Source organism: Helicoverpa zea, chromosome 1 (assembly GCF_022581195.2).
Source record: "Helicoverpa zea isolate HzStark_Cry1AcR chromosome 1, ilHelZeax1.1, whole genome shotgun sequence".
Lineage (NCBI taxonomy): Eukaryota > Metazoa > Arthropoda > Insecta > Lepidoptera > Noctuidae > Helicoverpa > Helicoverpa zea.
The window spans coordinates 3,472,119-3,611,753 of NC_061452.1; the positions used below are offsets into that span (position 1 = coordinate 3,472,119).

Here is a 139,635-nt window from a genome sequence, read left to right on the forward strand (position 1 = left end):
CAGACTTACTGGCTTCTGACTACCCGGAGCGACTGCCAAGGATGTTCTATGACAGCCGAGTTTTAAAATGAAAGTTTTAAATCCCCATTCATCTTCATACTGATTTTTGAGCCCAAACGAACTATAGGCCTATTAAACGTTTACAAACTACCAGCGGACTAAAAGTCGGCAAACTATCGGCGGACTAAAAGTTTGCACACTATCGGGCGACTTAGAGTTCGCAATGTGCGGGTATTCTCAGTTCATATAAACGGCAGTTTACGATGCCACCGGCGGTGTCGTGGGCAGAACGGAATTACTTCATTTTGTTCACGTTTATAGCAAGGTTAGTGATCCTGGCAATTGTTTGTGGCTTCGGTGCAGGAAAGCATACTATGCAAGTATGTAAGTGTGGCTTGGTTTTATTGGTGATGGTACACTTGATAGATGTGGCTACCTATAGTCACGAATTTATCTAAGTAATGTAAAAGAATGGTGATATTCATATGTGACACAAATCAAGGATCATAAAATGGTGAACAATTTGCTTCTTGTGCCATTTTTGGTTATGTTGAATAAATTTTTAATCTACCTATCATATAAATTCCATGATTCATTGAATCAACAACCTATTTTTTTACTAACAAAGACATGCAGTTGTTGGACTCCAAAAGTTTGTTCAAAATCTGTAACTATACTTACTAGTGACTATATTTACTCCAAAACAACCAAGATATTGGATTGACCCGTCATCATCGTCATCAAAAGCTTTTATTTACCTCCTGCTGAGAACAACCCTTTTATGTTGTTGAGTTACCAATTTTATCGGCTGAGTAAGTCATACTTACATGAGTGACTTGCAAAATGTTTCTTATAACGATTACTTACTAAAACCTTAGTATGTTATAAATAAACATAATAATGTCAAATGATTGTCGAAAGGAAGTCTTTATAATAATATTGGATTAATCACAAATTATCTGTCTGAAATTACCAACCCGCATTGAGCAAGCGTGGTGATTAATGCTCAATCCACTTCTCCGTGTGAGAGGAGGCCTGTGCCCAGCAGTGGGACGATAAAAAGGCTGTAACAATATCTGACACCATTCAAAAGCACCTCAAATCGCATTAATACAACCGCATACAAAAAACCCAATTAATATAAAAATGGAGGATGCAATAAACGACTAGTTTCAGGTACAATCGACATAATCTGATTAAAAGTTACCGTTGAACAATGACAAAATTGAAAAATAGCTTTGTCTACTGTAATTCAATTAAATTGAAACCCAATTGAATTGGGAAGCGTGACGAATGAATTCTATTTAGTTTTTTCGTTGAGAATTTTTACAACCCGTTTTTATTTTTTTGTTTTTAATCCGTTTTTCACGGGTCGCCTGATTTTAATTTGAAATCGGAGTGCGTATTGTGATGGCCGGATCATATTTAGGTTTTATTTTTTGGAGAATAAATGAAAATCTATTTTTCGAAGTTCTTTTTCGATATTGCTCATAAAAATATATCTGAGGCTGAGGATAATCAAAAAACTATAAAAAAAAATGTTTACCATTAACTTAAAAATACTCGTTAGGTACAAATAATAACAAAGTGGTAGGAAACACCAGTAACAGTAAAATAGTATCCCATATATTTGACAAGTAGGCAAAAACATAGCAGTAACTTCACCTGACATTAATTCAGGCCCCATTACAAAGTTTGATTTAAAATCTGAAATACTTGAACTGTAATTAACTCGAATGGTGTATTTAGAAGTTTCTCATAATAACGAAAATTGGTTTTAATTACTAGTTTTGACAGATGTGTGTATGTTTCGTTTGTATTTAGAACTTCATAAAGAACTTACATTGTGAGCAATCAATGTTCTTCAAAGTTGTCTATGAATGCATTATAAAACAGAGAACAAAGTTCTGTGACAAACATTTAATTTAGTAAAACAAAGGTCATAAATTCAACCCGATTTTTTTGGCATGCAAGCGTACCTATACTTATATCTTCCAAGCAGTGGATGAGATATCAAAAGACATTACTGATTCTTTTAACGCTTAACAAAACCATTACCAAGCCAAACCAAGCGTAGAAAAAACAAATTACAACGTCTTTATTTTTGTACCCTCAAAAATATGATACCGGGGTCCGTAAAATAAACGTTTTACATTTTTAACAGGCCATCCAAGACGAGTCACGTTGGGCGACCCCTAAGCGTTGAGGTGAAAGTAATCGTCGAATCAAAGCGGAATTTGTCAAAAACACCGCTCCGGTGCACTTCCGTCAATTCCCTCCAATTAATAACTTCAAGCTTTCTCTTTTCCCCCCGTTGAATTTTAAATATCCCCCTCCTTCTCTCGAACCCTTGTTTGAGAAGCCCCGTCGAGATAGTATATTGCCACTTTGTCGCGACTCCCGCGGGCTGTTTATATACAAAAGAGAAATTGCAATATTTTCCGTTGCCGTCGAAGGAAAATATTGGATATTTTAAAGTTTTATATAGCGCGAAACTGGCTTTGAGAGGCCGAAATAATTAAAGTCGCCTATAGCGAATGACGAATGTGTACCTATCTGTGAATTCTTTTTTCAGCAGAGAAATTTTAATGAACCCTCTCGATGGATTTATTGCTTTTTTAATTTACACGAGTTGCTTCATCGAGGGATTTTGGTAGTTATTTCATCGATTTACGAATGCAATGATTTTTGTATCGTAATGACTTTACGTCTGTTGATAATTAAGTTAATTTTACCTAATTAACTTTTTAAGATTATTTTTTAATCATCTTGATATTTGGTCTCTCTTCTGAGGTCATTATAACGTTTCTCTCTCTCGTTTTGTCAACGTTTTTCGTCATTACAAAGCCTGGGCTTTTCCCAACTATGTTTGGGTCGGCTTCCAGTGTAACCGCGTGCAACTGAGTAACAGTGTTTTCTCCGAATACTATTAAACTACTAAAATATAATAAAATGTTCCCCAGTTTCAGTATTTTATTCAAATGTTTGGTAGCTATACAAGTGATTACAGTAAACTATTGATCTCTTGAGGAAAGTAAAGCAATTCTATCTTGTTGTTACACGTCTATTCAGTTTGCTGAAATTAGATATAAATTCTGAGAAATTGCTCATGTATTTGTGTTGTAAGAGAACTAAATGGAAATTAGTGTTTGCTTTTGGAAAATGGTTTTAAGATAATAGGTATTCGTCATTTGATATAAATCTAGTCCATAGTTCCTTTGTCTTGTATAACGATTTGTGTAGTTTGTGTATTTTCCTTTAATCTTCCTCCCGCGGTTTCTCCTGCCTGTGTCCCGAATTAACTGCTTCCCATAGCTGGTGGTGGTTGGTGATAAAAAAACTATATCCTTCTCCCATGTCTAAGTTACCTCCCCTCAAATCTGCAGCTAAAACGGTTCAGCCATTATATGTATGGTTATGCGTAGTTTAACTAACACGTCTTTCTTTTATAGGTAGTAAATGAATTGAATATGAAAGAAAACAAATATATTTTACCTACTACTGTTACAGCCTTTTTATCGTCCCACTGCTGGGCACAGGCCTCCTCTCACATGGACACACATGGTATTTTACCTACTAAGTACTTTGTTATCTGAAAAGGAACTAGGAAGCAAATACCGTATTCGAATTCGTTGAAAATAATTTTCCTCTCTGTTTTCTCACAAAAATGTCTTATTTACGTAGGAATACGGTAAATAACATACATTATTATCAATAGCTAGCAAGATGAATACATGATAAATCGTGTGTCAGTCAAGTTTGAGCAAACAACGGGTAACGCTCGAGGTCACTGAACGCTTTTCCTTATTTTCAAGGACAACCTCACATGAACGGGTAGAATATTAGATACGAACCTACTGTTAACGTAGTATATTATTAATAGAGGTATATTTTTGGGAAAAACATCATGGGAAATTAAAAATAAATGCTTGCTTAGTAATCACTTCAATGCTGATATTAAATACACTACATTATACATATAAACCTTCCTCTTCAATCAGTCTACCTATTAAAAAAATCACATCTTAATCCGTTACGTAGTTTTAAAGATTTAAGCATACACAGGGATATATTGACAGGAAAAGCGCCTTTGTTTTGTACTATGTAGTGTTGCTCACACATATGATTATGAAGATCGATCATATTACGGCCTTCAAACTATTGTTGTATTGTTTGTTTGTATAAGTTTTTTTTGTTCACTCTTTTCTTCTTTTCCCATAAAGCGTCGTTAGCATTCTCTAACTCTAGGCATTTGTCAAATAGACGTTTTCTTTGTATACTATATAATATCTACATATATTAGGAACATCATCATTGATACCAGTCTAACCAAGGGGTATTGGGTTGTCCGGGTAACTGGGTTGAGGAGGTCAGATAGGCAGTCGCTTCTTGTAAAGCACTGGTACTCAGCTGAATCCGGTTAGACTGGAAGCCGACCCCAACATGATTGGGAAAAGGCTCGGAGGATGATGATTAGGAACATCATTAGGTATCATAAAAATAAATTCGAAATTATAATGGAATGGTACTAGTTTTTTAAATGTTATTACAAACGCAGACCTCCATCCACCTTCTCGTTTTTGTCAAGCTATTTCCTAACAGAGGGACCAAAATGTTATTGTTTGTCACTTTTACATTTATTTTTGGTAATAATATTTTTTATACCAATATTTTTGGCACTGAACTCAACCTAATCAAAATGAAGTGTAGCCAGTAAAAGTTAACAAGTTGTCCGATGTTAATCGGATAATATATAGCGAGGAGTGTCTGACAGTCCGTTTGTTTTCTTATTTATTGCTAGCGGGCCAAGGTTAGGGGTGTTTGTAGTAGAAAATGGTGTGAAGGGCGGGTTTGTTATTTTATTTTTATAAAGTCTAATGCAATTCCCATATTTATTTAAATGACAAATCTGTTTGAACCCACTTATTTTTTTATTTTTAGTCAATTCCTTTGTTTGTTTTTGCTGGTGCTGAATAAATTATTACTATTATCTAGGTGTCTATATACCTAGAATTGAAATTGAATAGTTTTTGGGTAAAAAATGAAACAAACAAAATATTATAAAATAACATTTTTATTTCGTTCGTCATAATTATCATTGAAGCCATATTGGTTATATAATACGTACATCCACTTAATACTAAATAAACAGTTACGTCACTTAATTATAATTAACATTTAAACACATTAACATTAAGTTACAAAATCACATTCATCTGGCACTCGAGTCATTATGACGCATTTTCATACATTTTTACTTCACACATTAAATAATTCGTCATATTTAAATATATATTTCGAGTGATGTTTTAAAAAAATATCCTTTTCAATCAAGGGTAAATGTAGGAAAAGATTAGGACAGAAGAAAATATGTTTTTTTAACATCCACCTTTTAAAAAGTAGACTAAGACAATTTTATTTCCTATCTGAATATTTTAGTATTCTAGCGACATCTATGAGATACAAATGACATTTATCCTAGTAATTTTATGATACAGTGTTTTTAAAATGTTAAATGACACTATTGTTTTATTTAATCGTGGACAACAGGAAACATCTATTTGATTTATCAATCAAAAATCCAATTATTAAAGAAAACATTAAGATTATATTTCACAACATCGATATTACAATAGCAGAAATGTCAAAATTGTCAGCTAATTTGAAAGCGCAACATATTTTAATAAACACGTCTATATGCATTATAATGCCTAAGAGTTTTCCACCCTGTTTTATCCATAACGCGTTTGATACAGTATACATAATATATAGATGGCATATACATACTTACACAATTTAGAAAAAAACACAGCTACAGGGATCTTGATACTTTTGAAAAAAAAATCTTTAAAACAGGATTTAAAAATTATTAATATTGAGCTCACAGCTTTAAAACAGTTATTTCATTAATTATTTCGAAACATAAAATAAATGCGTCAACAAAAGCTAAAATGCTAGTTACAACAGAAACAGCGTATATTGAGGTATAATATGAAACAAAAATTATTGTAAGCTAAGTAGGCATCAACAAAACAAGTTATTATAATAATTCTATCAGTAAGGAAACTGTAGAAAGTCCAGATTACCTATAGAAAACTTTAACAAAAAACAGGGAAGAGTAGATTAGTCAATAATAATAATAATTTTATTTATTTTTGTAAAATTAAGTTTGAGAGTGTACTTTTTAGAGTAAAAATTTTAAGTACGTCACATATTTTCATTTTTTTTTCGTGATTCGTGATAGACGAGTGATAATGAATTACTAATTTACTAAGAATAATTTCCAAATCGACATCTACTCCACAAGTCTCGACATTTCCTTAGTACAAAAAATATTTATATTACCGAATATCTTTTAATATTTACACTATCATTGTTCAGATTCCATTTTAACTATAACACACATTTGAATACAGTATAATATCTATGTTTTTATTTATAATTGTGGTATAATAGACGAATATTTCTGGTTCAGGCTTGCTTTAATTTTGGCTTCAAAGAATTTATAAACAATAATAGACAACCATACCGTACTAAGTTTATAATAATATAAATTCATACTTCATAGGTAACTTTGATTAAATAAATTGGGACTACAAATAAATCTACCGATATATTGCACACGTAAGGATCAACATTATTCAGTCGCTCTATAAATACAACTCAATGGAATTTCAACCTAACGCTGACACAATAAAGTCTAAATTCGCTGAAGCCAATCGTTACAAAGCCGTGAACTAACTACTGTTTTGGTGTTTGATCCTTTTTGCTGGCCTGGACGGACTGACAGTCCTCAGGAACCTAACATTAAACTTAATCTACTTATGGATTAGCAGCTTAAATTAAATGCCTTTTGGCTCTTTTCTTACATTTAAAATAGATAGTACTATTTTATAAATAAATGGTAGGTACATCTTTGGTTTAAAATAAATTTTTTTTAAAAATCAGATTGTTGATTGAGTGAGATCTGACAAGCGTTTGAATTCAGGAACTGGATAGATAATAATGTTCCTTTCTTTTTTATGAAAGAAAAAAGGTCATTATACATAATCAGGATAGTTTTCTATCGTGTTTTTATCATGTGTTTTGTTTGTTTAAAACGCTTGTATTAAATAATTTATATACGGTAGCATAGAAAAAGTAATTGTGGAGAGTTTACATATTTGCTTAACGGAACACAAGTTTATTATTTTATTGATCCTTGAATAAAAATATTTATTAATTGCTAAGCACAAATTAATTTTGTTTAATATTATGGTCGTGTCCTATATGTACAGTTTCGTAGAAGAAAGTTTTAATTTTAGCAATTATTTATAAGCGTCGTCTAATCAAAAATTAAATTCCTTTTGCATCGAGTCAGTAGTATGTACACACTTAGAATTATTTTTGATTCTAAAATCAATTTAAGGGAAATTTTATTTTTTAGATTCTGGATAAGGTATTTTCTGATTCGATCATCTGAATCTTGGAGTGCCTAATATATCGTTATTTTCACTTTGATTTGGAATCTTAATTCTAGACAGATTATTTTTCCTACCAGTTTCGATATTTAAGAATATCTGTACACCGTTAAATTCCATAAATGTTTGTGCTAAATTATTTTATAAACACTGTCTTAACCTATTTGGTATTAGAGTAATTAATATTTCTTTCACCTAGCTTCCTCAAAGTCGTTCCTAAGAAATTATGATTTAATTAATACATATTATATCACTTTTATATTTCATTTGAAAATATACATTCACCTCAATTCCTAACGGTAGCATGCATTGATTCATTTACAAGGTTTATATTCATAACTTCAAGTTTCTATTATTTCTCTTATTTTTATTGAAATTATCATTTTAACAAAAATAATTTACGACTTATTCAAAAACACCAACATAAAATATTTCTTCACTAAATTATACTGCGGCGACTAATTTTGATACTTTGGCAGGCACTTTGGTATCGAAGAAAAAAGAAAGTATAGTTGTGCCAAGAATTTTCAGAAATTGACAAGTATTGTTAAGACTAGTTTTTGTGTGTTGAAAACTTTGGTAGTATAAGGGCCATTGTTAAAATAAGCGCAGAATACTTTTTCGTCACAAAATGACAAAACTATTTGCCATGTCTCCCAATCACTTATAAAAGAGTTTTTAACCGACTTCCCAAAAAAGAGGTCCTCTATTCGAATGTTGGAATTTCTTTCGAAAGTTTCGAGATCATCTGTCCAAGGTTGCAACATTTTTTTCTGCACTTAAAAAGACAATGGCCCCATAAATTTAGTAGATTGTTCTAGATCTATATGTAAGTGCTGAGAGCTTGCCTGAAGTCGTGTAGCGCTGCGAGGAGTTGAGGAGCTGTCGGCCTGGCCGGAGGAGCGAGAGTCCAGCACCAGGACATTAGACCGTACCTGGGTAGAAGAAATAAAAGCTTGTAAAAGGATTAAAATATATCTTAATCTCCCGTTAGCCATAAACACTACTAGTTATCGCTGAAAAGTATCTATCTAAGTACATGTTTTATGTATGAAAGTACAGATGACGCTGCCTTGTAAAAATGTAGGCTTCCTTTGACTGCCTGTTTATTCTAACACTGATTGTTTTTTAACCGACAAAAAACGAGGAGGTTCTCTTAATTCGCAGGTTTGTTTTCCATATAGTTTATAGTCACTTTGAAATCATTAAGAATTCAGACTCAAGTTAGTTAAGAAGTGGAAATTGAGGAGTCACGTGACTGTAGATTATTGAAATCCTTTAAAATATGAATAAAAGATATCCTTATTCTAAGCAAGTAAACTTGAACACTTCGAAAATGAAATGGAAAGCAGAGACGATGTCGATACCAAAAACATTCGCTGGCAATGAAAAGTCTTTTAGTAAATTGCATTTTCGCTTCGGACTTTCGAAGTTGACACTTTTCAGCGTCGTTTTTAAATCGGATTGAAGTTTTAAATCGGCGCAAACATTTACACTGATGCGACTTTCTTTTGCATTGCTTAATAAGTAGTTCGACTTTAATAACGGACTTATGAATATGTAGAAGTTGCTTTTGACTTAATTTTGGACTTCATTAATATCTGCTGGCATTTCTGCAAATACAACTATAATTTCTATGTTGGATAAAAAAGAGAAATGAAACACTATTTCATTTTAGACTAAAGTATCCTGTACCAGAAACAAGTAACTTTGTCCATATGTGGTAAATAAACTGTAATTACTATATTTTATTTTAGTTTCACATAAATAACAACATAATTTAAAAGAACATAAAGCTGAAAGATTGTTTCTAACCGGATGAGAAAGTACTCACAATTCATCAGGACAGTTATGAGGTTGAGAAGGTCGGTACCCCCCACTCAGGAACGCTCCTACATCAGCAGCGTCGAGCTCAGCCAGTGGTGATGCTCCAAGAGTTGCTAGCTCCCATAGAGTTATTCCTAATGACCACTGAACAACAAAAATGTTACGGTTTGGTTACAAGTTCAAGAGTTCCGAAAATAAAACTTGAGGTCCATATTTTGGATATTTTGAAAGGATGAATAGGTAATTTCAAAATAAACATTGACTCGGACCCCATGGAATTAAATGTATTATCATCAACAAATTATTAAGTTTTTTCCCACTCCTTAAAGTCTACATCTATTGCTAGGTATATCAAAGAATCAACCCCAAAACAAATTCACAATCATTAATGCTTTTTGACAAATTCCATTTTCATGAATGACTCGTTAGCCAAGTTCATTACCAACTTCATTACTTGACAAACTGCATTACCAAAGCATTCACTGTCATCATTAACATTATGCCCATCAAATTCATTCATCAAAAGACTTTCAACGTTAAAATCATCATTCTCCTTACCACATCAGAAGCCGTGGTGTACTGGTTTTGCAGCAGCGTCTCTGGAGCCATCCATTTGACAGGTCTGTTCTCATTGTCACCCAGACAATGGTAGTCATCAGGAAATAGGTCCCTTGATAGACCGTTGTCTGTCACCTTCAGCCTTAGTTTCTCGTCCACCCTGCGTTATAAATGATGGTTTGAAGGTCATTGTTAATTTGTGATTTTTTAAACTGTTGAATATAAATACTAGCAAAAGCTTTCTAGTTAATCTATCTTAATTTGAGGTTGACCATTTTTAATGAATTGTATAGATTGGGATAAGTTTTAAACAAATAAAAACATAGATTGGGATAAGTTTTGCACCAATCAATTATGAGAAAAGTGTTCTGAAAGAATAAGCTTTAAATATACCTACAGAATTAAATAAATAATTTGCTGCGCCATTTCAACAACTTTATTAATTTGCCTTCTAAAAACAAATAAATAAATTTTCATAATTAGCTAAGTATAGCATATTTTCTTTGACCTAGTTTTAACTGGGTTTCGAATGATTTATTTTTCCAAAAGACCCCGTCGAAATAATTACTCTGCTCTCGACTGAAGTTAGTAAGTCCAACTTGGTATCAGTAAAATTAGGGTTTTCGAGATACCGAGAGAATCGTCCGGTTTGCTAAAGTGACTACAATTTACGTCGCTACGTTTGCCAAATGTAGCAAAACATGGAAACAGCTTCTGTTAGGCTAGATAGTGAGACTACATAACAATTCATGATGCACTGCATAACTGATACACTTTCTTGGTCACTTCACCCTTTAATAGTGCAAACTAGCTTCCGCCAGCGGCTTCACCCGCGTGGTGTGTTGATAAAATGTAGCCTATGTGTTAATCCAGGATATCACCTATCTACATACCAAATTTCAATCAAATCGGTCCAGCCGTTTTTGCGTGATTGAATAACAAACATACATCCATACATTCTCACAAACTTACACATTTATAATATAAGTAGGATTATAATATAAGTAGGATGGAGTATAGGTAGTCAGTATTTTTGACAGCGAGTGTAATGTAGCTCATTAACAGAGGTTTGGGAATTTTGTTTGTAGGTGTACTACTTACACACAGTTCCTGGCAGCGATATCGGCGTGAACCAGCCTCTGCACATGTAAGTAAGCCAGGCCGCAAGCCACCTGCGCTCCTAAATCTACCAGCTCTCTCGTCGCGGGGGCCGCTTGGTGGCCTAGCCGACAAGATGTTAGGAACCTGGTAATGAAAATGGGTCTTTAGTTGTTTTCACAAGTTTTTACAAAAAATATATTATAAAAGATCTACCTATTTGCACTTAAACTAAAAAGAAAAACTACTCATTGCTGTCGACCGAGAGCGTAGGCTGGCTAGCTACCGGGAGGCTAGCAGCATTGCCACGCTGGATGGCAATGCTTATCCTTTGCCTAAGGTAGTAGCCAGCCTTTTAAACACTCGAAGCGTCAACCAGTTATTTTTGGTAAGTATAGGACGATATTTCCGAACGCACTTTGTACTCTGGTCCTAAGCAAGGTCCAATAATAAGGAATTTGGATTCATATAGACCAAAATATAAACCATGATCTATCATTTTGCACGATATTTGATAGGCTACCAACAAGCTACACAATACACTAACCTTTTAAGATTCGAAGAATGAGAAGGACAGCAATAAACTAAAAGTGGCTTGCGAGCCTCCTCAGCGCACGCAGCCATCGGCGTGAGCACATTTGTGTGCACCAAGCTGAACAGTCGCAACCCTTCGGCCACAAGTAACGCGGCCTGCATCGCTGATGCCGCATCTAGGAACAAATGTTTCTGTGATCTGAATAATTCAAGAGAATACTGCTGTTTTGTATGGTTGACTAGAGGCTTGTGTTTTCAAATCGTTTATTCTTGCTGCTATGTATTTTCAAAATATGTAGCGTTAAAATGGTTTATCAGAAACTTCTTCGTATTTAAAATCGTAATACTTTTAAGTTTGTTTAGATATGCCTGTCTACATATAGAAGATATTTTCCGCTTACATTATCATCGGCGCTCATCTGCCGAGATGAGATCAAAAGCAATCTCGTTAGCATAAATATATTCGCGTATACGAGTAGAATAGCCAATTTACTATAAAACTTGCATGCGATGGAAGTTGCAGTTTCTAAGGCTTTTTAATAACAGTATCAATTTAGAACTTTATAATAGTAGGTACCCTACCTAGGATATTCAGAATTAAATGTTTTTAATAAATATGTAAAAACGTATTTCGGCGTTTTTTCTAGGATCTAATTATTTCAATCTGACACTATGGCGGCGTAACTAGTCAAGACACCGTGCTATTTGTAAGCTACCAAACTAGACACCATGAATAGGCCATAGCCGCAATTTATGAAACGTTATGATTATTTTAGTAGTTTTATTATTTTTCTCCAGTAGAAAACCAGCGTCCGACACTAGGTGTCTGGCATAATCCTGAACTGGACCTATTTGGCGCAACCTTTCGTTACTTCTATATGTGCGTGTATGGCTTGTGTCAAGAATTTTTTTTTTTCTTTTTTCTTTCTATATAGTCATACCTGTAACAGTCTTCACAACGACCTCCTCATAGGTGTCGCCTCTCTTGAAGACTCCCTTGTAGACCCTTCCGAAGGTCCCCTCGTGCACCAGTATCTCCAATCGGATGTTGGACCGAGGAGTTGTGAGTAGACGGAGCTGTTCCGCTGGGTCGGTGATGCGGTCTTTTGTTAATGTTTGCTGGAAAGAAAGCTGGGTTTTGATAGTGGTCCAATGATTGTTTTAAAGGTTATATGTGATATAAGAGCTGGTTTGCAAAAATTGATACAAAAATGTTCGAAAGATATAATACAACATAGTCAATGTTTGGTCACTAATGTGTGAAAAAAATTGAAAAAATCAGTTGCCTTAGCTATAACCGTCATTCTTTTTATTTAGATAATCCCATTCGTATTTTGATCTATTTACCGCTAAAGTATAAATAAAAAAAAACACAAAAAGAGCTACTTAATGCCATTCAAACTTGGGTAATTCCCTTTTTTCATTTAAACACGTTACCCATTTCGACACCCGAGAAAAAACACTTTTACCTAATCAGCAAAATAACAAGATCTAACTAAAACGTAACACCGGACTGCATATCCAGTTAGTTTGGACGTGGAACAAGTCTTTAGCTAGAGGCAGGTGTGCACACATAATTGCATCCAGGCCACGGAGAACAAAATGACTAGAGGAGGTGCCATAATGGAGTATCGACTACGAAAGTAGCGCGCCAAAAGCGCTGGTGAGTGAGAGAGGCGTTACTGTTTTCACCCTGATACGCCTTCTTTGGAAATGTAAATTTTTTGTAATGCCAAAAATCATTGACAGATGTTTCAAAGAACTCGAACGCCTGGTTAGTTCACTCGTAACTAATCGTTTTGTTCATGCCCACGGTGCGTATTTAACTAGAAGAAGGCGCAACCTATCTTCACCTTGCTGCACGCCTACCTGTACCTTTTGGGGGAGCTGTCATTTTTGTAATTTCGACGTCTAATTTAGCCTTCTTTCATAAACGATTTTGACTTTGACTTTGCATTATGGCATCTCGGCTCATCTTTTCTTACTCCGTGGTCCAGCCGGACGACAGGCTACGATATCCTTAATCGAGTTTGTGAGATAGCGACCAGCTTTGCACGGTTCTAGGTGGCTATGAAGCGATTTTGCTGGAGTGCTTTGATAGTGTCGCAAGTGGCTTCATAGATAAATAATATGAGAGTAGACTGAGGCCATTTTGAGTTGAATTTCATGTAAAGACTTTTTGGTGAAGTTTGAGGCTAATTTGATGAGTACCTGTGTTATTTATACACTATAGATAGGTAAAGTAAGTGGTTTTTTTAAAAAGATAATGACTTAAAGACTGAGTATCAAAATAAATTATGATCCTATCGTAAATGTCGTTAAAATAAAGATTAATTCGCAGCTCCCAACCTCTCGTGAAGTATCAATTACAAAAGTTGACGTCCCAAATTCATTCCGCAAATAAGATTCCGTCGTCTTTGTGTCAAAACCGTCTCGTTTAATAAGAAACTTCTTATTTACACCTCCGTTCATTAAGGAGCCCTTCTCAGAGGATACTAATTCATATTTCCTTCCAAAGACTTTCGACGGTGCGATAAATTTACGGACAAAGGGGATTGCAAATTAAAAACTCGGTTCTTTGCCAAGACCAATAATGAAACGACTAATATTGATGGAAGAGACTAGAGCGCGGAATTGGGGATAGTTTGGGCGTGGTTTACTTTGACATAAGCTTGCTTTTTACTTTTTTTGGTATTTGTGAATTTTCTTTTGGCATCGATACTCTTATCTTATCTCACTTTTATCTAAATTTGATTTAATCAAATATTAAAATTATATTTATATTGTTTCATAGATTTTAATATTTTTACATTGAGGTTTAATAATCGGACATATCCATATCGGATTATTTCCATATGACATATTGTGACGTCATATACCTACCGCATAATTATGGTAATGGTTATCAAATCCACATTTTTGCTGTAATTCGTATTACAAGTACCGTTATTGCATAAACGAGTTTTTTGCTGCTCTTGCGCTTACCGTGACAAATTCAACGGTGAAAGTGCTTCACTTTCTGAATCTAGTGAGACATTTCGCTGTCACTTACACCAGCTCCGATAGCCGTGATCGTCTAGTGGTTAGGACCCTACGTTGTGGCCGTAGTAACCCAGGTTCGAATCCTGGTCACGGCAGTGATAGCACTGTCGCGGCGGAGCGTTGCTTTTTGAGCATTTCGGTATATTTTTCATCAATATTTTGTAGTTAGTAAACGCACTGGTATACAATGTACAAAATTAGTTAAAATTAAATACGAACAAATTAAAGACGTCTAATTTGTTGATTTAGTATACAATAATTAAAAAAAATGTAAATAAATTAAAAATTGCTAATATAAGCAAATGTGCATTTTCGACCGCATCATCATTGTCTTGGTCGAATAAGCAAATTCAACGTAATCAAAAATATTCACCATATTGAACATTCATAATAGGTACACAACGGAGAACAAATCACTTGTCATTTGTAAACAAAGTACTAAAACAAGACACCCCTAACTACGTGCTTGTCGCATCTAGACGTTCTAAATCCGTTTTCAATACTTGCCTCAGAAGATTGCTAATTGCATTACGTTTGTATCACCTGCAGGGGAGTCTGTAACTCGTCTTAAATTGGATTCTTAATGAGGTAAAGGGCTCGTTCTATGCACAATTCTCTCGCCCTTGTAATGCATAAGACTTGTAGCTACGTAATGAAAGAGATGGTGCGAACAATATTGTTTGGGGTGGCTACAGTTAATTAAAGTCAAATAAGGTTTTATTTTTCTTTCTGTTTTATTGATTTTACCACCAAACAACTTTTACATATTATATTGTAAATAAAAGAAAGCGTGAAGCGTTATGTCTAAAAAGAGATTACATAAACGCTCGACGCTTTCTTTTATCAAACTAAATGTCCGAATTATTTTGTAATTTTTAAAAGCGTGTTTTTTTAGAGTTTTTAACTATTATTTTGTAATACCGGTCTAATCTGCGTTTAATTTAAAAAACGTTTTCCGTTTTTTTTTTTTTGTTTTAAATTGTATTGTTAATGAGGTAAAGGGCTTGTTCTATGCACAATTCTCTCGCCCTTGTAATGCACAAGGCTTGTATGTAACATAGGAGATGGTGTAAACAACATGGTTAGGGGTGGCTACTGTTAATTAAAGTCAAATTAAACGGGTTTTATTTTTCTTTTGTTTCTTTTTTTGAAATTCGTAGCTGTTGTAAGTTTTTTTATTAATTTTACTTACGCGTTTTTTATTTAGACATTAACATGAGTGGTATTTGTTTAAATTTTAGTTTTAGTTGGTATTTTAGATTTCAATCAATTATGGATATAATAAATGACTATGAAATGGATAAAAGTGACTTTCATTATTTATTCCTTTATACCTTGATTATGCTTATCATAGATATTTTCGAGACTAATAAAATACTATTCTCATTTAAAGACTATTCTAACAATTGTTCTTAGGTTTTCCAAACCAAAGTCGAAAATCGTATTTAGACTCCTGATTTACTTTGCTCATTAAATGAAGTAGGTACTCCAAAACACCAAGGATAAAATACCACCTATTTCCAACACGGAAAACAAATCAAATAAGCAATCTACCTAACCCACACACTCGAAAACAAATGACTAAATTCCACTCGTATTTACCTCTCAAGAAAAAGGCGTGAGGGGTTCTCACATGGAGAACAAAATGACTAGCGGAGGTGCCAAAACGAAAAGTCTAATAAGAAAGCAGCGAGTCAAAATGCGGATAAGCGAGGAACGTTACTGTTTCCGCCCTTTTTTCTCTTCGGACCCGACTATTTTTTGTAATACCAAAAATCGTTGACAGATGTCTCAAAGATCCTGAATGCCTCATTAATTCACTCGTTACTGATCCTTTTGAACATGTCGTCCGTACGAATTTGACCTACAAGAAGGCGCTTGATCTACCTGCATTATGGCATCTCCGCTCTTTCCTTACTCCGTGGCTCCACACAATTAATTCCACACTCGGTTACGTACATACGACTTATGGTGCCATTAAAGTGTTTGCGGATTGTTCAGCCAAAGATCAAGCATTACCTTAATGTGGGTTAATTTATCTGGGAGAATGGCTGAATTTAGTGGCAACGTGGTTTAAGATGTAAGGAATTAAATATGGAGATGTATGGGGAGCGGAGTTGGGTAGGTATCTAAGAAGGGATTTTGCTCGTTCCTATGTGTGAGTAAGTACATATGTGAAATTTTATTTTATTCCTAATGGGAGTATGAGATTGATTAACTATGTTTCGGATGGCACGTTAAATTGTAGGTCCCGGCTGTCATTGAACATCCTTGGCAGTCGTTACGGGTAGTCAGAAGCCAGTAAGTCTGACACCAGTCTAACCAAAGGGGTATCGGGTTGCCCGGGTAACTGGGTTGAGGAGTCAGATAGGCAGTCGCTTCTTGTAAAGCACTGGTACTCAGCTGATTCCGGTTAGACTGGAAGCCGACCCCAACATAGTTTGGGAAAAAGGCTCGGAGGATGAGTATGAAATTGATTAATAAAATTTTGTATATATAAATCTACCCTAATTAATGTGTCAAGTACACAACCTGCTTTTAGGAATAACATTATTCAATGTTCGTAAAAGTGAATTGTAACCAAATAATTCATTATATCAGTAAAATAATTGATATTTCCTGTAAATGCGGAGTCGAACATTGCGAAAATACTTGCGAATATTTCAATTATTCTACCAATTTTTGTTTGTCAATGATCATCATTTTTATTGTTTTACTAGGATAGTTTTTTTTTGTGATGTAAATATCTATGTAAATAAAGAACCAATGATCATCCCATACTTTTTCAAATCGCCATTTCTTTTAACATAAACCAGTCTTGCTCTTCCCGCGACGGGCAGTAAACTAAAATTTACGCCAGCACAAAGCTAATTTATTATCTGGTGAATTTACAGGCACATTACCTACCGTGCCAAATGTCTTTACAGGGTCACGTTTGTAATAATACTTTGATGTCACGTGGTCTTGTGAATATTTATACATATTCAAGTCTTTATCTTAGCAAAAATTGATTATTAAAGGAATGTTAAAGACTATACTCGGAGTATTTTACAAGCCTTTTTCTAGTTCCTATGCCTTTTCTCAAATTCTCAGTCTTATTCTAACTACGGAACATATTTCACTATACCTTTTTTTAAAAGTGTTTGGAAGCACATAAAAGGTAGTCAGTGTCTACAATTACTGTACTTTAGAGTCTAAAGTGACCACGGTTCCAGCATTTGCAATTATGTCATTGCATTTAATTTTTAACAACCCTAATGATCAAACCGTGATATATTTAAACCTAATCAGTGCCGCGAATTTGGTCACATTAAATCTAAATTACCTATTTATCAGGCTTTTAATTTATATCCTAACATTAGTAGTCCGTGGCTTAAAACCGCATAATAATCTTCAAATAGTCAGTATTCGTAATTTTGGGCTGTAGTCAACCACAATTGTACAAAATGGGGTACATTATCGACATAATGAGGCTATTACAATAGCTATATATACTTATATACAGTCTAATGACGGCGTTTGTTTATTTGTAGAGCCATACGAATTAACATAATTAGCTAATTTAATTAATACCTAAGCTAACATCATTAGTTAACTGTTCATTCATTGACTCAGCAATTTGAATATATCGATTATTATGCCATGTTGGTTTGGTTGTCATACGCTCTGCTGCTGAATAATGCTTGGTGTTGATATGCGAACGTAAAATAAATATATGACAGTCCGTGGTATTATTCCAAACAAAATAGTACATGCACTGTGATTTGAAAGACATTTTAAATTACCTTTTCTCGTCAACTATTGACATTAATTAGAGAAAAAAAATGAGTCTGAAAACTCAGTAGGTTTCGTTGGCCACTGAGCAAGGTTTATTCCGAGTATGCTCACAGCACCGCACATAAATACCGTAAGTATTAGGTACCTACTTATGTAGTTTTTAACCGAACGCCTAAAAAATCTAGCTATCAATTCTATTCTATTCGGCACTTCGGCTTTCTTCTTCCTGTCCTGTTACCAATTTTATTTGGGGTTGGTGCAATATGTCTTCTTCACTTCGGCTTTATGTTTTCTTACCTAATACACTAATCATACTAAAGATTATAAGGTAGTCAATAATAAATTGAAACTTACTTGAGAAACATGTGTGAGGTTAGAGGCAGCGTAATATGACACCCTGGACTCGGGTTTCGCGTAGACATGCTCTCCTATGTGCGTGGTCGCGTACGGCGATGGTGACCGGCGACTGCCTGTGAAAGAAGTTCTTATTTATAACATAGGTAGTCAATACCAGGTGAAACAATATAGTAGAAAGTAGCATTTTATCATGAATTATTAAAAAAAAAACATAAATTTACATTAACATATATATTTTTTTCCATATTATTTACTGATCACGAATTTAAATATTCAGAATGAATGTTTTTGCTGATACTGCTATAAATAATGCTTATTAGTATTACAAATGCGAAAGTAACTCTTGTATCCGGATGCGGAACGACGTAATCCTATCTTTATATCAGATAATGTTTAATTTAGTAGGTACATTTCTTTTTTCATTCTTTAAACACAGAGTTTTTCTAAATCCTTATCCACTCACTACCCAACTTATAAAAAAGTAATCTCAGTTTTATTTAAAGTGCGGAATACGATTTTCATTACAACTAAATCAAACATTCTGAGAAATAATATGCGACGCGTTTCTTTGAAAACATTTTCCTTCTTTTAAAGAATATCTACAATGTGAATATATCACATAAATCGTGCTCGAGTTGAATAATATACGTCACCAGAAACTTATTTCTCGAGAATTTCATTCTGACTTATACAACATGCTCTTTTATTTTATACTAGACGATTTTCGGCGGTTTCACCCGTCTCTGGTGGGAACCACAGACCCCACCAAGACAAAATATGGCCTATGTTACCCGGGAAGAGAATAGCTTTTCAACAGTGAAAGAATTTTTCGAATCGGTTTAGTGGTTTCGCAGCCTTTGGGAACAAACTATTAAAAAAAATATATTGGAATAGAAGGATAGATAGATTATTTGTTTTCTATTAAAAACGATAGGTTCTATTGCATTTTTTCAGTTCCTTTATCCTATGTATCCTATATCACTAGTATCCTATGCACGTAGTTTTATACTTGCCTATCCACGCACACACGAAAAAAACCTTTATGAAAAAATGTATCCGAGAATTGAAGCACCGAATAAAAAAACGTTGCGCAATGCAATAGCTTTTCGGCTTACTGTACTTTGAAATATTGAATAGGTTTGAATACCCGCAAACTACAGACTAAACAGTCGGCCGACAGTTGAATCGATGGTTAGCAACATATTTTTTAAAGAAAATTCCCCACCACCCAAAGGTAGACTGGGAGAAAACGCCTAAGGCGTTAAGTCCGCCATTGTACTGATTGTGCAAAAGTATTATAAATAAATAAAATAAATAAATAATTATCAAAGTTTTCAGTCGGTCCGATTCTGGCTAAATATCTGCACTTTGCAATGTTCGCACCATTAATCATCGTCATACTGATTTATGAGCCCAAACAAACTATCAGCCGACTAAAAGATTGCAGGGTGTACTTACGTGAGTAACAAGAATTCAAAAATTTTGTATACCTATGGTTCCGTGAAATTGATATAAAATGCCATACATATCGCCCTAATATTTTAACGGGAAGCATGTATATAATTAGGTCGGTAGTCTCACTATATTCGTTCCAGAATTTTTGTACGGAATTTTTCCCAGCAAATAATATAAAAATACTGGAAGTGAAATTTTATATAACATTCCGTATGTAACATTTTCTCATTTGCTATAAATTCTTTTGTTGGAAAATATTTTGTTGGTGCTGCGAGTGCTTTAGTAATGGAGGGAACACGTTTATTATTTCCAGTGATTATTGTTATGCAATTTTTGCAGTAACTGCAGTGCAAGTAGGGGAGATAGGAATGTTGTGGTGGACGTGTGGGGTACCGAGAATGGGTAAGGTGAGGAATGAATATACATATTTGGCGATTAACGCTCAATCTTTCCTTGTGTGAGGAGACCTGTGCCCAACAGTGGGACTAAAATAGGCTGACGATGGTGATTATGATGAGTACCTAGGTCTGAGGTAGCCTGAAAGTTGATCCAGTGACAGAAAAAGATCTTCTGTGTGATGAGAAAACGTGAAACGCGTGCTACAAAAAGTGTGCTAAGTATCAATGAAGAGTCAAAAATACAAAGAAAAGATGAAGGCAGGATCAGGAAGAAGAAGATTTTTTGCAGTGTCTGATAAAATAACATGTAAATCTTTTTAGTTGGTCTCACAATTATTAAGCTCTTACGCTAATGTTATAGATATGGTGAACATTATGCAAGAAAGTTTCAAATTAACAACTCAAATGGGTTCTTTTATTGGTATATTATCCTAACTGTCGTGGAGTTAAATACCAATTCAATAATTATCTTTTATGTTAATGTTCTTAATTTACTTTGTATTAGCTTTTTGGGTGTGTTAGCTTAATTAAAAATGGTAAAGAGGAAGTAATTAGGTAATTTGTGGAGTAACACTTTATCAAACCGTTATGACTTTTTTATTTTGCGAAAAACTTCAACAGTAATTTCTTTAGGGAGATACATTTCATCATGTTTTGATTGTACTACAAATATTTTAGTAGCGTTAAATTATAGTTCGGCCATTCAGAGAATGCGTTCCTGACACGTCGCGATTGAACTGACGACGTAACTTTGCAATGGTTTTGCAGTTACGATAAAAATATTTTTGCTGGTTGTTTACCGTTTTAACAATTGAGGAGCATTAAAACAACATTATTATATCAATAATCAATGAATGTTATTACGTCGTCAGTTCAATCGCGACGTGTCAGGAACGCATTCTCTGAATGGCCGAACTATAGAATGAAGATTTTATTCTCTGCTTCGATTAACTATAAAGCTTATCTTAAGGTGTAGTTGGGATAAACTATATAAATTGTCGAAACGACGAACGATATCACAAAAATTGCTATATTTTTTACTGTCTAGCCTCAATGCCATATGGTCTTTAATAAGCAGCACAATAACAAATTCTATGGCTGCTCTTGTGAATTCATCCAAAGAACAACACAAAACAATGTTATTTTCTTACCGAAAGGAAACTTGTGTAAGCTTGCTATAGTGGCGTAGGATCCAGTGGAGCTCGGTGGTCTTCCTAGCGTGTCAAGTCTGAGGAGAACATTCTGATGACTGCCGTATGCCGCTGTCGTGTATGACGTGCTGAAAATAAACTTAACTTTAGTATTTTGTTATGTAGGTATCACGCTTATGTTATAAGGGCGGAGGTGTGTGAATGTTCGTGTTTGTTGCTTCTTGACATGCATTGCAATTTTTATCCGGGTGCTAGAAATAGTTCTCTCGAAACGCGAATGAAATCGAAATGGGTCAGAGGTAAATCTTGGATGTCTTATTCCTTATTATTAGTAATTAATAACAGTTACTAAACTGTAAAATTATTGTTTATCGTGTTTATAACATCTTCAAAATAAAGATTTATTTCGTGATTTCGTGTAAATAGTCGTACGAAATATATTGAAACTCCATGGAGACCGACTCATTATTCAAAATGCTCAGTCGTTTCAACATTGCAATTAAAACACACACTATTTTCAAATATTTATATTGCACCAATACGCTAATCGAACGTTCCAAATACAAAATAACTCAGCAGCAAATTACTATCGGCCACTCCACAGATAAAATACGGTAACGACCAGTTAACTCAGAAAGTAGGTTAGACTCACGGAGTAAGGAAAACGAGTGGAGATGCCATAATGCAGGTAGGTCAGGCGCCTTCTTCTAGGTCAAATACGTACGGTAGACATGACAAAACAAGTGAATTAACGAGGTGTTCGGGTTCTTTGGGACATTCGTCAACGATTTTTGTTATTATGTTATACAAAATCATGGGTTGGTTCCAAAGAAGGCGTAAAAAGGCGGAGAGAGTAACATTCCTCGTCTCCCGCATGCACCCGTATTGTGGCGAGTTACTTTAGCACCTTTTTATGGAATATCGTCAAAAGACCTCTCCCGCAGTAAGTTAGCATCGTGAGAGGGTGTCAGACTCTTACTGACTAAAACCCATCATGTTCCTTCTTAAGCCTAAGCCTTAAGGCTGCGGTAACTCTTTCGAACGATCTCTCAGCTACTTTGGCACCTTCGCTAGTAATTTTGTTCTCCATGGTTAGAGTAGAGTCAGTAAACATTATTTATTATTTATACATAGATAGCACGTTGGTGCAGCTACATATTGATTCGGGCTGTCTCTGTAGGATGCGGTCAGCGGGTATCTGATGAAGTTATATGGGCTGCAGGTGGAGTAATGGATATTTATGATAGAATGTACGTTTGAATAAATAGAGAATTAAATTATGGTGAGAGTAACGAACGTAGAGTGGCAAAATATGAACATAGGTAATTCTTATAGAGTAATTAAGGAAAGTATAAAAAGTGATAAGGGGCAAGTACAATGAACTACAAATCTCAACTAAAAACATGCTGAAAATTCATATTTTAACTAAGTCCCAAACTCTCATAGAGTTTGGGATCTTATTGAAATTTGACTAATAACCAAATTACGATATAAATGCTATTTACTACAATATCGAGTAAGTGTATCGCAACAAAGATTTTTCTATGTGTAGGTCTGAACTCCAAACGTTATTAAAAATGCCAGCTCCAGTTTTAGAACGAAGAAAAAAAGTTATTTTTTAACTCGGTTTTGTGTTTCCAGAGAGTAGGTATAGCACACAAACAAACAAATTTAAAACCAATAGCTAGAGCTAAAGCAAAAAGTCGTTGAAAAGTTCAAACGGGTTCCCTGACAAGGAAACAAAGCTATGCAATTTGAAAAAAGATTTTTGCGAAAATTGTACGCGTATGCAACACAAACGAAATACTCAAAAAGTAGAAACAAAAAAGCTTTCTAGAACACGCAGTTTCTACTTTGAAGCTTAGAATTGATTTTCATCTATATCTGTGAACCTATGGATCTATCTATACTATAGTTCGGCCATTCAGAGAATGCGTTCCTGACACGTCGCGATTGAACTGACGACGTAACTTTGCAATGGCGTTGCAGTTACGATAAAAATATTTTTGCTGGTTGTTTACCGTTTTAACAATTGAGGAGCATTAAAACAACATTATTATATCAATAATCAATGAATGTAGTTACGTCGTCAGTTCAATCGCGACGTGTCAGGAACGCATTCTCTGAATGGCCGAACTATAATGTTATGAAACTGAAGATTCTTTTGTTAGAACGTGCTAATCGCAAGAAGTACGTGACCGATTTGGAATGTCATTTCACAGTTTATCGAGGAAAGGTTTAAGATACTTTTTTCAGGGTACCTACACGAAGTAGTTCTCATGGGACGGAGTTGAGACCGCTGGTGAAAGTTAGTAATATCAGTACTTTCGTCAGAAAGGGCGCAAGACCACAATTATTTAGGGAAGGATTTGGGGTAACCAGTGAGAGGTAGCATGTATATCAAGTATGTATCTAAAAATAATCATACTATTACAAAAGCTGTCTTACAAAGAAGGCGTAGAGAAAAAAGTCTGCAATAATTGAAACACATACCAAACCCGCACCAACCCACGCACCTCAATTTTATAGAGCCATCCGATCTAAACCGTAAACGATTTTGTAGGTATGTACATAAATTGGTATTTGTGCCATAAAGTTTTCCGTGATAAAGTCGCGGGATATCGAGTTACTATAAAAACATTTTGCCTGTCTATCATGCGAGGTTCCGTACCGCATCATCCATCACATATGTCGGGGGTCGCTGGCCCCTATATGTTTTTGGGGGTTGGTCCAAGGTATGCGATGAAGCGACCTATAGCTAATATTGTTTTACAATACTGCTATAATAAGATATTACTGTAGGTAGGCCTTTGACTACTTTATCAACTGATAGTAAACGACATTGTGATCGATGATACTCTTGCTCTCAACTTACTAATTCGCTCTTGACCGCCAGGTTATACTTTATATCAAAAAACATAGATTTACACCTATTTATAGGTGTGGTAAACTCTAGGTATAATTTATAAAGTATAGCACCATTGATACCCTAAGCTCATTTCATTCATACCTCTATCATTCATATAAAAAAAAAAAAAAACAGGAAAACGCCTTTACCCCTACAATTACACCAGCCATCATGTTTAAGGTCAACTTAAACCTGATATTGTGTTGAAATTGGTATATTATTGAAAAATTTATAAAGCCCCGAAGGGCCGAGGGTCGGTCCCTTTACAAGAATATTTTCTAAGAATTTAGTTTCGTCCTTAATTTACGGGCAGTTTATATGCCATGCATAATGTATCGCTATTGTATGCTTTGTGTTCAGTCTTTTTCATTGTAGTAAGCAAATTTTGGCCCTAATTCTTTAACCTCGTAATATGGAAAAATCGGTTATCGAGACACAATTTTTTGAGAATCAGCTTTGAAAGAGAAAGTAATATATTTTCTTCACGAATTTGTTACTCGAATTTATTGGTATTTTAATGTAGAAAAAGACCTTAAAAGTCTTCATTCTGTACTTTTCTGTGTGTGTGTTTCATTGTTTGCTTTTACTTCTTATACTTGACTGGATATTCAACGAACTACCATTGAAATAGCATCATAGCTCATGCTAATAGAAAACAGTGTTCCAATATACTGTCCTAACATGACCAGGTCATGTCAATATATAGCTAGACATCAATACATGTGCTACGCCACGCTACGCCACGCTACGCCACGCTAAACAGCGTTGTACTACGCAGCCCGGCTGCTACGCGTCGCTGAACCGTACTACATCACTGTCCTGTGCTACGAACGTAGCGCTCACTGGCTACGCTGCTACGAAGTTTTATTTTTAATATTTTTTTACATGGAGAATATTTTCAGTTAATTGATTCCGTTTTTAATGAGTCCGTGAACATTTTAAAATCCAATATCCCGTTTCCATATTCTCATAGATTCCATCAAAACCCAATCTCAAAGTTCTAAGTCAAACGTAATGTTTGTTTTTCTAGTTAAACGACTTTGTTCAACGAGCCGGCTATTGAATTTACTCCGAGTGGCGGGAGCAAGGAACTCTTGAAAGTTTTAAAAATATTTCCCTCTCGACTATAATGTGATTAGATTTCTTTGCTTGTTTTTAAAGCAATTACTGTGAACATTGTATGGCATCATCAGCTCTGATTACGTAAATATACGCTGTATATGAGCGCTTTTGTATACCTATATTGTTCTTCTCCATTACAGGGAAAAATACAATGAAATTAAATACTTGGCTGTAATGTGATATTTTGCTTATTAACTTGTCGAGTGGTTTTCTGTTTTTCTTTGTAAAATCTATTTTTCTTTGTTTATAGAGGTTATTTAAAGACGTCATCGTGACGACCTGGTTGGTGTGGGCGTGACTCATATTTCCATTTTTTCTATAAAATCTCTTTTCTTTTTCTATTTAGTAGATTGTGTTTTTTTTTCTATGCGTCATATTCTCGTCTACAAATGTATTTTCGTTCTTTCTTTCTTTCTAAAGGGTTTGATGACTAAGTAAAACCTCAAAAGCCCTTATTATATTCACTCCCATTATAACAACATCACATTGGCTGTTTGTTGATACCGTTGTTACGAAAGCTAAATAAATTACATGAACTTTATTTCATAACTTTCAGTATTAACTGAAACAAAGTTACGAAGTGAGATAATTTGCGTCAAACTTCGAAGCCGTATATTTTGCTATATTTTGCTAAATACAGATCGGACGCTAAATGTTGTTGATGCGTATAAATATTAACGAAGTTATTACTTTGTATTCTTAATGATTTATTGTTGTTTCTTTGAATTTACTTTCTATGTTGTAACTGTTGATAGGACCTGAATTATCTTGATGAATAGAATATGAATGGAGGAGGATTTCTAATTAATTAACTAAATAACTCATTAGTATGTCTGTGGCTTTCCTTTAATACCGACATTCATGTCATATATTTATAATATTTGCATTAAAGAATAAATGTTCAAATGTGATTACGAAATTATGAAACCATATACCATAATATACCTTTATCTGTTAGCGATCCCAAATAAAACATAAACTATTTTTTTTTGACACTTGCCATCCCACATGATTTGTGTCGTATAAATAACTGCCGGTCTATATCATTCTAATATCTTTGCATGTCTGTTTTGTTCATGGATTAGGTTAATTCTCAATTATTGTACTTCTATAAACTAGGTTAGACCTACATAACGACTGATTTATGTACACCATTGAGAAAGGTCCTAATACCCTTTACCGAGCTTTGTTCAATACAAACATACATAATTCAGGACAACCTTGTGGTCTAATTATGTCAGCTTCGTGGAACTTGATAATTGTTAGATTCATTTAGTTCGACACCGTACCAATGAAAAGAATACCTAGATGTTTATTTTAGAAGTTCTGAGAATTCTATTTATTAATGTCTAGCCGTTACTAAGTACGGAGGCTTGATTTATTCTATAACGGAAGGGTAAAAATTTAATGGTTCGAGAAGAATACAAAATAACTATGTGTGATATTGAGTATTTAACACATTATCCGTTACAATTAGGTGATGATGCCTTGCCCACTATAGCATACATAAATAAATAGTGTGTATGAAGAGACTCCCGTTCTCTTTTGCAGGGTAAATACGGTATCATAAGACATAGTCAGTGGGTCAACAAAAAAGCTAATCTTCTTCATCCTCCGAGCCTTTTTCTTAAACTATATTGGGGTCGGATTCCAGTCTAATCGGATCTAGCTGAGTACCAGTGCTCTACAAGGAGCGACTGCCCTATCTGGCCCCCTCAATCCAGTTACCCGGGCAACCCAATACCCCTTGGTTAGACTGGACAAAAAAGCTAATGATGATACATAATTATTTATTTAGACCCACCAACTTAATAAATTCTTAACACCACATATCGAGTAACATCTACTTACTGAATAGAATCATGATGCCTCGCCTTACTGCCTCGCTTATACAAGGTGCCCGCAGCGGCAGCGGCAGTGAGCAGCGCGAGCGCAGCCGCGGCACAGCCCCCGGCCGCGAATAGCATGCCCCCTGTAGTTTGTGACGCGTCGCCCGCGAGTCGCGCTGTTTCGTTGTGGGTTACTACTGTTGATAGACCTGGGAGAAAAAAATATGAATGTAGCAATTTGAAATATACTAAGTATGGTAGAATGCGCCGACCCCAAATTAAATTGGGTACAGGGTAGGAGGAAGAAAATGTATGGTAAAACATTTCTACGAAGGTTGGCTGTTAGAAGGATAATTTACTGATAGGTTGCAAGATTGTTTGAAAGCCCAAAAGGCTCAAGAAGGAAAATAGGTAAATATAGCAAGTACCTAATCGTCTGTTTCTCAAAACTCTGCTCTGCAAGATTGTTCGAAAGAATTACCGCGGCCCTGGTACACAAAGGGCTCCAGAAGGAACAAAATGGGTTTTAGTCGCTAGAAATCTGACACTCTCCGGTTTTTCACATAAAAAAGAGATAAGATGATTTTTCATCTACCAACAAAAAACTATTTTCAAGTATTTGCTCATTAGCTTTATTTATTGTCAATTTTTTTGTAATCCTTCAAAAGTCTTCAGCTATTATGTACCTATCTGACTTTCAATTCAGTAGATACAAAAACTGATGCCAAGAAAGTACAAAATACATGCGTAAGCTTTTTATGATGAGTGTTAAAAACGTCGCTATAAATTCTGCCGATAAACAATTTGGCTATCGAGCGAACAACACTCTTGGCAGCGAAACAAACAAGCTGGCATATTGCATATTTTGGACAGCAAACTGCCTATTTAGACATAGTCATCAGTTTTATTTGTGGATTTACATTCATTTGGAATAGTTCCTCGAGCATAAATTAACATAATCTTTATGTATGTTCAATAGATGATTGATGAATAACTGGCAAACGATCTTCCCTTATCCCAATTTTATTTGTAATCAGCGCAGCATGTCTTTTTCTTCCATATTTTCTTGTGTGACGTCATCTCACGAGTGACATTCTTTACAGCCATAAGAACTTTCACACAATCCATCCCTTTAATAATACTGATTCCCGGGAGCCCAGTAAGTGAGTTGGCGAGTCTCCACCTGCCATTTTAACATGTATTTAAAACATTGTCATCGGCAGGTGCCATAGTTCCCGTAGTTTCCCCATTCCTAGTCCATTAGCATCCCATCACAATAGCCTAAGTAGTTTTCATCCATAGTTAGCAATAGTTTAGCACAGAACCGGGGATTGTCCTTGGGTACATTTCTATAGTGTATACAGGGATAATCGTCGGTTTTGTGTTACCATTTCATTAAAGTTGTCTCAAAAGGGCTTCAGCGTGTTGGCTTCGGCCCCACGTTCGCCTTCCAAAATTCCGGGACTCTGTAGTCCCGTGGTCGGTTAGAGACATACAAATATAATAATAATAAATATCTTGACTTAGCGCACGAGGTTGTCGCCATGTGGGATGTCGACACGGCTGTTATTGTGCCGATTATTATTACGGCCAATGGTCTAATAGCCAAGAGCCTCGACCAACACCTCAGGAGGCTCTCGTTGGGCGGCTGGATCAAGGGATTGATTCAGAAGGCAGTACTCCTTGATACGGCGCGTATTGTGAGGAGGTTTCTGTCTCTGGGACCCTAACCACCGGTACCTTGGACCCTGTGCCCGATATCGGTGGCCATCTATTTTTTATATTTTTAAATGTTTTTTTTTTTTTTTTTTGTAATCTAATATTTAAAAATATAAATAATATGTTGAAAGACAAATAAATGCACTAGTATAATAATAAGCCCCGCAGGGCATCTGAGGCGGATGACGGGGAGTAGCGACCCCGCGGGGCTATATATCCGAGTGCTCCAGGGAGAGTATACTGTCCCCCATCTCCGGCCTGCCGGAGTGAAGCATGACAGGGGATAGGTCTCCCGCCTCTTGGCTTGCCTTCATCGGCCGGTCAGAGTGGAGTCACTAGAGCAAGGTTAGTCCTGCTCGGAGGGTAGGTGCCTCGTGGTAAGTGGCGAGTGGGCCGGTGATGCTGGACCCACAGGGAGCGCGTGATCTGCGTTTAAAGTCCGCCGAGGTATCCTCACCCTTCTCAACCGCTCATGTCCCTGTTGCCCTCTTGTTGCTTTTCAGTGACTGATTCCCGGGGGCCCAGTAAGTGAGTTGGCGAGTCTCCACCTGCCATTTTAACATGTATTTAAAACATTGTCATCGGCAGGTGCCATAGTTCCCGTAGTTTCCCCATTCCTAGTCCATTAGTATCCCATCACAATAGCCCAAGTAATTTTCATCCATAGTTAGCAATAGTTTAGCACAGAACCGGGGATTGTCCTTGGGTACATTTCTATAGTGTATACAGGGATAATCGTCGGTTTCGTTTCACCATTTCATTAAAATTGTCTCAAAAGGGCTTCAGCGTGTTGGCTTCGGCCCCACGTTCGCCTCCCAAAAATCCGGGACTCTATAGTCCCGAGGTCTGGAAGAGACATAATAATAAGTACCCACTCATTTCCATTATCACGATTTAAATTAAGCAGTATAAAAAACACCTCAATTGCATTGTCACAATTTAGTTTAAACAGTATCAAAGACACTAAAAGAGATTTTATGCTCTATTCATAAAGTACACTGAAAAATAACCTCTTTACAAAAACAAAAAAGAAACAACGACAATCTCACTGCTTTTACATAAAAGAGACGCTTTCACGCTTATGGCCACTAAATTGAATATCGAGTGTAATAAAAAACTTGGAAATAAAACGAGGGTGTATAATGGTGACATAATGAGCTCGGAATAGTCAACGTTTATTACATCGCCCCTCTAATATTACGGCGTGAACGATTTACACGTGGATGAACTAGAAAAAGTAAGGAAATTGCCTGTTCTGTGTTAATTTTAGTGTTGTTGATACGGTTTTTATTTTGATTCTGTTAACTCAATTTTGCTTTAATATTTCAATAAATGGTACAGGAAGTGTTCATGTTGTGAAAATATACCTACTTATCATTAGTATGTTTGAGAGTATTCATATTAGATAATGCAATATATTAGTCCCACTCTATACTACTACGTCATCTATTATCTATACATATAATAAATCTGTAAAAAAACTGTGTCTGTACATTGAATATATTTAAAAAATAATAATTGGGTGGGGTTTAGAAACAGTAATGGAGCACAAATCCAAAAAAAAAATTCTGTCTGTTTGTCTGTATGTCTGTATGTCTGTATGTCTGTTTGTTTGTACACGCTAATCTTCGGAACTACTGAACGGATTTCAATGATTTTTTCTTTGTTGTATCAGTATTAAGCCTGGTCAACATATAGGCTATAATATATCTTCGAAACTTGAAGACCTGATGCAGAACTCCAACAGACCAACAAAACTATAAGAGATATAAAAATGGTGCCATGGCAAAAATTGTTTCATGTGATGAGCATTTTTAGTTGAGATAATAAATTTGAAGATCTGGAACACCTGATGTGGAACCCCAAGAGCCCAGCTTCTCTGTACCATATACAGGTATGGCGTTTTAGCAAAAGTTGTTCAATTTGATAAGCACTTTCTATTGACTTATACAAATTGAAGATCTAAAACACCTGATGTGGAACTCCAGGTGCCCAGCTAGACTATAGCATATAGAGGTATGACGTTTTAGCAAAAGTTGTTCAATCTGATAAGCACTCTCTGTTGACTTATACAAATTGAAGGTGTAAAACACCTGATGTGGAACTCCAGGAGTCCAGCTAGACTATAGCATATGAAGATATGACGTTTTAGCAAAAGTGGTTCAATCTGATAAGCACTCTCTATTGATGTATAAACATCGAAGATCTGGAACACCTGATATGAAACTTCAAGAGCAATACTACACTTGAAATGTATAGAAATGAATGTTATGAAATAGGTATGGTGAATCCTATCCTAAAATAATGGACACGTATTTTTCTTTTCTCTCTCTCTCACAAACAAATAATAACGAAGATACAACAACGCTTCGTTAAGTCACTGCTTAGTACAAATTTTACATACTTAGACGTGGCGTCACGAGCCCTCACTCTCCGACTTTGTTGCGTTATATCTCATTATTATTTTGTATGTCTCTTCCAGACCTCGGGACTACAGAGTTCCGAATTTTTGGGAGGCAAACGTGGGGCCGAAGCCAACACGCTGAAGCCCTTTTGAGACAACTTTAATGAAATGGTGACACAATACCGTCGATTATCCCTTTATACACTATAGAAATGAACCCAAGGACATTCACCGGTGGACGTCGTTAAAAAAAAGACAATCCCCGGTTCTGTGCTAAACTATTGCTAACTATTGAGGGAAACTACTTGGGCTATTTGTGATGGGATGTTAGTGGATGTCAATGGTACATGTAAAAATGGCAGGTGGAGACTCGCCACCTCGCTTACTGGGCCCCCGGGAACCTGAAGCGTGAGGATACCTCGGCGGACTTTAAACACAGATTACGCGCTCCCTGTGCTTACCATGAGGCACCTACCCTCCGAGCAGGGCTACTAATCCTGCTCTAGCGACTCCACTCTGGACGGCCAAGCCAAGCCAGAGGCGTGAGACCTACCCCCGTCATGGTTCACTCCGACCGGCCGGAGATGGGGGATACTCTCCCTGGAGAACTCAGCATATAGTATAGCCCCGCGGGGTTGCTACTCCCCGTCATCAGCCTCAGATGTCCTGCGGTGCCTATATCTCATTATTATTGTCGTTATTATCTCAAGAGCCTTTGTCCCAATTATGTTATGGTCGACTTCCAGTCACGATGCAACTGAGTACCAGTGTTTTACAAGGAGCGACTGCCTATCTGACCTCCACAACCTGGTTACCCGCTCAACCCAACATACCTTGGTAAGACTTACTGGCTTCTGACTACCCATAACGACTGCCAAGAATGTTCAATGACAGCCGGAACCTACAGTTTAACATCCCCTCCAAATAACGGTTATTGGTATCCAAAATATACGTAGAAAGTACATACGAACTTAGAAAAGTTGCATTGGCAGGCACTTGCCAGACCTGGAATCAAAGACGCACGCTCATACTTGAGAGATTGGTTCTCTACCCACTAAACCACCACGACTTCCACTAAGTCACCACGACTTTGTCATCTATTTAATGTTTTTTTACGTAATAATACGTGTAACATTTTTGCCACATAACTTAAATGCAGACTTATTAGAATCACTACTTTTATCCCTATGATCACGCCTATTGCGGTTCAGTTCTCAGCGTTTTGTTTAGTCCAATTTAATTAAATATATGGAACGTTTCTAATGTTTATCCGTATTCCGTTGTTTTCAAGTCAACGGGCCCTTAAAATTCAATATCAGACGGTTCAGATCTTTGATTTTGCTGACCCCGTAGTCGCTGGCATAAGGGACAGGATCCGCGTACGAAGTCGCGGGCAGAAGCTAGTACTACATAAGTTTACTTTAAATAAATACCTATAAAACGACATCTTAGAATTTTGAACAAGGTTGTTTTAACCTGTAGATAACAGAGTCTTACAACACACTCCAACCCATACAAAGTTCAATCTACAGGTACTTTCCGGAGCTACTCAACCAAGCACATGTCTCTAAGGAATAAGACTTTTGCCATTATAAAGTTCACGAGATTATTGAGAGTCGGTAATTACACCTATATTACATCAGGATTTAGTTATTTTGTGAATATTTTTACGACATATAATAAACCAGAAAAGAATGAGTTTACAAAAGTAATGCCATTTCTAAAGAAATATCTTCCATAATGCCCCTTTGAGAATTCTTTACAACATACAGCTGAATTGTCCTTAAAGTTAAATAAATACACGGAACTCTAAAATAACATTGAGTCATCCGAAAAAAGTAACAATGAAAAAGTGAGTATTGAAAGCTGCCAAGTAACAAATACCAACATTATAAAAATCAAACCCAAAACATATGTACCCCAACTGAATATCAATTAACAAGATTCTAAAGACGATAAAAATTACCATACTCGACGAAAAATGAGTCTTTTGATGTGGTTCCAAATAAAACTGCTCGGTTCATAAAAGGAACAAAAAAGCAAATAGAAAAATAAACATTAAGAAATGCAAACGCGTGTAAAAGGCAAGAAAATTACCAAGTCAAATAAAATGTACAAAGGAACAATCGATATTGTCTTGTAAACACATTAAAAGAGGGTACGTAGGGCTGGCAAAGGATTTTCCTGAGATTACTGTAACGCAAGGATTATTGAGGATTTTGAGAGAAAATTTGATATAGGGTGTCCTACCCCATGTGTTGTAAAAACATGTAGGTATACGTGTAATAAAACCGCTTTACATGAATAACGCTTTTTGTCAATTTTTAACAGAATTTGTAGTTTACGTGAAAACTTTTTATTTCATTTCCAATCAACTAAAATGCAAGAGAGAATAATTTGTAAAGACGCAAGATTTCCATTTTTATTAACATACTAGCTTTCGCCCGCGGTTTCACCCGCGTCCCGTAGCCGGATGGTGACAAAAACTATCCTAAAACCTTCTCTCGGGTCTACGTTACCTCCCCTCTAATTTTCAGCCAAATCGGTCAAGCCGTTTTCATGTTATTTCGTGACAACGGAAAGCGGGTTTAATTTTTATACCTATATACATATAGATGTATCAACAGACTTTTGGTCACCTTAGAATTCATAAAAAAACACCCACACACACAAATTTTCACACATCTACACAAAATAATCTTCGAAATTCAAACCCTAGGTACACCCAACTGACAGCCCTACATGACCCCTCTCGATACATCTCCATCCCTCGAATATCCTGTTGCGTCTACATGCTAATAAAGAGAGCAGTGATTTGTGGCACAACTCTGACTTGCCACCGATAAGGATATACTGACGCTGTTATTGTTTCTGATTACTGCTTGCGTTTGTAACTTTGAGTGGAGTGGAGTATGATATATATTTGTAAGTAGGTTGACCTATAGGTATGTATACTGTATATGGCTTGTTCAGAATTTGAAGGGTTTTATGATTGTGTGTTTTGATGGCTTGATTCTGCTGTAATAGCTTAGTCATCCGTCCGCGGATGTAAATTTAGTCGCCCAAATGTGAGTTACCTTTATTTTAAAGTTGTATATCTGCATTTTAAGGTTGTTTGCCTATATGAGGATTAAAATGTCTTGCCTATTTGCTATTTGAGCAATTACAACATCGGATGCAAAAGGCATTTTCCTAAATCTGCATGAATGGTGATCTAGGCCTACAAATCTCAATTAATAGGATACTAGGAAATATTGTGTCTAAATATATACATACTCTGCAATATTTGAGAACCTCTTTCACAAAATGGCATCTACCTAAATTTCAGCTAACATTCTTGTAACTACAAGAAACTACTCAACTAAATTATTTCCGTAAACTAACTGAAAACTCGAAGTTTCCACATATTTATCGATGGATTATTAGGGTTGCTCTTGAGTGTATTCCCAGAAATTTATTGTTATTATTATTGCGGTGAATAACATACAAAGTTCGCACCCATCTTTATGGGTTTACTAGTCAATTGAAGTTATAAAATGATTTGTACGGAGGGGGAACTAGTTTGTCAGTTTTTCAATAGCTTTATAACTGCACTTATTTGAAATGGAAATTTTTATTTTCCTTTGTATTCCAATATGCAGTATTTTTACGTTTTCATAGCGGTACTGTCTGTAGAATGGGTAGTTCATAATATCATTATTATGAAGGTTCGAAGAAATCGTTGAAGTTTTATGTAGGACTACTTGCATCGAATGAATTTTCACCCGCCTCGTGGGAACTACTTCGTGCATCAGGATAAAAAGTGACCTTAGATAGCCTTCCTCAATAAAGGGGCTATCTGAAACTGAACTCATTTTCCAATCAGTCCAGTTCTTTTTGAAGTTAGTGCCTTCAGGCAAACTCTTCAGCTTATAGGTTATTTGACTTTTAGTCTAATTAAACCTTCATACTTACTGAACCTTTGTTTTTTTTCCACTAAATAGAGTCTACAAAAACAGACACATATTCACACAGACTTCTAACATATGGCATATCTAACATTCATACAGAGGCCATTAAAATTCCTACGCACAACAAAAGACAATAAAGACGACAACACATGAAATATTCCGACATGACTCGCTGAATATTTCAAAACAAAGTAAAGAGAGAGAAACGTGAGCCGAGTGAGAAACAACTGAAAAACTACTTAACAAGTAAATTAAACTAAAGGCGTTGCCACGGTAACAGTTTTTGCTGCTAAGTTTAAAGTCTTGAATAATAAAGTCCAGCATTTGATGACTCGAGCTCTGTAGATCGTTGACCCGACGGTTGTCATTTGTTTTAAAGAAAATCTTGATTCCATCCGAAACTTTTAGTCGGTCTGATACCGCCTAAATACCTGATCTTTGTAATGTGCCTACTGCCATTCATCTTCATACTGATTTATGAGCCCAAACATACTATCAGCCGACTAAAAGTTTGCAGTGTGCTCTAAATGAAACTAAAGGCGTTTCCGCGGTAACGGTTTTTGCTCGCAAGTTTAAAGTCTTGAACAATAAAGTCCAGCTTTAAAGTTCGCGAATAATGTTTCCACTTAACTGAATTTCGCGTTAGGTTAAGTGGTTATTAATTATTGTTGTAAAATACAAAGACTTTGGGATCAAGTATTCAGCTTATAAAAGAACATCAGAGTTTTATTTACAAGGAATATTGTAATTATATATTTGGGTGTCACAGAAGCAAATGTTAGCCACAATATTAAAGGTTTTATAATTATTGTGGATCAATTCACTTATGTTCTGAATTTATTTTTGCACATTCATTTGAAGCAATTCTTCCTTCATCTTCTACTTTAGTCACAATTAAAACTTAAATAAAGCGACAAAAACATTATCAAACTTCTGCATTAAATTGAGCATTAAATACGTAATAGAATTTTTTATAGGGGTACATATTCTTATACAATGCCTAGAATTACACGGTCTAAAACATTACCTATAATGACTATAATGACACAAAAATAACTCCACTACCAATTTAACTTTTTACCCCAGTATTCAGTAATCAATTCCTGTAGGACCAAGTATAAACTACGTAACTTTAGTTAAGTAAACCAAGGACATAGTTTTATCCGTACAACTCTACACACCAGAGACAAAAGTATATGATACTGTAGAAAGGAGGTCAAATAACTTTTCTTAGTTTTAAGTGTTATTGGAAATAGTTGAGTTAGGAAACATAAAGATATACTCGTGTTCCAAATATATGAGAAAAGCTTGTAGAAATAAAGTATTTTTCGCTGATTTTTATAACTTATGGGTCTTATTTGCAATATGACGCATTATAATAACCTAGTTTAATATTGAAATATTGTGGTCATAGCCAAAGTAGATGGAGATGACTAATACATAGGTAGCATCAATATAAGACTATTCTCGTGTTACATAAAACACCATTAATAAGCACGCCATAGGGGGGTTAATCGTTCATATCAATCTTCATTCGATAAAAACATAAAATGCTTGGTCTTACTACTACTTACTAGAAAAAAACAAAAGCCAATCAAATAAATGATACAAGTAAACTGCTTCGTTGGTCGAGCTGTCGCAAGAGCGGCTGCTGAGCACGAGGACTCGGGTTCTATTCCCGGGTCGTCGGGCCGAATTCACTTAGTGGGTTTAAAAAGTTTCACAAAGCGGCCTGGAGCTTGGTGATTGATACACCCGTGCACCGGAGAGCACGTAAATGTGTGTCGTGCGCCTGATCTCTCTCCGGTCGTGTTGGATTGCCGTCCCGTCGGGCTATGAGAGTGAAGGAATAGTGAGGGCACCTGTGTCTGCGCAAATGCTTGTGCATTATAATATGCCCTGCATAGTTGGGTATTCTCCTTATATGAGAACAGCCGCCGTGGCCGATAATCGGCTAGGAGGACATCAACAAATACTAATAATTCTAAACTAATAATTTCTTACCTTTCAAACAAATCTTGTTCCTCTTGAATAGTAACCGCACGTCTTTGTGCGCGCGGTCCGGGGCTGATATGTTCAGTTGCATAGTGACTAGTATCTCTGCACTCCTGGTACCCGTGCATGGTAAACGAACCCTGTTGGAATAGACAAAGATTAGTTTTATTTACTATGAAAAAACATCAAAGTAGGTACCTATTTACTACTTACATACTATGACGTAGTACAAAAGAAATATGTACCCTATTTAATTCTTTAAAAAAAAGTTACGTAAAAATCTTTAGGCTATCCAGAGCTAGAGAGATATCATATGATAAAAATGTCGTTGGTAAAAAATAAATATCTCTAAATTGCTCAAATATAAAGAAAGGCTTAAATCAAATATTAAATCTGCGATAGCCTAAAATAGTAACCAAGTATGCATTTTAAAAAGATAAGTTACTTATTTAAGAAGCCTAAGTTAATGAAGCACTCTTGAAAAACTTGTGCCAACAACAAAAATATGATAGGTAGGTAGACCTAAAAATAAAGTAAAACGTGGGCGTATCACTTTCCAATCTATCTCTCATTTATTCCTTGTTTTATTTTTGTTTATGGTATCATATATATTCTCGGAAATAAATTACTTTGAAAGTTTGTAAACAATTTTTTTTTTCATAGGATTTTTTGATCTTCTCTTATTTACGTACTTTTGAGTGGGTAATACGGTAAACAAGTCATATAGTGTCTGTTAATTGGGGAGACGACTGTTATTTTGCGTACGAATATGGATAGTACGAAAGCTCCAAATTATACACTAAAGGCTCTGACTCAACATTGGCATAGAAATTGCGACAAAAAAATCGCAGTATTTAAATAAAGCACCCATTGTGAGCTTATTGACTCATCCTCATAACTAATGCACCCATATTCCTATAAGTAAGCCCCCCGACACAACAAACCTTACAAGTGAAAGCAAAGTTTTCTGGTACCTAAATATTTTTGATTCAAGGATTTAAGAAATAATAAAAACTGTTGCCGTTTTATGCAGCTCATAACTTGTAAAACAGTTGCTAGAAATTCAAGTTAGGCAGGATATATAATGATTAAACTAGTTAGGAACATAAGAATATAAAGTATAACATTTTTACATATTGGCTGCTGAATTACACACGCAGTTCAAGGAATTTTAGGTATCCTAAGTTAGATTCGCAGACAGTGAATGAGGTATGTAAGTCAGCTAAAGACAATTTGAGATGGAAGACCTTATAAAATATTAAATTTTTGTTCGGAAAAACATTTCTCAATTGAAAATTTCATAAATAAATACTAGGATTAAAAACATATTCAGCTTACCTGAAAGTCTGCAGCGTAGTAGGCACAAACCCCCTCTCAGAGATATTGACTTGCGGCGGCAGCATGGCGCCTCGGCTCTCATAGTCTATACCCATCACGTACGGCAACTGCGGAGTAACAACACCATGAAACTGTGGAAATTTCTAGAACAGTCAACGTAGATATATACCTACGTAATGTATGTGTAGGAAAAGAGTACAAAATCCTAGATTAAAAGCGTCAGTCTCTGTAATTTTATTTTAAGCCTCAAAAATGGACACATTGGCAGAACTGTGTCCTGATTAAATGAACAAAGAATCTTTACACAATTCAAATACATACAAGCAATTAATAGTATCAGGGTAAAGACAGGCACGATTCTCCTGTAGTAACTATAGAAATATGGTAATAGTTGCTAAACCCATGTATCGCTGAATAAACAACAATTATGAAAACTAAAACAAACTCCATTATTCAAAGCATTGCAATATAATTTGCTGATTTCTAACTATCATGCAATGAGCGTAACTTCTATGTACAATCTAGTTTGCCACCAAGCTTTTAGTTAGTAATGTTCTAATCTGTTGACCACCTCATTATTTGAATTAACGAATCATAATTCAACGAAAAATAATGAAACACGATTTCGTCAGCTGTATACAAAGACAGACCAATCTTCTTTGACACATTTAACCTGCAAATTAATCTTCTACCCATCTCCATGGCGCTTAAAGACATCTATTCTCATTAGAGCATATTATTCACGATGAGTCAGTGCACCATGACCTCAGTCTATCGACAGGACGGTCAATATGGGTACTAATATAGACGACAGGGTGTTTGACTTTCTTCACGTGAGTGACGTGTGAACGATGAAAAATGCTTTTGAAGGTTACACTTGAAATTGGCTTGGAATGGTACATTCTAGGAGTACCTATATTTATAATAAAATTAATTGGAAACTTTCAAAAGTTTCACCTACTATATATTTTTTTGTGTTTAGATAATTGATAAGTAATCAACTGCTTCATAAAAATTATGCAATTAGTTTTGTTACCTAGAACAGATTTAGAAATCTTGAACTATGTTTACCACAAAATCGTTTATTAAATAATTTAGTTCAATAGGGAACCAATAATACAAATTCCTAATCCCTAAATAACAGGAACAGCAAAAAATTACGACTTAATCCAGTCCTTTGTTTTCGAAAATTAAATCGCGTCCGACCAAATTGGAAAATACGGAACGTTCCACGCTCACGAATCGGACGAATGTTTGCTCAATGGAATACAAAATTTAATTTACAAGTTTGAAAATAAAATTATTCGCTGTTCACTCTGTTGTATTAAAGAATTATTGTAATTAAAACGATCAATTTATTGTGAACTTTACGGATTACTGAAAGAGAGAGCTAAAATGTATTAATTTTGTACAATAATTGTATAAATCCGCGGATTTAATTTGATACTTACTTTAAATAATTCTGCATGTAATTATTTTGATATTTACAGTAAATAATATACATATTATCGTTGTTTATGCTTGTCCACGCTAATTGACCATTCCGAATATTGCTGTATTTTGCTATTTTATTTATTTTTTTTTAAATCAGGCTACATAAATAGGCTATATAAATAGTAGGTGAGTAAAACTGGTAGTGAAGTAAAGTAGGTAGGTAAGTATACTTATGTACAACTGTGAATAGGAATGGTAGAATAAAATCCGAATAAACATTTATCATAGGATAATTTACGGTGCTCAGGTCGCGAGAACTGTTTCAATATTCAGAAATATTGTTTTATGGATACCTTGCGATTTCTGATTGCTTTTTAAAAGAAATGTGACATTTAAGCGACACAATTTCAAATTACTGTCATATTTACAACTTTGTTGTACATATAACATTGTTTTTTATCTACATAACTTGGCAGTAATATGACAAGACTAACATTTATCAGAATGAGCACGAGGTCTCAGGTTTGATTCCCAGGTCGGGCCGAAATCGCTTTGCGGTTTTCTTAACTGCTTTAGGGTTTGCTTCCATTACTGCTATTACTAAAATAAGTAAAACTCACGGGTGTATCACCGAGCGCTTGCCACATGAACTGCAGGTCGGCGATATGAGCGGGCACGGGTACTATGAAGCTGGTCGCGTACTTGTTCACCACGCCCTCTCTCACGTAGTACAGTTCTGCGTCTAGACCTGAAACAATTGAAAGTAAAGTGAGTATTATATGTCTAAAAGGAGTATTTCATACTATAGTTCGGCCATTCAGAGAATGCGTTCCTGACACGTCGCGATTGAACTGACGACGTAACTTTGCAATGGCGTTGCAGTTACGATAAAAATATTTTTGCTGGTTGTTTACCGTTTTAACAATTGAGGAGCATTAAAACAACATTATTATATCAATAATCAATGAATGTTATAATTTTGTGCCAAACTGAGTGTCAAATAACTTGGTAAACAATATTTTTCTAAATCTATACTGCGCTATTACAAGGTTATGTCAGCAGTTTATATTTTGTAGTGCTGTGCTAAAAATAACAGGCAAGTATCGTAATCTGTTCTTATACAGTTATAATATAAAATAATACGTTTTGATTTTCTTTTTAAGAATTGGAAAATAATGGACTATAAGACTTAATTATAACTTTTATGAAAAATAAAAATAAAACTATGACCAAACCGCATTTTTATACTTAGATTAAAAATGGTAACCCCAAATGGCGTTATGGGCCGCCATTTTGTGACGCTAAAACAGTCGTCCGTTGTCGTTTCGTGCGCATAGACCACGTTTTTCAAGTGTTTTCGATCTGTTTTTATTTGATTACCCGGCTTTTGTTAGACCGAGATATCAGGATTGATTCTGTTATTGATAATAATATAATTATACATGTAGGCGAAGATGATGATGAAGACACCACCTCCTCAAGCAAATCGGAGTCTGATTAATATTCTGTTCGCACATTCAATTCAATGTACTTGTAACAAAGAATAAATAAAACAATTTTATTATATGAATATTACCTTTTTTTGGTTTCCACTTAAATAACTAAAATATAAAACAAATGATTCCGCCAATTTAAAACGAAAATAATCTTAAAATAATGCGGCGGTTCATTTTGAAGGAACGGTAACGAACTCAGTGTTATGTTGTGCCCATCACTAGTCGTGACTAACTGATAGGTGTCAGGAACGCATTCTCTGAACGGCCGAAGTATAGGCACTAGAACACATAGAGCAGATACACACACACTGGAATATAATTTTCAAATCGGACCAGAGCATATTTAACACTGAATTTCTCAGTTTCTGAGACGCGTTCAAGTTGTATGATATAAGTAGATCGAAGATAATTATTTTATCCAGTGAATAGCAACAGTAATAGGAAAAAAAAATATAAAATAACCTCTATTTAGGCGAAACTTCTAATGCATGCTGTTGATTTAGTAAAGTACAATATGGATACTAGAATATTCCACATGCGTTATGAACAAAATTTTTGACTAATGCATGATTACTAACACTCACAAAAAAGTATAAAAATCGAATTACGTACTAAAAAAAGTTTTTACGAATAGCTAACTCCACTCATAAAAATTTCAAACGCATAGCGGGGAAACTAAAATCATATTATTCTAATTCAAAGTGCATTACGGACGATTGCACCGTACATGGGAGCTTGCTTCCCTCTAACAGATGTAGGTTCGATTCCCGGGGGGACAGCGCGTCAAATTATCCAACTAACTCTATTTGCTTAGCCAAAAAGAAGTGTTAGTGTAGCGCAGGGAAGCAGTTTTGATACTTTATGAAACATTTTATTTTAGTTTTGGACGAAAATATATGTAATATTTAATAAGTGCATCCACCATCATGATTTAAAATACAATTGCCAAAAAAATCTCGACAAAAAATGAAGCAACATGATTATGTCAATCGATCATAAAAATGAAATGAAATTTTACAATCTGGAACACCTTTTATATCTCTGCAAAACCAATAAAACTGCCGCTCATCTACATGTTAATAAAACGCCCCACTCAAACTTAATAGCTACTCAATTCAAAAAGCTTGACCAAACGTCAAAATTAATCGTGAAAAACGTGACAAAAAAATCTGATGATCCAATCAGCGTACATTTGGTTGCAAAGCGACAGTGAAACGAAACGTATAAGAAGTGGCACTTTGCACAATTGATGAATCACCACCCTAGTACGGAACGAGTGCAAAATACTGGCGAACACACCCCTACTTTGCACTCCCTGTATATACGAACGGTATACAAAAGATGAACACTCTGTATGTTTCTTAGATGCCAGTCTTTTGGTTCGCAGTTTGAATTGATGCTTTTGCAATGGGGAGGAGCTATGTCATGTGTAATATGATTCTAGGAGTTTTTTTGTTCGGGTAAAAGCAGTATGTAGGTAAGTACAAAGCCGAATGTTGTTAGGATGTATGAAGAAGCACATTACAGGTACAAAGCATGCTGTATTTGAAAGAAGTGAAAAGACATTCCTTGAATTCCACTAATCAGGGAACTGGTATAGTTTTGTATCTCTATTTACAGATTTTGTCTCTGAGTAAATTGAGCAATTGTGCTTTTGTTTTTTTCTTAATTAAAGATAACGCGTACTGCTCATCGCTAAAAACTCTGGAGTTCAACAATAATCATATATTTTTAACCATGTCAACTTCAATACCAAAAAGATTAATCGAAACTGAACCAGTCCTGAAATTGAACTGAAATTAAGAAAAAAATAATCAAACAATTTGAAAACCTAATCGAACAAAGCTTAACTCAATTAAAACTATCTAACACTAACCGAGCCAAAACACTAACAATAAAATATTCAGCAAGCTATTCACACATTCGCGCGGCATCCTTTGTAGCGGTCACGTTTATAATTGAAACGTAGTAATGACAGACAATATGCAGCCCAAAGCCATTCCTTTGTATTAATTAATCAAACGATAATGTACTGAGATATAATGAGCCTTGAGGGAGTGTTAATGAAAATTATGTGTAATTTTGGCTGAAAATTATAAGGATGAAAATGTTGCTCTCGAATTAAAGAGACCAGACAATGAGATAGTTAGGATTCTCAATTTTTGATGTTGTGAGCCAAATATTTCAATGTAGTTGGAAATAAAATACGGAAATATTCATAATCCAAGGTGTATTTTAGAACATAAAGCAACGCTATACAAGATGGTCCAAAAGATAGCTCGAAAAATACTAAATATACGAGGCATACACGGGTGTCTTAATGTTCCCCAAAATATGAGAAATTTAGATTTTGTGGCTTAACGTCCCTTAATAGACCACCCGAAATAAAATTATGTATTTTTGCAGTGTTTATAACACTGCAAAAATACCCAACACAAATTAAAATAATGAGACACTAGACAAAAAGGTAGAAAATAAAAATTGAAATAACACGTTTTACCGTAAGACAATACGTGAGAGCCTTGCAGCTATGTCTTTGTATTAATTACACAAAGACAATTGTACCAGTGTAATGAGAGCTGAGGGAGTAATCTCGGAATAATTCAAAGTGTAACACGAGGCTTGGAGGAGGATTTTTTAGTAATTGAAATTGCAATTTGAGGGTAAACGATGTTTTGCGTCAGGATTATGATAAATGATGGTGGAATTGAAGAAAACACTGAAACTCAGCTGCTTCAAGTTAGTATAGCTTCAGTTTATACTACGTATACATATATTACATTACTTAAAGGACAGTGCTATTTCCAAACTCTTTCAGATGAGTTCAAAAGTTTGCAAGGATCGTCAGATTCAAATAAAAACAGGAAAAAACATTATTCTACTGGAAAGAATAAACAAAATAGAAAGCTCAGTCAATAAAACTAAAAATGGCAATAAATCAGAATGATTAACAAAAATACTCCCTCATAGACGAACCTAAATACCTAGCTAAGCTAGCTAACCTCAAAGCTGTTACATTGACAGATATTAGTATTAATTACTCAAAGGCGTGAATGCACCCAGTTGGAGATGTGTAATGAAGCTTAGTTGGGGGAACCAGCCTTGGGGGAGACAACCATTTAAAAGCAAGATGGCCGATGGTGTAAAACGAAAATTTTGAAGAGCAAAGAAGAATTTATGAAACAGGTACATAAAAATACAAGTAAAAAAGGAAATTAGTCTGTTATATTAACAGATATTTAGTATTAATTACTCAAAGGCGTGAATGCACCCAGATGGAGATGTGTAATGAGGCTTGGTTGGGGGAGCGAGCCTTGGGGGACAACCATTTTAAATGCAAGATGGCCGATGGTGTGAAACAAAATTTTGAAAAGCTCATCTTAGAGCAGAGAAAAGTTTATGAAACAGGTATATAAAAATACAGGCCAAAAATGTCGAATAAAGAAACTCTTCTTTTTGGGAAGGCGGTAGAAAAAGGAAATGAGTCGAATGTTAAGAAGAAAAAATGAGTTTTTAATAGACTCGATATTATAATTAATTTCGTTAATGGAAACTGTCAAAAACAGATTCTATGCCTACCTTTCGTCTGTCCGTCATATCGACAAGGATATTGCTTAAACGCGATGTAAAAATCATAAATTCTATTGCATCCTTTTATTATGAGCTGAGCATATGCTTCCAATTTTAGCATTCCAAAATGCATTTTATCTCTATTCTAGCATGAAAAACAAAAAAGAATCCGAAAATGCGAGCATTTGTCTTTTTATTCCCAGAAGCGGTATGCAAATTACTGAATTAGTTTATCAAATTAACATTTTCAGAGTTATTCAGTTGCTTTTTTATCCTTTTTCATAGTTAACAAAAACTCGCTGTTTGCTTTGTTGAATGTTAAGTTAATTAACCGGTGAGTCAGTGGACTGATACATTTGAATAATAGAGCTGAATAGCACGCGCTTACATAGTTATTTGATTTATTATTGCATGCATATTCAATTGGCATGAAGTAGGCAAATTACATTAGTGGGGAAGTTTTATATAAGGACCTGTTCTTTGGATTAATATAACAAAAAGCTACTCAAATACACAGACATACCTATAGGTAGCTACTTCAATAGCATTAAGCACGTACGAGGGTTCAATTTGTATAGATAGTTAGGACAGTATTGTAATGGTATTGACATGTTTTTAGTAACACTATTTCAATACCATTTAACATTGTATTGAAACTTCAACTTTAATTAGAACATACCATACTTTATAAACCAATAAGACCTCAAGAATTATCCTGACACACATTTAGCAATCAATGATCACCAATCAAATTCTCGAAATTGATCCCAAGCCTTTGACACTGTTTAAAATAATATTCTTAACGGACCAATAAGACCTTAATACTTAGGTACTACCAATCGATGATCATAAAAATCTCATGTTTTACACCAATCAAATTCTCAAAATTGACCCCACGCCATAAAAAAACTACACCATCACAATGATATTTTAAGGCACATAACGACCAGGTAAATGACACTAATGTCCCCATAAAGTTCGTCCACTGTGACGAGGATACGCACTCCGGTTCCAGGGTTTAATGAACCATTATACTCCGAATCGTCAGGTGATACGACACCGCTGGGCGTCAGCGGCAACGAAGAGTCTTTTAGTAAGCTTTATGATTATGTCTGGTTTTTGGTATTTGTCTGGGGTTGGTAAGGAGGTGTGGCAAGAAGAGATAATTTTGTAGATCATTGTGTAGTTTTTTTTAATTCCCAAACTTACAAACTTCTCGCAATTTTACTACCATTTCAGTTACATATTTTTTTCGTTTATGTACTTTGCTCAAGGTCAGCAATCCATCAGTTTTAATTGCATCATGATATTTGTGTTTGGTCTCAAATATTAACGTTTGCATAATAGATATAAATATGACAAACATTGTGCACAAGACGAGGATTGTGATTTTTTTTACCCATGATGGTTTACCTATGGCCTAAATATCTTCGGTATATATATCTGTTGTTACAAATGACTTGTCTCTATGAATATGCAACTAACAAACAAAACTTTTCATAACGCTACAGTTCTATCGCAAAGGAAATTCTCTTTCAAGCCTCCGTTTATTGCTGAACACCGTTTATTTATTCTAAGGAGGTTCCACGTACATTTATTAAAATGGCGATAAAGGCTTATTTATTGTCTCCATGTTCGGTTAGCACGCGAGCAGCGAACGCCATTTTGTTCTTTTTTGGCCACGAATTTAAATTGGGTTGACACGATAATGCTTGAAGGAATGTTGAAGATTCCGCGACTCTGATTCACCCCTGCTAAAGGAATTAACCACTGCGGTGTTTTGGTTTGGACGAAAAAGTTTTTTTTGGTCTTTGTCTTTGCTTATCTAAATACCTAAGAAAAAAAGCTAAAAGCACGGATAGGAATAGATGACTTCGTTGTTGAATTTTGTGACTGGCCACTTTTCACTTAAAAAATAATTTAATCATTCTGGGAATGATCGTTTAGTTAGTGTATTAATAACCCGAAGAAAACTCAGACCTTATGCCAGATATATGACTAAAGCTCCCTTTTAAGAGAAAACTGTACTTTCACTTCTATTATTACAAAAATATTTATCATAAACCACTCATAAAACTACAAGCAAAATACTTCAGTACAGAAACTACAATAAAGTAGATTTGCGTGCCCCTACATAATTGCACGCAAGTACCTACTCAAGGGGAAGCAGATAGTAAAGTATTATACTAACTTGTTACTTGCTACATAAGTACTATCTACTTTCTCTATTGGCTGCAAGCCAGCAAGATCTTTCAAGGACTGTATACAGCATGGAGAATAAAATGACTAGCGGAGATGTCAAAACAAAATCTAAGAAATTAGCGCGCCATAACGCGGATATTCTGTTGACGAGGAACATTACTACTATCCTTACACGCCTTATATGGAACTCACCCATTATTTTCAAAATATAAAATCACCAATTTATCAATCAAGACCAATCTTTTATAGATAAGTCTTGATTTGACAAGGAACCCAAACGTTTGATTAATACTAGTAGGTAACTTATCACGCCTAGAGTACGTTGCTTGACCTAAAAGATGGTGCCTGACCTACCTTCCTTATCTTATCTCCGCTATCTTTTCTTCCTCCGTGTTACACACTTATATTCATGTTACTAAGCAACATCTGAATAAGAAATCACCATTACTTAACATAAAAGTTTCTGTATTTGAGAGATAAAATGGGACTCGTGTTTTTGATGTCGTAATAATGTTGGTACTGCGAATTAACTTTAATGAGCGAATAACATTTTGTAAACGGTAATTGGGAATAATAAAATAAATAACGTAAATGCTTTTAATAGGTAATCTAGATTTATTTATTTCTTTAAAAACATACACGAACAATAAATTCGTGTTCAAAATAGTTGGAACAATGAATTAAGTAAAAAGAAAATTTTATTTGGCAAGTAACAAAGTTAGTAAAGATAGTAATTTAGACATTAGTTTTAGACGCAAGTACTCAAGGTTTTTTCTGGATTAAAACAGGACTACCAAAGACACAAGTTTATTATTCAAGTCTTTCCTTTATCTTGTCACCTAGAATTCTGAATTACTTTTAACACCTAACTTTCAGGAGCAAACTGTACGCGAAGTCTTGCAAACAGAATTTATGCCGCCTCTTCGGAGTTTTGTTATCGTTGCTATAAATTCAAGTTTGCGCTGTGCCTCATTCTGCTGGCGTTGTAGAATTTGCTATTCTTATGTACTTGTAAATTATTGTATTCGGATGTCGGATTAGATAATTGTAGATACGCAAAATGTGACTACAGTTATGATTAACTAGCTTCTGCCAGCGGTTTCACCCGCATCCCGTAGGCACCTCTGCACGAACCCGAATAAAAAGTAGCCTTTAGCCTTTTTCGATAAATAGGCTATCTAACACTGAAAGAATTTTTCAAATCGGACTAGTTCCTGAGATTAGCGCGTTCGAGCAAACAAACTTTTAGCTTTATAATATTAGTATAGCTATAGAAACTGGCAATGAAGTTGATCCAGGTCTTACTATTAGGGAACCAAAACTTTGGAATGTTTCTAATAAAAACAGCGACGAATGTCCAATTTTTATAAAAGAAAAAGTTGTTTTTCTTTGGCTTTCAGACCTGGTTCTATGAGCCCTAGTAGTACCTATACCTACTATACTATCGTCTGAAAATAAGTTCAATCTTATTCATAACACCCAATTGCCAGAAGTATTTACTGATTTTAGTACAATAATAAATCAACCGCATAATACAATTAAACATAAGATCAGATTGTGTTAATGATACCGTATATCTGATATGATAATTAACGTCAAATGATCACTGCGCTTTCGCGATAATTATAGAATTACATTAATTACTGATTGATTGGTCGTATCTAAACAAAAGCGCTAATTATGACTACTATTGCCGTCAAATATTATGAGATACTGCAATATCAACAGAGTCTTTATGTCGGATTCAGGGTTTAAAAGCAATATTCTTCTCTTCTTCTTCTCTGTATTAAGATCAAAGGCATCCAAGTTTATTCATGAAACAGGCTTTCTTGATATTAGTAGGTAACTTTAGGCGAAACTCAAATAAACTTTTCTTTCAAAATTAAGTTTGAAGTTAAGCAAAGTATTCTTATACCAAATAATATATTATGTAAATATGCTTTATTATCAAAATAGAAGTAACAATTCAGAATACAAACTTTTCTCACAATATTTTTCCCCACTTTGTTATTTAGAAACATCTTTTCCCAATATTTGTACTACAATTTTAAGTTCTTGATCGTAATTCAAAGTAACTGTTCACTATTAGTACCTTTTAAATTTTTAAATAATGTCGGGACACCTTTTTCACACACGGTCGGTTAACCCCATGGTAAGTTATTTATTAACTTGTGTTATGGGTGCTAACACAACTGATAAACTACATATATACATATTTATAAATACATATCATAACACCCAGACCACGGCCAACAAGCATGCTCATCACACAAATGTCGACCGAACCGGGAATCGAACACGGGACCTCAGGTTCGGCGGTCCGGCATGATGACCATTGCGCCATCGAGGTCGTCCTACATTGTTTTATAGACTTAAGTTTTTCAGTTACGATTTTAGTTGGCAACAACTGTTGACTTTATTGTAAAGTTTGTTTTCCAACTCCGCTATGTAAATTTTAATGTTCCATTGTAGTTTCATTGGCCACATACTCGTATTTTGACAATTGGTGCGAGTTGTAGTTTAGTTTAGTTTTTTTTTTAACTGGAGACATTGCAACTAGTGTATAAAGTGATGTCGCTGAAACAATACTGTTACAAACACGAGTTGCTAACAAAAATATGAAAACAAATAGCTTTTTGTATGCAGGTAGGTATACTAAAATACATACATAGGTAACATGCCAATTTTAACATCACAAAGAGACCTAATTTCTATGTTAAGAAAGTAAGATAATCGATTTACCAAATAAACTGGACGTTGTATGTTGTATATATATTTATTATAAAGATATTGTCTATTTGTAACAAATAAATTGCATATTAATTGAAAAAAAAACATGACGTTCGGTGACATTTAGATAAATTATATTTTTTTGATTCAACATTTTCGTCATAAAACTGCAACAAAAGCCCCAAACAAGTCACAAAACGAAACCATAAAACATCTTCTAAAAAAAATATGAAAATGAGAGAAAAATATATTCATTACGCGAAGTCTGATGGCTGATGACACCTGCTTAGGTGTTCACAATCGTCCTCGTTAAAATTCACCTTTTTAATTATCACCCCTTTTTGAAAAAAAAAACTCTTTTGATAAGTTTCACGTCATTAACGTCTTAGTTGATTCATCGCTTCAATGCTTCCACAGTTTTTATTTTAAAATAATTTTGAATTTATTTTTTCGTACTCGTCGGAGTTTCTGGCTGTTTGGGTAGTAATGGTTCTTCAAAATTACTGTAATATTTGCTGTGTTTACGAAACAAGGTACTGTAATTACTCAATCTTACAATAATAAAAACTTTGATGTCGATATTTCTCGCTTTTAACGTAGTTTCAAACCAAACTATTTGGTTAACACCTACAAAAATAACACAGCTCAAGCGCTCTGAATCACAACTAATTAGATCCATAATCCATAGTAAAAATTAATTAAACAACCGAGTACCTACAACAAAATTAAAGGCTAACATAGCCTTATAAGGATTAGTGTACATTAAATTGCTTCGCACTGTGACGATGGGAAACCACAGATGTATTAGACAGGCGCCCATTAGTCAAATCTTGTGAGTTAGCAAAAACATTCGATAGAACGTCTAGGTGCTAGACATATTTCTGTGGGTATATTGATTATTTGTTAGATTATTAGTTTGAGGTAAAATTTGAACTAAAAATAATTTAAAGAAAGTAATTTAGTGTGGGTTGAAATACATTTACTACTTACCTATTATACCCCTAGTAACGATCTATCAAGCTAAATGCCAACAGAAGAAACATATGTGTATTTCTCTGTTTGATTATGTCTTAGGAACTAATTTTTTTGGTCGTTTCATAGACCCACAGTAAGGCTTTAAAAATGTCTACATCATATGACATTCAATTCCCGTTTACATTACAGGAATAACCTAAAAATTACCATACCTACCCAATATATTCCTCATACATATTCCTTCGACATACACAAGAGTAAATAAAATCGCGTCTAAAAATAGACTTTAATAAACCTCGGCTCGTATCGCAAATATAATATGAGAACCTCTATTGTCGTATAAAAAGAATATATCTGTAAACCTATCTAATAATGTCTTCTAATATATATAAAAAATAAAAACCGGCCAAGTGCGAGTCGAACTCGCGAACGAAGAGTTTCGTACCATCCAAACTAATATTCTTTATATATTTATCGATATCGAGCAAAAATTTGCAAAAAAAACCACGTTTGTTGTATGGGAGCCCCCCAAAATATTTATTGTATTCTAGTTTTCAGTGTTTGTTGTTATAGCGGCAACAGAAATACATCATCTGTAAATTTCAACTCTCTAACTATCACGGTTCATGAGATACAGCCTGGTGATAGACGGATGGACGGACGGACGGACGGACGGACAGAGGAGCGAAAACAATAGGATCCCGTTTTACCCTTTGAGTACGGAACACTAAAAAGTATCTGGTTTCCAGTTAATTTCCCGACGATGTTACGGATGGGTCCGAAATGACATTATTTTAGGAGCAAGAGGATTCACGCACGTACGCATTGGCAACAAGTGGTCTACGTTTGGGAGACCAAATATTGTATTATTGACCGACGAAGCAAAAGGTAATATGTCGCTAGTAATGTATTGGGGACGTCGAAATAGTTTGGAGACTATGGATTCTTACTGGTTTTTGGGTGCGTTTCGTTTATTGATTTGGTTGCGTTCGGAAATGTATTTTTTGGACATAAACCACACCTCCGAGCCTTTTTCCCAACCATGTTGGGGTCGGCTTCCAGTCTAACCGGATCCAGCTAAGTACCATTGCTTTACAAGAAGCGACTGCCTATCTGACCTCCTCAACCCAGTTACGCGGGCAACCCGATACCCCTTGGTTAGACTGGCGTCAGACTTACTGGCTTCTGACTACCCGTAACGACTGCCAAGGATGTTCAATGACAGCCGGGACCTACAGTTTAACGTGCCATCCGAAACACAGTCGATGGAGTCTAAGATATACTTAGAAAGTACATACAAACTTAGAAAAGTTGCATTGGTACTTGTCTGACCTGGGATCGAACCCGCGCCCTCATACTTGAGAGGTTGGTTCTTTACCCACTAGGCCACCACGTCTTGGACATAAACCACACATTGCACTGAAATTTACTAAAAATTACGATTATTCGATAATGATAAACATATAAAAATTTAATATGAAGGTAAGCTGGTACTTAATAGCGATAAAAAATAAAGATTGAAAGTGGGGTTGAGAGCAATTTATTCTTTGTCATAATGTAACCGTAACTTTTATGTCAATAACGGCCAGTTTCTTCATCAAAAGTTAAAGTTAAAGTTATGGCTAAAGTAATGTCTAAAGTAAAAGTAACGGTTAAATTCAATTTTTCTATTCGTTTTGCTGTCACTTTAGCCTTGAAAAAACGAATTTGACCGTAACTTTTACTTTAGACATTACTTTAACTTTAACTTTTGATGAAGAAACTGGCCGTAAGTGGCGAGTTTTGTTCCATCATAAATTACCTTACGTAAGAAAATTTAACAGTTTCGATATTTTTTTGCATAGCTTAGCATGCTTGTAGCTTTTTGCATGCTTTTTTTACCTAAAATGTAAAATGAATATCTTATTACACTGATTGCTATTCTAAAGTTAAGCTCCCATACTGTATTTAACAAAAATACAATCAACATTCCCAAACCTCTTTTAACGAGCTACATTACACTCGCTGTCAAAAAAACTGACTACCTAAATATAAAACGTATCAGCCATTATAAGCAAGCAATAAGTCTATCACGCACGTGCACTCTCGAGCAAGTTAAGGACACACTTTCACGGCATACACTCGAGGCGCACGAAACGTAAACACTTCGCGGTTCGTTTACTTTGCCACTAAGTGTACGCCAGATTGTTTGGGTTAGAGATATGCACCTGCAATAATGATTCTGATACCCAGTAGATGGTAGAAATAACGGATAAAAAAAAAAGAAAATCACACTTAAATGAGGAATCCTAAAATAATTTCGTAGATTTTATAACAGTCAGTAATATACCCAGAACTTTTTATATAGCTCGGGTTTTATGTAAACTTATTTGCCAAAAAGTCTCAAACCAACTGTCTCCACTTACTTTTTTAACTTAAGTTACCTATCCTAAGATTATAGTAAGTTGCTTCAATAGCTTCTATCTGTTATCGAATTTATTCGTCTTACAGGCAGTCGAAGAAACAGTAGTCATCGATTAAAATTATAACAAACTGCCCAAACCCTAACCCAGTTTACGGCACCATTCATTACACCACTTCTACCACAGTTTATTCACGACATAAACACAACCTATTACCTCAACGACCATTTACAGTTACAAGAATGACATTTAATTTTCAGAGTTCCGTAGACGCGTAAATAGTAATTGTCAACCCTTGACAAACGGTTCCGTACGTCGCGACGGACACCAGATGTTTCCCACGGTGTCCAGCCCTATATTTATAGACAGAACCTAGACTTTAGACGTTTACCGTAATTGGTTCTTTGACATTTTCTATTACGTTGGTGCTTTAAGGGAAATTGTAGAAGGAAAGTAAATTGTCTTACTGTTTACAGCGGTGATGTTAAGTGGTTCGGTGTAAAGAAAACTTCGTCTTTCCGCTTGTGGACGTCGAAATATGTCATACTTAAAAATGGTAGGAGAATAAACCTGCTGTTTTACATAAGGTTTTCTTGAAATATGAATATTTAAAATATGTAGGTATGTAATACATGATAAAAAAATTAATTACCATGGACCAATCTTTCTCTCAATCATTCTCGTCAAAAGATTTGTAGGTATCTATGAAACAATAAATACAAAAGACAAACCAAAATACAAAAGATATTAGGTACCAAAATACCGTTCTTTCCAAACGACACAGTGCACAACAGCAATAAATTGTGTACAAAAAAAACAAACAGCCATAACTCGCCATGTCCAATCAAACGGCCCCCAGGGGCCCCGAAACGCAAATTGCGGCCAAAAATGATAACTGTTGAATTATCACCCTCATTGTACCAAACGAAGTCACTTCATTGGCCCTAGTTTATGAGGACCTTTGGGAAGATTTTATCAAACGTTTTATTGAGTGCGAAGAAGTTTTCTTTGATGCCTTTGGTTCTTTCATTGTGGTTTTATGATGATAGTAAAGTTGAGGTTGATGAACCTGATTGGGGACCAAGTTTAGGACCAAGAATAAATATTTTACAGCTTTTTATGGCTTGTTAGATCTTTTCATTTAAATAATCAAGTTGAAAAACGGAAAATGGAGACTGTTGGAGGAAAAATAATGGGTGTTCAAAATAATGCGGAGCGAATATCGGTTTAACAGCAAAATTAATCAAAAATCGTGAGTATAATAATTAAAAACATAACTACAGAAAACAAACGACTAACTATTTACATCATTAATCAAAACACACTAAAAATGATACCCAAAACCCAAACGACCGAACTCATTTAACATTTACACCATTAAAATCATCAATGACTCCTGCCATTACTTATGACACCCTGACACATCAGCTTCTAGTCAATTTGTATCTACCACATACCCCTTCAATCATACGCCATGATCTATGGGCATGGATACTCAAAACAGAATATGAAATATGGTAGGAGAAAATATGCCCAATTATATTGTAACGCGATTCGGAACGGTTGACGGTACATTAGTCATATTTGTCACGTGTCTCGTGTTAGTCGGAACTTAGAACCATGGTATGTAGTTTTTGGTCGGTTTTTTCCTATTGAAAAAAGCGAGTGAACGAAAGAGTTACAGCAGTCCTGTTTACTCCAAAAGGAAGGGTTTTGTCAGACACTAGATGGACCATTTCAAGATTTCCCATTTCCAAAATATACATATTGAAATAGTGATGTACATGCAGATCTAAATGCACTTTTTATTTCCTCAGTTTCAAAGTCCAAACCGTATAAGTTAGAAGACCGGAGGCTTTTTGAACTAAGTCAAGTAGTAAGATTCGTAAAACCTAAATAGGTACATAAGCGATAAACATGAGATAGAAAAAACAAATGAAGAGAGAGGAACTTTCATAAAGTGACAAGACGTCTATCAATCAACTCCTACCACATTCAAAGGACAACTAGTAGTAATCTGGCAGGTATTAATAGAAACTGTCATTAATAGGTGCATGTTCAGCTAGTAAGTGTATAGTACAGTTGGTTGTACATGAGTACCGTATGCCTCGCTTTTGCCTTTGGGGTTAGATAACCAAATGTCAGTGTTTGGTATGTATTAAGGTCACTTTTGTTAGACTATTCCCGTTTCGGGTGACACGTTACTTGTGGCCTTTTTAATTTATCAGCTAGTTTTATTTCAGCGAAATGTTAAGTAATTTTATGTAAGTTATAGGTCTCTTACATATTACTTTCATATATTTATGTCCTTTTTGACACTATTCATATGCCAACTTTTAAACATATAATCGTTTACATCAATTCAAGTAGTTAAATATTTTACAGGTTTTGGTTTTATATTTGGTAAATCCCATAGTTATTTTACGAAATGTAAAAGTGAAACCTTATTCACAGTAAAAAGAATTTATGAAGGTTAACTTCGATTAGGCACGAATTTGAAGAAGATAGCAAAAAATCTCAAGTAATAAAATCGACGGTCGTTTCAATACCTCATCGACTTATCAATGGAACCGATCTTGTAAGTTCTTCGATCTAAATATTTTTAGAATCTCGTAATTTTGGGTCAAATGTAAGCTTAAGTATTTGAGAATAGAGCTTTTTGCTAATACCTTCTATGTTTTCTGATTTCGAGTAGTAGCAGAAATTGGAAGGCATAGTTTACGTAAGTAATACAGGCTTACGGTATAAAATAGTAGAGCGGTACGGTATAAATTATCAAGGTAATTTTAGTGCCGTATCAACATTCTAACATTATTCTTATAAGTAGGTACTACATTTCCTTTGATTCATTATTTATTATTTATTGACCTCTGTTAGACTGGAAGCCGACCCCAACATAGTTGGGAAAAGGCTCATAATAATAAAATATTGACCTCTGTTAAATTTTTTATGCGTGCAATCCAAAAACAAATTAAAATTAATTTTGAACCTAAAAACAATTTCCTCAAGTTACGTTCTCTTTTCCCTCATTATAATAGTTGGCGTAATAATAAGGTCAAAGATATCAATATCACCTTCTACCATAAATTCGGTCTACTATAATGTTCAGCCATCACGATACCTCAACAAGTGGTTTATTTCCTCATAATATGGTGCAAACATCCTTGCTGATAAATTTATGTGTGGCCTTTTACGAGCGCAGTAATAATATTGTAAAGATTTTCTTGTAAGGGGATTTGGGGTAGAAGTCAATTTTTGTGTTTTTGGCAATAGATTTGTTAGGGTATGTTAAGATTGGTAACCTGTTTTTTAGCCTGAATGGGTTTGTAAATTAGTGGTCATTTCAAGACTAAGATATGTCCCAGGATTCAGATTAAGGGTTTTCTAAAACATTGAAATACATTTCAGTAAAGCAGTGCAGAGAGCTATAATTTTCATTCTTAAATTATGCTTTCAGAAAGATGATAAAAACTAGTAAGTGTAAATCAAAATCAAATCTTAAACCTATCACAAATCACATTCATTCACACCATAACGAGTTGAATTCAAACACAAACTAATTAAAACCCAATTACATTCATTCGCATTCCATTCTGAGTGCAGTCGTATACCTACGTTAAAAAACGGCATCCAATTATCTTGCCCGACGTATGCAGACTTAGTAGACTGCTAGACAAGGTGATAGGAAATAGAAGTGAGAAGTTCCAAACTCAATGAAAGAAAGATTTGGAGATGATTTTGTTTGTACCCGTTTACAAGTTAAGTCATAGATTAGTAAATAATCAGTTTTTAAGTGTTATACTTTAAAACTAACTACACTGTCATGGCGTAGTTTTTATGATAGTTATTTCTCTAAAATTACTGATATCAATGTATAAGTACTTGGTTTAAGTATATATTGCTGCAATTTCTGGACAGTTTGAATACAATTTAAGCAAATTTGATCTATTAACGAAGATTTTAAATGGCTCGTATAATTTAACATAGCTACGACCAAATGATTTCAGCACCAGCTTTATCACCCATGCTATTATTTATGCAAAATACAAAGATTCATAATATAGCACTTTGTATGAACCTTCTGTCTTCCCTTCTTCACAAATAAGTATATAGTAGCCACCCCATATGGGGCGACCCGATAATGTCCCTCCCAAATTGATGTTTGAACTGTCATTAATTCCCCCCACTGACAGATGTCACTGCAGTCTATTATTTTTTAAATAATAAATAAAAAAATAAAATAAAAATAGTTTATTGACTCAAAAAAGGTACACACAAGGGAAAACACACATCAGTTATAACAATCTTCATGTACAATAATTTTGTTGAACACTGGTACCCAAAGTAAGATTTAACTTGTGGTATGGGTACCAGGGCTCTCGTTATTGATTTCCACAGATAGTTAGCGTGAATCGTAGATTTGTCATAATGTGTGTTTGTGTGTGTGTTTGTGGGTGTGTGTGTGTGTGAGTGAGTAATGGTATGTGTGTGTGTGAGTGTGTGAGTGAGTAATGGTATGTGTGTGTGTGAGTGTGTGAATGAGTAATGGTATGTGTGTGATTGAATAGCGGTGTGGGTGTGTGTCTTGTGATAATATATACCATGTTTTTATACGACATCGGTTTATAGTTTATTTATTTTAATCAAATTCTCAGTATCTTCATAAGATTTGGACAAGAGCCATGTGGTAACTTTTTTCTTGCATTGTAATTTAGTTAGAGGATAGATATTGCAGTATTCATTAGCAATATTATATAAGTGACAGCTTAAAACCCTGTGATTGCGCGCTGCTAAGGCACTCCTAAACCTTTGGGCTTGACAGACCTGACGAGCTCGACGCTTTTTTGTGATTTGAATGTCATATCCCAGACCTACATGTTTTCTGCAGATTGTTTCCAGCACAAAGAGCTGTCTGACAGTAAGGAGTTTACATTCCTGATATAATTGGGCTGTAGAAAATCTAAACGGTTTAAATGTCATAACCTTTAGGACTGCTCTTTGAGCTCGCTCTAGAGGCAAAAGATACGATTTCGCAGCTCCACCCCAGACAGATATGCAGTATGTTATAATAGATTGACATAGTGCATAATATACTGATTTTAGAGTGTCAAGGTCAGCGGAATAACGTAATTTTTTGAAGATGTATATCATCTTACGTACGCGGCCAGTAACATTAGTCAGGTGGTATTTCCATGAAAGATGATTGTCAATATATACACCCAGATACTTAGTGTGTACAGATCTCAGTATAGTCGGACAGTCGCAAGTGTTAGTGGATGTATATGTCGAACAGGTATGCGCTCTTAAATTAAAAGTTTCCAAAGACGGTTGGGTTATAGCTGTCTTTGAGAACGTGATGTACGTGGTTTTACTAAGGTTGAGTGTTAATAGGTTATTTGATAGCCACTGCATTACCTGACTAAGACAGCGTTCTGCACGAGCAAAAACCTCTGACCAGTCTTTGCCATGAACAAGTATCGCAGTATCGTCTGCATAAGTAAAAACAGAAGAAAAGGGAAGGGATAAGGTGCACAACGAGTTTATGTAAAGGAGGAAAAGGGTTGGACCAAGGATCGATCCCTGTGGGACGCCAAAAAGAATTGGTGCGTTGCCACTAATAGTGTCATCTATTTTTACACATTGGGTCCTCTCAGAAAGATAATCCTTAAAAATTCGAAGTGCGAAACCTCGTATTCCCATCTTCTCTAATTTACGTAACAGATGTGGAACAGAGACAGTGTCAAATGCTTTGCTGAGATCGAGAAAAATTGACAGGGATTTTCGACCTTCATCAAGGTTGCTTACTATTTCATCAACTAAAGCAGACACTGCACCTTCAGTCGATATACCAGCCCTAAACCCAAATTGATTTTGCGCTAGAATACTGTTTTTTCTTAAAAAGTCTAGTAAGCGAGTATTAAGCACCTTTTCTAAAATTTTGGACAGCGCAGGCAGGACAGATATGGGCCGGTAGTTATTAACACTGTCTCTGTTTCCACTTTTAAAGATGGGATGCACAACGGCCCTTTTAAAAGAATTGGGAAAAATCCCCTCTGCCATTGAAATATTGCAAATGTGGGTAATTAATGGTACAAGAATTTCTGAGCACCTTTGCAATAAATGGGCAGGAATTGCGTCCCACCCGACAGCAGCATCTTTACGCAGACTTCGAATAATTAGGTCAACTTCAGATTCAGTAGTTGGCAAAAGAACTAATGTGTTAACAATGTTGCTATCATTCAGCAATTGATTGTTTTGCATCATAGGGATAATTTGAGATGCCAGGTCACTGCCAATGCGGGAGAAGTATTCATTAACACGGTTTACAGATGTCAGATTGTCCTTTTCTATATTTAATAATTCAACTGGGGATTGTTTTATGGAATTTGTGTGAGTTATGTTTTTAATTATTTTCCAGGTTGACCGGGGGTTATTTCGAGCCTTCCGTAGTTCATTTGTCTCGTAGTTATGCTTAAGTTTTTTTAACAATTTATTGCAGAAGTTACGGTATCTAAGATAGGTTAATTTGAGGGTGTAATTAGTAGGATTTATTTTAAGCCGCTTACTCATGCAGTCTCGATTACGTATACATCTAAGCAACCCTAAGGTGATCCAAGGTTTAAAGATTACTTGTTTAGAAGGTATGAGCTGTATTCTAGAGTGCTTTTGTATTAGTGATCCAACAGTGGTAATCAACATCTCAGATGCGACGTTAGGATCAGATGTTTTTAGAATTTGAGAGAAATCTGTGTTTGAAACATCCGCTATAACCGAGTCATAGTCTACTTTGACAAAGTGATGTTTTCGTTTGTTTGGACTCAAAATTGTTTCCATACTAAAAAGAACCGGCGCGTGGTCTGTCATACTAGAATCAATTATAAGTGTTAGGGTTTTGAGGTTTGATTTTAAAAAGACATGGTCCAAGCAATTTTTATCACGGGTAGGTAGGTTATGAGTTGGAAGAAGTCCATGTAATGCCATTAAATTAAGGTAATCACTCGCCATATTATTCAACTGTGCCGGGATGATGTTAATGTTAATATCTCCGATTAAGATCAAATTCTTATAGCTACTTAAAGATGCGAGTGTATTCTCTAGGCTGAATAAAAAATTGTCTATATTACGGTTACAGGGTGGCCGATACAGGGCAATTATAGCTGAATTTACAGACTCAATTTTGCAAACTAAACAATTAGCGTCCTGCACGAGCGACTCCGTAACGATGTGTGTGATGGACGTCTTAACAAAAACAATAACACCATCATTTTGGTTTATGTTTTTCTGCGTATGATAGCCAACATAACCACTTAAAGTAGGATGGGTGGGCACCTTGCTCAACCAACATTCGGATAAAACCACTATTTCAGGCAGGATACATAATTTACTCAAGAATACAGTAAATTCATCAAAATTGTGGTTCACGCTACGTATATTAACATGTAAAATGTTTACTGAATTGGAGTTTCTATTTAAGAGCCCACTACATTGTTCTGGTTTACATGTGTATGACTGCGTTGTACCTATAGTATCTAATTCATTTGTTATTGTGTTAAAATCGAATGTTTATGAGGTAAAAGAAAACAATCATAGGTACAGCAACAAAAATGCGATGTGCAGAGCAAGTGCCTGATAGTAAAACAATAGCAAACCATCGCGATAAACGCGTTTGCCACATAAGGTTTCTCATGGTAAAACTGGCTTAAGACTATGCGTGTATAAAGCAACCATTTCTTATAACCACTTCTACTTCCACAGTATTTTAGATTAATATTTATGAGATTTACTATATAAAACTTATCGTCGAGCAAAAAACACGTCAAAAAACTAATGTAATAAAACGGATTATAGGGTGGAACAGTAATATTTAAATCATTTGATACATAAGACCATTGCATGTGTAAAGAAATGTGTAAGTGTTTACGTGTTAATGTTATTTGTACTATTAATGTTGTTATGGGTATTAAAGTGTTGTGTATATAACTGTAAAGTATGCTTAAACTATCGTTATACATATTTTTCAAAGTTTTAACAGTAAGATATAAAGAATCACACAATAAGAAATATTTAAGGAAAATAGACTTCACATAAGTACAAATCTTATTTTGACTTGGACAAGTTATTAAGACATTCCATAGATTTAATAATGATTGACGGCATACCCTCACGTTTACGAAGAAAAATTTTGTTATTTTGTGACCAGCAAAACTTGTACTCGTTATCGCTGGCATATTTCCGAGCTTGAAAAAACAATTGTCTAAGACTATTTGACAGGTGATCAGACACATATATGGGTTTAGTATCTCCTGACATGCCAATATGATTTGTGTTCAATTTGTCAATTGACGGCCGACCTTTGTTGAACATTCGAGCTGCTTGCAGTACCCGGTTTTTTAAAGGAACAGTTGTAAGTTCTGCGACTATCGGTCTGTTTGATCCCCTTATTCCCGGCAGACGAAAAACATCCCGCAGATCCGCCTGCTGCACAGTGACTTCGAGTTTATTGCAAGTTTGAAGCACGATAGCAGTGAGGTCGTCGGTAGACTCCTTATCCGCTTGTGGAATATTTCTAATCTCAAAACTGGACGTACGGGAATTTTGTTGTAAGTCGAGGACCTTTTTTTCTAACTCCATGATGTATATACGCTGTTCTACACGTTCCTGTTCTAATTTTTCTACGGTATTTTTCATTGTCTCGTATGCTTTATTCATAAATTCAATGGCCTTTTCAATTTCAGAATTTGTTTTCTGTATTTCTATATTTTGATTTTTTACCTCATTGATGTCAGTGGTAATTTTTTTCAATACAGCGTCTTGCTCCTGTTTCCATGACGTAAGCATATTCATAATTTTATTTTCAAACGATATATACATACTGTTTAATGGTGCTAATGGTTGCTGATCGGGAGAGAAGTCAGGACAAAAGCGTTTGTTGTTATTTCTCGTTGTAACATTTGATAACCCAACCTCGGTTTCGATAGAAGATATATCGGGGGATGACGTAGCAGGCTGTGTTGACACAACAGGAGTTTCTGGCGGAGTACGCTGCATTTTCCCAGTGTAAAAAAAGTAGTTATTACAAAGCAATCTTAACGCAACTAGTAAGCGTTATCAGTTGTTAGCTGGAGCGAGCGCATCAACACACGCGCAGGTGGGGATGTCGTTGTCGTAGTTCGTAGTGAGTAGCTGTTTCGGTAATTGTGATGACGCTTACGATGGCCGAGTGTGGCGAGACAGCGACTGCCGTGCAGAGCGCTTGAGTTCGAGTCCTGGCCGCCGCTACACCAATAAGAGCAACACACACGCCTTATATTTGCGAAGAAACACCAAAAACACAGTCTATCCCGTTCACGGGGCGGAGTCCTGCCGTTAGAAGATCTCAAGAGTAAACGAGAATTTGTTTACCAAAATTTGACCAATAAGAAATTAGAAATTAAAAAAACACTTTAACAGTCAGAGACACACGCGACACACGTCCGCTTGCAGTGACGCTCGTAACGAGACTCCCTTTTGACACCTAGCTGTCATTTGTCGTCATTTTATTTCGTTGATCGAATGAAGGATTGGGTTGTTGAACCATTATAATTGTGTGGTCGAGATGAATCATTCGTAGAATTTGATTAGGGATAATTTTGTAGCGTTTATTGGTTACAATGGTGAGTCACAAAGATGTAGTGATAAAAATATTAGTGCGTGTCATAATAAGAATCGGATCGGAATTTTTTATCGCTGGATGACTTATAACTGAAGAATTTGACATATATTGTGTGAAGAAAATATGACAAAGAGCTATATTTATTTTTCAGATAGAAGCTAACTGATGATTGAAAAGACCCTAAAAATGCTTCAAAATTGTAAGTAAAGACTCTAGTATAATTTGGGATATTAAGAGAGTATTAGAAAATATGAGAAAAAAGACAATCTAAGAAAGTGACATCAAGAATTCTAAAACTGGAACCGTTTGCAGCAAATACCCACGTAATTCTTATTCAACGCTAACTTAAAAGTTTTAAAACTGTAACTTAATGCCAAAAGGTAATAGAAGAATAAAGTAACTGGCTACAATTCTTACAGACGAAGTTTTTTAACTGGCATGAAATAATAGAAACGGTTTTAATTCCAACTTGTTTAACTATAGTGCATTAAACGCTGTCTACCATTTCACTTTTTATTTAACGACTAGCCGTTTTCCCGCGGTTTCACCCGCGTCCTGTTGTAACTACTGCCCGTACCGGGATAAAATATAGCCTATGTTACTCGTGGATAATGTAGCTTTCGAATGGTGAAAGAATTTTTAAAAACGGTCCAGTAGTTTTTGAGCATATTCATTACAACCAAACAAACAAAGTTTTCCTCTTTATAATATTAGTATAGATTAAATCAAGTTATTAAATTATTACGAACTAGTCGTTTTCACCCGCGACCTGTAGGAACTATTGCGGTACAAAATGTAGCCTATGCTGCAAAAAAAAAAGTGTAGCTTTCTAATTTTTAAAATCGATTCAGCAGTTTTGGAGCTTTTAGAGTACAAACAAAAATGTTTCCTCTTTATATTGGTATAGATAGATGTAATAAGTACAGCTTTTTGTAAAGAAAACTTTTGGACATAAAAACTAAAGTTCATATTAACACAGCTTGTATAATATTTCAATCAACACTTCTGAGAGAAATTACAATGGAAATTGACTCACCAATATTATTCCAAAAACCCACAAATTTTCCAAGAAATAATATTATCTACGTCGAATTTACATTTCGTTCTGCCGTAACAGAATTTGCTTATAAACTGGAAATCGGCATAAATATACCAGGGAATATACCATCTAGAGTTACACTATTTTGTTCCGTTTATTTATTTCAATACATACCTATTTTTTTGTATTTTTAAGCAATAAAAAAATATGTAAAAATATTGTGAAAAGTGAGCGTTTTCAGGGCTGTCTATTGTAAAATTTTGACGTTCAAAAAGTGCGGTTTTGCAGCCAAGTTTGAACAAAATATTGTATAATTCTAAAATATAAAAAAGTAGGCAGCCACCAATAATATCGAGCACAAGTAGGTACCGGTGGTTAGAAGTAGGTACCGAATTCTGAATCAGTCCTCCACAGTTATATTACACTTATTTTTACTCCGTTTATCTCATGACATGTTAGTTTATGAGTCAATCGGAGTTATTCGTTCATATTCGGGTATCTTCGGGAATGTTCGTTGCGTATGCATTGCACGGTGGCAAGTTTCTTTTATCTCTAATAAGATTCCAATTCGGATAGTCTTGATGTCGCGAGCTCCCTAAAGTAATAAACTAGTGGCAGAGTGGAGGTTAGGGCGCGTTTTCGTTGTGTGACGGTACGAGAATTTTCTTATCTGGAAATTAAGGGAATCTACCATGTTCTTTTGCGGGACTATAGAAAATAATAAAAAGATAGCTTAAATTTTATTTATATTGAATTAGTGGGCTATTTGAAATTAAATAAATTATTATATACAGAAAAATACCTGAGGTGGTTTGATTAGGTACTGAATTTAATGTTAAATATGAATGGTCATATTGATTTAAATTAAATCGTACGAATTTTTGTACAATTTTATAAGTTACCAAAACTGCTTTAATTTTTAATACATGTCATGTAGTATGATTAAGTCTAATTAATTTTACCGTATTTTATATAACTCTCCTTCCTATATTCTGTCGTCTCGTAACAGTGGCCACCAACCCAATTGCGTACGAAATACGTCGAATTTGTAGAACAAATATAAATGGTTGAGGGTAGATCGAGGGTAGATAATTACATTTTTTGATCTTCGGAAACTGGGGATGACGTCTAAAGCAAGTCTTTTGTATTATATGCTTCGATAGTGTCACAGATATGAGACGTGTGTAAATAGAGACAAACATTACCCCTCCCTTCGTTGTGGGGTAAAAATGCGATGACGTCACAGTCTGTGTTTGAACAAGGAATGCGTGAAAAGTTTTTAGTAAATTGGAACGTAATGGAGTAGGTGTTAGGTTACGATTAACTTGTTTTAGGGTATTTTGGCGTGGGTTCCGTTTTTATATTGTAGTCACTTATTGTAATAGATGTTGACGGAAATAGATATAATGTTGAAAACTTTCGGAAAGAAATTTATAATTGTTTAATAGTTATTATACATTAGTGAATATTCTATGGTAAGTGCCGATTGACACGTACTTGTAATATTTTAACTTTAAGTTAGTTAGCTTACAAGAAAGTACTTGTACTTTCTTACTAAAATAAATTCGAAAGTTTTTCACCAAAATGATTGAAGAGTCCACAATAACCTTATACATCCTTTAATTGATATTAAACTACCTAAACTTTTAAGTAAATAATTATCTTAGTACCTAGATATTCTGCTAACTAAACAAAATAAACATCCATCCACTCAGTTTATCCAATACTAAACAAATCAAAGCAAACAACTCATTTCCAAGAATCGATAGTTTCAAATTCAATATCGTTCAGGAATCGGAATAGTAATTAAATCGATTCTTACCTAACAGCTTCATCACTTCAGCTTGGCTGATGAGCACGTTCAGATGGCCCGTTGCCAATGGCAACGCGACACAGGCCGCCCAAGCGATAACAAGAATTTTAGCAGCCATATTCCACTTCACTTTACAGTCATTTTATCTTCACTTTCGAGTACATTTTAACACATTTTCGAGTCAACAAAAGTTTGTTTACGTTGTATCCATTTTAATGTTCCGCATATTTGAAATTGGAGTACCTAAACCATAGAAATTGAATTTACTATACTTTTAAAGTTCACATTTTTATTACATTACTGAAATAAAAATAAAAGTCAAAAGATTATTCGAAAATCGTAAAAAGTTTTGCCAAAAACATTCTAAATGCTTGGACATAAAATTCTAAATTGGAACTGCATAAATAAAACAAAAGTAATCTCCATTCGAATTTTAAAACGCGCTTCGAAACTAACCGACCGGAAAATGTTCGAATTCGGAAGCTGGTCGGATACACGTCACAAGCGGACACAAGTCTGACGCTCGCGGTACCGCGCCGCACTGCCGTTCAACACAGCTCGGCGAACCAACAAGTTACTTACTGACATGCGCACAGCACAACCCTATCATTCGAAACTCAAATTTCTATTATACATTGAAGACTTGACTTGGACACTCATAAAGTTTGGCCTACAAGAAGAGTAATGTATAAGAATATAACACGCCGTCTTTCAAATAGTCAAAATGTATTTAAATTTTAAAGGCTTTTATTGAGAGGGACTCGTGTTTTAAAGGGAATTAATTGAGTTTGTCTCAAGGGAAAGGCGTTTCCGTTTTGCATTAGGACCGTTCTGTGAGTACTAATGAAATTACATTCTCTTTTATAAGTAAGTAGAGTGCTACGCAAGAGTTTCTATCGGACACGATAAAAAAACTACAGTGTCATTTTATGAACGGATGATAGCGTAATATTGTGAAAAGCAGGCGTAACTTAGTTAAGGGGAATTAATACAAGTTCCGTTTTACATCGGATTAAATTAGGCTTCCGTCAATATGCAAATTGAGTATATTGTGTTTTAAAGTTAACTTTAGATAATGTCCTGGAGTGATGTGAACGTATTAAGAAGTCATTAAGTAGAAAATAAGTAAGTTTCGGAAGAAAATCTTGTTTTATAATACAAAAGATCTTACATGGGTTAGGAAATCATAAATAACCCTTTATTAATAAATACGTTATAGGCCTATCAATTTATATAATTTTATTTATTTTTTATACGTACAAATGTTTTTTTTTTTAATATAATACAACCGTTTTTAGAACCTAAGAAGGTTGATTAACACAAACCGTTGTCAATATCCTGGCCACACGGAAAACCAACCATTACATATTCAGCTGCGTTCACAATCTATCTACGAAGCGATACATCAAAACACGGTAAGTTTTCTCGCTGCGTTCAGATTAGCCGTTTGCCGCGAATGTATAAGTAATATGGCGGCGCTTCGTCCTGGCACTGATGTATGGTCCCACTTAATAAGGGAACTTAGTATTGTGATTATAATGGTAATTATTGTAGTTTATTTTGGGTCTGGGGTGGTAGGAAAATCGGTTAGTGGTTTAAGTGGATGGGTGAACTGATGGTTAATTCGCGAATGAGAAAAGCACGATACACACTTTTCCTTTCTTTTGTTTTTGGCGTACCTATGTATTGAATTCCAATAATTAGTTAAAAGCCCAGATTTGTATCAGTATATCGGTTAGTGGTTTAAGCGGATGGGTGAATTGATGGTTAATTCGTGAATGAGAAAAGCACGACTAGGTAAATCTATTGTAGACTGTATACATTTTGGGGAAATATTGCATTCAAATAGTATAGTTAGTTAAGTTTTGAACTCCTATCTACTCATGTACTGGTTCTCGTGTTAAACATAAAAATTGTAAAGAAGCAATTGAAATAAAATCCAGAATTCAAATATTTAAATAAAATAGTTTACAATTCAATAACATTAGTTCAACGTATCTCCAACATAATGTAAGCAGACGACGATCGGCGCGCACTCTTGCGGAAAATTCTAGGAACTCATACGACTATGAAGTATGCACGGCTGGCGCGAAGTTTATGTTGTTTTTTTTTTCATTTATTTTAAAAACGGAACCTTTTTTTGAATAACGAGTTTACGGTCGGCGTGCGAACGACAATTTATACGGATTTGAAATTCGAATTTGGTTCTATGAATGAACGAGTTTTGAATAGGATAGACTGATTTGATTTGAACCGCGCATTTTTAATTGTTTTATGGAAACTCGTTAGATACTACGTGTTTTAATTAAAATTTTCTGTGTAATATGAATCATAAATAGAGAAACACTATTTACAATATATAATCATTATTATTATATTGAGAAAATCTTTTTTACTTACGAGCCCGTCCCAACCCAACTCCAATGAAAGTCCAGCTGAAGAAAAATGAAATTCAGAAAGTCAAGCCCATGAAACCAACCATATAATTTAAAACCCATGAATCTAGTAAACAATGCCAAATACTTATTTATTTTCATAAACTGATTATTATTTTTGCAGTTTTCATTTAAGTGCACAAAAGACATAAAAGTTTCTAATTAAATGAAAAGTTGCTGGTTTAGTAGAAATGGCGTCAGCACGTCTTTCCATCTTTTATGGAGGGTCATACGAGTTCAGTTGCGTTAAAAGATCTTTATTATAGTGTTTTAAGAGTTTCTAGTATGAAGGTTTGCACTCCGATGCCGTCTACTAGATAAAGGTTTAATTTTAGTGTCTTTTGGTACTTATATGGATAGATACCCCATTAGAATTTAGTTTAAAGGGTTAAAAATAATCGCTATACATGATACTTTTATGATTATGAATGAAGAAATAATAAAATTGAAAGAACCCATTATGTATCAACATATTTATACATAGTATGTTTATACTATGTGTAGTACGTAGTATATTATACATAGTATCGCGTTTTAGTCCCGACTACCTATTCATAAATATGTGTAGAAATCGCGAAAGCTTAAAAACTTTTAACCCATTGTAAGTCATAAAATGGGCGTAAGACTTTTTTATTTCTTGCAGTTTCTTAGTAAATAACGCAGTTGCAAAATGTGACCTCTAACTTTGCTAACGTGAAAGACCACAAATTCTATCTACGTGTCAAAATTATTACCTCTCACTCCCTTAAAACCAATAACAATTACCCAAGCACGTACCTACACTAAACCTGAGAGCAAGACTAAGCTTTTAGCCTAAACCCTAACGGCTCACAGACTCACATTTCATCGCTTCACATATCCACATATATCCTAGTTATTCTGAACTGTTACCATGTTAACTGCGGATTTCAATAAACTATCTATCTATCTATCATATCTATCTATTCGCTACATAGATATATGGAGCTAAAAAAGTCAAAATTGAATCTATAAAAATAAGACATGATAAGTAAGATATCCAATAAGGTTAGAGTTCCATCTGGACTGTTTGGGTTGAAATTATGACTGGCTGATGTTATTTGCAAACCGACAAAAGCGCTGTGGTTCGAAATTCAAATTCAAAAGTTTGGTTTACACTACGAAGGCGACTTTAGAAAAATGGTCAAAAAGATAGTTATGACTCAATACTTCCTTTTTTTGTTGTAAATGTAGGTACGTAGTAGCACTTTTTAAGAACAGAATAGCTATCCAAAAATAAAATTAATGCCAAAACAGCACACAGATGAACAAACACAACATTTACATATACCCGCCTGACTCATTCGTATCGACGAAATATTTTCATCCACGTTAGTTTGCTCTCCAGATAGGAAACGCCATATTTGTTCGTCTCATCTCGACAAACATTTAGTGATCTCCCACAATATTGGACGACTGTTTATCTACATGTTTTCTTACGTTACATTTATTTTGAGAGCCGATTCTGCGAATGTATTAGTTTCCCCGGTTTGTAGTGGGAATCGGTTATTGGATATTAAGCTGTTTAATCCATTATGTACAGTCAGCACCAAAAGTCGATGAACAGAATCAACATAACAAAACACATACTTACCTAATTGGGAAATACCTTCCTTCACAATAAAGAGCAGATAGAGCTTAGTGTCCAAAAATGGATTGTCATAATCTGTCAGCAGTATATGTATATATAGTAAAGAACACTTTGACTATACTCGGACTACATAACAGTCTCAATTTTTTTTTTAATGATTTAATTTGTAGAAAATCATACAAAAACGTGTATCTTTGATCAACCTGGACTTCACAACTATAGATCTATTCTATGCTTATCTTAGTCTGCATGTGCTCACTGAACTAGATAGTACAAACTGCCATACACCACTTCAAACTTAGCGATATCGAGCCTCTCAAGTTTACCGTGTTTTTAGTGTAGGAACACTATATTATGTAGAAGTGTTGTTCTTTGGATATTGTCTGGTTGGTTATGTTTACATTCTCTTTAGTATTTTAAGCTCTGTCTAAAATATTATAAGACTTAAAGGCTTATTACACTTTACTAAATTGAGTCGTCTAAATGATAATGAGTGAGTAAATTTTTATTATTCCGCGAATGCAATTTTTTTTTGTTGTAGTTTCTAGTCTTACTAATCTTAGGAAAGAATCACGTATAATTTTCATTTCAGACCATTTTAAAATATGTCTTCATTCTTAGAAAACCGACTAAAAAAATGTTTTTTTCGTTTATTCTGGAATAATCTTATAGAGCCTTAATACAGAGCAAGACAGAACAATACACTCATAGAATACGACATCCCTTACAACACCCAACCCAACATACAAGAACAATTGACAATCAACAGCATACGAATGAAAAGTTTTGGGCGACAAAATGTGCAGTCCAGCCAGTACCCATTCATTGCCGTGAAAAAAGGCTCACAATTTGTTTGGCAACTCAAATAAACGACAGTGTATTTCAAACGAGGTTTCGGAACGTACTTTGTTATCTGTCGGTGAAATGAAAAGCTGGCGTAGTGTGAACTTTGTGTTGTATTTTTTTTAATGGTGTCTTTCTGATGCTATTGGATATTTGTCATTTAAGATTAGTTTTGTTAGTGTGCTTACTGTTCTTTAATATATACACTCAAATTCATTGTCTGGATATAGATATCCATCATCATCCTCCGAACCTTTTTTCCCAACTATGTTGGGGTCGGCTTCCAGTCTAGTCAGTTCCAGTCTTGATATAGATACAAACCTAATAATTAAAAGTGGTCGAAGTGTGAATTCTACTTGCTAACCAAGAAACCTTTAAAGACGAGTTCAAAATATTCCCGAGAAATTGACCTGACACAATGAACAAATGTAACGTTGCCGTCATAAACCTATTATCCGAAACCCAAAAAATACTTAAAATAAACATTATTTCACCGGGAAATGTTCAGAACTAAATTATAACAGTCTATTCGGAAGGCAAGGCTAGACATGTAATTAATAGTATGGAATAATTCCGAGCTACTGCACGGCTTATTTCAATTCATATTTCTCGCACAAATAGGTTTCTGGTTATAACTACAAACGTAAATTACAGTTCTCATACAAAATTCTGTTTAGATGCAAGCACTGCCACAAAATGCAATCTGTGTTAGGGTCACCGTTCACGATGAGTATCGGTGCCTATTTTTAGTGTTGATTGTTCCGAAGCCTGCAATGGGGACTTTAGTCCTTTCTAAGCTATTATTTTTTCTAAATATGTGTATTAAAAAAAGGTATTGGCAGCTGTCATTTATACTTGACATATAATTTTCTACAAATTAATAAAAAAGTGAACTAACATCCGCCAACTTCAATTTATTTCTAGTAATTCGCATCTAATTGTACGTTACAGCTACGAAGAGTTCATGTGACGAAACGCTTTATAATTGTTTAGTAAGAATAATCAATTCATTTTAGTTAAAAATGTAAGATCTCGAGAAATATTTTCTTAATAGCTCCCAAGAGTTGACTATTTGCCCGAAGAAATACTGAATAGGTCATCGTTTTTCCTTTCATTTTCTTAAATCTTCTTAGATCCTGCATTAAATTTTTGAAGCAAGAACCATTGCTCTCACAATTGTTTGACACGTCATCATCCATGCAAACATGCATGTGTGACGTGTAAAGAACACGAACATTGTTGTAGCAATATTGTGCTACACCGCAATGGAAACTAACCTTAACATTCACGTAAGTGTGTGGCTGACGGGCACAAGCCGCGGCCTGACCGCGTCTATTTTGTGTAAAACGGACCAAAGCAAATGGGATTGGAAATTACATTTGATTAATTTTTGAGTATACCTACTACCTGTTTTGTGTGACGGTTTCAGTTTGAGAGTCGTTTGGATTTAGAATGACATGATGACGTTGTTGAAGCTTTTGATGAATATGTTTTTTTTTTTTGTTTTAGGAAGAAGGGCGGTGGTCTTATAGAGCCAGACTCCGGTGTGTACCATTTATGTATCGACAATTGAACCATTTTAAGTTATCAAATCATTAATTTGATGAATGGGCGGAAGTTAGTCTACCCTAGTTTAGGGATGTTTTTCGCTAAAGTTAAATGGTTAATTCATTTTCGCCTACACCACGCCTATTATCAGTAGGCAGCATTGTGTCATCTGTCTGTAGCCTGAAGGATTCGTTCGTCGTCATCTACCTATTAGATTTTAATACTTACTCAATAAAGAAAAAAAAACTAAAATCTGTTTGATGAAAGTTGGTAGGTAAAACAGACTGTTTAATGCATATGATATTATTCTGAAGCAACTTTCATAAAAAGCATTATTTTCTTGAACGTATCGCTTTTAAAATACCAGAGCAAGAAACTTCATCAACAGTTTTCTAAACAACACGCTGTATTGTTTTGCTTCTTAACCGTTAGCTACGGTTCACTGACGAACTTAGCCGAAGTTGCCCGAAGTTGGCCGAAGTTCGCTTAATCTCGCTAGAGCAGTAGTAGTGTCGAACCGCGATAGTTTAGACTTTGTATCGTAAACTTGGCGTTCCGGGTAAGAGGTGCTGGCCATTGAAATCGGCGCCATGTTCGAAATTCAAATGCAGTTAGCTCGATTCATGGAATCGTGAATACTTGGCTGAACAGAGAAATGTTTTACGAGTTTCTGTACCTGTCACATGTATGCTTATAAGTTAACTGGTAACATATGTAGAGCGTAGCATTTTGGTATTATAAAATGTGGATGAGGCATTTTCTGATACAAAGTATTCACTACTGGGCCATTTACTTAAGCGAATTCGCTACTTCAAAAGTTACTAAGTATATAAGCTAGCAAGATACATAGGTAGGTACATAAAGAATATGATAATACACTCTTCGCTATCTTTACGTAGCAATCATACTTACAGTACCGGTAGATTAAAAATATATTTTCGTTTTATCATGCAAGTTCCTACGTACGTTATTGTACTGTAAATCCTTCTACTTTCTTAACATTAAGCCATTATATTGTAACTGAAAGCAATTATATACAGATAAGTTATTTGTTCAGAATAATTATGGGCACACACCTAAGTCTTTGTATACGCATTTACATAATCATGTAGTAACAGCACATATTTCACTGGTTAGCGCGTCGTTATAAAGTCGTAAACCTAGAAACCTGGTCCTTAGAATTCTGTTGTTTATGAGGTCTAATTTATAAGTTGTAGGTTTGAAAACTAACACACATACTTACATACACTTATATAACGAATTATTTAGGTACGTATTGGCTATATGGATAAGGGCAGAAGGATGCCAACAGCAAATATACATAACTAGACGTGGCCAAGATCCCACCGACACTTTTGCAACTTATCTATCTATCTAATGGGTTTTTTTAAAAGGTGAAACTTTTACTTACAGATTAGTCTAAATAAAGTAATAAGTTATATCTTAAGAGTCTTATGTATTGCCTACTATGATATACACTATTCCAATCTAATGCCAGCTTGCTGTATTTATTTACGACACTAAAGTTCAGCTGTATTCATACCATTCCTAAAATGCTGGCTACAAATAAAATCCATCAAACCAGCAATAGATTCCTTTAATGCACTAGTTCTATACCACATTCAAATTCAAACCGTGACGAAAACTTCCAAATACAAAAAAAAAATAAAATAAAAATAAAGTCTTATGCATTGCACCACAATATAGGCATTGTATCAAACGGGTGACAGACATGCGAACATAGCATGCTACCAGGACATAATATGTCGCTCGGATAAGTTTTTAAAATTTTATGCGCATTTAATGTGGTTTATTCAGCGTTTAATACGAGGTAGGTTTCGTATGTGCGAAGTGAGCTATAAAGAACAGCCTTGTGGTTGAGGAATGATGTGGTTGAACGGCATGGAAGATATGACCTTCGAAATTTTGAACATTATGTCAAAAAGAAAAAAATGTTTTATTATGTCACCAAGGAGTTTTCGTCAAGGAGGAATCATCTAGTGTTTTCTGAAAAAAATACAGATTGTGTTGTATTTATCTTTCGCGATAGATACACATATTTATAAACAATCGGGTCTGAAACGCGATATAGAAAAAGGTAAATTAGGTACCTTTAAACATAATATCGCGTTTAAGTTCCCATGTTTATCTTGTTGCACCAAGAAAAAACATCATGACTATCAATTTTCTACCCATTTTGTAAAAACCGATGTTTTTGTTACTTTTAGCTCCACTATTAAATAAATCTAACGATCTACTTTGAGTGATCGTACTTTTTCTGCGACACTTATTTATTGTAATGGAATGGTAAAAACCAAACTGAACGAACTGAAAAAAATATTATAAAAAGACGTTTGTCGTGCTTCTACTAATAAACGTGTGAACTGTTTCTTAAACTAGTCCAGTGAAACAATAAGCCAAGAAAACTCTTTAATTGCTAACAAACATGAAATTTAATTTACTGATTTGTTAAATTAAATTATTGTCACGTTTTCACAAAATTAACAAAGAATTAGAACACTTTCTAATTACCTAGTTTGAAAACGAACATAATAACAAGTTATGGATATATTTTATTTTCTATGGCGATAGTTATTCCGTAATTTTAAAAATTATTCACCGACCATAATGTACCACTTATTGACTATTCCAATATAACAGAGTTCGTGTGTTTTAGTGTTGTCATACCAATAAAACAAATGATAAAAGATCGTTCATCGCATTTGTGCCAACTGCGCGCAAAAAAAAGTGAGCAACGAAGAATAAAAAGCCGTTCTTCCGTATCTATAAAGAACTCTTGCTGGCACAAAACTACCAATATTAAATTACCTTATAGTTCCAGCCAGCTTTATCTAACAAAAGTTTTTGAATCCAAGAAGTTTTGCGCTCGAGCGAGTGAAAACTAAAATAATTGCTCGAGTCGAAACGCATCGGTGCGCTTTCAGCATTGGAAAGGCATCATTGTGTATCACACCGTAGTGTAATAGACTGACATAATTGCTCATATTTATTAAGGCATTAAAAATGACGAGTTCTGATATTTATTGTTATTTGTGATTCATTTTTGAGGCTTCTTTGTTCGTGCTATCACATTCTTAGATTGTCAACCCATTTCAAGAGTAGGAGTCACCTACACCGTGTCACGTTTACTGAAAGAAAAAAAAAACACTCTTTAAAAAAAGAACCTCAATTCCCACCTACAAAGTTTAGCTCAAAATTACACTCCGGTGTAGCCCACACTTATAGATGGAATTTTAAAATGCGGTACAAAGAGTAAAAGGGGGCTAAGTGGCTGGAGCCACCCTTTGTTATGTGCGAAACGGTGCGATACCCGCTTTGTGCAGTAATTGGAAAGTGCGACAATTGGCCCGTAAGGGAGATACTCTTCGTCACTTTGAACTACGAATTGTATGTTTTGTTCACGATTTGTTTTTAAGTGTTCTGGAAAATAGTGCGGCCTTTGTTTCACGTTTTGCCAGAATATTTTAGAGAACATTTTATTTGAGAGAGGGTAAATTGAATGCAAACATTAACTGTGGTTTTGTTCGTTTTGTAACTTTCTGCGAACTTGAATTCAAATCTAACGTAACATCGTAGTTTTTTTTTATTCAGACTAAAATAAGCGTTAACATAAAATAAACACGCCTCAAGTTCACTGCTCTGATATAGAAGAGACATTAAAAATGAAATTCTAAAAAATACACCAATTTATTCTTCTGGAAGCAATGATTTCCACTTTGAAAGTTGCCCGTATATTCATGGCGTACGGCTCAACGGTGCAGAAAAGTGAAACTATTCACTATTCCTTTTTCTTCGCTATGTTAGTATGCAAGTCATAACATGGGAGCTATTTTGATGTACAACCTAGAGACTTGTTGACTTTCACTTGTATATTTAACCTTTTTAATTACTTCCCTTTAAAAATTCTGAAGAACCTAAGGAGCTGTAAATAATACAGGTAGATTAACGTTTAAAGTTATTTTTTTTTTATGAAAGTGGGTTGCACCATTTAACTAGATACCTATAACCAAACCAGCTGTCAAATCGCTGATTTGACTAATAGGCGGCAACTTTAGGCTGGCTAGTTATCATTATGGTTAGGTAAATGGTGCAACTTACCCTTAGAAGCCATCGGTAACTTTTCTTGTGATATAAAAATGTTGTAAATAAATATCCAATTCATCTTCTTCTTCTTTCGTGTCGTTGACATGTCATATATTGAGACTACACAATGTCAGCCGCCACAGCGAGAGCACGGCCGGATGCGATCATTAAGTCCTCCCGCGAGCAAGTTTCAGGGCACAGTGGACATGCGATCAGGTGGGACATCGTCTGCACTGCAGCCCCGCACTCGCACTCAAGGTCCGCCCCGCACTCGCACTCAAGGTCCGCCCCGCCCGCGAAGCCCCACCACGTGAGTAGCGGCATACTCGTATGCCGTGAAACCGATTGCTACACCACGATGACAAGTCAGAGAATATCCAATTTATCGTTAATTTCTTACTTTTTTCACAGAAACATATAATACTTTAATTTTCTAGTTTAATTCTATTTTTATCTCAAAAAAAACGCGCCCGCTTTTCCCTCAAACTCACAACAATACAAGAATCTTAAAGGTTCGAGCAAATATTCGTCCAGATATGTTGTTTGATCGGCCAGACATATTTACCGACAAATACGGGGCGCAATGTGTATCACATATCTTGTAGATGATAGATATTTTTAACGCTGGTTTTAATGTTTATTTTTCGCTTCTATTTTGGTTGAATAAATCAGTTATTTTGGTGTTATTACTGTATATGACTTAACATTTTTCAATGTAAGTATGTAGGCTTAGGAGTCTTTAAAAGGTTGTTTGATGGTACTTTGCACTGCGGGTTGTTCGAAAGAGATACGGCGGCCCTGGTACATAAAAGGCCAATGACGGAACACGACGGTTTTTAGTCAGTAAGAGTCTGACACTCCCTCACCGCTGCTAAGCCACAGCGGGAGGGGTCATTTGATGATTTTTGACGTCGTTAAAAAAAAATGGTACTTTGCATCATTTGTGCCTAATTGTAGAGTTACCTACAACAACATAATTAAGGTTGTTTAAAAAAAATATTACTAGGATATTTTACTCACACTCTCTAACAGACACCAAGCCATCTTGACTTACTTATAACACAATCACACATTGTTAGGGCTGTCACAAGAGACATTTAAGATTCTCTATTCAAAACGTACACGAAAATAGCCTAAACCCTCACGCCTGACCTGTGTTTGTTTTCTCCAGACAAAAAAGCCGAAAGCCGCCATCCGCAGCCTCTTGGCCTACATACTGTTCTGATTGCGGGACTTGGCATCGTTTCAAATTCGTACGACATTCGCCAAGTTTGAACTGGCATATATTCAGCAAATAGAGTTTGTCTCTTAACGTCCGCGCTGCGCCGAAAAATCGACGCTTGAACATTATGTAATGGATGTTTGAGTAGGCTTTAGGTAGTTGGTGGATTTTGTCGATGTCATTTCGGCTGTCTTTTGTTTTTCTGGCAATTCGGTGCAAATCACTCAAGCCAAGGTGCCTCCGTAAGGTAAGGATTAATATGGATGGTCTGATTGCTACAGATGCGAAAAAAATCGGTTAATCTAATGAGGCTGTTATTTATTTACAAGCTTGACCAAAACTATCCACAAAATCATAAACAGTTATACGAGGCGTTATCAACTTTCAAAACTGCAAACTTTTTGTACGTCCAACTTCAAAGCAATGTAATATTAACCACAGCATCATTCATCCATTCAGATCAAAAGCACAAACTTGTTCAAGGACGAATTCAACTATTTTCCCCGAAAAAGTTACGCAAAAATAACTTGTTGGTGACAAAATAAAACTTTTCACTCAATAAACTCGACTAACTCTAATGCGAGCGGGAATATAACGTAGATAACCAATTTGGTCTTCTTGTATATAACTTTTTGACCCAGCGAAGTTTCCAAGCAAATTTCAGGCAAGTTTTTGGCCAGTACTTGGACCCACTTGTCGGGTTCTACTAACAAGTGAACCACCGCCCACTAAATTGGCCAGTTACTCCGAATTTTCAGGGACTTCGCACAGAGGTATGTTTTTATCACATAAGTTTGCGTTAACTTAAAGTGGGGTGGTAACTTAACGGCGATTAAGTTGGCCCTGAAAGTGCCCTCCTAATTTGCAAGTCAAATAGCGGCCAGGATTTTCTATGGAGCTCACATAGGGAATTTATGCAGGACAAATTTTATGTCAAACATTTTTGCGTTTAAATGCAAATTGGGGTAAGATAACAAAGTTTGTAACACCGCTTTTGCTATTAAAATTATTAAATCATTACATGTTATAATCATCACCAAGAAATATTTTTCAAAGAAATTTCAAATTTTCTGCTCATTCAAAATCATAACAAAATTATTTCCAATACAATGCATAATTCGATTTCGAGGGACATCTATTCCAAAATTTGTGGTCTCCGAAAAAACTAACGCCCCCTTAGAAAACTATGGGGTTGATTCCCCATAGAGTTGATGCAATTTGAAACCCATCGATAATACCATAATGGACTAACTTCGTGGGTTGCACCACAACAACGTTAATGTGATTAGGAATTTTCTTTACTTGGGATACACACTGTTTTTTTGAATGGGTAGCAAGTTGGATGACCATTGAAGAGTAGCCGTCTTACCACAAAAACTTTTAAACGTCAGTTTATGCCTTGTCTAAAAAAATGTCAAATTATGACGTTGACATATGGTTCATTTTGCAGCCAAAATTTTACTAGACAAGTGTAAAACAGGGTTTAAAGTTTTTGTAGTAAGGCCCTAGGTATTCAAGCCGTCTCGAAATAACGTTGTTAAGGGTAAAATATAACCGAAGTATCAACTAAATGACAGATTTACTTGTATTGTACGTATAACCATTAAGCAGCCATTTTTTTTTGTTGCTTACTTTTCTCTTTTTATTTATTTATTTATTTATTTATTTTATTTATTTATATATAAGGAAGACTAACAGCTAGTACAATAAGTATAAATTACATGAATTTGCAACATACAGCCAATTACAAGTCTTCACTGATACACTGCACAATAGGTTTAACATATGGAAATAGCAGTACCTTCCTAAAGTTTAACTTCTAACAATAAATAATTATATTACAGAAAATCTTTAACTACCCTTATAGTCAACGAAAAAATCTCGGCTTAGCAACCTTCTGACTGATACTAAATTTGCGTTAAAAATATCAATGTCGTGTGTTTTGCAAATCAAATTTAAGGTCTTACTTGCTCGCCATAAGAAAGTGTTTTGACGATAATTTGACGAAACTAGTGATAAGTGAAGTGGTGCATAATGTCGCATAGCTTTGGTGGGAGTATTAAACCCAATTTTAGACAGAAGTTCGGGGCAAATTATACGGCCTGATATAATCTTTAACATAAAAATAACGTCTGCAATTTTCCGTCGATTGCATAAAGGAAGTAAGTGGAATTTAGCACATGTATTTAAATAATTATTAGACTTATAGTAATAACCTGTGCGGTAACAAAGATATTTAATGAATTTTCTTTGGATGTTTTCCACCCTGTTGATATATTTGTCATACCTGGGATTCCAAATCTGTGACCCATATTCCAATATACTTCGAACAAACGAACAGTATAAAATCTTTAACGTCTTAGCTTCCTTGAAGCTAGAAGAAACTCGCATCACGAACCCAAGAGCTTGCGAAGCTTTCTTCACCATGCTGTCAATGTGTTCGTCAAAGAGAAGCTTTGAGTCATACACAACGCCAAGGTCCCGTATTTTATTAGATTTCACGAGTGTTTGACCTTTTAATACATACTTAGAGGGAATAACACGGTTACTCCTAGAGTAAGTGACAACAGAGCATTTTGAGGGGTTCAGATCTAACTTATTCCTCAGACAATAATTATCAAGACGTTCTAAATCACTTTGCAATGCTTGAACATCTGCTTGTGATGAAATAGATGCATATATTTTCATGTCATCTGCAAAGCAAAGCAACCTGGAGTGATGGAAACATTTATCGATGTCGCTTACAAAGATCACAAAAAGCAATGGACCTAAAAGGGAGCCCTGAGGGACACCGCTCGGCACTGTCACCCAGCTAGATAAGTAATTTTGTATAACTACTGCCTGAGATCTGTTGGAAATATACGATGTAAACCAACGTAATAAGTCTCCCCTAATCCCCATTGATCCTAATTTTAATATAAGGGTGGAATGATCTATTCTGTCAAAACACTTACTGTAATCAGTGTAAACGACATCGACCTGCTTACCATCACCCATACTACTAGTGATAAAATCATCTAAAAGGATAAGATTCGACACTGTCGATTTTCCTTTAACAAAGCCGTGTTGAGATTCGTTAAGACTATTTTTCAATGCGGCGTATAATTGCGTATGAATAATCTTTTCAAACAATTTTGCTATTATACACAACTTAGAAACAGGTCTATAGTTGGTCACCTCGGTTCTAGGTCCTTTTTTATGAATTGGTGTAATAAAGGCTGACTTCCAAATACTAGGCACTACACACTCAGACAGTGACTTCTTAAATAACAATGCAATAGGTATTGAAATAGCTTCGGCACAATTAACCAAAAATACTGAAGGTATTTGGTCTGGGCCTGCTGACTTATCAAGGTCCAAGTTTTTTATTAGTTTTATTAACACCTCTTGATTGATAACTACACTCGAGATATCTGACACCGGCTGACCATTTTCGAGGTCATATGTAGGAGAGTATTGAGAGGGTTGTAAAAATGTAGAAAAGAAATAGTCGGAAAATAGCTCGCAAATATCATCACCACCAGTGGCCATATTTGTACCGTAATTTATAGTACTCGGAATGTTTCCGAAGTTGGACCTCGACTTAACAAACTTCCAAAAGTACTTAGGATTGTTTTTTATTGACTGCTCCACTGAATTTATATAATTTGAATAGCACTCACTCTCTAACTTTTTTACTCTTTCTCTCAGTAAGTGATAACTAGACCTATCAGAAAGATTGCCATACTTCTTGAACTTTTTAAAATATTTATACTTTTCCTTAATAACTTTTTTTAATGCTGCAGTATACCAAATAGGGTAGCGGTCATTCCTATGGAGTTTAGACGGTACATGTTTATTAATTATATCATTTAAGATAGAATAAAAGCTATTAACCGCGATTTCAAGCGGTTTATCCCTAAATTCACTAATCCAATCTATCTGAGCAATCTCTGTATTGATTTTATCGTAATCGCCCTTATAAAACATAAGTTTTCTGCGTGCAGCTGGTCTCAAGTACGAGAATTGAAAGAACTTTACTTCAATACAGAGCGCTTTATGATGAGGATCAATAACAACTAACGGTTCCTCACACTCGGAGACTGTAACTATATCATCAGACAATATAAGGTCCAGTATCCTACCGTATTGATTTTCGATGCCATTATATTGGTTAAGGTTGAGGGTATGCAACAAATCTACTAAGAAATGCTCGTCACTGTTATTTGAATAAATTGGTGTCAAGAATGAGTCACTAGAATTGGACCTCCACGATATGCTACTCATATTAAAATCTCCAATTATTAAATATTTATCATTAGGGTTACTTATAACTATCTCCTCCAGCCTTGAAAGAAAATTATTTAATTGATTAGAAAAGGACAAACCCAAATTTTGCCGGCACAAATACACAACACAAACATTTAAATTAAAATTGTTAGAAGATCTAATACCACATTGTTTAATTGGCAAAGTCAACCACAAGTCTTCCGCAGTACTTGCATAAGAGGGCTGAGGTAAGGCACATAACTCCTTTCGGACTGCAATGAGCACTCCACCTCCGCGAGTTTGTCCAGTAAGATCGTAATCCCTATCCCGACGCCACACTATATAGCGATCATCGAACAACTCCGAGTCACTCACACCAGGCAATAACCATGTTTCCGTAAGTAATATAACGTCGTAAGAAGTAACACTTAAATTCCGAAAGAATTGCATAGTTTTGGATCGTAATCCCCGAACATTCTGGTAGTACACCTTTAAATCACACAATGAACTCATTTTTGTAGCTTATAAAAAACAACAAATAACGTGAAAGTCTAAAGGAATTAATACTCCCCCAATCATACAAGCAGCTAACCATCAGGCACGTCAACAACCAACTAAACACTACTTCACAGGTATAAAATAATACATAAATGCAAGCGAAAAATGCATCATACATCTCCCAGTAAAATGAATAAGATAGATTAATGACAAAACACGGCAGAGTAAGTGAGACAAATATAAATTTAGCATTATTTACCTTAAAATGAACAGCGCTATAATGCATACCACTAAACTCATTAAGAGAACAAAAGCGAGGTGTCGACGCGTGCAGTAAGCCAGGGGTGCTAAACCTATTACTATTAATACTACTATGAATTATTACTATTAAAATAAGCAAATTGGAAAAAAAGTGAAAACAATAGAAAATATTTAATTCTAGATTGAAACTGATTAAATAATTTTGTTTAAATCTAAAGTATTATTAACAATGAAAGATCGAGTTGTGTCATTTTTCCGTATATGGATTTTCCCGAACTTCACCCAAACGTACCTGTAATTTTTATCCTTGGCAATTTGTCTGACTTTATTAAGCAAAAGTTTAGATTCCGTTGTCAAGTGATCATTAACAAAGATCCTATTATCAGAATCCTTGAAACCCATATCTTCAGCTTTTATGATCTTTTTTACACGAGCGGAAGCTATATATTCTTCCTTTATGTATCTATTAATAAAGCCAACTATTATTGCTTTTTCCTTTGAGTTGAAGGTGGGAATCCTAGAAATATAATTTATTTGTGTTTTGGGTAGATTGTATCCAATTATTGTGCTTAGGTTATTCACAATTTCAAATAAATTCTCGTCCTTTTTCTGTGGCACTCCTCTAATCTCAATATTATTGAGACGCGCCCTTTGTTCACTATTATATGCTTGCTTTTGGATTGTCATTAAGGTTGCTTCCAACTGTTCTTGCCTCTGTTCTAGCTCACTAACCTTGCCTTCCACAGCGACCAATTTACTAGTGAATTCCTCTAGTTTTCTGGTAGAAGATTCCGATGAAGTCTTGAGTTCCTTTATCTCATCTTTGATACTCTTGATGTCCACCACCAGAGCAGGAAGATCAGTTAATTTAAGTTTTACCTCCTGAATTTCCCTTAACAGGCTCTCCAAAGATACCTTTTCCTTGGTAGCTGTAGGAGCGGGTGAGCAGGATCTACACGTAGAACACTTCCAAGCTGCTCTTCGATCTACTCCCAGTCTTCTCCATCCAGACTCAGAAATACCTGCGCAGCTAAAGTCCAGCTGATTTCCACAGGTGGAACACTGAACACCATCGGTGAAGCTTGTGTTACAAATTACGCAAGAATTCATAATAATGATGATTTCAACAAACAGGAAAAGGTTGACGATCTCTGCTTGCAGAATTATAACGATAACTTGTAGGTAGTAGTAAAAAATTAGAAGTTAAAGGAGCGAATAGGTGAATAGGTGATACTTGGGCAACTGCCGTCCGCGAAGTGATGTGTTTCATGTGCGAAGTTATGTTAAAGTCGATCTTAAAATACTTTTTGTTTCGCAACAAAAAACAAAGATTGGACTCCTTTTCCTCACATATTCGGCTCATACTTAAAATTAATAAGGAACTTTATTACACATCACATTAATTGTAAATTCAAAAATTAAAATAATAAGCATTGTTTTATAAAACTATTTTTTTTCGCGTATTGCCATATTCAAACACCATAGTCTGACACCAGTCTAACCAAGGGGTATCGGGTTGCCCGGGTAACTGGGTTGAGGAGGTCAGATAGGCAGTCACTTCTTGTAAAGCACTGGTACTCAGCTGAATCCGGTTAGACTGGAAGCCGACCCCAACATAGTTTGGGAAAAGGCTCGGAGGATGGATTGCCGTATTCAAACAACCGTATATCACAAAACGATCAAGCCCTTTCGCGGTCGCCGACCATGCGCGACACACTCGGAGTAAATGCACAAGTTTGTTTTAAACTACAAAGACAATCAGCTGAGTGTTTTGAATTTACCACTGTTCATTGAGATTGATGATATCGTTATTAAATTTCGTGTAATGGAGTTATTGTGTTGCTGGTTATGGAACATCTATGTGCGTTTAGTGATGAGGAACTTTAAGATGAGTAGGTACTCAGTTGATTTTACATAATATCATTTTAAAGATGTAATTGTAGTGAAGATATTTTCATTAAAGTACCTTTGTACTATTTTATGTTATGTCTACTTCTTTTATATTTTCACTGTGTACATAAATTGTTAAATAAATAAATAAAGAACGACTACCGCGCCGGCTTACAACCAGAACTGTTTTTCAACATGTGGTTTAAATCAATAGTTATCTTCATGTAAATTATTTTCTTCGATCATTTTATGTGCTTACACTATTTTTCCTTATAATATTACGTCTGTTTCCAGTGTAATTATGGGAAAATGTACCAATACAAGCATAGTACAGTAACATTTTAATTCACGCTTATTAAAATATCAATGATCGTAGAAAACTGTTCTCGTTGTTCAAAAACGGCGTGCCCTGCGCAAATCTTTGCTCCATCAAAACTCAATCTACATTTTAAACGCTTAACATTAATATTCCTTAGATCCGATAACAGAAAGACATAAACAACATTAAAACTTGCAACTCAGCCTATTGCCGACCTCTCAAGTTAAACATTTACATTTTGAAAATTTTCCTCTCGGATTGTTTCATTCCAGTTTACAATCCAAATTTTAATCACCAAACACAACAATAACTGAAAGCGTTTATAATAATTAACAATGGAGCCGTACAGTAAACGGCTGAATCAAGAAGGTTAAAATATACGGGAGGTAAGATGGGACGTCAGCGGTCGGTAAACGTGCAATGATGTTATTGCTTTTGGAAAGTCAACTTTGTGTGTATGTAAAGATGGTCTATTTTGGTTTGGCAGTATGAAGTTGATAGTCAGACAGATAGTTAGGAATATGCAAATAATTAAAAATATTAGTACCTAAAGGTCAGTCTGATAAGAATGAAAGTGATGTCGATATGTAGGTATCTGTATATAAAATAAATTAAAATGGATGACATTATGTTAAACATGACTTCATGTTTTAACCAATACAAAAACAAAGTACCTACCTATAGCTATTAAATTGGACCAATTTGTGATAACTAGAACCCATAGCAATTAACTCACACGAAGTGCAAAACATTTCTAAAACTGTAGTTTTAGTTAACAAACCTCTCTATTGTATTTTAAATACAGTTAAAAATAACAGAGAACAAATTGATATCGAATTTCAGTACAAAAAAGCTCTCCGTTTTCAACGAACTGGTGTGAACAACCAATGTTTGGCCTGAACAGAATAAATACAAATAGTTTCTGTAAAAAACGACAGAAAAAAACAAAAGTGAAACGAGTGGTTTCTCATTAAAAGTATTTTTATTGAATTTCAATATTGACTACGTTTTTTGTGAAAGCCAACCTCAACATTTAAAAATGTAGGGCCTTACATACATGGCCTTACATAAAAACAAATACCACTCTTGCTGCGCATGGTGAAAGATTGAAATTTATGGTCCTAAATGTTATAGTTTTAATTGCAAACTAGACAAAAACCGCATCATCTTTACTTACTTATTTAAATTTTTTTAACACAAAGAATACTAATACATATACAACATGTAACTTAATTAACGCACATCCTGAAATTAGTTTGTTCAGAATCGTTTACTGAATCGATTTATATCATTTTTAATATAGGTAATTATTATCCCAAAAATAATTAAAATTACGGAAATTATTGTCATATTAACCCTGTACAGTCAAAACTAATTCAAATAGACCGTAACTCAAAGTAATAAGACTTCGTGTATTGTCGGCTTTTTCCGTAGTTTCGTTATGTCGTGTCGAGTCGAGCGGCGCGCGGCGCGATATTTGCGTGCGTAGTAGTATGACCAAAAAGTTCTCCAAGAATTGGTATAACTAATTTAGTAAATAACAATGCATATTCATGTTAAATTAAAAATTCAGTGTATGTATTATGATTATAACATAATATTCTAATTGGGGTGTTTGAGGGTGTGCGTTAATTACGTTACATGTTGTATATGTATATACATAAGAATACTAAAAAAAAATTTCAACGACGTTTAATTTGAAAAATGATATTCACCAATCACTTGTTCGAAAATATGGATCAAAGAGTGCAAGTGGATGCTGTGTATACTGATTTTCAGAAGGCCTTCGACAAGGTGGATCACTTGCTACTTTTGGAAAAAATTGCCTTCAATGGAATACGTGGTAATTTACTTCGGTGGTTTGTGTCATATATTTCTAATAGAACTCAAAAGGTCGTTATTAATGGTTTCGAATCCGATTCTATAACAGTCGCGTCTGGAGTTCCTCAGGGATTAATTCTGTGGTGTTAAGGCAAAAGGGGATGAGTCAAAAAACACAACTTTTCACCAGGGGCTAATCAAAAAAACGCGTGTTTGTTTTGTAATAAAAATGCAGTTTAATCAAAAGTGTATAGAAATAATTAACACAACTCTGTTTTAATATTCATTTATTAATTTAGTCGTCTTTTATATGTACCCAAAAAGTATTTTTATTTCTTAATTATTAAAATAACTGACATATCTCCTTTTTCCATAACACGGTACAAATTAAAAAAAAAATCCTAGAACGACTCGTCTCTTTATTTGCTATTATTATTTACGTATATACCTTTTTTTTTTGGCAGGGGGGAAATCCTCATGGACTTCCCTCCACCTGGGGTGAGTGGAGGGGGTGTGCCGAACTCTTACCGGCTAAAAACCCACCCAGTATTGCCTTCAATTACCTATTGTCGAGGGCACGGGTATCGCCAAAGCATTCTTCCGCACCCCCGACAGGTATTGGCCCCCCAGATGTTCAAAGGCGGGCCTCGTCATCCGCTGTGGCCGTCACCCAGCGGCCACAGCAAGCTCCACTAAAAGAGGCGCTCGCAACACAACGCCACCGTTTCGAGGCCTGTTTCTGATCGGACGACAGACGCCCCTAGTCTGTCGACCGCAGGCCGCGCCCTATGGTGGCCGGAGATCAGTCAGCCTGCGACGTCCTCCACGTCTGCTGCGGGCGGGGAGAGAGGAAGCAGCTTCTCTCCCTTTCCGCCGCCTCCTTTAAAACCATCACATCCTCACAAAAGGAGGCGACGGCGTTCCATCCATCTTCGCTGCCGACCATGCAGGACACGACAGCCGGCAGCGAAAGACTTCCCGCAGCGTCTACTGCTGCCGCTAGGTCACGGCGCTGCGTTGCCCCAGATGCCACAGTGGTGGCATTCGGGCGTGGGCTCCCGACCGATGCGACACAGGAACTTTCCGAAACACCCATGTCTGATAAGGACCTGTGTCAGCCGGAAGCTGAAGGCGCCGTGGCGTCCCTCCAGCCACTCCTTCAGTATGGGCCTTACCGCCGCGAGAGCGGCGTGCCCTGCCGTGGGTCGCGCAAGTCGCTGCTCCCATTCCGCAATGAGGTCTTGGCCGAGCTCTGCCCTGCGCACCTCAACTTGCTGAGGCACGAGGCGCTCGGCCCGCCCCACCGCTTCCTCGCGCCATGTATAGAGTGACGCGAGGGCTGTCGGTCTCGAAGTCCCGGGATCCGGCTAGGAGGCATGCAGCTTCGAAGGAGATCGTGCGGTATCCTCTTATAACCCTGATGGCCATCGCTCGCTGTGGTCTTCGCAGCACTGCAAGGTTGCGGGCCGTCAGGGTGTTCGCCCATACTGGCGCGGCGTAAAGCGCCATCGCCCGCACGACCCCCATATAGAGCCTCCGGCAGGAGGTATTGGGTCACCTGAGGTTGGGCAATAAGCGTGAGAGCGCTGTAGCTGCGACCATCAACCGAGGAGCGAGCCGCTGGAAGTGTGGCCCGAAGTCCCAACGACTTTCGAGAACGAGTCCCAGGTATTTCATTGTCGGCTCCACAGCGATGGTAACCCCTCCCACCACGATACTGGACCCCGGAGGTGGCTTCTTCCTTGGCCCATGGAAGCAAAGGGCCTCGGATTTGTGCAAGGCCACTTCGAGGCCAAGACCTACCCATGACCTGCGCGACACTGGCTGTGGCCCAAATGGCCGCCTGCCGGTTCGCCTACCCATGTGCTGTGACTAGCGTGTCGTCAGCGTAGCATATCACGCTGACGCCGTGGAGAAGCGCACCGCGCAGGACCCAATCGTAGCCAAGGTTCCACAGGAGAGGGCCGAGAACCGACCCCTGAGGAAGAGATGTTCTGACGACTCCATCCTTCTCGACCCGGGTACACGACAGCTCTTTCGGATAAATAGGCCCCGATTATGCGACGGAGGTACCCTGGCACTCCATGATAACGGAGCGCCTCCTTTATGATATTCCAGGGCAGGGTGTTGAACGCGTTAGCGATGTCATGCGACACCGCCAAAACCACCTCGCCCCGGTCAACTGCTTCCTCCGCCAGGACCGCCAGGACCCTCACGCGCATGCGTGGAGGAAGCAGTATAGCGTCAACTGTTGAACGCCCTTTACGGAAACCATACTGGTTGTCCTCCAGATCCGAATCAGCTCATAATTTTAAGGTTTTAAATCCATCATACTTACGTTAAATCGAACTTGTTAATCCTATTCATTTCTGTAGGTTTCAACACTCAAATTACCCACGTAAACCATAATTTTAGGATTTTTTGCACCGTTGCACTAGTAAAAAGACGTCAACTTCGCGCGCGAAATGCAACTAACGCGGAACGACGAATATGAATTTAGGCACAAGTCGACTTATCTCATTATACCTAATTTTATAAGTAAAGGATCACGTATGCAATAAGAAGATAACTAGACAAAACTCTTTTTTACTTTTTAGGTTTTGCTATTTATGACTAGACTCGTATTTTTTATTTGAGATTCACGAAATAAAATACATTATATTGACTTATCTCCTTTTTACCATGATAGTTCGTAAAATTTTGTACCCAACTGTGTAATTAACTCATTTTTCACAATTTCTGACTTATCCCCTTTTGCCTTAACACCACAGAATTTTAGGGCCACTTCTTTTTAACATATTCATCAATGATATAAAACAATGTTTCATTAACTCACGTTTTCTAATGTATGCAGATGACATTAAAATTTACATCTCCTGCAAGAATATAGAAGATTGCTTACTTCTGCAAAATGATCTTAATAGACTTTATATGTACTGTATTGAAAACAAACTTTTTCTTAGTCTTCCTAAATGTCATACTATTTCATTTACTAAAAATAAAAACAAACTTAATTATAACTATTCGATAAACAACGTAAATATAAATAAAGTAGATTCAGTCCGCGACCTAGGTATATTGCTAGATTCGTGCTTACACTTTGATGTTCACATTGACAATATTATAAATAAGGCCTTTCAGATGTATGGCTTCGTCATGAGATCCTCGGGTGACTTTGAGCGATCCACTACATTTTTGTTATTGTATAAAACTTTGATACGATCTCAATTGGAATACGCTATCCAAGTATGGAATCCATTCTACAATAAATATACAGATCGCCTTGAAATGGTGCAGAAAAAGTTTTTGCGTGCAATGACTTATAAATGCAAGCATTCAAAAGATCCCTATGAGCAGTTATTGAAAAGATACAATATTCTGAGTCTAGAATCTAGACGATTACTTCTTGATGTCATGATGTTGCACGGCCTGTGCAATAATAAGTTTGATTGTATGGATATTACCAATAAATTATGTTTTAAAACACCTAGAACTGTTCTCCGCCGGGGGGTGCGCGTGCCTCGACTGTTCCATACAGACATGTGTAAAACTAATGCCGGGACACGAGTTCCTCTCCGTCGGTTAGTGGAAACCTATAATACACATTTTATGGACTTAGACATCTTTTCACTTTCCCATCAAAAATTTAAAGTAATGGCCATTGAAATCCTAGACAACTTATCTCACACTGAACAGTAGCGATTTTTCTTCTTCTTCTTTCTGTAAACTTAAGTAAAAGTACTGTATAGTCACACTTCTGTTCTCTTTCTTTTTTTTATACAATTTTGTTAATTCGTGGACATTGGTGTGGGTTATATGTTTACCATTTTTTTTTAAGATAATTGTATTGTACTATTATAACATGTAACTGTTTTTTGTCCCTAATAAATAAAATAAAAAATAAAATAAAACAGAACGCGCCTGCCTAAAACACCCAACCCTGATTCCCTATGTTTCCACAGAGTCAACACTACGCGGCCCACGATTAACAATAAGATATTAAATTGCAACCCACCCCCAAAGTAAACAGGAATCAATCATCGCTCCATCATGCCCGGAAGAGGGTTAACTCTATTCAAATAGCTTGCAATCGCCGAATATTCGCCGATACGAAAATAGGACAGGCGTGTTTGATTTTGACTTGCGCATAGTTTGCACTGTTTATGTATGTATATCTATGTGTTTAGTGTAGATTTACATGAGTTAGTCGTGGTGACCTAGTGGGCAAAGAACCAACCTCTCAAATATGAGGGCGCGGGTTCGATTCCAGGTCAGGCAAGTACCAATGCAACTTTTCTAAGTTTGTATGTACTTTCTAAGTATATCTTAGACGCCAATGGCTGATAAAAAGATGAAGGAAAACATCTTGAGGAAACCTGGACTATAAAGTCTGAAATCGCCAACCCGCATTGAGCAAGCGTGGTGATTAATGCTCAATCCCTCTCCGTGTGAGAGGAGGCCTGTGCCCAGCAGTGGGACGATAAAAAGGCTGTAACAGACAGACAGACAGACATGAGTTAGGTGGGGTTAGGGATCTATTAGGTTTATTTTGTTTTTGAAACATTATAGTGATCATTTCTTCAATGTATTTTTTAAACAAGCTACCCAAAAATGAGGAGGTTCTCAATCTGACGGGATCTTCTTTTCATGTCCATAGCTGAATCATCATTGAATGCTCTTTGCTATGTTTTTAAAGCTGTATAGCAGAGGCTGTCATTTTTGTTAACTCTGTGGTAAAAATGTTACGATAAAATGTAAGTGAATGAATCCATTACTCTGTTTCGTATTTTTGGTATGTAAAAATAGGTGGCAAACGCTCATTGGAAAAATATTTTAACGAGTGCATCTTTTTTTTTGAACTACCACACGATTTTTTAAATACCAAAAGCATTTATAACCAGTACTATTAAAGTGGTTTTCCACAGCAAGGTAACTTCAATCTCAAACAGCAGCACCCAATCTTACAGCCAAGTAATTACCCCTTGAGATTCACCTCCCAGCTCCAAGGGAACTTTATCACCAACAATTACAAACTCATTTACAGCATAATGCATTTCCTTCTAGTTTCGAAGTAAAGTTGCTTACTTAAGCACTACATATTAAAGAATAATTGTGAGGCATGCTGTCTGTCACTATATTTTTTTATTATTATACAAGAGTCGCGTATGTAGGTATGTAAGTATGTATGTCTGTTTGCCTGAACATGCATGAACACAAAAAAATGCTGAATTGCTGCCATGAACTCTAAAACTGCTGAACGGTTGTTCAAGATTCATCAGAATGTTTTGTAATATACGCAGAGAAGGTAAGTTTTGTAAAGGTGTAGGTTTGTATGTTGTGACAGGTTCACGCATAAACGGCTGAATGGATATTGACGTAGATCAAAATAAGTCTAAGTTTTATCTGGGTCCGGCAAATAGTTCCCTCATAAAGTAGACGAAACCGCTTTCAGGAGCTAGTTTTCTATAAATTTCTTAAGTGATTACAAGTCTTCAACTATCAGTTCGCATAGAATTTCTTAACTCCATAATTACTTAGCGTTGAAGTGTAAGTTCTTATCATGGAGAACAAAATTACGACCGGAGGTGCCACAACGGAAAATCTCTTAAGAGAGTTGCGCGCCATAATGCGGGTGAACAGGGGACGAGGAACGTTACTGTATTCGCTCTTATACGCCTTCTTTAGACCTGAGCATATTTGTTATACCAAAAATCGTTGATAGCTGTCTCAAAGAACCCGAACGCCTCGTTAGTTCACTCGTAACTCGTATCGTTTTGGTCATGACCACCATACGAATTTGACCTAGAAGAAGGCGCCTGACGTACCTTCATTATGGCATCTCCACTCACCTTTCCATACTCTATGGTACCATCTTATGATGGTGAAGTTTGAAGGCTTATTCTAATGGGTTTATTTTGGTATATCGGGAATTTTGGGAAACACTTGCAGTTACTTAAGAGTTTGTAACTACAGTTTATTAGTAGGAGCCTGTTTTTGTCATGGAAGTTTGAGTTTGAGGAGTAAAACAATGTTCGCTCTTGGGTAGGTATACTCCTTGAATAAGAGTAGGGTGAATCGATTATACTATAAGCAGTAGTGTACCACCATTCTAAATTCATTTTTGACTATCTGTTTTCCTGTGTCTCGTGAAAATTGTGTGTATTGGAATAAAATACGCTGCTCGGGAAAAGTCCATCCTCCGAGCCTTTTCCCAATCATGTTGGAGTCGGCTTCTAGTCTAACCGGATTCAGCTGAGTACCAGTGCTTTACAAGAAGCGACTGCCTATCTGACCTCCTCAACCCAGTTACCTGGGCAACCCGATACCCCTTGGTTAGACTGGTGTCAGACTTACTGGCTTCTGACTACCCGTAACGACTGCCAAGGATGTTCAATGACAGCCGGGACCTACAGTTTAACGTGCCATCAGAAACACAGTTCATGGTGTCTAAGATATACTTAGAAAGTACATACAAACTTAGAAAAGTTGCATTGGTACTTGCCTGACCTGGGATCGAACCCGCGCCCTCATACTAGAGAGGTTGGTCCTTTACCCACTAGGCCACCACGACTTTGCTCGGGAAAAGTGTAGCTTTAAAAAAATTCAAGAATTTTTCAAATGGGTTCAGTAGTTTTGGAGCCAGTTAAGGAATAAACAAACAAAAAAAATCCTCTTAATTATAATATTAGTATACGTATGTTTATATAATTATAAGTAGGTAGTAGGTACATTATATTCCATTCTCAAGAACTTCAAAGGTTTTGATAGTCCGAGCGATGCAAGATGTGATTGGTAACGTCGTACTATTTGGCTAAATATACCAAGATTAGTACATTATCAAGTTTTACCCTGCTTTGGACTATATAATTATTTTTACAAAATAATTCAAAACCAATTAATTCATTTCCGTCAGCACATAGGTGTGTATGATGCGAACAAATTAGAACGGTAATCGTTTAAAACCGCAAGTCCCTACCGTTGTATGCACTCGACGTGTGTTGTGGTACGTTCTAAATGTGGTCGGTTTATACCAAGCGTTTCTACATGGCATTTTGAAAATACATTAATTATTTTCATGGTAAACCATTTTGTTAATGGAATTCACGCTTCATTTAGTTTCAAGATTAATTTTGTAGTTAGAATAAATAATTATCATGGATTTTTCTTACCACGATAAGCCTTAGTGCCTTGTCCCAATTAAGGACTTCATTTTAGTATAATAAGCAGATAAATACATTTTTTGAGAGTATAAAAGTAATGGTTTCTTCCTGTTAAGAACGATAACTCCTAAACAATCTCTTAGAAAATAATGTGTGAAAACGAATCAGATTTTTTTAAATGTCCATTTTTAAATATCACAGTTACTAAATATTAATCAAATAGTCAATTACAAAACAAAGAAACAATAACAAACGAAGCAAATAAGTGTTCACTCAAATCAGATCTCTCGACAAACGAACGGATTAATGTACTTCCACCCGATTGGTTCTGTGAGTCGCTGTAGCTGGGTACATCTACAGAAATTAAATATCTTCTTTTCTTTAAATAAAATATTTACATAGATTAAATATCTTCTTTTCTTTAAATAAAATATTTAGACAGATTTACTTTTATTTATTTATTTTATGAGTGGTACGAGGGCTGCCTTTTAAGTTGTGTCGTTTGAAATAAGTATAGATAATCCAATAGGTTATTACCGATTATTATTTTTTTAAGAATACTTAGCGATATTTAATGCACTTTTGCATGCATTCAAATCAGTTTTTAAATATTTATTCCATTCCAAAGTGGGGGTAGTCAAAACGGCCGATTTGTATACGTCAACAGCTTCTTCAGGTGTGCTGAAAGGTAGTCCACGAAGAATTTTCTTAATTTTGGTTAATGTATTAAAATCATTAGTGCTTAAGTTACAGCTGTAAGGTGGATGATCCAATATTACAACATTTTGGGAACTCAAAAACATCGGTGTTTGGCGGGCGGTGCGCGAACTTGCATTGTCATGGTGCAGTATCATTCGAAGTCTTGGATAGTTTTTTCTAAATTCGGTGATGACTTTTGGCAAACAAACAATGGTATACGAGTCAGCGGTAACCATGTCGCGATATTTTAGTACAATAGTGGCGACACGATCACCCTTTGCCAAAAACGAGACAACCATTTTTTTTTTAAGTGCTTTGCGAGCGTACGACTTTGGTCGGTTTTGGCTCGTCTTGGAAGACCTAGACAGCTGACTGCTGCTTAGAATCCGGATCATAAGCTTCCAGGACTTGTTATCACTAACTATATCATAGACCTGCTTTGACTCTCCTCGGTCGAATCGCTGCAGAGTTTGACGTCACCAACTTACTAGGGCTGTTTCTTGGTCGTCGCTAAGAAAATGTGGTATCCATGGAGAGATCATCTATCTTACGCCAAGTTCTTCGTGTAGGATATTTTTGACTGTGGTCCCTGAAATGCCCACGGATGCCTCTATTTCACCATATGCTACATGTCCGTCTGCGAGGATTAGCTGCCGCACAGCCTCGATATAAACTTGCATCATGGCGGTTTTTGGACGACCTTCACGAGGCTTGTCACTGAAGCTAGAGTGCCCAGGTTGAAATTCTAAATATCAGCGTTCTGCGGTCCTAAGGAATGGTGCTACATCACTAAATACAGAATTAATCTCTTTCTAGTACTGAAGTCGCGACAATCCCCTTTTAAAGTTGTAGAAAATTATCGCACTCAAATTTTCCTTACACATTTCCATTTTTGCAACCGACCTGTCACCTTTGAATGGACGATACAATAAAACTATTCGACCTATTTAAAAACATTCTTTTGTTTTCGAATTCTAAATTCAAAAAGATTCAAATAGCATATATATATATTTTTAAAAATCGCGGGAGGTTACCAAACGACAGAACTTAAAAGGCAGCCTTACGTAACTTCACAGCTTACAGTGCCTACATATACCTTACATAGAAGTGTTAAGTCGAACATTACGCCAATTACGAAGTACACAGAATAGTATTATTTATAACTAGCTTTTGCCCGCGACTTCGTTCGCGTGGAATAGTGACTTCCGGCAGATTTTTGGTTTTACCCACATAGTTCCCAATCTCGCGGGATTTTTGAGAAGTTCCCGCTCCCGCAGGATTTTTGGGATTAAAACTATCCTATGTCCTTTCTCGAGTTCCAAACTATGTCTGTACCAAATTTCATCCAAATCGGTTCAGTAGTTTAGGCGTGACAATATTAGCGTGATAATATTAGTCCGGATTAGCCTCAATATTTAGGCGATAGCAGCTGAATAACAGCTGCACGTATCCATCGGTCATAAGATGATGTCATGTTTGCTCTTATTCATTTTCTAATTTCATTTGCTCTTAAGACATGTATAAGCCTAGATATAGAATATATGCGGGATTGTTCGAAAGAGTACATAAAGAGTACGTAAAGAGCTTAAGAAGTTTTAGTCAGAAGTTGTAGTAAGAGTCTGACCCTCCCTCACGCTGCTAATCCACAGCGGAAGAAGTCATTTGATGATTTCCCATAAAAAAATGTATATTGTAAGTAGATATAGGTACGTTTTGGTAATGATTGTTCTTCAAATTCTCCGTCCATTAACAAAAAAATAGCTAGCAGCCTTAGTACCGAAAATGCTTCTGAATAGAAATTAAAATCGGTTTGTATGAACAAAAAAAGCAACAAATAAATGCTATGTGGGACCGGTCAGCGTGATGAGGCGATGCTTAAGCGCTTTAAGCGATTTAAGCCAAAGGATTTTACGGCCGACAGATTTCAGATATCCACGCCTGCGGACAAGCTGACGGGGTCAATTACGCGTGGATATGGACGATAGAAATTGGTATGGACATCGTGTGTCTAACCATATTTATATCAATATACCTACTAGTGTTTTTATAAGTATAGCAATATTACAAAAAAGGAAAACACTGTTATATGCGTTTTAACACATAGAGTGTCTAAATACATAGTAAGTGTAGTAAAAGCGACTATGTTTTAAATACTTATCCGTAGACAACATCTATGGGCATTTAGTAAATTGAAACACCTACATAGGTAATTTTCATTCAGCACTTATCTCTTCATTCTACCCCTAAGGATCATGTGTTTTAATACCAGGTACGTATGGCAAAGTGGCAGCAACCTCTTCTATTTAAAAAATAAGAGACATTACTCTTTTCCAAACTTGAATCATCATCCTCCTGTCCTTATCCCAATTTTATAATATGTCTTCAGCGCAGCCTATTATCTCCTTCCATACATTTCTATCTGCTGTTTTCCACAAGTAAGATTGGTGCTTCTAAATTGAATAGCAATAGCAATACCATACGTAGTAGCACCCCTGTCGTCGCCTGCGGACAACGCGGACTGTTAGTCCGAAATTGCGAAACCGCGTGCGGCGGTCAGCGCCACGCTGGGGCGCCAATATTGGCACCAATGTATGCAGGGTTTAAGTAGCTTTGTAGTTGTACGTGAATCGTAGGTGTTCTTGGTTGGTTTTGTTGTATAAAAATGTATTTAGGCAGAAATCTAAACTACTATTAATGAAGAGGGATTTTTATTTGTTTGTTTGTGCCCTTAAGGTCCCGAAACTTCTGAACCGATTTGAAAAATTATTTCACCATCAGAAAGCTACATTATCCGTAAATAACATAGGTTATATTTTAACCCTGTACGGGCAGTAGTTCCCGCGGGACGCGGGTGAACGCCTAGTGTTTTATAAAAATATGAGTAGAAAAAAATGTACCCATTGTAAGCTAATGCTGTCTTCGGTATGAACATGTATTGTAATTTATTTAGAAGCTAGCAAGATCCCTACCGCTATTTTCGGAAACGATTGAGTTTTATTTATTTGCACTAATAATTTCAACAACACAAAATCTTTCCAAATCGATATTTCAACGACAAAAAATCTGTCATCCCGGCATAAAAACAACCCCGAACCCCAGTTGATGGCGTTTATACGTTGTAACACGAGCTAAGTGAATCAAACTGTCATTCTAGCCGCGATACTCACAGCTTGAGAAAGATTAGCGAGGATAAGACGTGACGATGATGCCTTGTTTTGCAGTTGAAGTAGTTTGGACAAGTTGTAACGTCATAAGTTAAGTTTTGCGTGGGTTATAAAATACCCAATATACTTGCAATCAGTTGATTTGCTTCTTATAGGTAGAATTTTGACACTCCATAATGATACCTATACGTAACGTCAAGTCCTTGTTGTGGACTAATCCGCAGATAGATAATTTGGGACGACCGTTTGTCAGAACTTTTAAATAGCTCGTACCTACATAATTATAATTCTAAATGTTCCATAACACATAACAATTCCAGTCAGTACATTCATAATTTTCATTTAATTTTGAAATCTTCTTATTTCTAACCGGAATGTCCATGTTTGTCCTTTCGCAAATATCCAACCTGTGCTTACTTTTTGCTTAATATCATCCCTTGCAAGAGGGTGCAACTCCCTTCCTTTACAAAATCACTTTCTCTGTGAATGTACACCTTTAATTTTATTTTTTATGTTCTAAAGATTTTCTTTGTGAAAGTAATCTCATTATATTGCAATTTATTGCAGTATTGTTCCTCGTGTATTTTAGGAAATTACTTTTCTTTACCTAAGCGAGTTTATAAATAAATCTGTTAGTACACTTTGGTTTATCTATTATCATCATATCTGCATTTATTGTGTTCCAAGTTTTCACATGTAATCCGAAAAATAAATAAAACTATAACTTATAAATAAAAATAATAACAGTTGACACGACCTTAACTATTGTAATCTATAAACGCAATACTACCCCCCATTCAAGTCCTGGCAGGTAATATTAAAGCACCTTATATAACATTGTGATAAAATAATTTTTGAGGTGTGCGTAATGGATTTTTTCATTTTTTGATTTCGTTTTATTAACATAAAATCTTATAAAACTATTAATCGAAAAGAAAACCATCTCAGAAACTGTATCAGTAAAAATATTTTTCTTTCTCAACTGATCTCTATGTATTCTTAGCGCTTTTATGCCTCATAAATATTAAAACTAAATCCCAAAAGCCTTAAGTATTCTATCCTTATGTTTGCCTATCGTAACAACTATATGAGTTGTGGAATAAATCAACGGAAACTTGAGTTATTATATGTATCAGCAAACTATGCTATCAATCATAAAATGACTTTTATAACTAGTTAGAGTTTTGCAAAATTGAATTTTGAATTCTATAGGTACCTAAGTATAACGAACTTAGAACGTATATTTTTTATACATGTAATAGAGAAATACATCATAAGCAGAAGGATCGCCTGACTATCGCAACTTCCCGTATCCGGATAAAATACTGCCTATGCCATTCGGTGATAGTGTAATTTCCCGACATTGAATGAATGTTTGAAATCGATTTTATATATTGATTTTATAGTTTTGCAGTCACCAATTTTAGTGGGTACCAATATTTTTTTTGTTTTAAATAATATTAGTAGATATAGATTATCTCCAATGCAGTACATCCAAAACAGAGGAGTATTGGAAACACAGAGCATATTACAAAGTTATAAAAGTAAAGAACATCAAGACATTAAACTTTCTTATACCTCCAATATTATTCATTTCATTCTTAAATAAAAAGATTTCCCATCCAAAATACCATTTCCCTGCATCTTCTCGAGATTTCCTCGCAATTTTCTGGAATCGTAAATAGGACATGCATACATAAACATAGTCGTCCACTGGGCAGTGATTGATGACGCGTCTCTGAGAGTGATGCAGTGTGCTGCTGACCTTACGCCGAGAATCTTCCATCACGACATTAGCTTATTGGTGAATCTAATAATAACATGGTATGTTTCAATATTAGTCATAATTTATGTAACTAGTTGTTTTCTCGTGGTTTCACTCGCATCCCATAGAAACGACTTCCCTTACCCGAATTTTAACTTACCCTATGTTATTCGGTGATAGTCTAGTTTCCTAAACGTAAAAGAATTTTTCAACACAGTGAAAGATTTTTTAGGAACATTCTTGGTTTACACAAACAAATAAACATTCCTCTGTATTATATTAGTCCATGGATCTGAATTTATCTTTTAGATATATTTTGGAGCCTTTCCCGCACAAAGGCTTTTTAAAGACAAGTTGAGCGTTAAAGTTACTTTCCAGATGACATAATTGATGCACCTAAATGTATCATTAATGTATCATTGATAGTGTAGACTTGTTTGTGATACAAGTTACAAAACGCCCAAATAACTATGCGTTCATAAAATAAATCAAACATAACAGCCGATAAAGATGCCCCAAAAAACTTGCGTGAAAAATTCCGTCCATAATTTATGTCCATATAAAAAATATTTACCTACTTAATTAATTCAACAAACACAGTCTGTCATCTCTTACCTTAATGAAGTAAAAAAATTACAATGCGTGTCCGAAACTGTATACTTTATCGTTAATGAGGTTACCCTTACATATCCACCCTATGATAATGATGTGGTATATGTACTTAAATACCTGGAATTTCACCGTGTAACCCCATTCCCCATTTTATTTTTGTAATAAAAGAAAAAATGTGCTGTTATTTGTGGACTTGATTTTGAAAATAGAATGACTTTTTGCCACGGTTCGGAGAAAGAAAGATACCGGAGATGTCATACGGAAGTTAAGTAGCTCAGGAGCGTTCTTGTAGGTCAAGTAACGTAAGATAAACTCGACCAGTTACTAGAAATCAAAACAATCCAATCAATCTGTCAAAATTGGTTTTGTTTGATTACTGATTTTGTTTTCAAAATAATAATTTCTGTAGAAAGCGTGTAAAGCCGAAGCTACTAACGTTCCTCGTCCCTGAATACCCGGTTTTTGGCTTGTTGCCTTATTAGAAGAGGAGATTTTTGCGTTATATCATCTCCACAAGACATTTTGTTCTAAATGCTACAGGTACCTAATAATGAGATTAAGTACACCGCATCGTCGAATAAAAAACTTTTTACAAAAAAATAAAACCGACTCCCAAAAACACTGAAAAGCTAAAAAAAACTATTCTTAGGTGCATCGGCCTAGAAGTCAGTGTCTAATGGATGTACCTGAGTTTATACGCCACCAACTTCTAGGCCGATGCACCTAAGAATAGTTTTTTTAGATCCCGACGAATTGAGAACCTCCTCCTTTTTGGGAAGTCGGTTAAAAAACATTGTCATGTTCAAAGAACCTTTTTCGAGCACAACATACAGCCTTATAATTAAGTAAAACATAGATTTATTTAGCAACGGGCTGTTCGTTAATTTAAGCTTACACTAACTTTGGTTTAACATCGTATCAAAGTTAATCTTTATCATGTTAAGTTTGGACCTTTGACCATTGCGGGAACGGTTTTAGACTGTGCGACTTTTTGTGACTTTTGTTTGCTAGACTTTGTAGATGTTAAAAGGGTTATGAAATGTGGGCTTTTGAATATGTTTCATTTCTATGCTTAGCACAATTAAAGAAGCATTTCATTTGGTTTGTATTTTTTGTTTGGTAGCTGAGATAGGTTTGTGGACAAATTACATTGTAAAGATTAAGCTGTAAAAGTGGCTTCGGAAACGGCGCAATATATTAATACTCTTGTACTGATTATAATTACCATTGTCGCATTAGCCGCGCTTAATGGAATATATTCCCATTAAAGCAATATTAATTTTCATATTATTATTGGAAAGCCACTTATTTCATTAATGTAGGGCTTACAGCTTGAAAACCGTAAAGGTACGTTTTGAATGCTAGCTGCCGACTGCAACTGCCGACCGCACATGCCGCGACCACACTAATGGTCTATATGTATTTATATGAAACCGTTTTGCAATACACCATAGAGTTTCTTGCCCGTTCTTCTCCAAAGGAACCTAGTTTTGGAATGGGCAACCAGAACAAAACTTATTTGTAGTTCTGACCTTCATAAGTGCTTATAAAGACCTAGATGAAATGAAATGATTTGACTTTGACTCTGCAGTCGCCCTCAGATATATTTTACTGTATCAAAATCGTATCGTAACCGTACCGTGAAGCCAAAACGAGATTTGAGCAGTAATTTAAAATGCATAAATCTCCTTGGCTCAGTCGGTCCGGTAACTGGATTCCCGAGAGTTTCAACTTTCCGTTTTATGAATAGGTAATCGTTGGCGATACGATATCTAGTGGACGGGGCTGTTATTTATCTATGTCCAGAATATGATAGCTGTTAGGGTACGGTCGCACTTGGTTTGGAATGAAAATCTGGAAATATGACGTGGGATACGTACACGTGCAGATAATTTTTGAAATTATGTATTTCTAGTAATCAAGAATTTGAATTTACGTGACAGTTTTTAAGAGGTATGCTCAGCTTTGAATCACATTTTGCTGCACCATAAGGTAAAGCAGTAGTTAAACTCCGGCCTATAGATGTAAAATCATTAGGTACGTTATACGTAGCTTTGATGAGGAGAACCTTGAAGTCAAACATATTATATGCTCCTGGAACACCTCCCTTAGTTCATTGATTCATTCTCGGAATAAGAGTTCACATAATTTTAATACTGGAGAGAGTTCTGCAGTTCTTTATAAATAAAAATCTGAGTAGTAAACAAATCCCCCGCTCCAATATGCTAAACACTCTATAAACTCCACTTCAAAACGACTGCAAACAAATCTAAAAAAATCACTTAAAAACGAAATGGACTGACACCTATCTGCCCCATTCGTCACGGCGTGTCAACAAGCGTGTGAAACATCCCCTATTTTACATTTAATTGCATTTCTTTGTCGATCTCCCTGTTAATCTGGATGCACCCTTATCCTTTGCAAAGACCAGTGTAACTTGGACTCCCGCACCTCCTTCTATTTACTGACAATCCGTACTATCAAAGGATGGTAATATGAAGACGGAGGGGTCTCATTAAGTTGGTCGTCGTCTAGACGATGTTTGGTATCGAAAAGTATGTGTTAGGCAATGTTTGCGGACGCTCTTAGCTCGATTGCGTGTGCTTAATTTTTTTGAAGTATTGTTGATACTGAATCTGAGGAGAGTAATGGAATTTGACGATATACGGTTTATGTATCTTGCGTAAAAATAAATAAATTCTTGCAGAGTATAGGTGAAAGGAGAAAATTAAAAAGTGTAACATTCATAACTATGTATACTTCATAAAATTAACTTTTCATGATCGCAATATCTCTTAATTAAAATCAGATGCAAACAGAACAAAATATCCCATAACACCTAGTTCACAAAAAAAAAAAACATTTTTTAATGATTTTAATGAAACAATCCCAATCAATCAGTTTTTTATTAATAATTTAATTTTGCCCGCAGCCAAAGCTTGTTAACGATGCCCAGTCGAACGAACGCTCTTGTTATTTATAAAATAAAAACTTCAATCGAATCATTTGTAGACTCTAGTGCCGATTCGTTCATTATTTCTATATTGCACGTAGTTTTTAATTTGGTAAATAGGAGAAAGAATACACTGATTGGTGTTTTAAATTATCGTTTTGTAATTTTATTCAGTTATTTCAGTAAAAGTACATAGGTATCCATGTAAACGGTCGGATGAAAGTATATGCATGGGTATGTACTTATGTAACGCTATGAACTAGAAGTACTTATTAAAAGAAAGATTGAATCAACGACAAATATACATATAGGTAGCTAAATCTCCTGTTCTGCTGTGCTTAAAATAATTAACCAAAACATAAAACAATCGATTTCCTCGATTACTTATGATTTCCCTCTTCTTCCTGCCCTGTTCATTCATTTATTCTATAAAAATCACCTCCAAAAAGTACCTATCTTAAAAAGCCCTAAACTGAAATCTATTAACCCGTCACCGCTCTCCCGAACACAATCACTCACGGATGACGTCACAACCCTATCGCGCCTGCACACGCCGTGCATTCACAGGGTTTAATTGTATTTAATCGGTGTGCTCGTTTTGTCCGAGAAAGAGGGTTATGATTTATTTTGACAATAGCATATGCCTGTGGTCTTTTATTTTGAGGTGTAGTATGGGCAAAATTATCGTGATGTATTTGAAATTTTAGCAACTCTAGATTCATTTTTGACAAATTTTTTTTAGGATCCATTGTCAAACGGTTTCGGTCGCATCCCGCGGGAACTGGTCTTCCTCGATAAATGGTCTTTCTAACACTTAAAGATTATATTAAATCCAGATCATTTTAGTTCCTGAACTTAGAACGTTCAAGTAAACATACAAACGTACGTTTCAGGTATAAGTATAATGTTAGTATAGATAGAGATAAAGAGCGTTAATCTTAGGTACTAGTTATGGTCCCAATTGGTAAATTCAAGAACGACTTTAAAGAACATTACTTTTAGAAAGAATTATAGTGCAATATTTACTGTGCATAGCATCTTAACCCAAAACCGCATACAGCATACAATTTACAACCCCGAACTGCAAGTTATACCAACATGGTCTAACCCTTCACAATTTACGTGTAAACGCGGTTATTCGGTTATTTGGTTCGTTCGACACCTAGCCGGTTGTCAATGATGCTAATCATCGGCCGTTGACCCCAGGGGGACTGGCTGATCAATATCGGTCTTCCATGGATTGACAGATTCTGAAAGGTCATTTGTTTGACAGGTGAGGGAAAGTTTGGTTTGGGTTTGAATTAGGGAAAATATTTCTTCGTATTTTTGAAAATATTGATGTGAGTATTCGATTCAGAAATGATCCCTTCCTGACCCCCGCCCATTGTAGAGTTGAACAAATAATTTTACATGCACAAGTACAAAATAACAAAAAATAACTTGCAAAAAATGCAGTTTTCAAGTTTTACTAATATTGATATTATGAATTTTCTTGTGCTATGATGAAGGTGACACCTAGTTCTGGCAAGATTAGAGGAAACAACTAATTTCAGCCGGTTTCACCGAGCTGTAGCCGGTTATGCATATATACCGGTTAAACCTAGGTATTATTCGGGCTTCAACCTTAACAAGTACACAATGACACATAAGTACTAAACACACATAAATAACACGTGAATTTAATTTAACACTATAATAACAAAAAAAAAATAACAAAATGAACAAAGAACAATTTAATTATATCTAATAACGTTTTATCGAAACTGTTTAAAAGCTATTTAGTAATTAAATCATTATCTACGATTGCTTTCATTATTGCCGAGTCACATATTACGGTGGCCCATTTTTTACCTTTTTAATAATGCAATGAAAATACAGTAGGTCATGTGAGTTCTTTCATGGGTTTTGTTGTTAATTATATTTACAATGGTTTGGCTTGAATAGACTCTGAATGGGTCACAGGTCACTTATTTAAATTACCTATTGATAAAAGTATATTATAAGAGTTTTTACGTTAACTGAGAAACGATGGTTAAGAACCTCCACCGTTTTTGGAAGTCGAAGTCGAGTTTTTGTAGTAAAGGCTAAATTAAAACTGCGAATTAAATTAGTATCAGTGTGTATGAAACAATTTGTTATCCAACTGTTTTTCCAGCACCAACTGTTTTTCGTGAAATAAAATTTTCAAATGTTACACATGACGCGGTTACTCCAACTATAATTTAGGTAATCGCTTTGAAATCCATATATTTCCACATAACAGCGTGTCCTTTAATTGGTTGTGAACTATTTCCTAATTTGTTAAGAAACTTAATATTAGTTTGACACAGTTTGAAGGTAGTTACAGTCGATTACAGTTCAATTAAAAGGGATATGTCTATTAAGTGTAAAAGTGTTCCCATCTAAAACTTTTACAGATAATTGACACTCTCTATTTTTATTATAATTGAGTGTATATGTTATTTTTTGTAACAACTGTACTCAGCAGATATTTATTGAAACTAGGTTCATGAATGGAATTATCTTATCAAGAATGCTAACACTGTTTAGTGGCTAAGAAATTAATTTACGTTTTTTATTTCAATAACCACGATATACCTATTTCCTACACAATTAATACTATTTACACTTAAGTACATGTAATTTCCTACGTAAATTCTAATGTAAAACGAAAATTTTCTTTCAAAATCGTTTAAGCAAACACTTGGGCCGGCCGGATTCTCTCAAGGGCCCTTCGCCTTGGGGCAGTTGTCAAGGAAATTGCATTCTGTACCCAAGACCCCTAAGAACCCCTCGCAACTACAAGGATCCCTATTTTGACAATAGCACCGCTTAAACTACAAATTTGGTCCACATGAGTTATTTATGTAGTAAGGTAATTGAATTTGCATATCGAAGAAATCAATTTGTTGCTTAAAAGATGACCATTTCACTACTATCCATCGTTTTGCGATTAGAGATTGAATTTTGAAATTGGCTTTATATTAATTATGTACAATCTCTAATCCTACAGATAGATCGATTATTGAAATCTGCAGTTAGCCTGTGATAGCTTTTACGGTACAACAAAAAAACCTTGAAATTTTATTATTGTACAATTTTTTTATGAAATGAAATGTTGACATATTTGAAATGAATATTTTGCATCAACTTCGTAAATTTAAAATGTACCTACAGAATGGTTAGTCGTATTCCTTTATTCAAAGAGTATAATATTTATTCTGACCAACTCCAGAACCAGAATTCATGAACTATAAATATTCCTCTACAGCAATACTTTATCGTTACTCTCTACAATACATAGTCATACCACAAACTTACATAATACCTATTTCTTGACGCGATACATGATTTGTATAACAAACTTAGCAATTTGCTATCGATTCTAAGTAGCACTCGATACTTTGACCATATTTCAATTGGAATCGGTTAACTGGGTCAAATTGAACGATCCTTAGCTTCATTCGAGAGTCGGGAAAAGGATCGCAGAGGAAAACTTCGAAAGTTCAAGTTGTTCTCGAAATAGTCAGACTTTAATAGTTCTAGTACGTTTTAGAATTTAATATTGTAGGTTCGACATTTGATTGCCAAAGTTCTCTTACTAATAAGACCGGGGATTGAAATTATAAAACTGTCGAGAACATTTTATTCCTGATTTTTACAAGTATGTTTTAGTTGGCTTAAAGTTTACCTAAATTCAGCTGAGTTCGAGTATTTTACGTAAAGATAAAATATAATTTATTTTATTATATTAAATGATATTTTACTCAGCCATATAAATATACGAAACTAATTAATCACACCTAAATCCCAGAAGCCATAACATAACAGTGTATTCACACATTTCGATATCACCCAATCCCTAACACCCAATCATCTTTAAGACGCATAAATGAATAAATATATCATGCAAAGGTGACAAAAACCCTTACACACCTTTACACACTGCAGACCAAACAGTCGACCGACAGTTGATGGTAGGAAAAAAAGTGTTTTAACGAAAATCTTCATTCCAATCAAATTTTCAGTCGCTTTGATACCGGCTAAATACCTGATCTTTATAACGTGAGTACTACCGTTCATCTTCATACTGATTTATGAGCCCAAACAAACTATCGGCCGACTTAAAGTTTGCAGTGTGTGCCCAAAGGATTTCGAAATACAATTTTCTACACGGAAGCCACGATCACTGGTTTATCAAAGGAATTTTGTGACTGCGTCGTGTTGAAATAGAAATAAAATTGATTTACGTCTATGGAAATGTGACAGCATTGGATTTTCAGAAAGGAGTACAAAATATATGCTTTGTCGCCTTTGAGGTACGATTTTACTTTTATTGTCACACGATTGCTGTAGCTTGTTCTTGGGAACATGCATATATTAAGAGCTCTCGCACACTGAAAACTTTTACCTAGTCTTATAAATAAGTATGGCGATAAAATGGTAGTTTGATAAGATTCACGATTATCAAGGTTTAAAATTATCAAACTATCGACTGATGGTTGAGATCTGCATTGTGCGGGGTCTCTTAATATGTTTTCTTTGTTACTCAAGCACAAACTCTTTAAATAGAATGAAAGCCACTTTCTTTCGTAAATGAACATGCTACACTAACAAGTTTCAAGCGAAGAAATTGCTAATAAGCAATAATAAGCAAACCGTGTACCTCTATATATTCTTTTAAGTTCAGTATTTTTCAAAAAGAGTTCTATTCATAATATATTTTCAAATACCTATAGTGTAATCAGCTCTAAGCGTGTTTGCGAGTTGCTTTTTTGAAGACATAAAACTGTCTATACCTCTTCCCAAAAAAATTTACTTACGTGCGAAATTATAAGGAAAAAGTTCAAAAAAAGCATGCATTTTATTTACTTAAACAACTGCATTTTTTACAACTAAAATTGCAACAGCAAAAAGCGAGCATAAAGAACAAAAAATTATACAATCCATGCAGTTCCTTCTGTGCTGCTCAGAAACTCTCTCGGCTTCACGATAAAACCGCTGGAAGTAACCAATAAAAATGCATTTGAAAAGCCAAACGTTTCGTGGCGGAGTGGCAGAGGAAATGGAACTGAGTCTGCGAAGATTCTTGCGCGGCAGAAAGAATTGCTAATTAGGAGGAAATATGCTGTTGGAAAACGTATAATGTTACAGAGAAAATATTATGTGAAATTGCAACAGACTTTTTTTAGTTTTAAGAAAATTATTTTTTAATTTCCAGAACCGCCATTTTCTTCCAGTAGTTTTTGAAACAAGAATGACTCGAGCACTATTTTAAAATCTGCAACAAAATCTTGATTAACCGAAAAAAACAATTTTATTTTCGAATATATCCTATCCAAAATAGTGTCCTAAAATAGATGTGTATTCACACTAACATATCCTAAACACAACATTCGTAACAAGCAGCTAACTTGCTCAAGCCATCCACTGTGGCTAGTGGCTACTTCGTACGCAGGCAATTAGTGCTCCGTACAGCCTATCCAACCGTGGTACACTCAAAATACACTGTAGATGCAAACTCGAGACACGTCAGTGCAAATATTTTGACACACAAGGCCTGTGTGTAGTAACGTCAGGCCCCTGTGTGCTGTTAGGTCAGGCCCATGGAGAACAGAATGACTAGCGGAGGTGCCGTAACGGAAAATCTCCTAAGAAAGGAGCATGCCAAAATACGGGTATACGGGAGACAAGGAACTGTAGTGTCTTCTTTTGGACTTGATAATTTTTTGTTATATCAAAAATCGTTGACAGATATCTCAAAGAATCTGAAAGCCTCGTTAGTTCACTCGTACTGATTGTTTTGGTCATGCCCACCGTACGTATTTGTCCTAGGAGAAGGCACCTGATCTACGTGTATTATGGCATCTCCGCTCATCTTTCCTTACTCCGTCAAGCCCCTGTGTGGCTTGAGCTTAATTGTGCACGATTGTGTACAGATATTTGTTAACAATGGACCGGGGATTGTTTGAAAAGGTGTTTGTCGGATTTTAATTAAAATTTAATTTTGTATAGGGTTAGAGTGTTTGGATAGGCTTTAAAAATGATGGGCCGATTAAAAGAAAATGAAATATTTATATGTTTTAGTAGGTACAATCATCGAAAACTTAAGATTTATGAAAAACCTTTATCTAGAAATAAATAGTTAATACAGGCCAAGACAGTAAATTAAAACAAGATGAACATATCACACTTTAATTATATAAAAAAAAAAAAAAACTACAACTATTCAACGTGTTAATAAAATTCAATTTCCCAGTGGAAGTTGGTTCATATTAACGCTTCGAGAAAGTTCATAAACTTCAGGTGACGTTGTTCCCACACTACATAACTCTAGTGATGTGGCTTTGTACAGTTTTCAGCATGGAGAACAAAATCACTAGCGGAGGTGCCATAACGGAAAATTGCATAAGAAAGTTGCGTGCCAAAATGCGGGTGAGCGGACGACGAGGAACGTTACTGTCTTCGCCTTTATACGCCTTCTTTGGACCCGATCATTTTTTATAATACCAAAAATCGTTGACAGATTTCTCAAAGATCCCGAACGCCTCGTTATTTCTTAATCTTCGTAATTAATTTGGTCCATACGAATTTGACTTTGACAGGTGGACAGACGATCTTAATTATAAAGGTCGCCGGAAGACACTGGATACAGGTCGCCTCCAACAGGTATCTGTGGAGATCTAAGAGGAAGGCCTATGTTCAGCGGTGGACGTCCTATGGCTGAGATGATAATGATGATGATCATGATGATTATGACTTAGAAGAAGGCGCCTGACCTACCTGCATTATGGTATCTCCACTCATCTTGCCTTACTCGGTGGTTTGCAGTAATTATGCCAAGTTATGGAGGCGGTATTCGATGTATGAAATTATAGTGCGGTGAATCGATTGTAGTGTTGTCCGCTCTAGACATCGATTAGTGCTTCGTAGTTATGGTGTCAATATCGTTGTAATTAGTGGGTAGGTGACAAAGGTCTTTGAAGGGTTTGTGATAGTTATTAATATATTCTGCTTTTGTACGAAGACTGTAGTAGAAGTATCCTTTGTGTATATTCTGCATTGCTATCAAGAAGTAGACTTAAGATACCGTACAAAATATGATGTACAATATGTATTCCCATATAAAACCAGCTCTCTCATAATCAAGTAGTACTGTTGAAGTTTCCAAATAATATTTACAAGAAGCTTCTGCCGGCATTTTCACCCGTATAAAAGGTAGCGTAAATGGGCTCCTTGATAAATGGGCTAAAGAAACAAACTCTTATGTTTTATCGTTTTAAGTGTAGATACCGTGTCCACAACAAAGGCATCTTACTCCTGAATATAATAACATTCTCACTGGACAAGCTTCCAGTGCGTTATTTAATGAAGTTAGTTTGTTAGTTGTCGCAACCTCTACCGACTATTCAGCGTGTTTCACGATACTTACATAAATATAACGGTTATTAGGAACTTTAATTATCTGGGATAGTTTGTCGTTCTGGTACTCTGGTCCTTGGAGGCGTGAAGAGGTACCTAATAGTGTCTTGTTATCCGTTATAGGTGTGAAGGAAAATTAGGTGTTTTTTTGTACTTAATTGACTTTTTTGTCAATTATATTTTTTTTCATCTGATTTTAAAGCTAAAAATAAAATTCGTGGGCTTCAGGCATGGTTCGTGGTCACATGGAAGCTATTGATGCATTTTATGTTTGTTGTGTAAAAGACAGTCAAGTTTGCGCAAATAATTATATTTCCTTTCTAATTTTGTTGAAACAACAAATAATTTAATTTTTCCTTTCGATAGCTTTTTGCCAGTAAATTGTATTTAACTAAAGATAAAGTTCAAAACATGCATGTGTCTACATACAAGTATGCGTCTTCTCGAACATCTATTGGTATAGCAAGAATCAAAGTTTTGCGTCAACTATCTCTGCTATTGTGCTTTCCCCTCGTACGTGGAGGCGAGCAAGATAAGCACTACTGGCTAGCCAGTTTGTGTCCGAGTGAAATACCCATATATCTACAATATATAGTTATATGTCTCTAACAAATGTGATGCAGGCATTTTATGTACTCGTGTGTTGTGAATATTACGTGCAATGACTAAGACTTATGTATTATTTATATACAAAATTTCTAACAGTTGTCAATAATAATGACAACTTACTTATTCTCCTGAATTATTTTTTCCAATATTGAGAGCTTTTTGGAATCATACTCATGGCTTACAAATAGGAAGGTACATGTAGTCACATTTCGAAGCTATAAGCATGATTCCTGAAATAAATTCTTACAGTTTGTTTCAAAATCTTCACAGCATCCTCCTGGATTAACTCCAGACTCTTTAGAATAATATTACAATGACAATATTTTCTTACCGACTCCGAAATAACTCAGAAAGTACATTACAAGTTAAGCGTGGCTAATCTGCTACTAAATATTACCTCGTAGAAGAACAGCTCATACATTTATATTTAAAAAACAAACACCAACAATTTCCGCAGCGAACATTTTTTCATGTTAAAAAAATATTCAATTTCACTTAGTCGGCATACTGACCAACTTGCCTTGACCTCTATGAATATAATAAGCTGCCTTAATGTGTAGGATATAGGGTTTAAATTGCTTTGGTGGGAGTGTCTAGTTATGCTAGTCACTGATCATCCGCAAAGATTTTCTTAGGAAAATATGAAGATGAAAGTTGGCTGGCTGGCTGTTTCGTTTTTGCCGAGTTTCTGAACGAAATTGCCGAAGACAGCGTTGTTTCGGTTCGGGAACACCGTGTTTTTCCCGATGATGGATACGATTAATCACGTAATATGGCGTTGAAGGGGAAACACTTGATGCTCTGTTGTTTTTGTAAGTATAATATCGGGAATATGTTGGTATGTTTGGTGTGAAGTGAAGCCTGAAAATGGTGAAATGGCTTGCGCTAAATTAGGCAAAGCAAGAATTTGTAACTTTTCACTTTATGACGTTACAAAATCGTACAGGATTCAAAAATGCTGTCAAACCTTTCTTATGCCTACATGATTTAAAAAAAAAAATAACGTATGATTATATAATGATGTCAGTAGTCCACCCACATTATTTCATCCGTATCTCAAACATCACTTGAAATACCACTTACCCGAAAAAATATTTAAGACGAACTATTTTATATTAAATCCACTTTCGGCCCTAAAGTATTTATACAGAGCGGTTCGCACCCAGCGATCAACATCAGTCGTTCGAGAGCTCTCAAGAGCTGTTACAACTCCCATACTTCTGAGGAGTTTAACAGATTTTAGGGGTAGTTTTTTATAGGGGTAAACATTTTATCGCGATTTGTTCAGGCTCAGAGGATTTGGAATACGATTGGAGAAATGTGTTTGGTGACGAAATATTTCGATTGTTTGGAAGTATAAGCATAAAGGATAAATTATTTTTAGTTTTTTCATAACATTGACCACTTATTTTTATGAATATATGTTATACATAATATTCGATCCAATAGATGCTTTAAAGAAAACATTTGTTTTTGGCTTTCTATTCTTGGTATTTGTCTTGTGCTGTGTGCATATGTTTTTTTCTTAGCAAACAACCACTAAATAGCCTGTGCAGTAGGTTCAATAATGCAATTTCAAAACCAGTAATTACAATTACCTACTCACCGTCTTTCGTGAACTAACGAATAATCTTCAATCCAATATTGATATTTTCTTTTAATTTTCACGACAATGAAATTGACTCAATATTCAATAGCTTCCTAACTAACTGACCTTCACAAACCAGCAATATTAATCATCGTCTATAAAATAGATACTGTAACCTCGATATTATAAATAGATATTCGAGTCTGTAAGTTGTCTCCAAAGTGATCTATGGCGGTCCAGCGCCATAAATTATAGCTGAGGACATTATTAGGAGTTTGCAGACACGCTACTTGTTTGGTCTGCATGAGAAGATGGCGGAATTTTGTGCTAAATATATTATATTATCTCTTCATGTATTCATACTTAGTGGCTATCATTTCATGGATTTCGGAATGTATTTTACAGTTTCTGGAAACACCAAATTATTCAAATAGGCTACTGTCATATTTTTACTTAATCGGATCTTAATCTAGAGAATCATGCTATAATTCCTCTTCTCTTCATGCAAATAATTTCACCTTTTACTACATCAGAAAAAATCGAGTACACCTTTTGATCCACATAATTAAATATAAGATAAACTATTGCGTAAATAAAACATGGCTAACTACACAAATCATTACAACCATGTATAACATTGTCGCAGCCATAAAAATACCCTTATTCATTACGACATACAAACTGCAAAATCAGCACAATACTCCCTCAAACCATTCCCTAGCTACAAATAAAAGTACAAAAGTCATATAAAAAAATAAACACGAACAATAAAACTTAACTGTGTTAATAAAACTAATATCTCATAAACGGTTAGCCTGCATCATCAGTTAATGGCACCATTAATTCAATGGTTTTACGACACATTTGTGGAAGTATGAAATTAACAGTCATATTTTAAATATGAGTTTGGTCAGTAAAAGTTTTTGTAGTGTGACAAATCATTATTTGCTTTCTGATTTTTTTAGCGGTCGTGCCGTGAGGATCCAAAACTTAATTTACTTTACACACTTACTATGGTTAGCTGAAACTACTATTGCCTGTCAAGCCAACATTTTTAAATTCGTCATCATACTTATGTCATCATCGTCCACTGCTGAAAATATGCAAAAGTCATTGCTGTCTAAAGGACCAAAGGAGGAGGTCAGAAGAGGCACACAGCGCCTACCTGTATATCAAAGCATATTATTTATAATGAAACTATAAGACATTCCTCATTCTGAGAAATTGAAGCCAAGAACTATCGCTCTATTAAAAAAAAGCAGCAACAATTTTACAAGGATGAAAATAACACCAACATAACAAATTGTCTAATCATTCCTACAAGTACGAACTATTGAATAATAAAATGAAGTAATTTGTAAGCAACTGGGTCACAGTTTTCCAATACGGCAATTCTTACAAATGGATAAGTAATCACTATATACGAACAATATTGTAATGGATACTAATGGCTGCCTCGGAAAGTGTTACACTTTAATAAAGCGAGTGCACTGTTCGTAATTAGTCCAAAATTCCTAATTGGATGATATGCGAGTTCTGTTTAGGAGTTAATAAATTAAATTCTAATATATTTCTATGCAAAATAGGTTGAATTTTATGTTTGTGTTGAGTCGAAGAGCAATGTTAGTTTCACAATGAAATTCATTTAATCAATTATAAAAGAAATATATTGAAGAACATTATCTAAGTTTGGAATTTATCTGGTAATTGGTATCTAATACACACAGCTTTAATTTACAATGTAGGTATCATGCGCCTACGCAAAAACGCTACAGCGTAGCACAAGCCTACGAGCTACGAAAAAAACGCATAAAAGAACCACGCACCTTAGCTCCTCACACATAAAGTTGAAATTCAAACAGCTGTCAACAAAATCTTTTTATACAATAAACAGTGGGAACTTTTAGAACTGTGTCGTACTCATTTTAATAGTAAAACCTAGTTTTTAATTTCACACAGTAACAGAAGTTACTTAGTTTTATGTAGTTTACGTTTTAATAGTATAAACTAGTACGTGAGTTTTTGATGAATGCGTTCAAAAGTGCTCTGAATATGTATATTTCTGTTTATTCGTGTACGTCGCTCCTCTCGTGTGAAAATTTCTCAGGGGACCGAGGATATGAGAAGGTAGGATCGATGGACGGGACTGACTGCAAATAAGACCTAGTGCTATCTCGAGTTAGGTTGACATAACTTGAGATATGACTTGAGATTAACTTAATTATTATTATATCTACTAAAGCTTTAAAGACACATATTCTTTAGGAAAGTTTTTTACATTCATTGTCTTCCATGAGTCATAGTTGAGTTTTTTTCCATCGAATCCTTATACTGATCAGTTACCTTTATCTAAACTGAAATGTTGTTTCAACAGACGTTTGACTTATGAATGAAAAAAAAAAGTGGCTCTAATTTGTATGAGGATTTTCTTACTGTTTTGCCAAAAAATGTTATTGTATACTTACCATCCATCAAACCTGACATCCCTAAAATTAAATATACCCACAAGGTCACCTCAAAAATTCACATAATTCGACCACCTCATTAAGTCTTGATGATAATAAAGTTCTCTATACACGACACAGGCGCCTATTGTTTAACAGATTGTATTGAAACTCGGCAGACGGAAAGCGGCATGCAAATAATAATGAAAGTTCTCCGACGTCACCGTTCGACACTCCCTATCAGTGTTAAGGGTGAGTTTGTACCTGTGGCCGGGGGACATCTTATTCCTCCCTTAGTCGGAGTATGATGAAATAGAGGACTATATGAATTAAAATTAAAACCGAAAATGATGTTTTATAGTGGGTATTAAAAACTGCGACAGTCAGAAATTATCTCAAGACACAGAATTTTAAAATAAAATAGAGTCTTTAGGCAAATAAAATCATTTTCTTTCCGTGCTGTGCTGCTGCTGCCGCTGCGGCTGTGGAGAACCTCAAGCGGCGGAAATATAGTGGCCTTGTCGGAAACTATATTTTCGAACCATTTGGGGTTGAAACCCTCGGGTCGTGGGGTCCGAATGCCCACATTCTATTTTAAGATCTCTCTAGGCGGCCGGTTGACGATTCTCGTGACCAGAAGGCTGGCTGTTACCTCGGACAAAGAATCAGCATGGCGATCCAACGAGGTAATGCTGCCAGCCTCTTGGGCACGCTCCCAGTTCACAGCGATGGGGACGAATTTTTTGGCGCTTTTTAGTTGTTTTTTTTACTAGGATAGTTTTCCTTTATATATTTATTTTCTCAAAAGTTTTACAATCACAGAGAAAATTCAATATCGTAAGATACTGGCCGTTATTATGAGTATAACTTACAACAACTATTCCATCAATAACCCCTTAATATTAACAGTAAATATTAGAGCGGCATCTTCCCTTTAACCCTTCTGCCGAGCGGCTAATTAAAGTTAGGAACACACGGCGCGACCGCGGTGCTGCAGTGTTTGACTACAGCTGCGTTTGTCGCGCTCACACTTGACACTTTTTGTGTTAATAATACGTAGGGAATTATATGTGTGTATTACAATATTTGATGATGAAAACAGGCAAGAGAGATTTTAAGAGAGTTAAGAGTTAATATTTCTTCCCATACATTGTATAGGTACCTACTAGCTTCCACAAGGGGTTTCCGCTTTCCGCTTCCTGAGAGAACTACTGCCCGAGAAAAAGACTATATTTTATTTTGTTGTTTTAGCTATATTCTTGCCAAGTATTATCAAAATCCTTTCAGTAATTATTGCGTGAAAGAGGAACAAACAACCATACACACTTTTCACTTCCAGCATGTGTGATATATTGCAGTGTTGGGATATCTCTTCTGATATTGGACATTTAATTACGCAAACAAGTGCGACACTATGATAGTTAAAATTAATAAACACAAAACAACTAATAGGTAGCCTTAGTTTCGACATAGTGGACCCGTAGACCATAACTCATATATAGTTCTATTGTGGTTTCATTTCAAGCAAATTCTAGCACAATCCAATCAACTGCAGAACCCTGGAATAAAGCAAACAAAATTAATATAGCAATCATAAACTGAATAAAATTAATCAACGCGATTGACACTGAGTTTGGGTCATTAGCAGTATTATTGATGGCTTATAAATTGCATCGGTCTGCATCTGCAATGAAAACATGGAGTAATGAACAAATGGATGGAAGCTTAAACCATATTCAACACAGCCCACGTTCCAGTCCAGTTGGGACCACATACTCGGAGTCCCTCAAGTATGAGGCTTCATAAATTTGTAATTTTTGTTAGGCACGCTTTTTGACAATATCTGACTTGATAAGTATAGTAAACCCACTTATCAAGCTTACTTATAATTATCGAAAAATCTACGCTTGTGGAGGCCTTCAACATCAGCTTTTTTTCTGTACAACGGCAGAGAAAAAGCCTCTCGTACAAAGAATGAGCGCTAATCCTATTCACTTTCAATTTTAAGACTTCTCAGGTTGTACTTTTTAGGAAATCGACCCAAACCGTTTACACCTCATTTGTATAGGATAGACAAATTATGTACTTACCAAACTATTTCTCAGTTATCCATTAGTTACTCATCTGTGGCATAGTGGCACGATATGATTATGAGCTCCATAGACACTACTTTGTAAATGTCGATTCAATTTGTTTTTGTCTTTATTATTAACAGGGAAATGAACGTGGTATTTGCAGAACAGATGCAATTTAAAACTTGATTAAGTATTTGTTGTACAAGCATACAAAATTACAATACAGGATTCAATATTCGTAATGTCGTCAAAATATGTTTACCTGTGAACTGTTGCCGTTATGTCGACTATATAATATAAGTGTCTGTCAAAAATTAAAGAGTACAAAAACAAAAGTTAAATGTGAAAGGCAATATTATAATGTAATCAACCGAACCTTGAACTCATACATGTGTATGTTTAGTTTCCTGCACATCAAAATCTAATTTGTACACCAATATACCTGTATACGGTTGCCAAATCAAATTATTTACCTAAGAGCAGGGAGCCATAACAACTCATAATAATGTGATTACTCCTATATTTGCGTACCATCAAAGGGGTGCACACATTTGAGAAATTTAAGCGGATTTGTCAAGTTTTGAGTCCGACGGACTGGTGAAATTATGTGCACCCTTGTTAGAGAGTGCTAGTGACATCGTGTGATGGGTGCTTTGAAAAATTGTTCCGGGACAGAAACATGGACGAGGGCAAAAAATCAAGGGTTTTTCGGAAATGTCTGGAAGGGCTTGGACGTCATCTGGAATGATATGTTGGCAGGTCCGTGGAAATAATTTAAATTGGAAGTAAAAAAGTTTGTTGGTGTTAGTACCCATGGCTGTGAGTAAATGGTCAAATAAATATCAAATAGGATGGACTAGAAAATGAAGACAAATAGGTAAATCCCCTTAAAATATACAGTGTAATAAAATCCAATAAAACGCAGAGACATACATTTCTATAATGATGTATTGCACGCAATCAATAAATTCCCAAACATAATTGATTGCCTACATGCTTTATACAAAATTGGAATCATACAAATGTATAGGATTGCTTCTTGAAAATTCAATATTCCAGCAGTAAAACTGATTGCCAATGATAAATTAAATTGACATGTTACACATTGATTATTAAGAATACAAGATTGGACAAAATTGTTCTTTAAAAAGGAATCAGTCGTTTTTATTGCGTGTACACGAAAACTATTTAAAGTATAAGCGCAAAGCGATTCCACGAACGAAATAAAAAAATCTGCTTTTAACCGTAATCATCAATTCATTTAACATAATATTCTAAATTGAATCAATCTTTATTCATATTTTAATTTCAGGCCCCCAAAATTATTTTTTTTCTGTAAACATTTTTATTTTAAGCCCAAAAACCTATTGTTTATTTCACAAAATGTCACTTTTCTTACAAAAACAATTATTCAGCCTGCTTCAACAATAATTTAATAAATAAAGAAAAGCCATGAAAACAGTTAATATCTTACAACTTACACCCCAGTTAAAAATCTTAGTGGGCCCTTCCCCTGGAATCGGGATCAACCTCGAATCGAGATCGTAACTTGATCATATTGTAACATGATTACCAGGGTTTGAAGTACTCTTCGTGGAAGCTTTTATCTATAGTGGTGTGTTATATTGTGTATCGGAAAGTACATGTTTTATGTAGGTGTGTATGCACCTGTATAAAGGACAGCAGTGATTGGTATTATTTTTTAGAAAATTTACGGGTTACTCCGGCGGGTCTCCGACAGCATATTTTTTCCCTGAAATAATAATAAAACAGAAGTCTATTAAAGTCGACCACTTTAAATAAAATTAAGCAAATTAAATTAGTGCTATCTCACGTCAATTACATTGAACAGCACTCCCAAAAAATTTCTCCGCTTCCTAGTGTTATTATAATTAGGTATAAGCACCTATACCACATTTACTATACCAATAACATCACTGACATGTTATAGTAAACAGTTTTTTTGTTCTCGAACCACTTGAGATTAGAAAGACAAAGAGTTACAGAGAATAACTTGAGGAATTCCGATGAAAGTTCAATAGTATCTTCCAATCGGCAGACGTATTCATTTCCTTTAAGTGTCTCATTCGTACGTAGCGAACTGAAATAACTACACATGGAATACTGTACGAAGTACCACTAAAGGTATTGAGTGATTTTTTAATAAAAAGCTATATCTTAAAAGAATATACAAGGCAATTTATAAAAAGCAATACAATCAAAAAATATTACTTTAACATCATATACATATACGGGCGTGAGCACACCAACATCGCCTTGCCTCAATTGCCTATCTCATCTGCATCCTATAGAAACACAGAGGAGACCCTGGCGACCGACTGGTGGCGTTAACCACCACACAGCACCATGTATGAATATTGAATGCCTTGGCTCAGAAATGGGCAGTACTTAGCATCTCCGAAGCTAAAAAATAACTCTCTCTGCGCTCACCTACATTCTTGTCCACGCAGTGAGTATAGCCAAATCCCCCCAAACTGTTGGAGACCTTTGTCTAACAGTGGACGTTTTTTGGCTGTGACGACAAATATTCACTTCTAAGGTTTTGGTTAAAGTGGTTCCGTATCTGACCTCTACCAAAATCAACATTCAGCAAAGTTCAGTCAGCTAGTAATTTATAAACTACCATTTTATTTTAAACTGAAACTGCTGTATCAAGCTTGCAGTACAACGGAAGCTGTGAATATTCGGCGCGACGGTTGCAGCCCTGCACCAGACTGCTGCTTCCGGTTTCAACTTCCTGCTCTTTCCAAATCACGGTTTTTAGTTCGAGAACGTTCTATTGGTTTTATTTATGTGTGTGTGCTCTTCTTTTTTGGTCCTAAAAGATATCGTGTGATTTTAGATGTATTTGCTGTAGACTTGTTTACTGTTGTCGTATGTTTACCTAAAGGAAAGGATTTCGCGAGTGATTTTTTTTTATCCTGGTAATAACTGGTAAATAACGTTCCAAACATGATAAAGATATATAAGTATAGATCTTTTTCAAGCAATGTATCGAAGATGCTCATAAAATTATATTCTAGAAAAGTTCCCACTTATTGCTGTATTAGGTATTTTGTTGTTTGCATTGCTTTACGATCAAAATATTCTTTGATTTTTTTTTTACTTTCTTCTACTAAAACCAGAATATAAAATTCTGCAAAAATGTGTTGATATTGAAAACAAAAGGAGCATGTCCTGTGATTCAATAAAGGTCTTCAACTGCAAAGGATCGTGTCACCTGACCTGTGAGTGGCAATAACGTAGACTCTGCAGAATGGACATACTACACCTTTTTTTTTTTTTTTTTTAACGACGTCAAAAATCATCAAATGACCCCTTCCGCTGTGGGTTAGCAGCGGAGAGGGAGTGTCAGACTCTTACTGACTAAAAACCGTCGTGTTCCGTCATGGGCCTTTTATGTACCAGGGCCGCGGTATTTCTTTCGAACAACCCGCAGCCCCGGGACATACTACACCTGGGTATAAAGTTACAGAAGGTATGCTGGTAGACGACCTCTTACTAGAATATCTAGTGTGTATGAAAAATAATCTACAGATAGTCTAGAAATAAGTCAACATAATTTGCGCCTCCAAAAGCTACCTTCAGTGGTTTCAAAAGCGTCCTGTCGAAATTTGCTTGGCGTAGCCTTCCTCGATAAATAGAGTTATTTACACTTAAAAAATATCGGTACAGTAACACAAAGTAATTGCTAAGGAGATTAGTGCATTAAAAAAAACTCTTCAGCTTTTTAAGCATAAATAAAATAGGTGGCACATTTGAACATAAATACCTTATTGAACACTATTATCGAAAAATATAATAGCCAAAAAGAAAAATAATATCATCTTTAATATATTTAAAGTACAAAATATACCTGGCTAGACTATCCCCGTATATGAAATCTGTGAAAGCATTTTATTTACCGTCGCGCTTGGCAGTTTGACACCGATGCTGGACGCGGTGCCAATATCAGCTGAAGAAAATATATATTCTGATACAATTTACACCTTATTTTGTTGTCTTTATTTTTTGAATTTTGTTTGTGGATGCTGCTTTGTTTTGGTTCTGATTTTGAAATATTTGGTTTGAATACTAAGAACATTGGGCATCATGTAATGACAGCTGCTGGAATTACTGCAGTGCCTCACAGTTGCATTATTGCTTAGAAAGTCTTAATGTAGTGTAGGTACTTGTACTTTTAGCCTCTTTAGGTTGGCATCGATAAAAAATCAAAGCATATACAAAAAGAAAAAGGATACAGGAAAGGACCAGTGTTTTGATTTCCATACATCGAACTTCTTAATTAATTTGGATATTCTTTGTGTGATAATGCTACCCTAAGCATTTACCAATACTTACAAAATACCCTCTATGGAAACTCTCAAGAATCTGGTACTCACAGGTACTTAAAACCATCAAAACTACGCACACGACAACACAATATTCAGCACCCATTAAATCTTCGAACTTAACCATCTCAGCTGTCAAACTCATGAATCGATTACACAAAACAGCGCTGTTAGCTACTGAAATTAGCGGCTTTAAGCCGAGGTCAACTAAATAATCGTGGTATCCACGGAGTAAGGAAATATGAGCGGAGATGCCATAATGAAGGCGGAGCAAGCATCTTTACTTAATAGGCACAGGCACTTTTAATCAAATACGTACAGTGTGCTTGAAATCAGTTACGAGTGAACTAATGAAGCGTTCGGGTTCTTTGAAACTTTTTTTTTGGCAAATTATCAAATGACTCCTCCCGCTGTGGGTAGCTTGAGGGAGTGTCAGACTCTTACTGACTATATAAAACCCTTTATGTACCAGGGCCGCTGTAAATCTTTCGAACAATCCCGTAGTTCTTCGATACACCTGTCATCGATTTTTGCTCTTAAAATTATCAACTCAGACGGCGTATAAGGGCGAAGACAGTAACGTTCCTCGTCTCCCGCACACCCGCATTTTGGCGCGCTACTCTCTTAGGCGATTTTCCGTTATGGCACCTCCGCTAGTCATTTGTTCTGCACGGTGGTATCAGAAGCACCCTCGTCAATGCTGGCTGGAGCTGACAGGTCCTGACTGGAAACTTTGGGGTGTAAACAAGTGTTCCTATACATCTTATTTAGTGCTTCGATTGGTGTTAAAGCGGTTAAGCTGCCTTGTGTTATGATTTGAAATTAGATTGCTGTTGAGCCTAAGTGTTGAAACACAATGCCTAATTTGATGTGGTGTCTAGTTTGTTTTGACAACATTTATGTACTTAAAACTGAATAGAAATGATATTTCTCCACCTACTAAATTATTATTTTGAGACATTATTTAGGTACTACTCATCAAATTATCGGCGTTCATAGCAAAAATATGCATTTTACACCCAATTTTCAAGTCGGAATTAAATGCTTTTTGTGATAAAAAATAGTTTCTTAAAAATCTTGTTGAAAGGAAAAAATATTGCGTACCAAAAGACCAGATAAGGACCAAAACCATAACGGTCAGCGCTTCCCAAAAAACAGTTGACGACCTCAAATCCATTGGACAATACAATTTATGCTTATACCGAAGCCTTAACACCAATACCTCTTTTGTTGCAAAAACACCGGCCAGTGCGAATCGGACTCGCGCACGTAGGGTTCCGTACCATCCAAACTAATATTCTATAATATGTATATTTATGGATATCGAGAAAAAATTAGCAAAAAAAAAATCATGTTTGTTGTATGGGAGCCCCCTGAAATATTTATTTTATTCTAGTTTTCTAGTATTTGTTGTTATAGCGGCAACAGAAATACATCATCTGTGAAAGGACATTGTTAAAACTCGCCTAAGAACCAACACGCATGAAACATTTACTATAATTACTAGCTCTTTTAATAATAAACATTACATATAATAAAATAGAACGGACACTTTTTAACTTCGAAAACATTTTAAAAAGTATTCACTTCCGTCCTTAGCTTCCATCTTGATAGTTCTATTAATTTTTGGTTCCATTTGAGGTTTATTATAGGCAAAGGGATTATAACTCATACAGCCAAGTCTGTGTAACAGCACTCTTAGAGTTTGAAACAGACAAGCGTCAGTATTCGCAACACTTTATATATTATGATTTTTACTTACACAGTCCGATTAGATGTCTCGGAACCATAATTAGCCATAATGTATCAAAAATCTCGATTGAAAGAGCTGTTTGAAACGAGCATTAATTTCGACACTGACAGTTGATGAATAATTGAAAGATGACAACTTTGATATTTTGACAGTTATTGCTACATACCGAATGTTTTTATTGACGATTTATTGATGATTATAACATCAAAATCCGAAATTGTTTTCATTTTTTCAGAATTCTCATAAGTGTCCGTTGCTTTAATTTAGGTTCAATTGAATATCTAGACACACGGCAGTGTGTCCGCCAAGTTCGAGCAAAAAAAGCGACACACCGGCCGTGGGTTATATTACACGAACCATTTCGGGCCAAATTCGACCCCCCTATAACTCAAAATCTATTTTATTTACACATTTCAAATTTCTAGTATCTGTTGAGACCCCCTCACTTATCTAAAATACAAAATTTCATTAATATACCTATTGTAGGTCTTGAGATATTGACGTCAGAAAATCGCTATTTTTACTATACACTCACTGACTGATTCACTGATTCACTGACTCACTCATCAAAAACCTAGACCACTTCCAATGGTCGTATTGACTTGAAATTTGGCATGGAGGTAGGTCTTTATGTCAAGGTAAAGGGAAAAATCTGAAAATGGCCAAGTGTGAGTCGGTTTCAAAATAATGAAGGTGTAAAATACCCAGTATAAATTTATACCCCTAAGGAACTAAAACGAACTAAATTTATCTATATTTATATAATATATCTTCGAATGGTCGTACCGATCTGAAATTCGTTACAAAGGTTTGTATTTAGTCAAAGTAAAAATCTGAAAACGGCCAAGTGTGAGTCACTTTCGAAAATAACGAATGTGTAACTTTGATCCACGAACATAATATATGATAACATGTCATGTCAGTCAGTTGGTAAATCTAGTCCATATAGTTAATCTAGTTCATTTCTTTGTAAGAAGTATAGTGCATATTCAAAAATCTGAAAGATAGTATAAATGAGACATTTCCTTAACTAACTTAATCATAAGAAAAAAATAAAATAAACAACCTTACAAAAATAAATGAAATCCCACCCAAAACAAAAATGTGAAAGGCTGCCAAGTTCGATAATATGGAAATCCTTCGCCTATAAAAGAAGTGAGATCTGAATAAGTACCAAGTTCCATACACATACCTCAGTTAAAAATAGTTACTTTTTAATAATGTTACTTGGCAAGTTTTAATAGAAAATTAAATACTTGATTCATTGCGTTTAGTAGGTTTATAAGAAGGTGTGTGAAAACTTGCCAAGTAACATCATTAAAAAGTAACTATGTTTAACTGAGGTATGTGTATGGAACTTGGTACTTATTCAGATCTCACTTCTTTTATAGGCGAAGGATTTCCATATTATCGAACTTGGCAGCCTTTCACATTTTTGTTTTGGGTGGGATATACATTATCTACAACCCAAAGAGTAAATACAGCTCTCTGTTGGGTCTTAGGCGAACTATGTATGGACGACGAACAATGTCCTTTCAACTCTCTAACTATGACGGTTCATGAGATACAGCCTGGTGACAGACGGACGGACGGAGGAGCGAAAACAATAGAGTCCCGTTTACCCTTTGGGTACGGAACCCTAAAAACGAGGAAAAGTAAAGAAATATATCTATCTGAAAATTGTGAAACCGCGTTCACAGTAACGCTGTCATTCAATATCCAGTGATATCTCATTTTGCCGCGCGAATAGACCCCAACAGAAAGGATACCCTTAAGAAATGGCTTAAGTTATAGAAGCGTGATCTGTTGTTGGTGGTATGTTATTGAAATAAACAACAATAACTGGAGAGGTTTTATTCACCGACTTAAAAAAAGGAGGTTCTCAGTTTAACCTGTATGTATGCGTGATTATCTCGCGTTTACTTGAACTAATTTTAAAACGATTTTCGACATAGTGTTTGCCAGAATTATGACAGCGTATCTACTATTGAAATTGGTTTTATTTTTTGTAATTTATGCTTTCGTAAGGAATTGGTGACAGGTATGTTTCGATTGAAAATAATTGTTGAATGGTTTAGAAAACTTTTTCAATATCATATACCTCTCACAATTTATTTTCTTTCTTGCACCAAACACAGTGTACTCGCCAGAGGCGCGGCTCCCCGAACATTGAATTTTGTGTAGCGACACATTTTCTCAAAAATATTACTTCGTCAGACACGTAGCGTATCCGTGTTGTGTTAGCAGTAACACTACTTTTTGCACTGCTCAGGATACAATTATGGAATTTTGATTAATAATAATTAGTGATTTGAAAACAATGAAAATAATTCGATCTCAATGAATAAAATAAAAGTTCCATCATTCTTTGTTGTTTGAATATAAAACAGTAACTTGTAAAATTATAGAGTTGAAACTAAATTGGAATATTACTGTTTAGCAAATCTTTTCAATCACAGTCTTAATCTCAATATGTGATTCTCGCTCTCTCGTTTCAAAATAAACGAACATGATTTCTTCATATTTTAAAGCTTCATCAAAATTATGCTTAACACACTGAATAATGCATTTTCGTACTATCATTAAAATAGCCAACAACATTATTGAAAGCAATTTAAACTAACTGTTCTACTTGCGTATATACGTTTTGCACTCAAAGTAACGGTACTGACACGTATTATGGAAACCAGTAATGCTATTGACGGCATGCAGTTCTATACATTAATGCCCTAGTTTACGTATGTTCACAAAGGCTTTATTGTATTTATAGTGAGGCGCAATGATATACAGAATGAACTGTAATTTGTGTTAATTTCGGAGACGCAGCTTTTGCTAGGACTGAAAAAGAACCTTCTTCCTCGGTAAATGTTCCATCTAACACTAAAAGAACATTTCAAATCAGACGTTAGGTTAATTTCACATAAAGGTACTAACTTGGGAAACGACTAACCAGGTAACGGTAGTGTGCATAGAGTTCCTTCATGATGGGGACGGCAAACAGCCAATTAATATCTTTACATATAAAATCTCAAAATTAATAAAAAAACCACCATCCTCAGTAACACCACATAAAAAGCCCGTTCTACACTGTCACCTCCAATCCGTTTTCAATTAACGTGTCCAGAGAAGCGTTAACGCCCTCCCTACACGCTCGCGTTAGGGTTAGTTCACATGATAAGAGCGGATTTGAATGATGCCGCCTGTGTAAGCTGGGCCTAGGTTGAGTGTAGACTGACACTGTTTAAGATATTATAATGGGAATTTTGTGGTGCTGTATTAGCAGATTATTTTAGTTACAGGTTGTTTTGGTGCGGAAGAAATGCGGAATGTAGGTGCAAGTATACCTACATACCACTTAAGAGTATGTGTACAAAGTAAGTTATTTCATTGCATGTTCATGTACGAAGATATATGTACTTAGTACTTAAAAATTGAAATTTCCAACTTACATTTTTATTTTATTTTTCTAGACAGCATTTTTTCAGATTCTTTGAAAAGTGGCCAACATTAAACAATGCGTTTGAGTATTTTCAACACACATTCTATAATTCTACTTATAATTCTAATAGCATTGTTTGCATTTTTGAAAAAACAACAATATTTCCGGTAAATGAATAACAATGAATAATAACATAGACTATTATTGTTTTCCATAGGAATTCATCATCATTGTCGCTACTTTCCTTCTGGCTTCTTTTGTTCTTTTGCTATTTAGTCTAACAGGATTATTAATATATATAAAAACTAGAAAATAAAAAAATAGTTTCTTACCTGTCAACCTACGTAGGTGGTCCCGGTCATATTAAACTAAAATAAAAACGTGGGGCCCATTAACTATTGCTGTAGTACTTTCTTCTAGAGGTATAATAGGTGTGGATTGCATCGACTTACTATAATCGTAACTGGAGATTTTGACAATCAATAATCAGCCGTAGCGGCTTCACCAGCGAACGCCGAGCTCATGATCTACCAAAGTATAAAGATATGCTTTGCCATAGGTAGGATTTCACAGGGGCCCCACGTTTTTATTTTAGTTTAATATGACCGGGACCACCTACGTAGGTTGACAGGTAAGAAACTATTTTTTTATTTTCTAGTTTTCAGTGCACATAAGATAAAACCGTTTAACTTAAACGTTTTTTTACCGATTTTTTATTTTCTAGTTTTTAGTATTTAATGAAAATGCGTACCGAATATTCCTCATTCTATCTAATTCATTTAGTGTATCATTATTACACGGTCTCTTACCTGACAATTTATTACAATCTAATTCCTCAATACATAGCCCTTCCAGATACTTTTTTTTTTAACAACCCCAAAAATCATCACATGACCTCTCCTGCTGTGGGTCAGCAGCGGTGAGGGAGTGTCAGACTCTTGACTAGAAACCGTTTTGTTCCGTCGTAGGCCTTTTATGTACCAGGGCCGCGGTAACTCTTTCGAACAATCTCGCAGCCCAGGCAGGCCTTGGCCCTGTTGGGCCCCGCTGGAGTTACTGACAGTTTTCTACTTGTGAAGCCCTTTCATTTGATACCCGTATTGGTGGGATTGATAAAAAATTGTTATCAGCCATTTGGTAGCGGCGGCCATCTTAGATTTCAATTTTGCATAGTAAATTGTATTCTACTTGTTGAGACCTTTCATTTGATACCCATGTTGATGGGATTGATAAAACCTACGTTATCCGCCATTTTATAGCGGCCGCCATCTTGGATTTAATTTTTTATAGTATATTGTATTCTGTTTGTTGAGCCCTTTCATTTGATACCCATATTGATGGGATTGATAAAACCTACGTTATCCGCCATCTTAGATTTCAATTTTGCATAGTAAATTGTATTCTACTTGTTGAGACCTTTCATTTGATACCCATGTTGATGGGATTTATAAAACTTAAGTTATCCGCCATTTTGTAGAGGCCGCCATCTTGGATTTTAATTTTATATAGTACATTGTATTCTACTGGTTGAGAACTTTCATTTGATACCCATGTTGATGGGATTTATAAAACCTAAGTTATCCGCCATTTTGTAGAGGCCGCCATCTTGGATTTTAATTTTATATAGTACATTGTATTCTACTGGTTGAGAACTTTCATTTGATACCCATGTTGATGGGATTTATAAAACCTAAGTTATCCGCCATTTTGTAGCGGCCGCCATCTTGGATTTCAATTTTTTATAGTATATTGTATTCTGCTTGTTGAGCCCTTTCATTTGATACCCATATTGATGGGATTGATAAAATCTACGTTATCCGCCATTTTGTGCCGGCGGCCATATTGGATTTACAATGTTATTGATATTACTATATTGTATTGTCATCGGAATTAAAGGTGTATACAAAATTTCAGATTAATCGGTTGACAGGAAGAGGGTGAAATTTGAATTACTAAATTTGACCCAAGAATGAATAAATAAAACAAACGGGGTAAGCTAAAAAATAAAACCGTTTAAAAAAACAAATGATTATTACAAATATGTAAGTAAACAATACGTGAATGCGCCGATCGTTTGGCTAAAAAGTGTTTTTCTATTAGACACAGTTTAGCTTTGTCTATTACAAATTATTGTAATTAAGTAAAGGTACGCAAAATAAATAAATGTTTTTTTCCTATTAGCGCGCCTGTGATATTGTTTAATTTTAGACAGTTTCTGAAAAGTGTTTTTTATCTCTAACCATTGCCATTTTTTGACGAGCCTCAAACATCCACTCAACTATTTCCTAATAACGCTATACAGGATTTCTTTAATAATTTACTTTTAATTTATTTTTATACCACCAAAATTACACGACCCATTATAAAATCACCCTTACCCGTGACGCCGCCCCTTATTCAAATATCTCCCAGACGTGGTAGGATGCTAATTACGTAGCCTAGGGTGTCTACAACCCTATTCAGGACGCTACCGGTATTATACAGATAGGATTTGACTTAGATTTGATTGTGTGTGACTTGGGTGCTTTAGAATTGTGGATTAATAAATTCGGGGTTATATTAAAATCCCATGATTGTGTTTGAAGCTAATTATAAGTGGCAAATAGTAGAGATAAATCGATTAGCAGCTCAGTTCACAGCACAAGAACACTCCAACCATTGTTATCATCGAAAATTTCATAAGGAAGAAAATGAATCATAAGCGACAACATTGCTGAATACAGCGAGATTGGTCAATATGCCATTCTTGCTAACCTTTCATGTTGCCATGTTAAAATCTTGTTCAAAGCATTCAAGTCAAAGGTCTAAAACTCAAAAGAATAGACTTAGCACAACAGAACCACTATGAGTTAACTACTGCAGTACCTACCTGAGTAGGTAGGTAGGGTTTAAGTATGGTAATAGATCGGAGTACTACTCCTACAAATGGATCCTCTAATATACCTACACAAAAAGAACCAAGTATGATACCCACTCAAACACATGTAGGGACACCTATAAACAAAAAGACAACATGATCCTCAACTGTTTATTTGTAATAAACAAATAAAACAGACATCAAAAGCGGAGGAGCGTTTGGGTTCCCATTTCCTATTAAACGAGGCACGGGAGCGTTAACTCTTGTGAACAACAAACACGCTCGTATTGAAATGTGTTACGTACTATTGTATAAGATGCTCGTTTTGTAGCCAGGGATATTAAGGCTTTGGTAAAGGTGGTTAAGGCTCTGTAGTGTAAGATATTTGTTTCGTATAACTTGGTTTAGTAGTTACAAGATGAGAAGAGGGTCATTCATATGACGTCGGCCGTACAGGCCATAGGTTCAAAATTATTGCCTTCAGCAATATATAATCTGCCAGACAATATTTCAGGTTTCGCTATCGTCACTTCGGCAGTTAATACCTTTTAATAATTAACGGTAATCCTGTATGTCATAGATATCTCTAGATATTTTTTTGTTAAGTTCAATTTCAATAAAGATAGTACCTAAAGAAATGTAACGTAGTCTTAATTTAACTCAAGGGTTTTTCTCGAGAAACAATTTCAAACGAAAAGGATTAAGATCTCCCCAATCTAGAGAAGATGAAATCCAAATAAAATTCAAGTACCTATCTAAAAATTCCCACAAAGCACTCCGAATATAGAATTCAGAAGAACAAGCACCATTTAAAAGTAAACACAGACCTTTTAAATTTTTGTTTAAATATTAAAAAGCGTCTGAGTGTAGGTAAATCTATTTGGCGTTTCGCAACATTTTAATAGAATTACGCCGGGGTCCGGGCTGCCTAAAAGCTCGGATATAATATCATTACTTTCGTTTTCGTCAGAGAGCGCGACACTAAACCAATTATGAGGAGTTTTGAACGTAGTTTTTGGTGTAGCCGGCCTATCGCGTTTCAAAGGGTTGCGTTTTTAATGGGCGAGGTATATGTATAGAACATTTTTAGATGAAAATGTTGGGTGTAATTTTTTCTTATTGCGTGTTCGTGGGATTTTTAACGATGATTTCCTACTTAAATATGTTTTATTGCATAATTCATTGAACACTTTTTGTGAAATAAATATATAAAATAAATCCAACCAGTTGACTTTACAAATTATTAAACCGATGAATTTTATATAAACAAATAAAAGAAACTGACTCCAAAAGTTACACATAATCTATAATTCCTTTCAAAACTCTGTTTTCACGAGACCACTGCATCCAACGATCTTCAAAACCCAATCAAAGTCACAACACCACACCTTATTAATTCACACAGACTTTCCTAATTACATCATCAGCTAGACAATGCAATATTTATACAGTATCAACTATACAGATGTTCAGTAGCATCCAAAAAGTCTTTCCCTGTTCCCACCATTAAGTTAACGGTTCCTATAAATCTCTCTGGAAGGTTCCTCGCGATTCTTTTGTTTTCCTTGGTTCAGTGGAATCGAGACGCATCCGTAAATATTAACTTTGGTGAGCTAGGGCTTCCCTGAGTGGTCAGGTTGGTACATAAGCTGTTCGTCTCTATTAGGTTGCTGGGAAATTGGTTGTAGTGGTAAGATGGATTTGTGATTGCGCATGGAACTTTAACTAGAGCAAAGCGGCTGACGCTAGATTTAAAAATCAAAATATTCAACAGTGGTAAACGGTAAACAAACGGGAAATACCAAGTTTCTGGATAGTTCTTTACTATAAGTCATAAGACGTGTAACCTTAGCTGGCACAAACAGGGTTCTTTTTTATTTGGATATTTTCTTTTGTTCGAAGACACCAGTTGTTTTTCTGCTCTGAAAGAAACTATACTCATTTATGTGTCAGACACCGCTGAATTACTAAAGGTGCATTTTAAAAGCCAGCTGCTGACTGCAGCTGCCGACCGCACTTGCAGTGACTGCATGAAATCGGTCGATATTTGAGGGTACGTGCTGCTGCCGCTTCAATCCAAAACGATCCGAAACTTGCTCGCGGGAGGACTTAATGAGCGCATCCGGCCATGCTCTCGCTGTGGCGGCATATTGGGCTGACATAGTGTAGTCTCAATATATGACATGTCATCGACACGAAAGAAGATGAAGAAAAATCCAAAACGATTGTGCAAATGCTTACAAAACAGTAGAAGTAACTATTGAGGTAATCTGTGGCAGTGGTGCAGCAGCAGCCGACTAAATGCAGTCACGGCAGTTGCAGTCGGCAGCTAGCATTGAAAACGCACCTTAAGTATTACCTGTATAGTTTGTAATCAATAATGTGTATTTATCGTCTCTTCAAGCGGTAACTAATGAGTTAATAATTTAAACATGTCTCGTCACTAAATAGCCGCATTGTTTTCTACGAACGTGTAATCATTGTTTATACTGTGACTTTGCGTATGATTTTGTTTGTTTTGTAAGCAGTAGTTAATATTATGTGTTTGATAAAACAGCGTGTGTAATAATTATGGTTGGCGTAATGTATTTTCGTAATAAGTATTTATAAACAGAAAGATTACTCAAACTGGATAGATCACACATTTGTATCAAAAACAGAAATGATCAAAAAAATCGACTACTGAGTATAATAATTTGGATTCAGATTATGTTCGAATTAAACGTAAATTATTGTAATTGGTATACATTTTGTTATCAGACGTTTTACTGATAAAATAAGCACAGCGGTGATAAATTATTGCAGCCCCATATATCAATGAGATAACTTATGATAACATCACAAAACATTTGATAGTTTATTCATTGGATACCTATAGGTACAAATAGACGTAAACTAAATAAGGTTTTTTTGAAACTTGGAACTTTGTATTGAAATATATGTAGGAGGAGCCCAGATTGGTCTTTAGCTGTAAGTATCAGACTGGAAACCGGTATGATGACTGCTATCGATAAAGTCAATGTGCTAAAAATACAGAAGGTATAAATCGCATTGTAATTAATTCAAAAAAATCAGATCATATCACTAATAGTTAGGTAATATTCCTGTCAATTGGTGTAAATAAATGATAATAATAGTTACATAAGAAAACGAAGTGCGAAAGTTAATTAATATGTCTCATTGCCAATGTTTATTTATATGCAAGTGAAAGGTGAACGTGCGTTCATTTATAAATATCTATATGTCGCACAGTGAGTGGTCAAGAAATAGCGCGTACAGAAATAAGTTTCCGTGGTGTAGCGGTTATCACATCTGCCTAACACGCAGAAGGCCCCCGGTTCGATCCCGGGCGGAAACATAGTTTTTGCCAAACAAAGTCTGATATAAGACTGGAACTATAGTTTTAATTAAAGACTACAAACATGAACTTAGTTACTATTTTTCGCATTTTTGCCTACGTACCTACATAGGCTAGGTTCCTGGTACATAATTATATTTTTATTACGAGTGGCATGATAAAACCACACAAACTGTAAGTTCATAAGATGCGAGCCTAATTCACCACGGCACCATCTTACTTACCCAGAGCTCTCGTAAGTTAACCAGTAAAGACCTTACAAAGAATTCCATTTTCTAATTCCTTAGGTACTTTCAACAATCAAATTTTCCACAAGAGGAAAGAAGGTACATAATACAGTACGACGTAAGTATTTTTCCAGGCTCAATAAGCAATAAATATATACCAAAGAGGTTTGCATAGCCAATCAACCATCAAAGCAAACAAATTTCTGCAAATTGGGGTACGCAACTACAATATGGAAAATCTATCGAAGCGGAAGGGACAAACGGAAATACCCGAAAATACTCGAGAATAGCCGAACTTCAAGTTGTTTATTTTTGACGGTACATTACGTTTTGTACAATACAAATATTTTGTTATTGAAAATTGGTCGGTCAAGTCTGAGGGTTGAATGTTTAGCATAATTATTTGCTTAGTAGCTTATTGCTGATTTATATTGTTTGGGTCAGAAGGTAAAGTCAGTAAGCTAAAATGAAACTCCTAGTAAGTTTAAACAAACGCAAAAAAAGCTTTCTTAAATGCCATATCATCATTTCTCTAATTAGCTATGAAATCTAAAACAAGTCCTGAAGACTTGTGTGTCTTAGCTATAAAACGATTTATAGCTCACAAATAATTTCAAAAACACTAAAATCCACATCAAACGGTGCCACTAAAACGAGAAACTTCTAAGCAAGTACTCACTAATTACCCCACCTAGCTCCCCGACTAAAATAGACGCAAACAAAACCTAGAAAACTACCACAAACGACTTTTTTATGAACCCGTAAGGAGAAATAAACAAGGACTTATCCACATCACCATGCAATTAGTTGCCCACAAAACTTCGTGGAAATGTCCTCTAAAATGAGGCGGTTGACCCACTGACCCTATGGTCACCAGTTAAGCCTCTATGACAGATGTTTTCACGGCAAAAATTGCTACAAGACACGCAGGCACGCGAATCGCTAATAAATTGTTCAATGTTCATTTAACATATTCAGTTGACTAAGCCGGAAAAATGTTCAAAGAATAAACAGGAAAATAATTCAGTGGAACCATTTTTTAGGCTTCTACTTTTTACGCTGTGGTCCTCAAATGAACGAATGACCTTGCGTCGCGTGACAAAAGGAAATTGTACGCAGCCACCGAAAATAACTTAATTAAAAGGGTAAGATATCGAGTTACTTCCTTAGTATTTATACTCACACACAATTATTTACTCGTATACCTTTTTTATTTTCCCACGGGGTGTAATAAATTAAGTTTTTTTGTATCGCGTACGTTTTTCCCTTACATACCGACAATATGTTTTCCTTTGAGCTGTTTTCCTTATCAAGGCACTTCGGAACTCAAATGGAATTTATTTAACACGAAATTCACATGGAAAATTCTGTTATCGTCTCAATAAAGGTCTTGAATGAGTTTATTATGGACTTTGTCGATATAGCTTCGTTATAACAACATAAATATATCCACGTTAAAAGAACCCATAAAAACATTGATTTCCTATAATTTACAAAACATAATAAAAAACATGACAGCGATTATATTTTTTTTACCAAAACAACAAAAACATCTTAGGAACCTCAAAAATAATAAAAGCCGGCCCACATGTCCTATCTCACGTGTAGCACCCCAATATCTTGGGGTTATTTTATTGATAAAAATGTTGCCTATCGAAGCATTTGAGGGCTGAATGCAACGATTGCAACCAGCTGATATGGAAGTTGGTATTTTGATTTTTTCCACTTGAATTCACGAAGGGTGGCCATGATAAGGGGCGGGATATGTCTTGAGCGTTGAACGATTTTTCGTAAAAAGATATTTTCAACATAGGTCGTATATATTGTATGGTTCTTTCTAAGTACACTTATCTTGGATGCCGATGTCTGGGTCAAGGTGAAAGTCAAACCTTGAGGGAACCTGAAATTGCGTCACCGTTTTGAGCAAGAGCTGTGATTAACGCTCATTTCGTCTCTGCATGAGTGAGAACCCACTGTCCCACTGCTGAGCCTGCAGAATTTTCTATAAAAGCTTATTTTTATCATTGCCGATCAAAAACTTCTTTAGGTACATTCAAAAAATCTTTTATGCAAGTATTTTTCTAATATCAACGCTACCGCTTACAACTTCAACCAAACCCGCGGACGAATTTTCATAAGCCAAGGGAAACAGGCGGAAATTTTATGTTCGATTCGAAGTCCAATAAATAGCTTGTTACGAAATGTACCCCATTTGACGAGTGGTATGTCACAGTGCGGCGGTAGGGGCGGTTTTATTACGTGGGGACAATAAACTATTTAGCTAATAGTAACTACACGGGAAATTGGGAAATAATTGAAAAATTGTGCAAGTAAATGTATGGAAAAAAATGTTGGTGGTTAGCAAGAAAATTGAGCGTCAGTACGCTAGGCAAGTATTCTAAAAATTTTACAACTCCCCGTGGTTCCACCCGAGTCCCGAAGAAACGACTTCTCACATTCGGTTAAGTATAAAGTAGCCTTATGTCTTTTCTCAGGGTCTAGACTACCTGTAGGACACACAATTTCATTCGTTCAGTAGCTTTAGGGTGCAAACGCGACAGAAAAACTGAATTACTTTCGCATTAAAATAAGATATTTCGCATTAAGGATTAATAACAAAATAATTGGCGCCAACACCTTAATTAACATTACCTACAGAAAAATAACATTATTAAGCTAATACTGAACTTATAAAATAAAAAGAAGCACTAGGCAAGGCGCCTTTCCTATCTTTTTTACAACGTTAACGAGCAAACCCGCGGGCATAGCTAATGCTGTAATTGAATTTTATGCTCGATAACCAGCCAGTGAACGAGGTTTTACCTTCATTACTAGTGCTCTTAACTCTTTATTAGCTCTATAGAAATGTTAACGGGGTTATAACTCAAAGTTTAACTGTACGTTAAACAGGAGTTAGGAACTTGTGGTTTAGTAGAATCTATACAAGTTCATTATGTCCTTACTTTTCTTTTCTTCGTTAGATTAGTTTTTAAATCTAACTGATTATACTATGTTGAGGGTCGTGCCGGATTCTTACCGGCGCAATATTATGTCATCTTTCTGCGTAGCCTTTTCCCAACTATTTTGTGATTTTCCTCCATTCTATCTAACCTGCAGCTGAAAGCCAATGTTTGCAGCTGAAAATTACTTGGACCGCCTATCTGACCTTCTCAGTTAAGCGAACACCATGCTACCCATTACCGTCACAATGTAAATACCATAAAACCACTTACCAATGTGAAACTATTAATTTACCCATAACCCCATCACTTTGCGATCATCGTAAAAATATCAATAGTGCTCCAAGCCTGCCATTAACCGGGTTAGTACCCTGGGACGTAAATCAGTTGAAGGTCGTACATACGACAGGGTTGATACATCGCCGATACAGGCGGGCACGTGATTTGTGTGGTAACTGCTTCTTGCCATAGATGAGTGGGTAGAAACGACAGGAGATACATTTGTAGAAGGTGAGATGGGTATTCGGAGTTTGGGAATTACTACCCGAATCATTACAATATGTTCGGATAGTAAGGATTGATTCCTGAAGAATATATTTTGTATATGGTACTTTTATTTAAATAAAGCTGGTCAAGAAAATGCTAGTTGGTCTTCGTTTGTTTTATCCATAAGAATTATGTTTTTTCAACAGATTTAGTAACTATAGTGATTGGAAGTACGGTTTTCGCAATAATCGTCAAGAGACGCTAAAGTTTCAAGAACCTACCAACCTAATTTGAAACGAGATGCAGAAGAAGACTGTTCGAAAAATTCGTATCAACTAAAAAAATATTCACTCTGACCCTTTCACCTGATACTCTTTGACCTCCAGTGAGTATTCCCAAAATGTCGAACGTCGTAAAATAATATCATTCTATATTTCTTTCTTATCTTAGCAACGTACTAGGAATTGATTTTGGCAAAATTTCCCTGAGGGCGATCATTGGCGGATACGGATGTAAGTAACAATTGGATTGTCTCCCCTTTTCCAAATCTACTTTATTATAGATATGATTGCGTATGATAAGGTACCTATAGTATTATAATAGAATTTGAATTGATAATGGCTATTTAACTACAGGGTTCAGCTCATGGGTTCGATAAAGTATCTAAGTACTTATCTACTGTTTAGCTTCCTACTGATAGATTTGAGTGAGAGGCGAAAACTGTCTGGAAGTTTTAGTAAACTGTATATATTAATAATGCCTGATCTTTGACCCGTACTTTATTCCTAAACGCGGCTTAATGGTGGCAAGTCAATTTACGTTTAATGGTGGTACAAGTCTCCGTCTATAATCTATAAAGAAACGTATCATTCACGAATATAACTGCATCTAGAACGTTTTCAAGTTAGAAAATAACTTTGTTGACCTGTATAGAGGTCGGTAACCAGAGATAAATAATCTGCCTGAGATAGGAGAATTCCCAGGACTGGGACTGTACGATTCAAGCCTCTCTGTAACTTAAAGTGAGTAGTTGTTCACTGCGACACCAACGGTTGTGAGAAGATTGAATTAAATAATACAACTTCAAGATATAGGTATTTTTGTGTTTTAATATTTATTTCTAGTTTTTTTTAGGATTTGATTTTGGAGTATCTAAATCAATTAGGTACACCATACTCTTCTTATTGCCCTTATCCCAATTTTATTTGGGGTTGGCATAGCAGTTTGCTTCTTCCTTCTTCCATTATCTGAACTTCTGAAGTCATCAATGCTCACAAGTTACCTACATACCGACTTATTCAGTTTACTCATTGGCATCATCATCATCGTCGTCTGTTGGCAGAATGTATAAAAACAACGACTTTAACGGGAAACCCTATGATGAAACTCTAAAAACAACAGCGGAGGATTTCAAATGCCTATGAACGAACATACTCAATTCGCTACTTACTCCGAGAGAATAATGTCTAGAAATGGAACATAGCAGACTAAACATATCCAAACGTATTCCAAAAACATATTTCCCAGAACTTTCCAAACATTTACATTTAAAAGTAGGCCATTTTATTCAGATTTCCCGACCGTTACCACGGCCCCGTCACGTAGGCTTCAAACAAAACGTGTGAGTATCATGTATCAAATAAAATGATGGCCGATTCCATTTCGGAATCACGCCACGGATGTTTTATTTGAGAAACAAGATATATTTATGATTGAAGTTCGTTTGTTTTTTTTATTTTTTTGGCTTTTGTTTTTCTTGTTTAGGTGATTTTGGTTTTCTTAATCGCATGTAACCTCTCTGAAGGTTTTGCCCTTTTCACATAGCAAGTCATTTCAGTGGTACTTAACTCCCAATCTATCAGTAGGTTTGTAATTTTATAACTGGTGTCCTCGTTTTGTTCAAAGTACCTATGATTTTTACATATGAGCAGAATAGATTTCAAGTCTGAAAAAGTTGTAGGATTAGAAAAATGGCAGCTTCCTGAGAAAAAATATTGTACTTGCTGTAGATAGATATCTACATCCGCCAAGGCAGAATTTGTATCAATAATACTGATCTACCTTCCATATCCATCATCGCAAATTGGCCTTATTGTGACTGATCATGCAGCCCTTCTGACTGGTCGTTGTCAATTTATACTGCTAAACGTAGGCCCTCTCAAGGAGGGGAACGTAGGGCTAAGTAGTTTACGCAATATCTAAGTCTATTACCACTACAAGATATTTCCATTATAGTGGACTTTGGACATTTTGGCCGAAGTTGGTTATTGCAGTGTATTGGTTGAGATGTAGGAGGCTACAAAACGGGGAAGGATAGAATAGGAGCTACACCAAGTCTAGATTTACATTCTATGATCAACTTTATGTAAAAATAATCAATTTGGAACATAGGTATTTAATTCTGTTAAAGGCAGGTGAAATTAATTTAACTATCTATGTACCTAAGTCAATACCATGAATTCTTTGTCAGTTTTCCCGACTATACAATGGACATAATTTATTAAATATTTTTTCCCTTTTATAAAGAAACACAATTTTATCTTGATATTACTTCCTTCTTTTCAATTAAAAAAAAAACATGCGTAATGTAGAAGTTTTTTGTATCCTTTCGCGATATTGGCGACATCTATGAGTCGTATTAGCAACTTTAGCATAAAATATTTACACAGAAATTTAGGA

The 139,635-nt window shown here is 35.5% G+C and overlaps 1 protein-coding gene and 2 non-coding genes across 3 annotated transcripts; 2 read left to right on the forward strand and 1 right to left on the reverse strand.

The window, feature by feature from the left end:
- Positions 1-5,056: 5,056 nt before the first annotated feature.
- Positions 5,057-66,444, reverse strand: LOC124632758 (tyrosine-protein kinase Dnt-like). Its single transcript, XM_047167719.1, has 13 exons — positions 66,245-66,444; positions 40,977-41,104; positions 38,923-39,029; positions 37,594-37,724; positions 27,539-27,725; positions 21,658-21,785; positions 18,651-18,766; positions 12,419-12,596; positions 11,491-11,653; positions 10,947-11,090; positions 9,846-10,005; positions 9,295-9,431; positions 5,057-8,395 (listed from the first exon to the last, which is right to left on the reverse strand). The coding sequence occupies exons 1-13, from the start codon at positions 66,351-66,353 to the stop codon at positions 8,284-8,286; spliced, it is 1,800 nt and encodes a 599-aa protein (XP_047023675.1). The 5' UTR covers positions 66,354-66,444; the 3' UTR covers positions 5,057-8,283.
- Positions 14,543-14,614, forward strand: Trnah-gug. Its single transcript has one exon. It is a non-coding gene; the product is annotated as a tRNA-His (tRNA).
- Positions 66,445-133,210: 66,766 nt separating the features above from the next.
- On the forward strand, positions 133,211-133,283 carry Trnav-aac. The gene has a single exon. It is a non-coding gene; the product is annotated as a tRNA-Val (tRNA).
- The last annotated feature ends 6,352 nt before the right edge of the window (positions 133,284-139,635 follow it).

Bases quoted from the DNA above. Each gene is read 5' to 3' on its own strand.
- LOC124632758 (XM_047167719.1), bottom strand. From the start codon at position 66,353: ATGGCTGCTAAAATTCTTGTTATCGCTTGGGCGGCCTGTGTCGCGTTG. The intron at 39,030-40,976 runs GTGAGTTTTACT...GTTACTCCGCAG, and splicing joins AAGCGCTCGGTGATACACCC to TTGCCGTACGTGATGGGTAT. The intron at 10,006-10,946 runs GTAAGTAGTACA...TTTATAACGCAG, and splicing joins ATCGCTGCCAGGAACTGTGT to GGTGGACGAGAAACTAAGGC.